This window comes from Bufo gargarizans, chromosome 1 (assembly GCF_014858855.1).
Source record: "Bufo gargarizans isolate SCDJY-AF-19 chromosome 1, ASM1485885v1, whole genome shotgun sequence".
NCBI classification, from domain to species: domain Eukaryota; kingdom Metazoa; phylum Chordata; class Amphibia; order Anura; family Bufonidae; genus Bufo; species Bufo gargarizans.
This window is the reverse complement of record NC_058080.1, coordinates 749,451,051-749,595,229: the sequence shown is the minus strand read 5'-3', so window position 1 is coordinate 749,595,229 and position 144,179 is coordinate 749,451,051. Positions and strand designations below refer to the sequence as shown.

Below are 144,179 nucleotides of genomic sequence, written 5' to 3'. Positions count from 1 at the left end.
CCATTCAGGAGCCCTTCTTGAGAGTTTTTGATAAAAAAAAATATTTTCAAACTAGACCCGGGGTAGTTACCTCCTTTCATAGATCTCAAGACATCATAATACCTTCTTTTTGTGCCAATCCTAGTAGTGAACAAGAACTCTGATTCCATAACCTACATGTCAGACAAACAGTCCTACAACATTCAGAGGCAACAAAAAGTTGGAGAATTGACAAAAACTTATTTATCCAGTTCTGCAGCCCAAATAAAGAAAGGCGGCAAAAAGCTCAATTTGTGCGCAAGGTTCTCTGTGCTGTAGCCTCTCCCTAATTTTTTGTTCTTTGTTAATTCTCAGGATGTGCTGTCATGGAGACGACCGGGGAATGAGTATTACACTCACCGGTAATCCGGTTCCCTGGAAGTCTCCATGACAGCACATATTTCCCGCCCCATTTATTTATGTTTCCTATGTTTCTCATTTGGTATCCCTTTATCCTTGTTTCTGTTGAAAATACACTGGTGATGGAGGGAATTTAAATCTCTCTGTGTTTTTTCATGTCCGATCAGAGGAAGTCAGTCCCAGGATGTGCTGTCATGGAGACTTCCAGGAAACCGTGTAAAACTCATGTCCCATCCTTCTCCATACCACCAATTCAGAGAAATAATGCTCTACATTGTATGCAGATTAGCCCCTGGGTGCAACAAAGGTGTCAGTGTTGCACCCGAAGCTTCGCTCACTTGCCTTGATGTCCTGACAGGACTAGGCAGTGTAGACATACTCATACCTGGCCCTGAAGTCTTGCAGTGCATTCGGCACATGCGCTGTATATGGCTGGTGCACATGGAAACATGCAGCTGGTTTTAGTTACAGGTACCTAAGGACAGATTCCCTATAACATAGGTCCCTTTTATATAAAGAAGAAGTTGTAAGAGTAATCCTAATGAGTGTTGCTAAGGAAAACCTGTCTTCGGTGTTAAGCGCACTGTAGTTTTTCATTATTTTAATTTTATATACAGTATATTTTTTTTTTCCTTTTATTTTTCTCATTTTTTTCATTCTTTCACATTTTCCACTCTTTCTGACTTTTTATTTCATCCTCTCCACCTTTGTCTAATCTCTCACACACATTTTCCTACACGTTACACTATTTATCCCTAACATCACACACTTCTTTCCTTCTTTTATGCTTTCTTCACTTTCCCCTGTCCTCTTCTCTCCTCCTCACCACTTTCTCTTCTTACACCACACAATCCCCACCTCCACATACATCATCCCCCTCTCTCTCTCTCTCTCTCTCTCTCTCCTTTTCTAGTCATATTCTTCTTCACACAAATTCTCCATCTGCCCTTGAATCCTCTATTGCTCATTCTCTCTCTGGCACATACATCCTATTCTTCCTCTACTAATATTTCCATTCTTCATTTGCTTATTCACCTCTCTCCTGCGCCTTCTACCATTTGTATTCTGTGCTCTCCCCTCCACATGGCGTTTCTTCTACACACGGGCGAAACGCCACCCATTCCCGCATCACCACAGTTTGCCTGCCTCTATCAGCATAGTCCTGCGGGATCTCGCCACCGTCACAACCGCACTGCGCCTAGAAAGACCCCACACCTGGCATCCGTACACATAGCGTGCATGACACACAGTCTCCCCTGCAGCACGGGGGATCCTCCATGACTTCTGCCTCCTCTCTTTGGTAAGTTCTTATGCCGTCTCTGGGGTTGCTCCCCTCCCTAGACCACTATGTTACCACCACTATCCCTCCAGACACCATGCTCTCCTTCTTCACCATCACCATGTCTATGTTTAGATCATTTCCCCAGATGGACAATGCCTATATCTACTCTGATGCTATATCCAGCTCCTCTGCTGTTTTCAGCTACTGTTGTACTACTTAGCTTCGTAAGTGCATGTTCTAGCATTGTGTCACCCACCTTGGCCTCATTTATGTCGCATATATGCCGTCCTGACATTGATTATGTATCTACCTACATTGCCCCCTTTCCCTATTACCCATTGTCTTTATTTACTTATCAACTTGCATATCATATTGTGTATTTTGTTGACAGAAATGTCAGAAAAAATAGTCACTTATGCTAAAAAGGTATTACACTGCCCCTATATAATGTAAAGCTCCTGTCATCTACCTCCCTGGTGCGCTCACTAACCAACCAGCCAGCGGGCACACCGAGGAGAGAAGTGCTGTCAGCGCTCACTGCCGTCAGTGTAAATATAGTCAGGGAGGTGCAGTTCTCCAGCACACAGGGTCAGCTAGTATATAACAGTCCATATGTCGCTGACCACCTTGCCCTGAAGAAGCCAATATCATTTGCTGAATAGGATGGAACAGTTTTTTCAACCGCTGCACCAACCTAGCAGACATCAGCAAACTGACTGGCACAACCTAAACAACCAGGGTCCATTGTTCCTGGGCTGGGCTCTTTTTTTCAGCACCTACCCTGGCCCCATGGACTTCTGGGTGGCAGGAAAGGACCCAGTTTGTTATTGGTGCACTGTCTTGTCCAATGTGCTGTCATAGAGGGTATTCAGCTCCCCAGATGGCAGTATCACACCAAAGCTGACAAATTATCCCCCATAAGTGTCGAAAACATTACATTTGTGAAAATCCGTGAGGATTATCATACACCTTTGGCTGATGCTACTGCCTACATCTGCCATTGCTGTTAGTGGCTATTTATCACTGGCACCACTGCCACTGTCTGCCTGTCCATTTTCCATACAGTGCTGCTGCCACAGCTAGTACTGCCCCTGCCACTACTACTACCCTTACACAGGTGCATATTTCCTGCGTTGTTTGTCATGTTTCATACTGTGTAGCTGCCGCTACTACTGCCTCTGCTGGCTTTATGTCTACCTTTATATAACCACACATCTCCTGCCTTGTACCTCAGGTTTTATGCTGTACTGCTGTGGCTACTACTACCCTTACACAGCCTCAGATCTCCTGCCCTGTTTATCAGATTTCATACTGTACTGCTGCCCCTGCAGCCTTTATTAATACCCCTATATATCCACACATCTCCTGCCTTGTTCATCCATACTGTACTGCTGCCTTTAGTACTACCCCTACACGCACCTCTCCTACCTTGTCTATCAGGGTCAATACTATACTGCTTTTGCTCCCCAAAACTTTTTGGAATGTTTGTTCAAAACAAGCCATTTCTTCTTCTGACACCACCATGCATGTATGTATAAACACCGCCAAACACTTTCCCCCAAAAGGGATTATTTTTGGACCATTTTTATTTTAAAAATAACAGGGTGAGACAAATGTCTGAACACAATTTATAGAAAATTGACTTCCAATCTATGAAAGTATTAATTGGAAGAGGGTGCGTTTATTTGGTCTTTGACCACCATTTTTTTTATTTATCATATTGAATTCAGCTCAGGCTTTTCCAGTAGATTTACTAAAAACACACTGGAATTTTTAGTTTGTTATCTAGTTTGTGATATATATCTATATATAAGTGAGTTCAAGGTTTCCTAAAAAGTCTTTACATGACGAGTGCGATGTGTCCACCATTCTGGCGGATGAGCACGGTCAAACGTTTAACCATGTCTATGTGAACACGCAATCTTAGCACTTTCCATTTCAAGTAATTTGCTCTTCTCTACTTCTTTCGTCTGTGACTTCTCTGATGTGCAAGAAGACTTGGCTTTTGTGTAAAACATTTCCCACATTCTGAACAAAAAAATGGCTTCTCTCCTGTGTGAATTCTCTCATGTCTAACAAGGTGCGTTTTATGTGTAAAACATTTCCCACATTCTGGACATGAATATGGCTTCACTCCTGTGTGACTTCTCTCATGTAAAACAAGATGTGATTTATCTGTAAAACATTTCCCACATTCTAAACATGAATACGGCTTCTCTCCTGTGTGAATTCTCATATGTCTGACAAGACTTTGTTTTTCTGTAAAACATTTCCCACATTCTGAACATGTGTTTTCTCCTTTGTGATGTTTCTCATGTTTAACTAGACTTGATTTTTTTAAAAAACATTTCCCACATTCGGAACATGGATATGGATTCTTTCCTGTGTGACTTGTCTCATGTCTAACAAGGTGTGATTTCTGTGCAAAACATTTTCCACATTCTGAACATGAATACGGCTTCTCTCCTGTGTGAACTCTCTCATGTAAAACAAGGTGTGATTTCCGTGTAAAACATTTACCACATTCTGAACATGTAGGAGGTTTCTCTCCTGTGTGAAGTTTCTTATGTTTAACAAAGTATTGTTCATTTGTGGACGCTTTATCACAATGAAACCTTTTACCCCCTTTTTTTCCTGTACTTGTAACAGTCCATGATTGGTCAGTAGAAGGTCCTTTATGATTAGGGAGATTACTTGATAGATCTGTACTGTGAAGTCCTGGATGTACATTTTCTCCTGTAGAGTGCTGCATGATATCTTGTGATAACATGAGGTTTCCCTCAGAATTCTTACTGGGATTTTCTGTTAAAATAGAAATAAAAATTTGTAATTTTTTAATCTACAGAGTAGACAAACTTCCAACATTCCTTTTAGGCCTCATGCACACAACAATGGTTTGGGTCCGCATCTGAGCAGCATTTTTTGCGGGTCGGATGCGGACCCATTCACTTCAATGGGCCACAAAAGATGCAGTCAGTACTCAGTCAGTAACATCAGCATCCACATCTGTTTCAGGCCGAAACGTACAGTACTCATGCAATATGACTGAGATATATGGGCATCCACTGGATCATGTATGCAAGATGAAATAATTGTGAATAATAAATTTCACTAATCAATGGCAAATTGAACTAGCTGTGTGCAGCAACTTTTTCTACTTAAGCCTAGTAATAGGCGCCTCTTTTTTCTCTGTACAGATCACTTTACTGCAGTTATCTACTTACGTTTACAGTCAGGATTAGAATGACATTTATCACTAGAGATGAGCGACTTTCATATTTTGACATTCGTTCACGCGCCGTTTACTGGTAAAAGGTGAATTGCATTATGGATTCCGTTACGACAAACCATAATGCATTTCTATGACAGAATGCATAACCAAATGCCATTAGAGGCATTCCGTCATAATATAAGTCTATGGACTGCAAAACTGATCCGTTCTGTTTCAGTTATGTAGGGCATTCCATCATAGAATTGCGTTATGGTCCGTGGTAACAGAATCCATAACGCAATTCCCTTTTACCAGTAAACGAAGTGTGAATGAATTTTATAACCTGAAATTCCCTCTATCTCTATTTATCACCTATAGACATTCCCTCAAGATAGAACTGCAGTACCCCAAAATAGCGTACTTGCTAAATTGTTTCTTGATATCTTCTACTGTTCCTCCATAGTTTTATATGGATAATTCAGGGTTAACAATCCTGACTCTGCGCTTGTAGGAAGCTGGGAGATGGACTTAGGCCCGCATCTAGTTTATGCTAGTATTGGCTGAGGAAGAGAGGGGAGCTACCTGTGCTCACTGCTTGCAGAAATTAGGCCTGAGTCCCAGAGAATCACCATCTCTGAGATATTTGCATCAAGAAAGCCAACTCTACTTTACAGTGCACCAGAGAGAGAAAAGGCTGAATTAAAGGCTCCGAAATCTGGATGGTCAAGCATTGGAATCAGTTTTTAAAGTTTTCATTGTTTATAGAATTATAAAAATGTTAAGATTTTTTTTTAACTGTTGACCCGATGACCTAGGGTTAGCTCATTAGTATCTAATTGGTAGGGGCCCAACACCCAGAACCCCCGTTGATCAGCTGTTTGAGAAGGCAGCGGAACTCCTGTGAGGATAGGTAAGGTCACCGTTTTAAAAATCTTAGAAAGCCCTTTTAAGGCTCATAAAGACTTTACTGCAGTGTGAGGGACATTGTTAATACACCCTTCCACACTTTGACATGAATCATTGCCTTGCAATCCATTTGTCTAACCCCTGGGTGAACCTGCAACACACAGAGTATCATGGTGCCTGAACGTCCCTCACAAAACTTCAAAGACTACATTACCCACAATCCCTAGCTTTCCTGCTGTGAGTGTTGATGTTTATTGATTGGCTGCCTGATATTACAGTCCAGTCACGCCCCCTCTACTCAGTAATCAACAGCACACTAACACTCCCTTTGTTTCCCAAGACATTTAGCTAGAGAATCGATAGCAACACACTGAGCATGCTCGACCTAACAAAGGCTCAGAGCTACAGGTCGATGCCATGAGGAAACATAGTGGGTAGCAGAGGAAGGAAACTACTTTTATAACTACTGAATGGTAAATATGCAAAATATACATGAAATTATGTAATTATTGATGATGAATTAGACTAAAACATAAGTTATATTTATGTTAACTGGAATACCCCTTTAAATAAAAAGTAAAAAATAAATTAAAAAAACACCATTTATTAAGTTTAAATCACCCTCTTTGCCAATTTACATATAAAATATAATAATAAAAAAATAAACATATTACATATCACCACGCCTGAAAAAGTCCAAACTATTTAAATAATTAAAAATATCTTGTATGCTGTGATTTTGAGAACAGGGTGCTTTCCCCAGGTCTCCGCTGAGGGAAAGTGCGCCTAAAGAGGAAGCCCGCACTTCCGGTCTTTAACACTCTCAGATGCGGTGAGTGAGGGGAGCTAATTGCTGCGAGGGGAAGCAGCATGTAGCGTATTCTGGGGCCATGAGGGTGCAAATCTGTGTGAGGAGCTTTATGGGGTGTAAATCTGTGAGGGAGGGCCGGAATCGACAGAATGTAACTGTGTTGTTGGTACATTATTACAAGATTTGGGCCACATTTTGTCTAAAACCAGCCCTGAGTGTATATGTAGTCCATCACAATCGCACAAAGATGTGCCCGCATAATCCCCAGTGGGTGTGTGGATGTGACTGACCGCCATGTCCTGCAGGAACAGCCGGGATCAGAGAAGAATCTGATCAGAGATCGCCATCACCTGGCTAAGGGGAACACTTCATGAGCAGCGCAGCAGCCGGTGATCAGATTCTCTTCCTGCCCTGAAGACTCCAGGGACAGAATCTGAAGTCACATTCTTCATTCATGATTCCATACCTGTGGTGACATCCCCTGAAATGTCCTATAGATCAGATACTTCTCTCAGCTCCTTCACTTCAGTGACCAGTAACCTCTGGTCTATGAGAGCTAATGGTAGGCAGTGGGCTGATGGCTACTTCTCTATCATAGTATATTGTGAGGATGAGGATACAATTATATATGGCAGGGAAGTGGGGGGGGGGGTCATTTTAAGAGCACCCTACAGAAGTTATGAAGTAACTCACAGTGAAGACCTTCATCAGTCAAGGTACATGGAAGAAGTAAAACAACTACTCCCAGTCTCCTATTCCCCAGGCACTGGGATAAGGTCTACATCTATATCCTCCTACAAGCCTCTTTTCCCTGGGAAGACTATTCCTTTCTCCTAAGGAGCTGTTATGGGGAATAAAGAAAAATATCAGATGATATTTACAGGATATTTTCTGTGAGCCCATGATGGCACCATGAGAGAGAGAGACTGTCGCCCTGCTGGACAGGAACAGGAACCTGTGAGATCACTGAAACCTCCATCGTCCTCTGTAGGAAGATTAATTCCAAGGACAGTCACTCCCTTCTCATTATATGGGTGTCCATCAGCCACAACATTGATACCACTAATTATCTGGAGATGGTAAGAGTAAGTATCTGAGCGAGTTTAGGGCTGAAGTGTGATGTGCAGGTGACTGGGTCAGATCATCTCCAGAGCGGCCCGTCTTTGGAGTGTTCTAGATATGGGCTGTCTACCAAAAGTGTCCCAAGGCAGGACAACCAGTGACAGGTCTATGTGCAAAAGGCTCATTGATGTGAACCCTGTCCACTACTAAATGTGCCTAAAATGTGACCTGAGCATCAGAAAAGAAGCAACTGAAGAATACAGCCGGTGTCTACCAGCAAGTAGGGCGTCTACTTGTTGGTAGCCGCTGCAAAAAAACGCCCCCTCGTCGTGTTGATTGACAGGGCCAGCCGCGATCTCCTCCTCCGGCCCTGTCAGCATTTAAAAAATCGCGCGCCTGTGTTCATTCGGCGCAGGCACTCTGAGATGAGGAGGCTCGCCTCCTCAGCACTCCCTCAGTGCGCCTGCGCCGATGACATCACCGAAAGAGAAGACGTCATCGGCGCAGGCGCACTGAGGGAGTGCTGAGGAGGCGAGCCTCCTCATCTCAGAGCGCCTGCGCCGAATGAACACAGGCGCGCGATTTTTGAAATGCTGACAGGGCCGGCCGGAGGAGGAGATCGCGGCTGGCCCTGTCAATCAACAGGACGAGGGGGCATTTTTTTGCGGCGGCTACCAGCAAGTAGACGCCCTACTTGCTGGTAGAGACCTCATTTACATATTATAAAAGTTTGTTTTTAGAAGAAACTGCTGAAGGAAAGTAAGTAAGAGCATTATATATTCATATATCGCAGTATAAGGAATTTAACTAGCCCCCCCAAAAAAATGACTTTAGTGGGGTGACAGAAGCCCTTTAAGTACGGAGCCACTTTTCACCTTAAATCCCGGTGACAGGTTCCCTTTAAATCCCAGGCCGATTTTTTTTCGCAAATCTGACATGTGTCACTTTATGTGGTAATAACTTTGGAACGCTTTTACTTATCCGAGCCACTCAGACGGTTTTCTCTTGACACATTGTACTTCATGACAGTGGTAAATTTGAGTCAATATATTTAACCTATCTTTATAAAATAGTCCCAAATGTACAAAAATTTTTTTAAAAAAATCACAATTTTCATTCCTCTACTTTTAAGGCAGATAATTGTTATACCTCATAAAATAGTCATCAATCAACATTCCCCAAATGTCTGCTTTATGTTGGCATCATTTTGTAAAAAAATTTAAAAAAATTTAGGATGTTAGAAGACTTCGAATTTCAGAAGACATTTTTCAAATTTTCAACAAAATTTCCCAAACCATTTTTTTAAAGCACCAATTCAGTTATAAATTGATTGAGGGGATTACGTAACAGAAACCACCCATAAATGACCCCATTTTACAAATTTCACCCCTCAAATTATTCAAAACAAAAAAAGGTGAAATTTAAAAATTTTTTTTTTTCGGTATATTTTATGTTAATCAATTTTTCTTGCATCACAGCAAGGGTTAACAGCATAATAAACCTCAATATATATATTACTCCGATTCTGGTAGTAAACTGGTCAGAAGGAAAGGAGCGCCATATGGTTTTTGGAGGTAGATTTGGGGCACCATTTTGTATTTGAAGAGACATTGTCGTACTCCTATAGTGGAACCCCTCAAAAAATTACCCCATTTTGGAAACTACACATCTCAAAGAATATATTAAAAAGGTGTGTACTGAGCACTTTGGCCCCCTAAGTGTTTGATGGAATTTGGAAACACTTGGCTGTGACCTTTTCATTGGTACCATTTTGGGGTATATATATGATTTTTTGGTCACTCAATAGTATGCATTTTGTAATACGAGGTGACAAAAAAAATGCCTGTTTTGACATCTTTTTATAGCATTCACCTGAGGGGACATATAATGTTGTTATGGATGTGGCGAAACCTAATATGTCTATCATTTTTATTTTTCTTAAGTTTTGCACAGTAAAAGCATTTTTGAATAGCATAAAATCTTGTTTTTGTGTTGCCATGTTCCGAGAGCCATACTTTTTTTTATTTTTCGGACAATTGTCTGCCCAGTAGTCCAGGGGATCTTCAATGTGGGGTGGAAGGGTGCAGTCCAAGTATGCCACCACCTGCTGGTTCAGGTTCTGCTCCATGTCTAGCTGCTGCTGCTAGTGAGTAGTTTCTTCACTAGGCGGGTGAAGAAAACTGTTCATCAGAGACTCTAGACTTAAGTTGCTGCTGATGGAGCTGGTACTGATTCTGCCCCCACCCCCCGCCAGCAGCCATGGCAGTGGAAAGTGAGCGCAGAGGGCCCCCTGATCAGACCTTCTTGAGGATGGGCGATGGCACAGATAGGCAGCGGCCAACTTACTGCATAGGATATCTCGATAGTAGTTCAGTTTATCCTCCCTCTCAGCGGATGAAACAAAAGGTCCCCGTTTTGGACCAGTAGCGAGGGTCTAACATGGTGGAGAGCGAGTAGTCATCCCTCTGCCGAATAGTGACAATTCGTCTATCACTGTTGGTAAATTTAAAATTTCCACTTGTGTTTTCTAGAACAGGCATGCTCAACCTGCGGCCCTCCAGCTGTTGGAAAACGACAACTCCCACAATGCCGTGCTGTAGGTTGATAGCTGAAGGCTGTCCAAGAATGCTGGGAGTTGTAGTTTTGCAACAGCTGGAGGGCCGCAGATTGAGCATGCCTGGTCTAGAATATACTTTATTGTAATTACTTGATGCGCAGGGGCCTGGTCTATGCAAAAAAGTGGTCAGAGGCCCTGGAGACATAGATCATTATCACCTTGAAACTTGAGATAAGAATAACAGTGGACAGTTGAAACAGGTCTTGTCCTCAGGCACTTTTTCATAAATTATCCTCAATGTCTGTGACTTTTTCCCTATGTCTTTCTAATCTATTTTCTGTGATTATGTTGGTAAAACTAGTTGAAACCAGTTTTAATATGCCTCAAGATTGCCTATATAAACTCAACTTCAACAATATACCGCAGACATTCAGCTGCACCTCCATACAGTGTGTTTGTCTCATTCATATATAGGAACAAGAAGAATTGCCTCCTATTAACCTTAAATTCAGATGACATCGGGATCCTTCCTTGGTAAAGAAAATTCTAATGACAGTCACTACACAAACAACTCAGCATTCACCTGGTCATTTGCCCAAGTTTTTCAGAGGGACCCCCTGCCTCCATCTCCACTGCATACTGCTACAGTGTGTCTGGGTCATCTGCCTGGTCTTCCTCATCGCCCTTTAGCTCTTCCACTCCTGTCACCTTGCAGAAAAACCACACATTTCTCTACACATTGCTTGTGCGGGAATGTCCTCCTCCTCATCCAGTTCAGCCCTCACAGGACTCATGTGGCCATGAGATGTAGGTGCCACACCTCCTGTCCCCTAGCCATCCAGATTTAGCAGCATCTGTTCCAGGACATGAAGCAGTGGAATGACGTTGTTCATCTCGTAGTCTTAGTGACTGACAAATAAAGTGTCTTCCTCAAAGGGCCTGAGCAAACAACAGGTGTCCCGCATGAGCTGCCACTGGCTAATGTCAAAGTTACACAGGGGAGTACTCCTATCCACCTGTATCATCAAGAAATCGTTTATGGCCTTTCTCTGTTTATATAGTCAGTCCAACATATGAAGAGTGGAGTACCCACAGGTGGAAACGTTGCATATCAGCCCATTTTGGGGAATGCCATTCTGCCTTTGCGGCTCAAGAAGTTCTCCTAGGCAAACCAGGTGCAGAAAAGAGTTACACCGCTGTGCCCTGTATATGTAGTATGCTGGAAGAGCACTCCAAATTGTCCCTGCGGTGTAGGCTGAGGAGCCAGAGGCGGACATTGGCGCAGGACCGACAGCTTGAGAACATGTAGGTGGCAGTCGCATCTCCTGGCCAAGTTGCTGGTGTGGCTGGGCAGGAACCACTCTCAGTGGGCCGTAGAGGCAGTGGTGTAGCGTTGGTTGTCAGCACCCAGGGAAAGCCAAAAATTGCACCTCCCCCAGCCTATGGGCACGCCCCTTTTAACAGATAATGTAGTAGATCATTTGCAGTCCCAGAATTCCGAACACACACAGTGTGACCTGAAGTCTGGGGCCGGTCTGCGGCAGTGTGGGCCAAATTCGCAATCTCCTCCCCCCAACCCTACCATAAAACAGATATTTGGATTGACATTACATCACTATTAAATATACAATAGAATACAGCACCATACCTGTTACATCTCCTGGGATGTAGACTCTTTCCTCAATGTCTTCATTTGGAGATAAGACCGCCATGATACCTTCTTTAAGCCGCTTCTCATCTCTGCAGAGAGTTTCACAGATTTTTTTTTAGATTCCTCACTTTACTATCATCCTCTCCTTCCTGGTGTCTCAACACTGTCATCCTGCTGCCCCCCAATACTGTGCTAGAGCCATACAGATAGTCCCCCATTCCCCATAATATTATTCCCACTGTATATTATAATGACACCTTCTGTATTATTAATATTAATGGCCCCCTCTGTATTATTAGTATAATAGGGCCCTCTTTACTATCACTATAATAGCCCCCTCTTTATTATTAGTATATTGGCCCCCTCTTTGTTATTCATTATTATTATTAGTGGCCACTCTTATGAGCAAAATGTCCTCGGTCCTCCTCTCTCTCCTCCTCTCCCACCCCCCAGTTCCTCCGCAATTAAGGTACATAAAAAAAAAAAATACTTACCTCTCTTCATCACAGCTTGTGGCATCCCAGCGCAGGCGGTCACAAACGCCTCACTTTGCCGCATAATCACGTTATCTCGCAAGACCCGAAGCAGGAGGTCACAGTGAGGTAATCGTGACCTCCTACTTCGCTCTACTGCCTAGGCCTAGTGGCCTGAAGCCTATGAGGAATAACAGAGGGGACGGGAGCCTATGGATCCCATGGCCCTCCTTGAAATTCCTGGAGCCCCCTGCAATTTGGCACCTGGGGCAACCGCTTCCCACCCACGCTACGCCACTGCATAAAGGACATACATTGTTCTTGACTGTAGTTACAGCTCCACACGTCGGTGCTGCCATGAACTTTCGGAAACACTAAATGGCATAAGGTATGGCCCACCTTCTGTTCAACATATGTGTGCAGTGCAGGTACTGCTTTTTTTGCAAAGTAATGATGGCTCGGGACTTTCCACCTTGGCTTGGCATAAGGCATCAGTTCTCTGAAAGGAGTAGGGTCCACCATTTGGAAAGAGAGGGACTAAAGTACTAGCAACTTGGCCAGGAGCACGTTCAGCTTCTGCGCCGTTGGATGAGTGCACACGTACTGTTGTCTTTTTGCAATCGCTTCTGTGAACTATTGCTGACGAAATGTGTAACTAGGAGGAGCAGGAGCATCAGGACGATGGGAAGGAAACAGTCCCCTTCTGCTAAGGTGGTGGAGCCTTGACTGCAGGAAAAGGGGTGCTGGCCACTGGGTGATGCAGCAGTTGCTGTCAGGCTGTACCACTACATTGGAGCAACGGTTTTCCCAGGCCACTTTATGGTGAAGCTGCTTATGTTGACACAGGCCTGTTGTGCCAACATTGGCACCCTGGCCACGCTGCACCTTCTGCCCACCGATTCTACAAATGGCCGCGCTGACTTGACGTCCTCGGCAGCTTGATGAAAAATTTACACACCGACGAATATGCAATTTTCCCAAACACAACTCTAAGCTGACTGCCTGATACCGCTGCCTCCACCGCTACTTCTTTCCGGACCACCTCCTGAACTACCGATTGATGCACAGAATGTAGTGTAAAAGAATTTGAACTGCATCACACTGCGCATTGCCACCACCTCTTGAACTGCAGATTGACGCACAGAACTCCACGCCAAGGGCGAATGGATGTACTTATATTTCCTATTAATACACCCCAAAACTGGTTGTATCACACAGCACTTTCACCCCAATAACAAGCAAGGATTGCTGGAATTACTGATGTATCGTATACAGGTCCTTCTAAAAAATTAGCATATTGTGATAAAGTTGATTATTTTCTGTAATGTACTGATAAACATTAGACTTTCATATATTTTAGATTCATTACACACCAACTGAAGTAGTTCAAGCCTTTTATTGTTTTAATATTGATGATTTTGGCATACAGCTCATGAAAACCCCAAATTCCTATCTCAAAAAATTAGCATATTTCATCCGACCAATAAAAGAAAAGTGTTTTTAATACAAAAAAAGTCAACCTTCAAATAATTATGTTCAGTTATGCCCTCAATACTTAGTGGGGAATCCTTTTGCAGAAATTACTGCTTCACTGCGGCGTGGCATGGAGGCAATCAGCCTGTGGCACTGCTGAGGTGTTATGGAGGCCCAGGAGGCTTCAATGCGGCGTGGCATGGAGGCAATCAGCCTGTGGCACTGCTGAGGTGTTATGGAGGCCCAGGATGCTTCGATAGCAGCCTTAAGCTCATCCAGAGTGTTGGGTCTAGCGTCTCTCAACTTTCTCTTCCCAATATCCCACAGATTCTCTATGGGGTTCAGGTCAGGAGAGTTGGCAGGCCAATTGAGCCCAGTAATACCATGGTCAGTAAACCATTTACCAGTGGTTTTGGCACTGTGAGCAGGTGCCAGGTCGTGCTGAAAAATGAAATCTTCATCTCCATAAAGCTTTTCAGCAGATGGAAGCATGAAGTGCTCCAAAATCTCCTGATAGCGGCTGCATTGACCCTGCCCTTGATAAAACACAGTGGACCAACACCAGCAGCTGACATGGCACCCCAGACCATCACTGACTGTGGGGACTTGACACTGGACTTCAGGCATTTTGGCATTTCCCTCTCCCCAGTCTTCCTCCAGACTCTGGCACCTTGATTTCCGAATGACATGCAACAGTCCAGTGCTGCTTCTCTGTAGCCCAGGTCAGGCGCTTCTGCCGCTGTTCTGGTTCAAAAGTGGCTTGACCTGGGAATGCGGCACCTGTAGCCCATTTCCTGCACACGCCTGTACACGGGGGCTCTGGATGTTTCTACTCCAGACTCAGTCCACTGCTTCCGCAGGTCCCCCAAGGTCTGGAATCGGTCCTTCTCCACAATCTTCCTCAGGGTCCGGTCACCTCTTCTCGCTGTGCAGCGTTTTCTGCCACACTTTTTCCTTCCCACAGACTTCCCACTGAGGTGCCTTGATACAGCACTCTGGGAACAGCCTATTCGCTCAGACATGTCTCTCTGTGTCTTACCCTCTTGCTTGAGGGTGTCAATGATGGCCTTCTGGACAGCAGTCAGGTCGGCAGTCTTACCCATGATTGCGGTTTTGAGTAATGAACCAGGCTGGGAGTTTTTAAAAGCCTCAGGAATCTTTTGCAGGTGTTTAGAGTTAATTAGTTGATTCAGATGATTAGGTTAATAGCTCGTTTAGAGAACCTTTTCATGATATGCTAATTTTTTTAGATAGGCATTTGGGTTTTCATGAGCTGTATGCCAAAATCATCAATATTAAAACAATAAAAGGCTTGAACTACTTCAGTTGTGTGTAATGAATCTAAAATATATGAAAGTCTAATGTTTATCAGCACATTACAGAAAATAATGAACTTTATCACAATATGCTAATTTTTTTAGAAGGACCTGTAGTGCAAACAGCCTAAAAGCAGTAGTATTAGAGCAATGTGGATCCCCAATTAGTGCAGCAAGGTGTAATAGTACTCGCTCCTATTACCCAGGCTTTACACTCCCCTATTGGCCCCTGCTCTCTCCCTATAGTACGGATAATGCCTCCCTATCCCTTCCCTGCACTATGAATGATCTTTCCATGAACTGCTCAATCGTTTTTCTTTTCCAGAATAAAGTCTTTCCTAAACCCTGTCCCAGCGCCCGTCACATCTCTCCCTGCACGAAGTACACTGGAAGATGGCGGAAACCAAGATGGCTGAGGCTATTTATAGGGCTGTGACATCACAGAGGCTGGCTGCATGCATGGCATTGTGGGCGATCCCTCCTTCCCAGAGTTCTCAGTTCCCTGTTCTAACATGTGCAGCAGCCATTTTAGGAAAAACTATGAATCATTACCACGAAGCGCGAGGAAATTCAACTTCGGTACAAATTGAATTTTTCCTGAAATTTTCCACATCATCAACTTCGATTCGCTCTTCTCTACTTGTGATATAAGAGGCTGGTGCTCCTCCATTACATGTCACTGCACACACGTGTATACACTGCACATGACGGCTCTTACCTTGTGATATAAGAGGCTGGTGCTCCTCCATCACATGTCACTGCACACACGTGTATACACTGCACATGACGGCTCTTACCTTGTGATATAAGAGGCTGGTGCTCGTCCATTACATGTCACTGCACACACGTGTATACACTGCACATGACGGGTCTTACCCTGTGATATAAGAGGCTGGTGCTCCTCCATTACATGTCACTGCACACACGTGTATACACTGCACATGACGGCTCTTACCTTGTGATATAAGAGGCTGGTGCTCCTCCATTACATGTCACTGCACACACGTGTATACACTGCACATGACGGCTCTTACCCTGTGATATAAGAGGCTGGTGCTCCTCCATTACATGTCACTGCACACACGTGTATACACTGCACATGACGGCTGTTACCTTGTGATATAAGAGGCTGGTGCTCCTCCATCACATGTCACTGCACACACGTGTATACACTGCACATGACGGCTCTTACCTTGTGATATAAGAGGCTGGTGCTCCTCCATCACATGTCACTGCACACACGTGTATACACTGCACATGACGGCTCTTACCTTGTGATATAAGAGGCTGGTGCTCGTCCATTACATGTCACTGCACACACGTGTATACACTGCACATGACGGGTCTTACCCTAATATATAAGAGGCTGGTGCTCCTCCATTACATGTCACTGTACACACGTGTATACACTGCACATGACGGCTCTTACCTTGTGATATAAGAGGCTGGTGCTCCTCCATAACATGTCACTGCACACACGTGTATACACTGCACATGACGGGTCTTACCTTGTGATATAAGAGGCTGGTGCTCCTCCATTACATGTCACTGCACACACGTGTATACACTGCACATGACGGCTCTTACCTTGTGATATAAGAGGCTGGTGCTCCTCCATCACATGTCACTGCCACACACGTGTATACACTGCACATGACGGGTCTTACCCTGTGATATAAGAGGCTGGTGCTCCTCCATTACATGTCACTGCACACACGTGTATACACTGCACATGACGGCTCTTACCTTGTGATATAAGAGGCTGGTGCTCCTCCATCACATGTCACTGCACACACGTGTATACACTGCACATGACGGCTCTTACCTTGTGATATAAGAGGCTGGTGCTCCTCCATCACATGTCACTGCACACACGTGTATACACTGCACATGACGACTCTTACCTTGTGATATAAGAGGCTGGTGCTCCTCCATTACATGTCACTGCACACACGTGTACACACTGCACATGACGGCTCTTACCTTGTGATATAAGAGGCTGGTGCTCCTCCATTACATGTCACTGCACACACGTGTATACACTGCACATGACGGCTCTTACCTTGTGATATAAGAGGCTGGTGCTCCTCCATTACATGTCACTGCACACACGTGTATACACTGCACATGACGGCTCTTACCTTGTGATATAAGAGGCTGGTGCTCCTCCATCATGGCCTCCTTGTACAGATCCTTGTGTCCTTCTATATACTCCCACTCCTCCATGGAGAAATAGACAGTGACATCCTGACACCTTATAGGAACCTGACAACACAATGACACCGTCATCACCCAGACCCCTCCAGTGCTGTTACTGGAGAATTTCCCAGCATTCCCAGCAGTGTCACCTCTCCAGTCAGCAGCTCCATCATCTTGTGGGTGAGTTCTAGGATCTTCTTCTCATGTATCAGGGAGGGACGGGGAGGCTCTGTGATGGGGGGAGGGGTCCTGCTCCGCCCTCCTGACTCCGGGAGATGGACGATGGGAGTCACACAGTCCCCCGATGTCTTCTTCACTATTGTGTACTCCTGTGGATGGAGAGAAACACTTAGGAAATAAACCCTTCAGGGGCCATGTGCTCTCCTCCGGCCCTTTCCTCCTGGGTACAACGTGCCTACTTACCTTCTCATGGCATCTACAACACTATGGTCACTGGTCACATGACACATCACTCACCATACTGGGGGCTGATCTTCAGGTTCTCCGTCACTTGGAAGGTCTGGAGGCCGTTCTCCAGGACCCTGGACTCTTCCTATCACTTCCAATGATGGATTCTTCTTCCCAATGTCTGACTTGTTACAGAATACAATAAAGAGGAGAGAAATCTAGAAAAGTTTACCTCTCCGCTCAGCAGGGAGATGATCTCCAAGGTGAGGTCTAATATTCTTCTGCTGATATCCTTCCTGTCCATCCTTGGTGGCTCATTCAGGAGAAGGCTCGTATTGCTGGTTTTCTTCATCCCCCCTCCAAAAAAAAGGAATAAAGGTTAATCACTGAGTCCCATGTCTCTTAGGGCTCATGCAAACGACTGTATGCCCTCTGAGACATATGGTCCACTGAGCAGGCCATATGTCCCGTAGAGGTATACATCGTGCTCACGGGAGTACACAGCAACATAGATTACAATGATGCTGTGCACGTTGGGCCGTCCGCGGGGCTATTGTTCCGCACTCATGATCATATTGAATGTGGGACAATAGCCCCGCCAGTGGCCCAACGTGCACAGCATCATTGTAATCTATGTTGCTGTGTACTCCCGTGAGCACGATGTATACGGACCGTATGTCTCAGAGGGCTGTAAGAAGGAACAAGAAGATTTAATAGTGAAAAGAAATGGGCACAAGAGGTGGAACCCTCAACTCTGGACTGGAGAAGTATTTATAAAAATGTAAAAAGGAGTACCATCTCCAGTAGTTTCCGACTGACGCAGTTTTTTATCCTCCATCGGACCTATATTACCCCTAGGGTACTGAGTAAGATGTACAAAACAGGGGAGGCAAAATGTTGGAAGTGTGGAGAGGAGAGGGCCGATTTTGTGCATTTGATTTGGTTCTGTTCGATTGTACAGGGGTACTGGACTCAAGTTTTCCAGGACCTCGGGAGAGAGATTGGGAAATCTGCACCTCTGGAGATCAATATAGCAGTGCTGGGAGATACTGGAAGAATCGGGGCGGATAAAGTAAGCGAAAGGAAATGGAAAAAGGGGTTGATGTTGGCACGTGTTGTATTGGCTAGAGGATGGGGAGCGGACAGTCCGCCAAGTGTTGTAGAGTGGAAAAATCTATGTGAAAGAGTGTATAGATATGAAAAAGTTAGCCAGGTGAAACTGATGGGTAATAAGGAGTAAGAAGGGGAGAACATAAGTGCCTGAAAAGAGGTCATGGAAAGGAAATGCCTTGAAGATACTCCCAAGACAACCAAGAGGGTGGAGGGGAGGGTGGGGAAAAAGGTCTTTCTTTTTCTGGGTCTTTGTATTTATTATGAAGCAAAAGTAAATTGGATGGGGGACAAAAAATTGTCCTGGCACACCTTTGTAATCTACGACGGTGTATATTTGTAATGTCTACCCCCTACCTCTGTCTTTTGTCTTGTTTTATTGTGAAGAAGAAAATGATAAATAAATATAATTTAAAAAAAGAAGGAACAAGGAGCCGTCATTGACGGAAGATACGTGTCACTGAGGTTCCTGGCCTCGGTGAGGTAAGAACCAGATTTTTTTCCTGAAGTGTCAGTTCTGTAGTGCAGTCTGACACTTCAGCTGTCAGAATGGCTGTAAAGCCAATCCGGGCCGGTTCTTATTGGGAGCAGCCAAAGAGCAGGGTGGGTGGCTGTTCCCCACGGTTCCAGGCCGGGTTTTGGCTGGAATATAAAAACCCAGCCAGCATGTTCAGGTGGTGTGGATTATCCTCCATCTGCTAGTGGAGTGCTGGCAGTCTGGGTGTTGGAGCTTGAGCCTTGACTAAGCCTGCTACATTGTTTGTGGACAAAAGCACTTGGACTACTGCTTCCTTCAAGGACTTATGTGCTGCAGCCTGGTGTGAACTAACACCAGACTCAAGGTGACTGTTTTTTCTTGAAATTGTTATTTTGCCACTTTACGTCTGTGTGAATAAAACACTGCACTATTTAAGTTAAAGACGTTGTCATTGCCTCTGTACTGCGTCCGCAAGCCTGTCTACCAGAGCAAATCCCCACATTTGGTGTTGGATGCGGCCAAACGCAGTGAGGCTGGCCTGAAGGCTGAAAAGTTTTTGTTTTATCCGGGCACAAGTGCATGTCCTACATTAGGCCGGCAAGGTTACGACCCGTATCCCCTGACAAAATGGAGGCGGTCGTGAAGGCCCTCGTGGAGGCTAACTTGCAGCAGCGGGAGGCTAACAAGAAACAAACCAGCTGCTATTGCAACATGTGATGGCGCTGCTGGCGTCCGGAGCGTCCCAGAATGTCCACGATGCCCGGAAAGCTGTCCGTGCGGCGATTCCGAAGAGGACCCCCTCGGATGACGTCGAGACCTATCTGGCGGTCTTCTAAAAAGTGGCCGTGAGGGAAAAGTTACCCCGAGACCAGTGGGCTGAGGTCATTGCTCCGTTCCTGGCATCCGGTCCCCAGCAAGTATTGTTTGATCTCCCCGATGATCAGGCGGCCGACTACCCGACAGTAAAAGGTGAGATCCTGGCGAGACTCGGGGTGAATGTGTTGGTCCGGGCCCAGAGGGTGCATCAGTGGGAATTTAACCCGGCTGAACCCACCAGACCACAATATTATGATCTGCTGCACCATTTGCAAAAATGGCTGCAGCCTGACATGTTGACTCCCACTGCTATGTTGGATCGGCTGTTGGCGGATGTGTTTTGGAGGGCTTTGCCGTACCCTCTCCAGCACTGGATCGGCCAGGTGTCTCCGAATAATGCCCTGGAGATGGTCGACCTGGTGGAGTGCTATGAGGCCACCAGAAATCTACAGGGGGGTTATTTTGGGAGGGGGCCGGTTAAACCCCGGAAAACTCCACCCCAGACCCGGCGGCCGGTGCCAGCTAGACCCGCCCGGGATGTACCCCCTGCCGACCCAAACCCGGTGGTCTGCTGGCGTTGTCAGGAGCCTGGACACATAAGGGCCGACTGTCCCCATCGGGGGGAACCCATGGACACCAACTATGGCTTCAGCCACTCATTATATGCCAGAATGTTGTGTGCCACAGGAACTTCAGAGACTATGGACAATAGCCACCTGTGCCAGGTGGAAGTGGGGGGCACTTTGGCGGTGGCTCTGCTGGATTCAGGGAGCCTGGTGTCCCTGGTAAGAGCTGCCCTGGTGCGGCCGGCTGAGTATACTGGCTGAAGAGTCGGCGTTGTCTGCATACATGGGGACTTAAAGGAGTATCCCACCGCCCTGGTCTCTCTGTCAATAGTGGCCGGCAGGTGGATGCATGAGGTGGCCGTCACCACAAAGCTACCATATGAATTGATAATTGGGAGAGACTTCCCCGGGTTCCCGGCACTCTGGCCGGATACGAAAGTTACCCGGGAGATAGATGTACCCCTAGCAGAGTGGCCTGACTCAGGGGGGAGGCCAGAACCTTGGGAACCTGAGTCAGAAGGACCAGCAGTAGGGGTGACCGCCACTTCGGTGGAAGAGGGGGAGACAACCCCGTTAAGTGTGATGGTGGGAGACGTAGAGGAGTTGCCAGCGGGTCCTGAGCTGGCAGACCTCAATGTCTCTGGGGATAATTTCGGTACAGCACAACACCAGGATCCAACTCTATCTCGAGCCTGGGAAAATGTGTTAGTAGTTGAGGGTGAGCCGCAACAACCGGGGGCCGAATCTATATTCCCCCGTTTTGTGGTTCAACAGGAGATGCTGTACCGGGTAAATAAACTACGGGGTGAACATATTGAACAGCTGGTGGTGCCCCAGGCATATCGCAAGCTCGTGTTGGAATTAGCCCACCAACATGTTCTTGGGGGACACCTGGGCCAGCAGAAAACGCAGGACCGGATTTTACAGCGGTTTTACTGGCCCAGTGTGTTCAGAGAGGTAGAAGAGTTTTGCAAGTCTTGCCCAACCTGCCAGATAACCAGCCCCCAGCCACATTTCCGTAGTCCTCTGGTCCCTCTCCCGATTATTGAGGTTCCCTTCGAGCGGATCGCTATGGATCTCATAGGCCCAGTACCGAAGTCAGCTAGAGGGCACCAGCACATCCTGGTCATCCTCGACTACGCCACGCGGTACCCGGAGGCGGTGCCACTGCGTCATACGTCAGCCAAACTCATAGCTAAGGAGTTAATGGAAATGTTTTCTAGAGTGGGTCTGCCTAAGGAGGTTCTAACTGACCAAGGGACCCCATTTATGTCCAAGGTCATGAGGGAACTCTGTAAGTTGCTCCAAATAAAACAGTTACGGACATCCATGTATCATCTGCAAACGGATGGCCTGGTAGAGAGGTTTAACCAGACGCTAAAAAATATGTTGAAAAGAGCGGTGTCTAAGGATGGGAAGGACTGGGACCTTCTTCTGCCCTATCTCATGTTCGCAGTGCGAGAAGTGCCCCAGGCCTCTACCGGGTTCTCGCCCTTCGAACTGCTATACGGCAGACACCCTCGTGGTTTATTGGACGTCGCCAAAGAGGCTTGGGAACACCAACCCACACCGCACAAAAGTGTAGTTGAGTACGTCACCCAGAAGCAGGGACCGATGGAAACAGTGTTACCTCTGGTTAGGGAGCATATGGAGGCAGCGCAGCGAGCCCAGAGTAGGGTCTATAATCGGCAGGCTCGGGTCCGAAACTTTAACCCAGGTGATCGGTGTTGGTTCTGGTACCGACTGTAGATAGTAAGTTCCTAGCTAGGTGGCAGGAGCCCTACGAGGTAGTAGAAAAAATTGGACCGGTAGATTACAAAGTACACCAGCCAGGGAGGCGAAAGCCGCAGCAGGTGTACCATGTGAATCTGCTCAAGCCGTGGAAGGAAAGGGAAACCTGTACGGAAGGCAGCCCACGACCAGGGTTCCTAGGGGAAGCGGTTTCGCCCCCTCAGTCTGAAGCAGGGGAAGCGGCTGTCACAGTGAAAATTGCTTATAGCCTCTCCTCTAAACAGGCTCAGGAAGCCAGGGAGTTCATTAGTAATACGGCATGACATTATTACTGAGCCTAAGGCGAAAGTCCGGTTAAAACCATACCGGGTACCCGAGGCTCGGCAACAAGCCATCACGGAGGAAGTGCAGCTAATGCTCCAGCTGGGTGTCATCGAGGAGTCAAAAAGTGAGTGGGCCAGTCCGATAGTATTAATACCCAAGCCAGACGGGACATTGCGGTTCTGTAATGACTTCCGCAAACTTAATGAGGTATCCAAGTTTGACGCGTATCCCATGCCCCGAGTGGATGAGCTTATTGAAAAGTTGGGCCAAGCCCGACCTGTCACTACTCAGCAAGTAAAGTCATTCCTGGGTATGGTGGGGTACTATATGAGGTTTGTCCCCAATTTTGCTACAGTCGCTGCACCATTGACAGGCTCTATGAAGGGACGCAAGTCAGTGACGGTCCACTGGAATGAGCAGGCGGAAAAGGCTTTCTCTGCTTTGAAGTCGGCCCTGTGTGGGTCCCCGGTTTTGGTGACACCCGACTTCAAAAGGGAGTTTATAGTGCAGACCGATGCCTCCGAGGTAGGTCTCGGTGCTGTACTATCTCAAGATATTGACAGGGAGGAGCATCCCGTTGTCTTCCTCAGCCGGAAGCTCACCCCAGCCGAGACTAGGTACAGTATAGTGGAGAGAGAGTGCCTGGCCATCAAGTGGGCACTCGAGTCTCTCCGCTACTACCTTTTGGGGAGAAGGTTCCGTCTGGTGACCGACCATTCCCCCCTGAAATGGATGAGCGAGGCCAAAGAGAGGAATGTTCGGGTCACCAGGTGGTTCTTATCTTTGCAAAATTTTTTGTTTTCTGTGGAACACAGGGCAGGTAGGTTACAGGGAAACGCGGATGCCCTGTCCCGCGTACACTGTCTGGCAAGTGTTCACCCCCTCAGGGTTGAACAAAGGGGGGAGGTATGTAAGAAGGAACAAGGAGCCGTCATTGACGGAAGATGCATGTCACTGAGGTTCCTGGCCTCGGTGAGGTAAGAACCATTTTTTTTTTCCTGAAGTGTCAGTTCTGTAGTGCAGTCTGACACTTCAGCTGTCAGAATGGCTGTAAAGCCAATCCGGGCCGGTTCTTATTGGGAGCAGCCAAAGAGCAGGGTGGGTGGCTGTTCCCCACGGTTCCAGGCCGGGTTTTGGCTGGGATATAAAAACCTAGCCAGCATGTTCAGCTGTGTGGATTATCCTCCATCTGCTAGTGGAGTGCTGGCAGTCTGGGTGTTGGAGCGTGAGCATTTGGGCCTGGACTAGGCCTGCTATATTGTTTGTGGACAAAAGCACTTGGACTACTGCTTCCTTCAAGGACTTATGTGCTGCAGCCTGGTGTGAACTAACACCAGACTCAAGGTGACTGTTTTTCTTAAAATTGTTATTTTGCCACTTTACGTCTGTGTGAATAAAACACTGCACTATTTAAGTTAAAGACGTTGTCATTGCCTCTGTATTGTGTCCGCAAGCCTGTCTACCAGAGCAAATCCCCACAGGGCATACGGGTGTGTGCAATAGGCCTTATAATGAGGCCGAGAAAAAGTACAACTCATCCCACAAAACTCAGACCCTCATAAAGCTGCACTGACGGGAAACCCCTGAGCTCCGGGTGTATCTAAGCTTCTGGCAGCGCGGTGTGTATCTAAGCTCCTGGTGGTAAAAAAAAAAACTTATTCACACAGAGCAGATTCTCTCATCCAGCACTGAATGATGACAACCCCCACTATCCCTACTACTCCCCCACCATACTAATCTGAGGAGCGGAGAAGGATTCCTTGTGTGCAGTGATAAGCGAACTTCTGTTTTAAGTTCGGCGTCTAAAGTTCGGCTTCCGGTTAGCGGAGAATCCCGATATGGTTCCCGATATGGATTCCGACTTCCGTTGTGGTCCGTGGTAGCGGAATCAATAATCGGCCATTATTGATTCCGCTACCACGGACCACAACGGAAGTCGGAATCCATATCGGGATTCTCCGCTAACCGGAAGCCGAACTTTAGACGCCGAACTTAAAACAGAAGTTCGCTCATCACTACTTGTGTGTAATGTAGGAGAATCTCCAGAGGTGACATGTCTGAGCTCTCCACCACACTGTCTCCTCACAGCTCATCTTACCTGCAGGCTGGAGGAATGGCTGATACCAGAGAGAACAAGAGCCCTGACTACCGACCAGGACCTGCCCAGTATCTGCTGCACTGCCAGAGCTGAAGGACCTGGGGTGACGTCACCGTCATGTGATCAGTGCAGGGGGCGGAGTCAGCAGTGGGGTGGAGAAGGATTCCTTGTGTGTAATGGAGGAGACTCTCCAGAGGTGACATGTCTGAGCTCTCCACCACACTGTCTCCTCACAACTCATCTTACCTGCAGGCTGGAGGAATGGCTGATACCAGAGAGAACAAGAGCCCTGACTACCGACCAGGACCTGCCCAGTATCTGCTGCACTGCCAGAGCTGAAGGACCTGCGGTGACGTCACTGTCATGTGATCAGTGCAGGGGGCGGAGCTCAGTACTGGATTGGATAAGATGTGGCATAGGGCCTGGGATAATGATCATGTGACATGAGGGGCGGAGCGCCTGTGCTCTGTGTGGAGCAGTGAAGGACGGATCTCTATTCTCTAGTGACTATTTCCATAAGGGCTCTTTCACACTTGCGTTGTTCTGTTCCGGCATAGAGTTCCGTCGTCGGGGCTCTATGCCGGAAGAATCCTGATCAGTTTTATCCTAATGCATTCTGAATGGAGAGAAATCCGTTCAGGATGCATCAGGATGTCTTCAGTTCCGGAACGGAACGTTTTTTGGCCGGAGAAAATACCGCAGCATGCTGCGCTTTTTGCTCCGGCCAAAAATCCTGAAGACTTGCCGCAAGGCATTGAAAGGCATTGATCCGGATCCGGCCTTAAGCTAAACGTCGTTTCGGCGCATTACCGGATCCGACGTTTAGCTTTTTCTGAATGGTTACCATGGCTGCCGGGACGCTAAAGTCCTGGCAGCCATGGTAAAGTGTAGCGGGGAGCGGTAACCAGGACTTTATTAGCGTCCTGGCTGCCATAGTAACACTGAACGCATTTTGAAGACGGATCCGGACAACGCAAGTGTGATAGAGGCCTTACTGCAGGAGGATCTTCTCGGCGTCTCCTGTAGGGGGCAGACCTCGTAGTGTGAGCTCCTCAGTGATGGGATGGATGGGCCTCTCATGGACATGTCTCCCATTTGCAGCGCTCCTCCAGTCACTGGTCGCAGTCAGAGATCAGGAGTCGCTCTCTGACTACATTGTCCTTTCTTTTCAGGTTCCGCCCCCGGAAAGTCCTGTATTTAGTACAATGTGTGTCTGTTGTGTCAGATCCGGAGGAGAAGGATCGGATTGTTGCTCCTTCTGGAGACGAGACGTCCTGTGCACAGCGGTGACTTGTGCTCCACACATCGGCCTTTGTAGTGAAATGTGCCGCAGTGATGCCGCGTCCGGTCACGGGCAGTTTTACAGAAATCCCCTGCGCCTGCTCGCAGCACGAGAAGCCGACCAGGAGTTGGCGTAAGTCTGAGAAACGTGTGTCCCCCGCACCAGAGCTCCCAGTACGAGCCACTGGGGTAAGTCTGGGGCGAGGTTACCAGTTCTATGTTTTAGAAAAGATCAGGAAATCTGCTGCTATGTGGCCTCCGAAACACTGCATATTAGAGGAGAATGCCGGTCACTGTAAGGGCTCTTTCACATGAGTGGATGCTGTGCGGGTAATCCGCTACGTGAAAGAGTTTGCATGACGTCCCGGAGCTCTGCCTTAGGCCTCTGGCATGTGACACTGTCGAAGCATCTTTACATGAAATGTGCCGTAAAGTGGAGGCCATGATTTCGGAAGATCGTCGGGTCAGTCGGTGTTATAGCTCATAAATTAGGCATTTCAGTTGGCACAGTTTCCAGTATCATTCATGATGTTTTGATCATGTCAATGTCATACTTAGAGAAAATCCAGGAGACTTCTATTCACAAATTATTACGGGTGATGAAACATGGGTCCACCACCATGATCCTGAGCCCAAACAAGAGTCCATGCAATTGAAGCACAAGGGTCACCAATTCCAAAGAAAGTTTGTGTGCAGCAGTGAGCTGGAAAGATCATTTCTTTGGGATACAGAAGACGTTTTATTACTAGAATTCTGGCCACACAAGACAACAATTTCTGGAGACACCGATGCTTCAACAATGAAGGCCTTACACAGTGGGAAGTTGTCAGGTGTGTTACTGCTTCATGGAAACGTGCCAGCTCACAAGTTTCTATCAGGGAATGCGACTTTCTGGAGTGTAAGGGATTGTGTACTTGTGGTGGGGTTGACTATGAAAGACTCTGAGACTCCGGGGTCAAGTAAATATCGCTTTATTTGCTACTCAGCGCAGCACAATTCATGGCCTCCAAGTTAACAGTCACTTGGATGAATCCACGGCACATAAAGCATAACAACAAACAGTAAAATAAACACCTGCCCTCCTGGGCTCCAAGGCTAGATGCACACAACCGTATGTGTTTTGCGGTCCGCAAAAAAACGGATGGCATTTGTTTTATTTGAGGATCCATTGTAACAATGCCTATCCTTGTCTGCAAAACGGACAAGAATAGGACATGTTCAATTTTTTTTGCGGGGCTACAGAACGAAGCAACGGATGTGGACAGCACACGGAGTGCTGTCCGAATCTTTTTCAGCCCCATTGAAGTGAATGGGTCCGTACCGGCTCGGATGCGGAACCAAACCACGTTCGTGTGCATCTAGCCTAATACAGAGAAAACATCTCTCTCACCTAAGCATTCAGCCTGTCAGGAGGATTCGGTTTGGCACAGCCTTCCAGTCAGATAGCAAGCAGACTCTAACTGAGGCCTATATTTATTACCCAGGAAAGATCACAGTAGTTACACCTGGGATCTCCTCAGGCTAGTGGAAATAGCCATACTGGAGCAAGGGTGTTGACTGGTAGTTCCCACTACCAACCTACAGCGCTGCCCATAATTATTTATACCCCTGGCAAATTTTTACTTAAAGTTACTTTTATTCAACGAGCAAGTAATTTTTTGACGGGAAATGACATAGGTGGAGAAGTGGCGTCCTCCTTGGTCTGCATTGTGCAGTGTCCGTTGGATTGTCTGCCTTGAGACATTGCCACCAGCAGAGCCCAGATTCACCAGGATAGCTTTGGTGGTGATCCTTGGATTCTTTTTCACCTCTCTAACTATCTTCCTGGCCAGCACAGGTGTCACTTTTAGCTTCCGACCACGTCCTCTGAGATTTTCCACAGTGCAGAACATCTTGTACTTTTTGCTCAAATGTAAATAAAAGCTGAGAAATGTTTTTTTCCACAATAATGCCTCTTGTACATCGTCTTATTATCTTTTGGGAGACACCGATGTCATTTCCCGTCCAAAAATTACTTGCTGGTTGAATAAAAGTAACTTTTTAAATCAAAATTTGCCAGGGGTATGAATAATTATGGGCAGCACTGTACATACCAGTCCAAAAAGATAAAGCCAAAGGCTTAAATAATCTGTTTTAGCAAATTATTATTTGCTGAGACAATGTAGCTTTCTGGATTTTTTTTATTTCACCCAGCTGAGGACTCTGGGTGAAACATACGCCCCATCCAGCACTTTATCATACACTTTATAACAGGAGCTTAACCATCACTCCACCCTGCACTCCAGACCTGGGTCCCAGTGATTACGTTCTCTTTCAGAACCTGAAGATATTTCTGTGTAGGCAACAATTCCCTGATAATAATGCAGTCAAAAAGGTGGTAACTGGGTTCCTGCAGCAGCAAGAAGTCTTCTTCTGTGGGCATCCGATCACTGGAGACGAAGCAATATTAGCTCCTTTTGTTAATTTTTTATGAATTTTTGCATTTTCTCTCCCCCCTCCCTAAGCTCTTGTACGTAATAACAGATTACATCTGACATACATACAGATGTGAAAGAGAGTTAGACCAGTGCCTACAGACTGTGTATAAGGGGGGTTCAGGTGCAAGCTACCATGGCTACAATGCAAAAGCAAACAAGGACTACATGTAGTAGAACACTGCTTTTGAAGTGTCCTGAAACACACTTCTTAATATTGTTATTGTGTTTCATGAAAATGTTCTTGTGCTTGAGTTCCCATAAAGGTGCATAGAGAGGGGGGGGGGGGGGAGGTTCTAACAAACCTACCAGGGCTGACTCCGTCCTGCTCTCTCAGAGAAGAAGCAGGAGAATGTGATGTCTGAGGAAAAAGCTGCACCTCAGAAGCCATTGTGGAGAGTTATCTAAACTCCAGAGTTAGTTCCATGTACCAGCCCATGGAATGGAAAGATTACAGAAGAAGCCTCATTTTGCATTTGGTATAGAGATTTCAAGCTACCAGCTGCCCACCATAACAATAGACAGAAAGGCCACCTGTCAGGAGATAGCATTCCTAGAGAGGATACAGAAGTAAATGACTATACAGTACAGCAGAGATAGTACATCCCTCCAGTCTGGAGAAACAAGGGATTGATTGTTATAGAGCAGCGGTGGCGAACCTATGGCACCGGTGCCAGAGGCGGCACTCAGAACCCTCTCTGTAGGCACCCGCTTCTTGGAAAAAGTCTATGGTGTATCAATATGCCTTAGACTTTTCCTGCTATTTATTAGCGCAGGGCGCACTATGAACATAGAAGGAAGCACATTGATTGCAGGCAGGCTATTTTAGCTAAATGATAAAGTACATGGAACCTATACTATATTGCGCTGCAGTATTAAGGTTAAATTGCCGTGTTGGCACTTTGCGATACATATGTGGGCTTTAGGTTGCAGTTTGGGCACTCGGTCTCTAAAAGGTTCACCATCACTGTTATAGAGGAAAACAACCCTTTATGCAACTTTTGGGAACTAACCTGAGCCATTGTAGAAGCTGCCTTGGTGTAAATGACTTTTGCGTACATTGATGACCTGGATTGGCTTCAGTAAAGTACTGCGAATTTGTTAAGAGAACTGGTCTCCTTATTGTGTGAACTTATCACCTATTTGCACCTACAGTAACTGTGCTGGCGTTATGAACACTAGGAACCCTGCCTCCCCTGCACCTAAAAACCCTACCACCAAGGGCACCTCAGCCACCATCTGGTCTGGGCAGTCTGGGTATAATGGGGCAAAGCTAAACAGCGGTATAAGAGGAAGTTCATACGTTGACGTAAATGATGGAAGACTGAACGTATAGCGTGCGACTCTCCTGACGCTACATTTCAGTTTTATACTGGGCAGAGAATGGTGTGTCCGACAAATACCCAGTAACGTCTTCTACTTCTCTTACGTAGATCTGTTATACATCTGCGGTGATATCTGAGTGGCTGTCTGTGCTCACGTTTATGCTGCACTATTTCACGTACTATACGGATTTCCAGGTTAGTATATTTGACATTACCTTTTATTTTACGTAATTTTCTTTATTCGCGCTAAAATTATGGGTTCTCCAGTAATAATGACATTTTACTAAGCTAAGGATTCATACTTACCTGCTTCCCGCCGCTCCAGTCACATTTTTCCTGCTCCCACTGTGCGTAACTGGGCCACTACATTTTATTATTCAATAAAAAATAAAATACTTTACTTTTAGATGGCATCCTTATTATTATGCACTTATTGGATTAAAATGTATTTTCTCTATGAGATTTTAGTTTTTAGGGGGCCCAAACTGAACTCTTGCACCAGGGCCCATGAGCCTATAGCTACTGCCCCTGCTCAGGACAGTCCGAACGGTGACTGCTCACCCACAAGTCATCAACAGGGGGACTGACTATCTGCTGTACGGCATAGTGGGATGTTGTTGCCTCTTCTTAAAAAAAAAAAAAAGCAGATGCCCCACTAGGAAGGGGCAGTGAAGACAGAGGACAACAGTACCAAAAATACCCCCTTACAATGTGTGCCAGTACAAAAATACCCCCTAGTACAACAAAATGCCCCTTATAATGTGTGGTAGTACAAAAAATGCCCTCTTTCAACAGGTGCCAGTACGAAAAAGTTTCTTACAAAGTGTGCCAGTACAAAGAATAACCCCTTATGTGCACCAGTACCAAAAAATGCCCCCTTTTAGTGTTCCCGTAGTATTTCCCCTTATAATGTGTACCGGTACAACAAAAATGCCCCCTTATGTGTTCCCTATTAAAAACAATGTCCCCATAGTGCCCCCCTCAAGTCTAATAATGACCTCCACCCGCATAAAGGTCCAACAGCATACTGCCAAAGAAAAGCATCAAACTCAAAAACTTACCTCCATACCACTGTCATGATACAGTGCAAGACACCGGCCTCTTCTGGTCTGTGACCTGAGCTGTATGCTTCTTGGCTCAGGCAATGTGACAATAATGACAACATTTCAATTCCTACTCCAGTCCCTGACCTAGGCCTCGCGGCTATAAGAGGGAATGGTGGAGCAGGGAGACATCGCTTCCATGTCCTGCCACGACATTTAAATGATACAGTTGAATATGCAAAGATGAGCACTTACACAAAAGGAGGACTCATTACCCACGGCCCTGCTGCTCCCCTCACTGTTCATTAGGTGGTCCTGCCTGAGACAATTGCGTCACCTCACCTCATTGCCTGTGCGCCCCTGTTGCTAGCCATTGGCAAGTAGACAGCTGACAGCGTGGGAAGACAATGCTACCCTGACGTGGGTTAAATAATGTGAAACTTTAATAGTTGGGGTCATTATGGACGCGACAGTACTAGCTATGCATACCTTTATTCATTTTTACCTTTTGATATAAGGAAGCACTTTCATTGGGGAAAATACTTTGTAAACATTTTATTTTTTACATTCCCACTAGGAAACTTGAATGTACAAATTTTTTATAACAGCAGCATTTAATGGGGTTACCTAACCAGAGAAATTGGTGGCATAGCACTAGAATATGTCACCCTTGACAGATGGGTGTGGGTTGCACCTCTGGGGCCTGCAACTATCTCTAGAACACAGCGTCCAAAGTGAACGAAGAGCACACCACGCATGTGTGGCCGTCCTCCGTTAATTTCTATAAAGTTCTGAAAATACTGTTTTTAGCAGTCTGTAGAAATTCACTCTGGTAGTTAGGATAAACGGGTGCAGTACAGAGGCAAAGTACAAGTTCGTAATTCAAATGTCCGTGTTTATTCACACATAAGGTCAAACAAAAAACACTCTTTGCCGGGTTGGTGCTTGTTCACACTGAGTAGAAAAGTTTGTGCATAACAAAAAACATCACCTTGTCGGCGGTTCTGCCTCCAGCAGACCAAATACAGGCTTTAGGTGACCTGCTCTCCCAACACACAGGTCTCAGCTTTTCAGGCCAGCACAGGGCTTAGTTCCCACACCAGCGATTGCCAGAGCTCCTCTGTCGGAGAGAGGTAATCACTCCCAGCTGACACTGCCGGCTGTTTTTTTTATAGGCCAGTCAAGACCCGGCCTGGAACGTGGGGAGTTGTCACCCACCCAGCACTTTGACTACTCCCAGTAAGAGCCATCCCGGATTAGCTATACAGCCATAATAAAATAGCAAAGTGTCAATCAGCATTAGCTGCCGCTGACACCTGAAAATACCGGCTCTTACTTCACCAAGGCCAGGAACCTCGATGACGCATAGCTTCCGTCAACGACGGATCCTTGCTGTCACACCTGTGACAGATGTTAGAAAGTCTGAAAGACTGGCTGCACATGAGTAATCTGACAGTCTCTTTTGGTTTCACTTTGCCTGTGTGTTGCTGGTATGTTTACACCTCCTGTTCAGGTGTGGATCATGTGACCTTTATTTCCCCCTATTTAATCTGACTTTACCCATCACTCCTTGCTCTGGATAGCTTCATTGGGTTTTGGAAGAGCTGGAGTGTGGTTCTTGTTGAAGTCCTGTTCATCCATCATCCGAAGAAGTTAAGTGTTCTACATACCCCCCCCTTTGTTCAACCCTGAGGGGGTGAACACTTGCCAGACAGTGTACCCGGTACTGGGCATCCGCGTTTCCCTGCAAGCGGCCTGCCCTGTGTTCGACTGAGAACTTGAAGTTCTGTAATGACAAGAACCATCTGGTGATCCGAGCATTCCTCTCTTTGGCCTGGCTCATCCACTTGAGAGGGAAGTGGTCGGTCACCAGACGGAACTTTTTTCCCAACAGATAATAGCGGAGAGACTTGAGTGCCCATTTGATGGCCAGGCACTCTCTCTCCACTATACTGTACCTAGTCTCGGCTGGGGTGAGTTTGCGGCTCAGGAATACAATGGGATGTTCCTCCCCATTGATTTCCTGTGAGAGTACAGCTCTGAGGCCTACTTCAGAGGCATTGGTCTGTACCACAAACTCCCTCTTGAAGTTGGGCGTCACCAAAACCGGTGACCTGCACAGGACCGACTTCAAAGCGGTAAAAGCCTCTTCTGCCTGGTTATTCCAGCGGACCATCATGGACTTCCATCCCTTCGAGAGACCTGTCAACAGAGCCGCTAAAGTGGCAAAATGGGGAACAAACCTCATATAATATCCCACCATTCCCAGGAACGACTTTACTTGTCTCGTGGTGACAGGTCGTTGCCAAAATACTGAATCGCCTCTATTTTATTCACTTGGGGTTTGATAACGCCACGTCCAATGACGTACCCCAGGTACTTAGTCTCCTCTAACCCTATCACACATTTTTTTGGGTTAGTGGCCAGGCCAGCCTTCCTAAGGGAGTCCACTACAGCCTGAACTTTGGGTAGATGACTTTCCCAGTCGGTACTATGGATGACGATATCGTCCAGGTAAGCCGACGCATACCAACGATGTGGACGAAGTACAATGTCCATTAATCATTGGAATGTGGCGGAGACACCATGCAGATCAAAGGGTAACCCTTTATACTGATACAGCCCCTCAGGGGTGACAAAGGCAGTTTTCTCTTTGGCAGCCTTCATTAAGGGCACCTGCCAGTAGCCCTTCATGAGGTCCAAAACAGAAAAATATCGGGTTTGTCCTAACTTCTCAATAAGCTCATCTACCAGGAGCATGGGATACGCATTGAACTTGGAGATTTTGTTTAGTTCGCGAAAATTGTTACAGAACCGTAACGTCCCGTCCCGCTTGGGTATTAAGACTATCAGACTGGCCCATTCACTTTTGGACTCCTCAATGACGTCTAGTTGCAGCATTAGCTGCACTTCCTCTGCGATTGCTTGTCGCCGAGCATCGGGTACCTGGTATGGTTTTAACTGGACTTTTGCCTGAGGCTCAGTGACAAAGTCATGCTGGATTATAAAAGTGCGACCAGGGAGGTCCGAGAACACATCCGTGTTCCGATGAATGAACTCCCTGGCTTCCTGAGCCTGTTTAGAGAAAAAGGCTGTCAGCAATTTTTACTGTGGCAACTGCTTCTCTTGCATCAGACCGAGGGGCCTGAACCTCTTCTCCTAGAAAACCTGGCCATTGGCTGTCTTCAGTAGAGGACTCCCTATTTTTCCATGGTTTTAGTAAATTCACATGGTACACCTGCTCTGGTTTTCGATGCCCTGGCTGGTGTACCTTGTAATTTACCTCTCCAACTTTCTTGAGTACCTCGTAGGACCCCTGCCACCTAGCTAGGAACTTACTGTCTACGGTTGGTACCAGAACCAAAACCCGATCACCAGGGTTAAAATTCCGGACCCAAGTATGCCGATTATAGACCCTACTCTGGGCTCACTGCGATGCCTCTATATGCTCCCTGACCAGACGCAACACTGTCGCCATCAATCCTTGCATCTGGGTAAAGTACACAATAACACTTTTGTGTGGTGTGGGTTGTTGTTCCCATGCTTCTTTGCTATGTCCAACAGACCGCAAGGGTGTCTGCCATATAGCAGTTCGAATGGCAAGAACCCAGTAGAGGCCTGGGGCACCTCTCACACTGCAAACATGAGATAGGGCAGAAGAAGGTCCCAGTCCCTCCTATCCTTAGACACCACTCTTTTTAACATGTTTTTTAATGTTTGATTAAATCTCTCTACCAGGCAATCCCATTGTGGATGATACAAGGACGTCTGTAGCTGTTTTATGTGGAGCAACTTACAGAGTTCCCTCATGACCTTAGACATAAAAGTGGTCCCTTGGTCAGTCAGAACCTCTTTAGGTAGTCCCACTTGGGAGAACATCTCCATTAACTCCTTAGCTATGAGTTTGGCTGTCGTATGTCGAAGTGGCACCACCTCCGGGTACCAAGTGGCGTAGTCAAGGACGACCAAGATTGGTGCCCTCTAGCAGACTTTGTTACTGGGCCTATGAGATCCATGGCGATTCGCTCGAACAGGACCTCGATAATTGGGAGAGGCACCAGAGGACTCTGGAAATGTGGCTGGGGGCAATTCATCTGGCGGGTTGGGCAAGACTTACAAAACTCTTCTACCTCTCTGAACACACTTGGCCAGTAGAACCGCTGTAGTATCCGGTCCTGCATTTTTTGCCACCCCAAGTGACCCCCAAGAACATGTTGGTGAGCAAGCTCCAATACAAGCTTGCGATACGCCTTGGGCACCACCAGCTGTTCAATATGCTCACCCCGTAGTTGGTTTACCCAATACAACATTTCCTGGTGAACGACAAAACGGGAAAACATTGAATCTGCCCCAGGTTTTCGTGGTTCACCATCACTTATTACAACATTCTCCCAGGCCTGGGATAAGGTTGGGTTCCGGTGTTGAGCGGTTCTGAAATTTTCACCAGGGACATTGAGGTCTGCCAATTCAGGACCTGGCGGCAAATCCTCAACGTCTCCTACCAACACACTCAGCGAAGTTGGCTCCCCCTCTTCCACCGAAGGGACTGTCACCCCTACCACTGGCGCTTCGGCCTCGGGTTCCCAGGGTTCTGGCCTACCGTCCAAGCCAGGCCACTCTGCTGAAGTTACCCCTGACTCAGGGGCATCAACAACTCTCACAGCCGGCCACAGGGCCGGAAGCCCGGAAAGTCTCTCCCTATTATTAGTTCATAAGGTAAAGTGGTGGCAACAGCCACCTCGTGGGTCCACTTGCCGCCTTCCGTTGATAGAGACACCAGGGTCGTGGGATAGTCCTTTAAATCTCCATGTATGCACATCACCCCAATTTTTCGGCCAGTATACTCGGGCCGCACCAGGGTAGCTCTTACCAAGGACACCAGACTCCTCGAGTCCAACAAAGCCACTGCCAGAGTGTCTCCCACTTCTACCTGGCACAGGTGGTTATTGTCTATTGTCTCCGGGATTGTAATATGTCTCCAAATATAAAATATTTATGTATGAAAAATGTATCAACCTGATTTGGTAATCCTCTCCAAATCTAGTGTATGCGTATTTGGAGTAAAGTACACCTGGAGGACTCATCACCAGGATTCAACAAGAGTTATATAAAAAATGAATAATGCAATTTATTTTCAGTCTTTATAAGAGTTGATTACTTACAGAAATAGTTTAGGAAAAGTCTTAATCTATTGTCCATGAGTGAATGTTGGTAGTTCTTGAAGTATCATTGTTGAAGGTCAGGAATCATCTTCTCAAGGTTCCATGTGTCTTCCCTTCATCTTCTCCAGCAACCAACAACCCCCAACAGAGTGTGAGAGTGAGTGTAAGAAGACCACCCCTTGTCTGTCCCCGTCAGTCATTAATACCATAGATACAGGCGTGTCTTTACTAATGTATGGGGTTATACATTGTCATATATGGTAGACTTCAAATATAGTTCTTGACGTCCTCATTCAGACCTCCCATTGCCAAGTGTATTACTATAAATGGTGTGTAATGTAATACATACTTTATATTAAATATCAATTAATATTATATCACATATTATTAAACAGGGATACCTGATGCACACAGCTTCCTGGCATACGAGTTGCAGTATCCATATTTAGTCTCCATGGGTTCACCCTGATGGGGACAGTTAGCCCTTACATGGCCAGGCTCCTAACACTGCTAGAATACTATCGGAGCCAGGTCTACGGGGGGTACACCAAGGGCGGGCTTGGTTGGCACAAGTCTCTGGGTCTGGGATGGAGATTGCTGGGGTTTGGCTGCCCCTCTCCCAAACGACCCCCCCTTTCAGTTCCGGGTAGCCTGATAGCGTTCCACCAGGTCCATCATCTCAAGAGCATTACCAGGAGACACCTAGCCGATCCAGTGCTGGAGTGGGTATGGTAAATCCCTCCAGAACACATCAGCCAACAGACGGTCCAACATAGCAGTGGGACTCAGCACGTCAGGTTGTAGCCATTTTTGCAACAGGTGTAATAGAGTATAAAATACTGGGGCGTCGCGGGCTCAGCCGGGTTAAACCCGCACTGATGCACCTGCTGGGCGCAGACTAATACATTCACCCCAGTCTCAACAGGATCTCACCCTTTACTGTTGGGTAATCAGTCGCTTGATCATCTGGTAAGTCAAAATACTCCTGCTGGGGTCCAGACGTCAGGAACAGAGCGGTGACCTCAGCCCATTACTCCCGGAGTAGCTTCTCTCTCATGCCTACCTTCTCGAAGATCGCCAAATAGTTCTCAATGTCGTCTGCGGGGGTCATCTTGGGGATTGCCGCACTGACCGCTTTCCGGGCATTGTGGTTGCTCTGGGATGCTCCTGCTGCTTGTAAAGCCATCACATGTTGTAACAGCAGCTAGTTTGTTTCCTGCTGTTGCTTATTGGCCTCCCGCTGTTGCAGGTTAGCCTCCACAAGGGCCTTCACGTCAGCTTTCATTTTGTTGAGGGACACAGGTTATCTCGGGTAATCTCGCTGGTTTGATGTAAGACATACAACCATGCCCAGAAAAACAAAGATATTTCGGCCTTCACGCCAGCCTCACTGCAATGCCCGCTAGCTCTCGCAATTGTGGGGATTCGCTCTGGTAGTTGGGATAAGCGGGTGCAGTACAGAGGCAAAGTACAAGTTTGTAATTCAAATGTCCGTGTTTATTCACACATAAGGTCAAACAAAAAAACACTCTTTCCCAGGTTGCTGTTTGTTCACACCAAGTAGAAAGTTTGTGCATAACAAAAAACGTTACCTTGACGGCGGTTCTGCCTCCAGCAGACCAAATACAGGCTTTAGGTGGCCTGCTCTCCCAACACACAGGTCTCAGCTTTTCAGGCCAGCACAGGGCTCAGTTCCCACACCAGTGATTGCCAGAGCTCCTCTGTCAGAGAGAGGTAATCACTCCCAGCTGACACTGCCGGCAGTTTTTTTTTTATAGGCCAGTCAAGACCCGGCCTGGAACGTGGGGAGTAGTCACCCATCCAGTACTTTGACTACTCCCAGTAAGAGCCATCCCGGATCAGCTATACAGCAATACTAAAATAGCAAAGTTCCAATCAGCATTAGCTGCCGCTGACACCGGAAAATACCAGCTCTTACTTTACCAAGGCCAGGAACCTCGGTGACACAAACCTTCTTGCGCCTTCCTACAACTCTCACAGAAGTGAATGCAGTGGTGGTCGCACTTGCGTGGAGAATTAATTTCTGTGGGACTTCAGAGAATAGTTGAGAGCGCAGTTTTTTCCATGTGTAAGTTAGTACTTGGAAAAACACCAGAATAAGGGTCCATTCACACGTCCGTTGTTTCTTTCCTGATCTGTTTCGTTTCTTTCCTGATCTGGGTCCTGAAAAAAATCGGACAGCACAATGTCAGATTTTTTTTCAGGACCCATTGAAAATAAATGGGTACAGATCTGGTCTAGATTTGTTCCGCAAAAAACTGAACAGATCAGGAAAGAAACAACGGACGTGTGAATGGACCCTAAAACAGATGTTACAAGGACAATAATGACACTTAAAAACTCTGGGGGAAAAAAGGCACAAAAAATTTCCTGCAGCCACCACTAGGGTTCTGTGCAGGGAGCTTGTTACCATTTCAGTTGAGTACTTTTCAGTGATACCATTTGGGGTTGTGAATGACTTTATTTACTTAAATTTAGCCTTAGCACTCTGTTGCCTAATGGCTTCTTGTCGGCGAGTGAATAAGCCATGTTAACCAGTCTTCTTGGGGCTGGAGCCAGCGTGGGACGAGAACTTATGATGGACTCCTGTATGTCAGAGTGAATGTCATATGGTCTGGCGTCCCCTTTATTATAAAGGTGACCCTTGTCCGGCCTACACGGGATACCAAGAGGAGGTATCCAGCTTCTGACCTTTATGATTATCAAGTAGGGGGAAATAGGATAATAAACTAAACAAGTAAAACAATGACCTTTTTTTAGCACTTTTTATAAAAAAATTTGGGGAGGCAAAGTTACAAAAAATGGTCTTTGTGTTCCCCCATTTGTCGTATGGGATACATAGTTTTAATTTTAATAGCATGGGTTTGTTTTTGGATGAGGCAACACCTATGATTTTTTTATTTTTGGGAAATTTGAACTTTTATTTTTACTTTTTTTTTTTTTTTTAACTTTCTTTAAGTTATCTTAGGTGTCACGATCTGTGTAGGGGAAAAACTCCACACTAAACACAGGAGGGAAGGGGAACAGTAACTGGGCCTGGAAACTAGGGAAGAAGCAGTTCACCTCCTAAACAACCCTAATCCGGGCCCTAATTACCTATCAATATGAATAGACCTTGAAGGTAGGAATGCCTATAAGACCCTGGAATGAGGTTAGGACCAGAGACAACCCATTCCTAGCCAGATGGACAAATGGAAGTCTCTGTCTCAGGCTCAGATACAAACAACAGGGAATATAACAACACAAAACAATAAAAAAAGACAAGACTTATGTGAAAGTAGAAAATTGGCATCTCCAGAAGCACCAGAGTACAACCGACCAGCTAGTTAGAAGGCAGGAAGAAAATCTATAAACCGCACCTCCAAGAGTGAGAAGCTACTTAAGGGAAAGGTAATTTACCAACAAGCAACACCTTAGGCAAGGGGTGTGGCATTCACCAAAACACAGACACAATAAGATCCACAGTGAACTTGTCAATTTAACCCAGGAGTTGCCAGTCTCTCCGATCTCCTGGTACCTGCCACAGGAACATCCGTGACATTAGGTGACTACAACAAGCATTCATTAGATTGCCTCGTGTATATTGTAATAGATATTTATGCATTACAGTGTACAATATTCAGTATATTTCACCTGCCACCTGCAGGCTGGTATTGGACTATGACTAGTGACAGGCATCGGAGCCTCAAGCAACAGGAAAACTGATAGGGGGAAGACTGTTACCGACACAGGAGCACAAATCTTCCTCAAATGCTGTGGTGACTTTTCACCATGGCATCTGAGGGGTTCATTTTCTGTGATTGGCATTATCAACGATCACAGACATTACCCCAAGCCTCTGCGCTCGCGAGCAGGTCTCTTCTTTAAAGACTGGACATTTGTCATACATGTACAGTGGATATCTTGAAGGGGTTACATTTAGCTTTAGGGCCACTGTGATGGTGCAATATGCTCAGTTCATTTGAGCTATGGCTTAGTTTTGCCATGATTTCACATTGCATCTGGTTCTATGCGAGTGACGTCTTATGCGTTGTCATGTTTATTGCCTGATTAGTCTTCCACAGCCTGGAGAATAACCCAGTAGGGGCAGATAATTGAATCTGGTTAGCTTCCTTGTCTACACCCTAGCTGAGTGAGGTCATGGGCCCTCCTGATGACTTCCCATGGAGACTGGACAATGGAGACATTTTACACAGCCTTCTCTACTGAGAGGCAACTATAAACTGCCCAAGATGTCCCTCACTCAGGTATTTAAGGATCTTCTGAGAGACATAGAGGAAGACCTTAGTGGAGATGATGCTGCAGCCAGCACGCTAGGAGATACAGAAAGATGAGACATTGCTCAGAGCGACCTAGAGGTAGACCTTAGTGGAGTTGATGATGCTTAGCACCCTAAGAGATACTGAAAGATAGGCCATTACTCAGAGAGACCTTAGTGGAGCTGATGATGCTATTAGCACTCTAGGAGATACTGAAAGATGAGCCATTGCTCAGAGAGATCTGGAGGTAGACCTTAGTGGTGGTTATGCTGTGGCCAGCATCCTAAAAGATACTGAAAGACAAGACCTTAGTGGAGCCAATGATGAGATACTTAAATAGCAGCCTTGGAGATACAGAAAGATGAGACATTGCACAGAAAGATCTGGAGGTAGACCTTAGTGAAGCTGATGCTGCAGCTAGCATCATAGGAGATACTGAAAGATGAGACCTTACTTAGAGAGACCTGGAAGTAGACCTTAGTGGAGCTGTTAATGTGTCTGGCACCCTAAGTGATACTAAAAAAAGATACATCACTTTGAAAGAACTGGAGAACCCCTTGAAATAAACTGGTTGTCTCAAGAGACTTGTATGTAGATCCCATTGGAGAAGGGTTTTGACACTGAGACCAACACCCCTGAGGGACTCATCAGGTGGAAAATCTGGAGCTTTACTGCCCCTGTGACCAGTAAGCAGATTTGTGTGGACTATATCCCCTTTCCTTTATATCTACTGCATTATACCCTGCTCAGTGGACTGTTTTATTTCCTATGGGGCAAAGTTTTGCTTGGACATACTGTTGTAAGAAGAATAACTGTTGTTGGGGCTGTTCTCTCATCATTTACTCTGTAATTGTGCAATCATCAAATTGACCCGTTGTGACAGATGCTTTGAATTTGGTCGTGGTGTGTCATCCTGGACTGTAATGTTTTCTATAGGTGAATAATTTGGTATGGAATTTTATTGTGAAAGGTTTTAATAGAACACCATTTATTTTTCCAGTACAGTCCACTAATCGCAATCAAGAGAAGGGTCCCCACTTTTCCAAGATGGGAAACCCTACTCTGTATGTGACCCCGATGCTGCAAGCACGCTAGTGTCCATCAGCACCGCGGGTTACGTTCTTACTGCGGCTCGTGACCTAGAGGGTTCTCCTCAATTACATATGCCAGAACAATAATTTACAAGTGGTCAGCAATTTATATTGCTGACCGCTTGTAAATTATTGTTCTGGCATATGTAATTGAGGAGAACCCTCTAGGTCACGAGCCGCAGTAAGAACGTAACCCGCGGTGCTGATGGCGGTACTGTTTTTTTTATTAAGTATCAATCATGTTGATGTATCAAATGATTTAATTGGTTCACCTATATATGCTTGCTTTGCACTTTAATCAATGCTTGAGAAAGGCTCATGTTGAGCCGAAACGTCGCTTTTTTGCTGCCACCACATGGGTGAATAAACACTACCTGTTGTTTTACTGAAGAAACCGTTTGGAGTGCAGTCTGATTTTTTCTGTTATATATATTATATATACACTCACCTAAAGAATTATTAGGAACACCTGTTCTATTTCTCATTAATGCGATTATCTAGTCAACCAATCACATGGCAGTTGCTTCAATGCATGTAGGGTTGTGGTCCTGGTCAAGACAATCTCCTGAACTCCAAACTGAATGTCAGAATGGGAAAGAAAGGTGATTTATGCACAACCATTTCTAGGGTTTACAAAGAATGGTGTGAAAAGGGAAAAATATCCAGTATGCGGCAGTCCTGTGGGCGGAAATGCCTTGTTGATGCTAGAGGTCAGAGGAGAATGGGCCGACTGATTCAAGCTGATAGAGGAGCAACGTTGACTGAAATAACCACTCGTTACAACCGAGGTATGCAGCAAAGCATTTGTGAAGCCACAACACGCACAACCTTGACGGGTACCACTCATCTCCACTACAAATAGGAAAAAGAGGCTACAGTTTGCACGAGCTCACCAAAATTCAACTGTTGAAGACTGGAAAAATGTTGCCTGGTCTGATGAGTCTTACTTTCTGTTGAGACATTCAAATGGTAGAGTCCGAATTTGGCGTAAACAGAATGAGAACATGTATCCATCATGCCTTGTTACCACTGTGCAGGCTGGTGGTGGTGGTGTAATGGTGTGGGGGCTGTTTTCTGGGCACACTTTAGGCCCCTTAGTGCCAATTGGCCATCGTTTAAATGCCACGGGCTACCTGAGCATTGTTTCTGACCATGTCCAACCCTTCATGACCACCATGTACCCATCATTTGATGGCTACTTCCAGCAGGATAATGCACCATGTCACAAAGCTCAAATCATTTCAAATTGGTTTCTTGAACATGACAATGAGTTCACTCTACTAAAATGGCCCCCACAGTCACCAGATCTCAACCCAATAGAGCATCTTTGGGATGTGGTGGAACGGGAGCTTTGTGCCCTGGATGTGCATCCCTCAAATCTCCATCAACTGCAAGATGCTATCCTATCAATATGGGCCAACATTTCTAAAGAATGCTATCAGCACCTTGTGGAATCAATGCCACGTAGAATTAAGGCAGTTCTGAAGGCAAAAGGGGGTCCAACACCGTATTAGTATGGTGTTCCTAATAATTCTTTATGTGAGTGTGTATGTATATATAGTATATACACACTACAGTCGTGGCCAAAAGTTTTGAGAATGACACAAATATTAGTTTTCTGCTTCAAAGGCTTTTATCGACAATTACATCACATTTATGCAAAGAGTCAGTATTTGCAGTGTTGGCCCTTCTTTTTCAGGACCTCTGCAATCCGACTGGGCATGCTCTCAATCAACTTCTGGGCCAATTCCTGACTGATAGCAACCCATTCTTTCATAATCACTTCTTAAAGTTTGTCAGAATTTGTGAGTTTTTGTTTGTCCACCCGCCTCTTGAGGATTGACCGCAAGTTCTCAATGGGATTAAGATCTGGGGAGTTTCCAGGCCATGGACCCAAAATGTCAATGTTTTGGTCCCGATCCACTTAGTTATCACTTTTGCCTTATGGCACGGTGCTCCATCGTGCTGGAAAATGCATTGTTCTTCACCAAACTGTTGTTGGATTGTTGGAAGAAGTTGCTGTTGGAGAGTGTTTTGGTGCCATTCCTTATTCATGGCTGTGTTTTTGGGCAAAATTGTGAGTGAGCCCACTCCCTTGGATGAGAAGCAACCCCACACATGAATGGTCTCAGGATGCTTTACTGTTGGCATGACACAGGACCGATGGTAGCGCTCACCTTTTCTTCTCCGGACAAGCCTTTTTCCTGATGCCCCAAGAATCGGAAAGAGGCTTCATCAGAGAATATGACTTTGCCCCAGTCCTCAGCAGTCCATATTGACCATATTTTCTGCAGAAGATCAATCTGTCCCTGATGTTTTTTTTGGAGAGAAGTGGCTTCTTTGCTGCCCTTCTTGACACCAGGCCATCTTCCAAAAGTCTTCGCCTCACTGTGTGTGCAGATGCGCTCACACCTGCCTGCTGCCATTCCTGAGCAAGCTCTGCACTGGTGGCACTCCGATCCCGCAGCTGAATCCTCTTTAGGAGACGATCCTGGCACTTGCTGGACTTTCTTGGATGCCCTGAAGCCTTCTTAACCGCCTCCAGACCGCCTAACGCAGGATTGCGGCCCGGAGGCGGTCGATTCATTCCTCCTTGACGCGCCGGCGTGTCATCTTGCGAGACGTGAGATTTCCTGTGAACGCGCGCACACAGGCACGCGCGTTCACAGAAAACAGCAGGTAAACAAGTGCATCTACAGCCTGCCAGCGGCGATCGTTCGCTGGCAGGCCTGTAGATGCGATTTTTTTACCCTCGAAAGGTATATCAGACGCTGTTTTGTTAACAGCGTCTGATATACCTGCTACCTGGTCCTCTGGTGGTCCCTTTTGCTTGGATCGACCACCAGAGGACACAGCACCAAACACCACTACACTACACCCCCACCCCCTGCCACTTATTAACCCCTTATTAACCCCTGATCACCCCATATAGACTCCCTGATCACCCCCCTGTAAGGCTCCATTCAGACGCCCGTATGTGTTTTGCGGATCCACAAAACACATACGGATGTCTGAATGGAGCCTTACAGGGGGTGATCAATGACAGGAGGGTGATCACCCCATATAGACTCCCTTATCACCCCCCTGTCATTGATCACCCCCCTGTAAGGCTCCATTCAGACGTCCGTATGCGTTTTGCGGATCCACAGATCCGCGAAACCATGGATCCGCAAAACACATACGGACATCTGAATGGAGCCTTACAGGGGGGTGATCACCCCATATAGACTCCCTGATCACCCCCCTGTAAGGCTCAATTCAGACTGTCCGTATGTGTTTTGCGGATCCACAAAACACATATAGATGTCTGAATGGAGCCTTACGAGGGGGGTGGGTGATCAATGACAGGGGGGTGATCACCCCATATAGACTCCCTGATCACCCCCCTGTCATTGATCACCCCCCTGTAAGGCTCCATTCAGACAATCCGTTTGTGTTTTGCGGATCCACGGATCCGCAAAACACTGACACCGCGGATCTGCAAAACACGGACACCGGCAATGTGCTTTCCGCATTTTGCGGATCCGCACATTGCCAGAACTATATAGAAAATGCCTTTTCTTGTCCGCAATTGCGGACAAGAATAGGACATGTTCTAAAGGCTCTACAAAAAACGCAGTGTTCGCCCCCGATCAGGCCTGAACTTGTGCGCACACTTGCGTTCAGTTCGCCCCACCACAGTGACAGAATTTATTTTTTTCTGATCACTGCAAAAACACAGTAAAATCGCTGCGGCGCTATAAAAAGATCACTTTTGAGGGGCATGGCGAGTTCATAGAAGAATTTTTTTTTGGGGCACAAGTTAGCGGAAATATTTTAATTAATTTTTTTGTTTTTTCTTACAAAGTCTCATATTCCACTAACTTGTGACAAAAAATAAAATGAAACTCACCATACCCCTCACGGAATCCAAATGCGTAAACATTTTTAGACATTTATATTCCAGGCTTTTTCTCACGCTTTAGGGCCCCTAAAATGCCAGGGCAGTATAAATACCCCACAAGTGACCCCATTTTGGAAAGAAGACACCCCAAGTTATTCCGTGAGGGGCATGGCGAGTTCCTAGAATATATTTTTTGGGGCACAAGTTAGGGGAAAATGATTATTTTATTTATTTTTTTCTCTTACAAAATCATTTTCCGCTAACTTGGCGAGTTCCTAGAATATTTTTTTTTTTTTGGCACAAGTTAGCGGAAAATGATTTTGTAAGAGAAAAAAAATAAATAAAATAATCATTTTCCCCTAACTTGTGCAAAAAAAAATATATATTCTAGGAACTCGCCATGCCCCTCACGGAATACCTTGGGGTGTCTTCTTTCCAAAATGGGGTCACTTGTGGGGTATTTATACTGCCCTGGCATTTTAGGGGCCCTAAAGCGTGAGAAGAAGTCTGGAATCCAAATGCCTAAAAATGCCCTCCTAAAAGGTACTGGGCCCCTTTGCGCATCTTGGCTGCAAAAAAGTATCGCACATGTGGTATCGCCGTACTCAGGAGAAGTAGGGCAATGTGTTTTGGGGTGTATTTTTACATAGGCCAGTAAGCCTGACATCAATAGGGGGGAAATTAATGGAAACCATACTTAAGGAGAGGATTGTGGAACATCTAAAATCCCATGGATTGAAAGATGAAAAACAGCATGGGTTTACTTCAGGGAGATCATGTCAAACTAATCTTATTGATTTTTTTTGATTGGGTGACTAAAACAATACATGGCGGAGGTGCAGTAGACATCGCTTATCTAGACTTCAGTAAGGCTTTCGATACTGTCCCACACAGAAGGCTTATCAAAAAAATTGCAGTCTTTGGGCGTGGACTCCCATATTGTTGAATGGATTAGGCAGTGGCTGAGGGACAGGCAACAGAAGGCTGTGGTCAATGGAGTATATTCCGACCATGGTCTTGTTACCAGTGGGGTACCTCACGGATCTGTTCTGGGACCCATATTGTTTAATATCTTTATCAGCGTAATTGCAGAAGGCCTCAATGGTAAGGTGTGTCTTTTTGCTGATGACACAAAGATTTGTAACCGGGTTGATGTTCCTGGAGGGATACACCAAATGGAAAAGGATTTAGGAAAACTAGAGGAATGGTCAAAAATCTGGCAACTAAAATTTTATGTGGATAAGTGCAAGATAATGCACCTGGGACATAAAACCCCAAGAGCAGAATATAAAATCAGTGATACAGTCCTAACCTCAGTATCTGAGGAAATGGATTTAGGGGTCATTATTTCAGAAGACTTAAAGGTAGGCAGACAATGTCATAGAGCAGCAGGAAATGCTAGCAGAATGCTTGGGTGTATAGGGAGAGGCATTACTAGTAGAAAGAGGGAGGTGCTCATGCCGCTCTACAGAGCACTAGTGGGACCTTATTTGGAGTATTGTGCTCAGTACTGGAGACCATATCTCCAGAAGGATATTGATACTTTGGAGAGAGTTCAGAGAAGAGCTACTAAACTGGTACATGGATTGCAGGATAAAACTTACCAGGAAAGATTAAAGGACCTTAACCTGTATAGCTTGGAAGAAAGACGAGACAGAGGGGATATGATAGAAACTTTTAAATACATAAAGGGAATCAACAAGGTAAAAGAGGAGAGAATATTTAAAAGAAGAAAAACTGCTACAAGAGGACATAGTTTTAAATTAGCGGGGCAAAGGTTTAATAGTAATATCAGGAAGTATTACTTTACTGAGAGAGTAGTGGATGCATGGAATAGCCTTCCTGCAGAAGTGGTAGCTGCAAATACAGTGGAGGAGTTTAAGGCATGCATGGGATAGGCATAAGGCCTTCCTTCATATAAGATAGGGCCAGGGGCTATCCATAGTACTTAGTATATTGGGCAGACTAGATGGGCCAAATGGTTCTTATCTGCCGACACATTCTATATACCCAAACTTTGTGTGAGAAATATCTCTTTCAAATGACAATTTTGTATCAAAAAAAAAAGGGAAAAGTTGTCTTTTAGAGAGATATTTCTCTCACCAAGCATGGGTATATGTAAAAATACACCCCAAAACACATTGCCCTACTTCTTTGGCGATACTACATGTGTGACACTTTTTTGCAGCAAGGATGCGCAAAGGGGCCCAATTTCAGGATTTCACAGGGCATTTTTACGAATTTGGATTCTATACTACTTCTCACGCATTAGGGCCCCTAAAATGCAAGGGACAGTATAAATACCCCACATGTGACCCCATTTTGGAAAGAAGACACCCCAAGGTATTCCGTGAGGGGTATGGTTAGTTCATGTAAAATCATTTTCTGCTAACTTGTGACAAAAAATAAAAACTTTCATGAACTCACTGTGCCCATCAGTGAATACCTTAGGGTGTCTACTTTCCGAAATGGGGTCATTTGTGGGGTATTTCTACTGTCTGGGCATTGTAGAACCTCAGGAAACATGACAGGTGCTCAGAAAGTCAGAGCTGCTTAAAAATGCGGAAATTCACATTTTTGCACCATAGTTTGTAAACGCTATAACTTTTACCCAAACCAATAAATATACACTTATTGCATTTTTTTTTATCAAAGACATGTAGAACAATAAATTTAGAGAAAAATTTATATAGAAATGTAGTTTTAATTGAAAACTGTTACAACCGAAAGTGAAAAATTAAGTTTTTTAAAAAATATTAAATATTGATTAATATCAAAAAAAGTAAAAATGTCAGCAGCAATGAAATACCACCAAATGAAAGCTCTATTAGTAAGAGGAAAAGGAGGTAAAATTCATTTGGGTGGTAAGTTGTATGACCGAGCAATATACCGTGAAAGTAGTGTAGTGCAGAAGTGTAAAAAGTTGTCTGGTCATTAAGGGTGTTTAAGCTAGGGCGGCTGAGGTGGTTAACAAGAATTGAACCTCTTTCCTTGAAGTTCTTGATGATCCTAGAAATTGTTGATTGAGGTGCAATCTTAGTAGCCACAATATCCTTGCCTGTGAAGCCATTTTTATGCAACACAATGATGGCTGCACTCGTTTCTTTGCAGGTCACCATGGTTAACAATGATTTCAAGCATCACCCTCCTTTTAACAGGTTAAGTCTGCCATTTTAACCCAATCAGCCTGACATAATGATCTTCAGCCTTGTGCTCGTCAACATTCTCACCTGAGTTAACAAGACGATTACTGAAATGATCTCAGCAGGTCCTTTAATGACAGCAATGAAATGCAGTGGAAAAGTTTTTTGGGGATTAAGTTAATTTTCATGGCAAAGAAGGACTATGCAATTGATCTAATCACTCTTAATAACATTCTGGAGAATATTCAAATTGCTATTATAAAAACTTAAGCAGCAACTTTTCTAATTTCCAATATTCATGTAATTCTCAACACTTTTGTCCAGGACTGTACATAATAAAACCCCTGTGTCAGTGTGTGTGCCGTTTGTTATACTGGACATGCTCGGCGTGGGGACCTATCAGCACACAGCGCTTCACGCACCGCCCACACCAGCGCGCCGACCAATGAGCAAACAACGCTACACCCCCCCACACACCACACCAGCGCGCCGGCAAGTCAGAGCACCACCATTTCAGTAATTCACTACAGTATCAGCCATATAGAGAGGAGCCCCTGTCAGCAGTCTGACCTACCAGTCGCTACCAGCAGTCTCAGCACCAGCAGTCAGTGCCACTAGCCACAGCCAGCAGTCTCAGCCACCAGCCACATACACCAGTCAGAGCCACAGCCATCAGTCAGTGCAAGCAGTCTCAGCCACAGCCAGCAGTCACTGCCAACAGTCTGAGCCACAGCCAACAGTCTCAACCACAGCCAGCAGTTTCAGCCACAGGTAAGTGCCAGCAGTCTGAGCCACAGCCACCAGTCTCGACCACTAGCCACAGCCACCAGTCAGTGCCAGCATTCTTAGCTACAGCCAGCACTGAGTGCCAGCAGTCTCAGCCCTAAGCCACAGCCAGCAGTCTCACCCACCAGTTAGTGCCAGAAGTCTCAGCCACAGACACCAGTCTTGGCCGCGAGCCATGCACAGCAGTCAGAGCCACAGCCATCAGTCAGTGCCAGCAGTCTCATCCACAGCCACCAGTCAGTGCCAGCAGTCTCAGTCACCAGCTGCAGTCAGCAGTCTCAGCCACATCCAGCACTCACTGCCAGCAGTCTCAGCCACAGCCAACAGTCAGTGCAAGCAGTCTCAGCCAACAGTATCGGCCACCAGCCACAGCCAGTCAGTGCCAGCAGTTTCAGCCACAGCCACAGGTCAGTGCCAGCAGTCTGAGCCACAGCCACCAGTCTCTTCCACTAGCCACAGCCACCAGTTAGTGCCAGCATTCTCAGCTACAGCCAGCACTGAGCGTCAACAGTCTCAGCCACAAGCCACAGCCAGCAGTCTCGTCTCACCTACCAGTCAGTGCCAGAAGTCTCAGCCACAGACACCAGTCTTGGCCACCAGCCATGCGCAGCAGTCAGAGCCACAGTCATCAGTCAGTGCCAGCAGTCTCAGCCACAGCCATCAGTCAGTGCCAAAAGTCTCAGCCACAGCCAGAAGTCTCAGCCACCAGTCAGTGCTAGCAGTTTCAGCCAGCAATCTCAGCCAGTGCCACCAGTCTTAACAACCAGTCAGTGCCACCAGTCTCAGCCACAGCCACCAGTCTCAGCCGTTAGTCAGTGCCAGCAGTTTTAGCCACAGCCTCCAGTAAGTTCAAGCAGTCTCAGCCACAGCCACAAGTCAGTGCCAGCATTCTCAGCCACCAGCTGCAGTCAGCAGTCTCAGCCGCATCCAGCACTGAGTGCCAGCAGTCTCAGCCACAGCCAACAGTCAGTGCAAGCAGTCTCAACCATCAGCCGCAGCTAGCACTCTCAGCCACAGCCAGCAGTCAGTGCCAACAGTCTGAGCCACAGCCAACAGTATCGGCCACCAGTCAGTGCCAGCAGTTTCAACCACAGCCACCGGCCAATGCCAGCAGTCTGAGCAACATCCACCAGTCTCTGCCACAGCCACCAGTCAGTGCCAGCATTGTCAGCTACAGCCAGCACTGAGTGTCAGCAGTCTCAGCCACAAGCCACAGCCAGCAGTCTCCAGTCTCACCCACCAGCTGCAGCCAGCAGTCTCAGCCACATCCAGCACTCAGTACCAGCAGTCTCAGCCACAAGCCACAGCCAGCAGTCTCAGCCATAGCCACCAGTCAGTACCAGCAGTCTCAGCCACCAGTCAGTGCCAGCAGTCTCAGCCACAGCCAGCAGTCTCAGCCACAGCCACTAGTCAGTGCCAGCAGTTTCAGCCAAAGGCAGCAGTCTCAGCCACAGCCAGCACTCAGTGCCAGCAGTCTCAGTCACAAGCCATAGCCAGCAGTCTCAGCCACAGCCACCAGTCTCAGCAATTAGTCAGTGCCAGTAGTTTTAGCCACAGCCTCCAGTCAATTCAAGCAGTCTCAGCCACAGCCAGCACTCAGTGCCAGCAGTCGTAGCCACCAGTCAGTGCCAGCAATCTCAGACACAGCAAGCAGTCAGTGGCAGTAATGCATATTACAGCCACATATAAGCCAGTATTATGGTAAAAGAAAATATTAGAACATTAGAAGGTCCTGAACAAGGCAAACTGTTGCCAGATTCAGACAGAATATTTACAAGAAATGTTGTCTACAAACAAATTTTATAGAAAAATTTCAAGAGGTAAAAAAAATTATTTTTTCTGAATGTTACAAAGTTTTACATTAAGGCTATAATAATTATACTTACTATATTGTTATATATAAGTCTCCATTTTATTTTTATTATTTTACTTTTGACTTCTTTCCAAAATATTTTAGACAAAAAAATAAAATAAAACAAGAAATACAATGTGGTAAAATTACCTTGCTATTTATGGGGGATCTGTGGGTGACACTGTTATGGGGGATCTGTGGGTGACACCGTTATGGGGATCTGTGGATGACACTATTATGGGGGATCTGTTGAGGACACTGTTATGGGGGATCTGTGGGTGACACTGTTATGGGGGATCTGTGGGTGACACTGTTATGGGGGATCTGTGGGTGACACTGTTATGGGGGATCTGTGGGTGACACTGTTATGGGGGATCTGTGGGTGACACTGTTATGGGGGATCTGTGGGTGACACTGTTATGGGGGATCTGTGGGTGACACTGTTATGGGGGATCTGTGGGTGACACTGTTATGGGGATCTCTGGATGGCTCTTATTGGGGTCTCTGGATGACACTGTTATGGGGATCTGTGGATGACACTGTTATGGGGGCGGATCTGTGGATGACACATATACAGACGTGGACAAAATTGTTGGTACCCTTTGGTCAATGAAAGAAAAAGTCACAATGGTCACAGAAATAACTTTAATCTGACAAAAGTAATAATAAATTAAAATTCTATAAATGTTAACCAATGAAAGTCAGACATTGTTTTTCAACCATGCTTCAACAGAATTATGTAAAAAAATAAACTCATGAAACAGGCATGGACAAAAATGATGGTACCCCTAGAAAACACAGAACATAATGTGACCAAAGGGACATGTTAATTCAAGGTGTGTCCACTAATTAGCATCACAGGTGTCTACAACCTTGTAATCAGCCATTGGGCCTATATATATGGCTCCAGGTAATCACTGTGTTGTTTGGTGATATGGTGTGTACCACACTCGACATGGACCAGAGGAAGCAAAGGAAAGAGCTGTCTCAAGAGATCAGAAAGAAAATTATAGACAAGCATGTTAAAGGTAAAGGCTATAAGACCATCTCCAAGCAACTAGATGTTCCTGTGAGTACAGTTGCACATATTATTCATAAGTTTAAGATCCATGGGACTGTAGCCAACCTCCCTGGACGTGGCCGCAGGAGGAAAATTGATGACAAATCTAAGAGACGGATAATCCGAATGGTAACAAAAGAGCCTAGAAAGACTTCTAAAGAGATTCAAGGTGAACTTCATGCTCAAGGAACATCAGTGTCAGATCGCACCATCCGTCGTTGTTTGAGCCAAAGTGGACTACATGGGAGACGACCAAGGAGGACACCATTGTTGAAAACGAATCATAAAAAAGCAAGACTGGAATATGCCAAACTACATGTTGACAAGCCACAAAGCTTCTGGGAGAATGTCCTGTGGACAGATGAGACAAAAATCGAAGTTTTTGCCAAGGCACATCAGCTGTATGTTCACAGACGAAAAAATGAAGCATATCAAGAAAAGAACACTGTCCCTACTGTGAAACATGGAGGAGGCTCTGTTATGTTCTGGGGCTGCTTTGCTGCGTCTGGCACAGGGTGTCTTGAATCTGTGCAGGGTACAATGAAATCTCAAGACTATCAAGGAATTCTAGAGAGAAATGTACTAGCCAGTGTCAGAAAGCTTGGTCTCAGTCGCAGGTCATGGGTCTTGCAACAGGACAATGACCCAAAACACACCGCTAAAAACACCCAAGAATGGCTAAGAGGAAAAAATTGGACTATTCTAAAGTGGCCTTCTATGAGCCCTGACCTCAATCCTATTGAGCATCTTTGGAAGGAGCTGAAACATGCAGTCTGGAAAAGGCACCCTTCAAACCGGACACAACTGGAGCAGTTTGCTCATGAGGAGTGGGCCAAAATACCTGCTGAGAGGTGCAGATGTCTCATTGACAGTTACAGGAAGCGTTTGATTGCAGTGATTGCCTCAAAAGGTTGCGCAACAAAATATTAAGTTAGGGGTACCATCATTTTTGTCCATGCCTGTTTCATGAGTTTATTTTTTTACATAATTCTGTTGAAGCATGGTTGAAAAACAATGTCTGACTTTCATTGGTTAACATTTATAGAATTTTAATTTATTATTACTTTTGTCAGATTAAAGTTATTTCTGTGACCATTGTGACTTTTTCTTTCATTGACCAAAGGGTACCAACAATTTTGTCCACGTCTGTATGTGTCATCCACAGATCCCCTCCATAACAGTGTCCCTGTAGTGTGAATTACCCCCAATACAGGGGGTTGCATCTGGTTTTATAATGACATCATGGCCCGTGCAGTGACTGTATTCTACTACACGGGCCCCGCTTACTGTATATACCGTAATCTTATCTATAATTGTGGCATTGTTAATAGTAATCAGCACTGTCATGGCACCCCAGACCATCACTGACTGTGGGTACTTGACACTGGACTTCAGGCATTTTGGCATTTCCCTCCCCCAAGTCTTCCTCCAGACTCTGGCACCTTGATTTCCAAATGACATGCAAAATTTGCTTTCAGCCGAAAAAAGTACTTTGGACCACTGAGCAACAGTCCAGTGCTGCTTCTCTGTAGCCCAGGTCAGGCGCTTCTGCCGCTGTTTCTGGTTCAAAAGTGGCTTGACCTGGGGAATGCGGCACCTGTAGCCCATTTCCTGCACACGCCTGTACACGGTGGCTCTGGATGTTTCTACTCCAGACTCAGTCCACTGCTTCCGCAGGTCGCCCAAGGTCTGGAATCGGTCCTTCTCCACAATCTTCCTCAGGGTCCGGTCACCTCTTCTCGTTGTGCAGCGTTTTCTGCCACACTTTTTCCTTCCCACAGACTTCTCACTGAGGGGCCTTGATACAGCACTCTGGGAACAGCCTATTCGTTCAGAAATTTCTTTCTGTGTCTTACCCTCTTGCTTGAGGGTGTCAATGATGGCAGTCAGGTCGGCAGTCTTACCCATGATTGCGGTTTTGAGTAATGAACCAGGCTGGGAGTTTTTTAAAGCCTCAGGAATCTTTTGCAGGTGTTTAGAGTTAATTAGTTGATTCAGATGATTAGGTTAATAGCTCGTTTAGAGAACCTTTTCATGATATGCTATTTTTTTTAGATAGGAATTTGGGGTTTTCATGAGCTGTATGCCAAAATCATCAATATTAAAACAATAAAAGGCTTGAACTACTTCAGTTGTGTGTAATGAATCTAAAATATATGAAAGTCTAATGTTTATCAGTACATTACAGAAAATAATGAACTTTATCACAATATGCAATTTTTTTTAGAAGGACCTGTATGTCCTCTTGTAGCAGTTTTTCTTCTTTTAAATATTCTCTCCTCTTTTACCTTGTTGATTCCCTTTATGTATTTAAACGTTTCTATCATATCCCCTCTGTCTCGTCTTTCTTCCAAGCTATACATGTTAAGGTCCTTTAATCTTTCCTGGTAAGTTTTATCCTGCAATCCATGTACTAGTTTAGTAGCTCTTCTCTGAACTCTCTCCAAAGTATCAATATCCTTCTGGAGATATGGTCTCCAGTACTGAGCACAATACTCCAGATGAGGTCTCACTAGTGCTCTGTAGAGCGGCATGAGCGCCTCCCTCTGTCTACTGGTAATGCCTCTCCCTATACACCCAAGCATTCTGCTAGCATTTCCTGCTGCTCTATGACATTGTCTGCCTACCTTTAAGTCTTCTGAAATAATGACCCCTAAATCCCTTTCCTCAGATACTGAGGTTAGGACTGTATCACTGATTTTATATTCTGCTCTTGGGTTTTTACGCCCCAGGTGAATTATCTTGCACTTATCAACATTAAATTTTAGTTGCCAGATTTTTGACCATTCCTCTAGTTTTCCTAAATCCTTTTCAATTTGGTGTATCCCTCCAGGAACATCTACCCTGTTAGAAATCTTTGTGTCATCAGCAAAAAAGACACACCTTACCATCGAGGCCTTCTGCAATTTCGCTGATAAAGATATTAAACAATAGGGTCCCAGAACAGATCCCTGAGGTACCCCACTGGTAACAAGACTCTGGTCTGAATATACCCCATTGACTACAACCCTCTGTTGTCTGTCCCTCAGCCACTGCCTAATTCAGTGAGAGTGTTTGCTGCAAATAATCTGAGTTTATGGCTGAGGATCCACAATCTGTTTCTACTCTTGAAGCGTTCCACAACCGATGTCTACATGAAGAACATGTTAAATGGGTCAATGAGTTCATCTGAATGCAGATCTTTCGAAGTTCAGTGCAGTCAAGATTATTTCAGATAAAAGAGAGACAGGAAAAGGATCTCAGAAAGTCCAACCACTGCTGAAACTGAAGTATTGCAGAGCCCAGCACTCAGATGGCTCTACTACTAGATTGTTTGACGGGGCTCAAATTTAACGGGCGCAAATAATATCATGCACTGGTGAGGCAGGTGAAGGATCCCTTAATGGGCCTGACTGTTCAGTTACTGTTCTGCACCATCTCATGCAGATGGATCGGTTGTTCCTCAACTACAGTTTCAAGAAAAAGTATGTGAACCCTTTGGAATGATATGGATTTCTGCACAAATTGGTCATAAAATGTGATCTGATCTTCATCCTAATCACAACAATAGACAATCACAGTCTGCTTAAACTAATAACACACAAAGAATTAAATGTTACCATGTTTTTTTATTGAACACACCATGTAAACATTCACAGTGCAAGTGGAAAAAATATGTGAACCCCTAAACTAATGACATCTCCAAGAGCTAATTGGAGTGAGGTGTCAGCCAAATGAGATGAGATTGGAGGTGTTGGTTACAGCTGCTCTGCCCTATTAAAAAAAAAAAAACACACACACCAGTTCTGGGTTTGCTTTTCACAAGAAGCATTGCCTGATGTGAAATGATGCCTCGCACAAAAGAGCTCTCAGAAGACCTACGATTGAGAATTGTTGACTTGCATAAAGCTGGAAAGGGTTATAAAAGTATCTCCAAAAGCCTTGCTGTTCATCAGTCCACAGTAAGACAAATTGTCTATAAATGGAGAAAGTTCAGAACTGCTGCTACTCTCCCTAGAAGTGGCCGTCCTGTAAAGATGACTGCAAGAGCACAGCGGAGACTGCTCAATGAAGTGTAGAAGAATCCTAGAGTGTCAGCTAAAGACTTACAGAAGTCTCTGGCATATGCTAACATCCCTGTTAGCGAATCTACGATATGTAAAACACTAAACAAGAATAGATTTCATGGGAGGATACCACAGAGGAAGCCACTGCTGTCCCAAAAAAAAAAAACATTGCTGCACGTTTACAGTTTGCACAAGAGCACCTGGATGTTCCACAGCAGTAATGGCAAAATATTCTGTGGACAGATGAAACCAAAATTGAGTTGTTTGGAAGAAACACACAACACTATGTGTGGAGAAAAAGAGGCACCGCACACCAACATCAAAACCTCATCCCAACTGTGAAGTATGGTGGTGGAGGCATTATAGTTTGGGGCTGCTTTGCTGGATCAGGGCCTGGACGGATTGCTATCATCGAAGGAAAAATTAATTATCAAGTTTATAAATACATTTTGCAGGAGAACTTAAGGCCATCTGTCCACCAGCTGAAGCTCAACAGAAGATGGGTGTTGCAACAGGACAACAACCCAAAGCATACAGGGAGTGCAGAATTATTAGGCAAATGAGTATTTTGACCACATCATCCTCTTTATGCATGTTGTCTTACTCCAAGCTGTATAGGCTCGAAAGCCTACTACCAATTAAGCATATTAGGTGATGTGCATCTCTGTAATGAGAAGGGGTGTGGTCTAATGACATCCACACCCTATATCAGGTGTGCATAATTATTAGGCAACTTCCTTTCCTTTGGCAAAATGGGTCAAAAGAAGGACTTGACAGGCTCAGAAAAGTCAAAAATAGTGAGATATCTTGCAGAGGGATGCAGCACTCTTAAAATTGCAAAGCTTCTGAAGCATGATCATCGAACAATCAAGCGTTTCATTCAAAATAGTCAACAGGGTCGCAAGAAGCGTGTGGAAAAACCAAGGCGCAAAATAACTGCCCATGAACTGAGAAAAGTCAAGCGTGCAGCTGCCAAGATGCCACTTGCCACCAGTTTGGCCATATTTCAGAGCTGCAACATCACTGGAGTGCCCAAAAGCACAAGGTGTGCAATACTCAGAGACATGGCCAAGGTAAGAAAGGCTGAAAGACGACCACCACTGAACAAGACACACAAGCTGAAACGTCAAGACTGGGCCAAGAAATATCTCAAGACTGATTTTTCTAAGGTTTTATGGACTGATGAAATGAGAGTGAGTCTTGATGGGCCCGTGGCTGGATTGGTAAAGGGCAGAGAGCTCCAGTCCGACTCAGACGCCAGCAAGGTGGAGGTGGAGTACTGGTTTGGGCTGGTATCATCAAAGATGAGCTTGTGGGGCCTTTTCGGGTTGAGGATGGAGTCAAGCTCAACTCCCAGTCCTACTGCCAGTTTCTGGAAGACACCTTCTTCAAGCAGTGGTACAGCAAGAAGTCTACATCCTTCAAGAAAAACATGATTTTCATGCAGGACAATGCTCCATCACACGCGTCCAAATACGCCACAGCGTGGCTGGCAAGAAAGGGTATAAAAGAAGAAAAACTAATGACATGGCCTCCTTGTTCACCTGATCTGAACCCCATTGAGAACCTGTGGTCCATCATCAAATGTGAGATTTAGAAGGAGGGAAAACAGTACACCTCTCTGAACAGTGTCTGGGAGGCTGTGGTTGCTGCTGCACGCAATGTTGATGGTGAACAGATCAAAACACTGACAGAATCCATGGATGGCAGGCTTTTGAGTGTCCTTGCAAAGAAAGGTGGCTATATTGGTCACTGATTTGTTTTTGTTTTGTTTTTGAATGTCAGAAATGTATATTTGTGAATGTTGAGATGTTATATTGGTTTCACTGGTAAAAATAAATAATTGAAATGGGTATATATTTGTTTTTTGTTAAGTTGCCTAATAAGTATGCACAGTAATAGTCACCTGCACACACAGATATCCCCCTAAAATAGCTAAAACTAAAAGCAAACTAAAAACTACTTCCAAAAATATTCAGCTTTGATATTAATGAGTTTTTTGGGTTCATTGAGAACATGGTTGTTGTTCAATAATAAAATTAATCCTCAAAAATACAACTTGCCTAATAATTCTGCACTCCCTGTAGAAGTAAATCAACAACAGAATGGCTTAAACAGAAGAAAATACGCCTTCTGGAGTGGCCCAGTCAGAGTCCTGACCTCAACCCGATTAAGATGGTGTGGCATGACCTCAAGAAAGCGATTCACACCAGACATCCCAAGAATATTGGTGAACTGAAACAGTTCTGTAAAGAGGAATGGTCAAGAATTACTCCTGACCGTTGTGCACGTCTGATCTGCAACTACAGGAAACGTTTGGTTGAAGTTATTGCTGCCAAAGGAGGTTCAACCAGTTAATAAATCCAAGGGTTCACATACTTTTTCCACCTACACTGTGAATGTTTACATGGTGTGTTCAATAAAAACATGGTAACATTTAATTATTTGTGTTTCATTAGTTAAGCAGACTGTGATTGTCTATTGCTGGGACTTAGATGAAGATCAGATCACATTTTATGACCAATTTGTGCAGAAATCCATATCATTCCAAAGGGTTCACATACTTTTTCTTGCCACTGTATGTGCTGTACATATAAGCCTGTGAAGCTTCGGGTACCTTGCCATGCATGTAGCCTCCTGTGTCTTTGATACCAGTCGTCATAATGCAGCTGAAGGAAATCAAAATCATTATTAATGCCTTCCGGAGCTACAATTTGAAGAACAAATTTACCTGCTGTCCTTGAGGAAGATATGTGGTAGAATGAGATCTAAGAGGTGAGGCTGAAATGCATCACATTGAGCAGAGCATGGAAAGGAGAAGGGAGGAACTAGGCCAGTGGTGACGTCAGCTTGTAGTCCACAGGAAGTAGGAAGTGCTGTGAAGGAGCGACCGTGCGTCAGCACATAACACAAAGCAATGTACTGGTGGTTGGTACAGGTGTCACATATTGAGGCACAGTGGCAAAATAGAGAAAAGAATACAGCAGGCATATTGGAGATGATAGACACAAACACCAGAAGCACTTCTTTAATATAATCAGTATATCTCAGGTAGGATTTGTTGGGGGATGAGCGGCTGTTATGAATATCTGCAAGGTCCTGACAGCTCTACACATGGTCCAGAACCATCCATCCCGAGTGTACCACATTGCTAGCATTACATGTAAAGAAATCTTTTAGTAACATTAGGTGGAGCTGGCTGGGAAGGTTCAAGACAACCTGAATTTCAGAGTTCATTTCGGACCAATATATAAATCCTCCAACTTGAATCCATACTCAATACTTTCTTTTAGAATCATTTAAATTGACCAAGGGAATGACTCAGGATTTCAACACTGCCTGCTAGATTCAAGCATGTCTCAACCAGAATCTATTCCCAGGTCTCTTCTACACGTTCCCAATGTTGGTGCATACTGGTCGACTCACTTGGGTACGAAAACAGCTTTTTCTTTAACTCTACCCACAAGTGTTCGATTGGGTTGAAGTCTGGGGACTGTGGGGGCCAATCCAGCACCTCTACTTCATTGAACCATTTCTTCACCAATCTCAATGTATGCTTCAGGTCATTGTCCTGCTGGAACACTATGCCATCCTTTTCATACTCATTGTACTCAAATGTGCATAAAGTAACTAGCAAAAAGCCCTTGAGAAATTCGCTACTAGCGAAACAAGTCGGGCAGAGGGATCTATGTTTTTATCATGACAAATGGATCTCAAATTCAAAGCTGTAGTGGATGGTGAGATATGGAGCCTGAAATTCAAAAGTTCCAAACATTTTTACCCTTTTGCTCGTCAGTGTAGTCACACAGGATTTCACTGAAGATGCATAACGTTATTTTCAATATAATTAAAACAGAAAAGTTGATTTATTCTCATTTAGACACATCAATGGACTGAAAGAACCAGGATGGTCATTTTGACAAATTGCCCATCATCTAGGCTGTTCTGACCTAGCTGTTAGGAGGTGTTGGGAGCAGTGGTTATGTGAGGACACAAACACTTGGAAAACAGCCTCCAGACAGCCCAAATAGACCACCAGTAGAGAGAATCATTTTATCCACTGACATACATGAGCAGTTCCCAGTTTTGTTATCCACCATCCAGACATAGGTGGCCCCTTCATTACACCCCGGACAAAGGACAATTTCTAGGCACTTAGCAGAAGGAAACATTCACTGTGCCCATTACGTGTCCTGCCAATAACAGCCACCCACCTTTGCCTTCTTTTGCAAAGAGAAACCTGGATTGCTGCAGACTGCAATCGTATTGTCTTTAGGTTCTGTTTGGGATCTGATGACAGTCTGGTTTGAGTATGGAGACCTCATGGTGAGCACTTCATTCCTGTCTTTGCTGTGGAGCGACAAATTGTCTTCCCTAACAGCTGGTGTGATGATCCGGGGAGCCATCTCATATGACCCCAGTAGTGATATAAGGGAAATTACCTGCTTAGAGATATGTACAGGACATCCTGCTGCCACATGTGCTCCTCTCATGGCAGGGCTTCCACATGGCATTTTTCAGCAGGATACTGCTCGCAAGGGTTTCCTAGGAAAGTCTCCACATAGATTACAACACTTCATTGGCTGGCCGGTCACCAGATTTATCACCAATCCAGCATTTATGGGACCAGAAGGGATGTCAGCTTCACCAACCTACAAGTGTGCTGGATCTACAGGTCCAGCTGTAACATTAGAGGGTAAATGTGCCACAAGATACCATACAGAATCTGTATGCCTCCATGCCCAACTGTATCTCATCTTCTATCTAGGCTAAAGAGGGCCAGACAGTGTGCTAGAGCCTCTTTTTAATTGTACAGCCTTCCCCAAAAAATGTATCAATTATAAAACGGTGATAACTCATATATATTATCATTCCATTCCACAACAATTTCTTGGTGAATAATTTTTTTGGTCAATGAGTTGTGGGGTTTTTCTCTGGTAGACAGGACTAGCGGACGCAGTATAGAGGCAACAACAAGTTCTTTGGATGAAACAGTTCAGTGTTCATTATTCACACTTAAGGCAAGTCACAAAACAAGCAGTCATATTCAAACAAAAAGTCTCTTTGCGGTGTTGGTGGTAATTCACACCATGCGGCAATTCTGCCTCAAAGAGTCCTTGAGCATAGCAGCACCAACCTGTTTTTACAAAGTAGCAAGCCTTCATCCAGACACAAGGCTCCCAGATCCCAACACAGACATGGCTTCTGAGCCCAGCTGCCTATTTAAGGACAGCCAGGTGCTGCCAAAACCCGGATCGGCACTTAAAATCTGGTCCGGTATTTGACCTCATCTGGCTATAAATCAGCCCATCAGCACATGCTGGGAGGAAAATACCTGTTTTCCCAGACCAAACCTCTCACTGTGGTTGATAAAAAAAAATGGCTGCACAACATTTCACATACAAACAATAGAGCTGAGAATTGGGGATCATTCTAAATTAAAGTGGTATTATATCTACTATAAATGGAAAAATAAAAGCTCCTTGTGCACATTTTTGATCAAACGTATTGTTTATATATAAATATTGTGCAGCCATTTTTTTTTTTATTAACCATGTCTGCTTGATGGATATGCACCTGTGATTATGTATATGAATGTGCTAGTCTAAATTTTCTTGTAGTATATATTGAGGGTAGCGCCTCTTTTAGAATTAGCAACGCCCATCTGCCTGGGGCTTCTGAGCAGAGTATAAATGTAGCTGGTTCCTACACTGCCCTGAAAATTGTAGACTTAGGGCAAGTCCAAGAGAGGGGCGGTATATTAGTGTTAGGTACCCATCTGCGGAAGCCACCTTGACGCCTGGTAGATGGGCCCGACACACGTTTGATCAAAAATGTGCGCAAAGAGCTTCTATTTTTCCATTTACAGTAGGTATAATACCACTTTAATTTAGAATGATCCCCATTTCTCAGCTCTATTGTTTGTATGTGAAATGTTGTGCAGCAATTTTTTTTATCAACCATGTTTGCTTGATGGATATGCACCTGTGACTATGAATATAAATGTGCTAATCTAAATTTTCTTGTAGCAAACCTCTTACTGTGTCACAGAGTGTACAAAATACTAATAATTCACCAGTATGTCTCCATTTATGATCTGCGGGTAATAAAGCAGGATGCTTTTATTTATTTGTGCTCTTGATAAAGGGGACTTAGTTGTAATCCCCGAAACGCGTCGAGCTTTCTTGAAATAAAATAAGCATCCTTGGTTGAAGCCCTCGAATTTTCTTCCATCACGAGGACGGGGTGTATATCCATCTTACAGGCGACCTCGGCGAGGGAGGTAAGGAGGACAGGTGTCTTGAGTTTATCCTGTCCATCCCCCTCCCTGGTGAAGTAAGTCCCTTGACTTAATTTATATATTTGAATTTTTATTACTATACCACCATTATTGTAGCAAAACCTTTCTATACCACCTTGAATTAATATCAATTGAGCGGTTGCAGATAACCCGTATATTATACTATACATATATATCTCTCTACTGCCATTCTTGTAATATCTGTCACATGTAACTGGCGCCCCACTATACTGTTATATGTTCTTCTGCATACGGTACACTATCAGTGTTCCTGTGCTGTGTTTCTTTTTAAGTGGGCAGCTGCCTCATACTGTGGCCAATCTATTACAAGTTGATAATCTGACACCAATTCCGAGTTCTCCTCTGGCGCTTTATCCCTCCTATTTTCCTTTCCCTGTCCCATTTCCCTCTTCCATACATCCACTCCAAAACTTTTCTCTTTTATCTTCTAATAAAGCAGGAGGCAGGATCCATATGAAACACATATATGAGCATCACTTGGTCACTGAAGTCATGTTCCCATTTTTTAGGGGTTAATTAACAGATGTGACATTACAAGTGATTCCCACCACCGATATATCACTCAGCTCAAGTATCTAGATAGGTTTACCATTAAACCGCAGGAATGTACATATGGGGTAATTATCACAGATCACCCGGTCAGATAAATCAGTGATATAGTCATCATGCCACCAATATCACTGTCTCCGCAAAGGAGGGTTAGTCTGTAGGAGCAATGAAGGTCACAGCAATAGGAGAAAGTATATGAGCCAAAAAGACAATCTATCAGCGACAATGGCGACGATGTCGTGGAGCAAATAGAAGATTTTATCTCTAAATACTGTTTGAATGAAGATGAAATATTAATATCTTCACATACGTTATGTGGTATCAAAATCACAATGTTGCATCTATTGATTGTCAAATGCATCTATTGGATATGTGGTTGCAGGTAATATGCGACTTTGCCATTATAGTACACAATACAAGTTAGGTGCCAGTGCAACTTGACTGTGACATTTTTGCAATTTGGCCGATTTTTGAAGTTGCAGACACATTGTGAAACTTTTTTTGCTGTTAGGGAATACATTTTACCATGTAGCCCCAGTTACTTACCTGTCTGTGAACAACTGGGGATAACATTTCTTTTTGCTCTTACAGTATTTCCTATATTCCAAAAAAAATAAGGTTTCTTCTAAGCTGATGAGTTTTAGAATTTGTTTTTCTTACAAAACATTTTCAATATATAAAACATCAAAACAGCTTTTCTCCTGTGTGACATTTCTGATGATCCTTAAGTTTGATATTAGTAGTAAAACATTCCTCACATTCTGGACATGAATATGGCTTCTCTCCTGTGTGAGTTCTCCAATGTGTAACAAAATTTGATTTATTTGTAAAACATTTTCCACATTCCGGACATGAATATGGTTTCTCTCCTGTGTGAATTCTCCGATGTGCAACAAGAGTCGATTTATCTGTAAAACATTTCCCACAATCTGAACATAAAAACGGTTTTTCTCCTGTGTGACGTCTCTCATGTCTAGCAAGATCTGATTTCCATGTAAAACATTTTCCACATTCTGAACATGAATTTAGTTTTTCTCCTATAGTGACTTCTCTCATGTGTAGCAAGAATTGATTTATCTGTAAAACATTTCCCACCTTCTGAACATGAATATGGCTTCTCTCCTGTGTGATATTTCTCATGTCTCACAAGTTTTGATTTCTCTCTAAAACATTTACCACATTCTGAGCAGGAGTATGGCTTCTCTGCTTTGTGAATTCTCTCATGTCTAACAAGAGTTGATTTTATTGAGAAGCACTTAAAACAATCTGAACAGGTATATGGCTTCTCCCCTGTGTGACTTTTCTGATGCATAACAAGATGTGATTTCGTAATAAAGGATTTCTCACATTCTGAGCATGAATACGGTTTCTCTCCTGTGTGAATTTTCTTATGTTTAACAAGACTTGATTTTTCTGTAAAGCACTTCCCACATTCTGAACAGGAGTACGGCTTCTCCTCTGTATGACTTCTTTCATGTCTAACAAGATCTGATTTCTTTGTGAAGCACTTCCCACATTCTGCACAGCAGTATTGTTTTTTCTCTGGGAGAATTCTTCTTTGTGTAGAAAGTCTTGATTTTTGACTGAACTCTTTATCACACTGAAATCTTTTACCCCCTGGAGGTTCCTCATGATTAGGGAGATTATAAGATACATCTGTTCTATGAAGTTCTGGATGTACATTAAGGGTAATGAGAGTTTCTCCCGAAGAATGCTGCATGGTATCTTCATCTTCTGCTTTAGAATTTAGAGATAATATAACATTTCCATTACAATTTTTACTGGGATTTTCTGTGAAGACAAAAATTGGAATTGAAAAAACTACAGAGTAGACAAACCTATAACGTTCCTATTAGGCTGGAAATTGATCCCGAAGGAACTACAGGTACAAGACATCCATTTTTAATCCACTCTTGATTTTGGTTACAAAAAATTTATTCAAGTCTACTTCCGGTAACCACAAACATAACTCAAATTTGAATAACCTGACCATGTCTTACAATCTAGGCTACCTTCTCACAACACCTTTGGCCCTTCTGTGCTGAGTGGGCATCACGTTAATGCAACAAATTCACTTAAAAAGGATCCTTCTCCACATTCCTCAACACACAATAGATCTCTTAGACCCGATGAAGCTGGTGGATTCGGTATAAAAATCCATGCCATAAAACTCAGTTATAGCTTAAAGCATAAGGATCATTTTATTTTCTTAAATGCATAGGGCAAGTGATTCAGTTTATTTTTGCAATATGCTTTATTTGTTGATTTTGTACTTTTTTAATAAAAAAACTGCCAATGAGTTTCTCTGGAAAGCGCTGTACTGAACAGTGAAGACACTCTTCAATCACTGCTGATGTACCTTACTGACCCCCTTATATGTAGCTTAAACTGTCCATATACTGTATCTATATTATAAAAATCTGTGTTTGTCTCTGTGCTTTATAGGCATCCAAACGCCTGAATCATTGGCAATGAATTTGGCACATACAGTAGGTACTCTGGCTGTCTGGAAGGCTTTCCTAAAGTTCTCAGCAGTCATAGGGTACTTGAGATATTCCTAAGAAATGCAAATATGGCACCATCACATGACCCGTATGAGCCAATATCCTGTCATATCCTGACATACACACGGTCACATTATCCTTATTAGCAAAAAGAAACTTCTAGGTCCTTTACTCTTCACCTCATTTACATACCCACAGTTTTACACCAGGTTTCCACAACAACTCAGCCCCTTTTCATCACTGTTATAGGTCACTATTAAGGGGGTGGGGCTCTGTGATGGTCCCAGTTAAGGAGGCAGCGCTCTGGAGGTCACAGTTAAAAGGGTGGAGTGCTGTGGAGGTCACTATTAAGGGGGTATGGCACTGTGGAGGTTACTGTTATGGGAGACAGTTAAAAATAAAATGTGCTGAATAACTTACAAGCCGCCAGGAGATGTGAGATCATTGTCCGCTCTTCTGTATCTCCCACTGGCTCATTAGTTGTTCAGTGCAGTGGGCATACAGATTACAGTTGCACCCATGACAGAGTACTGAACTAGCGATATAACAAGATAATGCGCCATGAGGTAAAGCGCACGTCTCATGCTGAATTTACAGACATCACAATGTGGTCTGTATAGTCTAGTAGCTGCACAGTCACCAGATCTCAGGTTTATAGACATCTTTAGGATGTAGTAGACTAGACAGAGTGAGGTCATCAATCAGGATCTGGAATAAAAGTTTCCAGCACCTTGTTGGGTCCATTACACTGAGAATTCAGGATGTTCTAAAGGGAACGAGGGTCCTATTAAGAATTAAGAAGGTGGAGCTAATGAAGTGTCCTGTGAGTGCAGGTGACCATCACCGGGACGTCTGTGTCTGTTCAATAATCACATGTGACACAGGAGCTTCCTGATAATCATGGAGCTGAAGACATCAGTACACCGGAAAAACAAAAAACAAAAACATTTTTAACCCCTTAGCGATCAAGCTGACTAAGCCTGGTTGTCATTTATTGACCAATCTTTTTTTTTTTTTTCATTATCACATCACAACTTATTTTTTCTGTCGATGTAGCTGTATGAGGGCATTTTTTGTGATGAGTTATATTATTTGACCCCTTCCTGCACCATGCCGTAAACGTATTGCACAGCATATTAACGCAAGAAGCGGATTATGGGGCTCAGTTCCTGAGCTGATGCCATAAATGTTGCAAGGTGTGTTGTCTTCCTGGCGCTCGACTTCGAAATATCGCGGATCGGGTTGACAAATTACTAGGAGGGGCTGCCGAAGATCCAGCAGTCATGGTACACATTGGAACCAATGACAAAGGTAGCTGGAGCGTCCTTAAAAATTATTTTAGGGATTTCGGTCACAAGCTTAGGGCAACGACCTCAAAAGGAAGTGTTTTCCGAAATACTACCTGAACCATGAGCCACACTAGAAAGGCAGTGAAAGATTAGGGAGGTTAACAAGTGGCTCAAGAACTGGTGTAGGAAGGAGGGGTTTGGGTTTCTGGAGAACTGGGACGACTTCTGTGTCGGCTACAGGCTCTATCGTAAGGATGGGCTGCACCTCAGTGGGGAAGGGGCAGCTGTCTTGGGGGAGAAGATGGCTAGAAGGATGGAGGAGTGTTTAAACTAGAGACTGGGGGGGAGGGAAATTACATTATAGGAAAGGAAGATAGGGACCTGGGGCAAGGTGATGGAACTGGGGGAGGAATGGAATGAGGGACTAGAATAGTTCAGAAGGAAAGGTGTAGGGTAAAGAATATACATAAACCTCTCAAATGTATGTATACTAATGCCAGAAGCCTAACTAATAAAACTGGTGAACTGGAATTAGTGATGTGTGAGGAGGACTATGACAGTGGGAATAACTAAGACATGGCTGGATGATAGCTATGACTGGGCAGTTAACATACAGGGTTACAGTCTGTTTAGAAAGGATTGTTAAAACCGGAGAGGAGGAGGGGTCTGCCTTTATGTAAAGTCCTGTCTAAAGCCCACACTACAGGAAGATATAAGTGAGGGACATTAACATGTGGAGTCACTGTGGGTAGAAATACATGGAGCCAAAAAAATAATAATAATAGTAATAGGAGTTTATTATAAACCACCGAATATACCAGAGTCCACAGAAAATCTACTACTAAACAAAATAGATAAGGCGGCAAATCATGAGGTCGTTATTATGGGGGACTTCAACTACCCAGATATAGACTGGGAAACTCAAACCTGTACATCTCATAAAGGAAACAGGTTCTTGGCTATAACCAAAGACAATTACCTCTCCCAACTGGTTCAGGACGCGACTAGAGGGACGGCCATACTGGAATTAGTATTAAACAATAGACCTGACAGAACAACAGACGTGCAGGTTAGTGGACACCTGGGAAATAGTGACCATAAAGTAATAATCTTCCAATTGTCATTCAAAAGAGCGTTTCTTCAGGGAGGAACAAAAATAGCAAACTTCAAAAAAGAAAAATTTAGCCAACTAAGAAAGGCCCATAGGCCTAACTAACTGTCACCGCCAGATCTCTGAGAAGTTCTGACAGACGTTCTTCAGTAACTCCTGCATGATATTCTTTTGTTTTGGTTTCGCTTTGACATCTCTTCTCCCTCTCCCAGCTGTCATCTTTTAGCAGTGATTGCCTCCCTTTATATCCCCTCCCATACTGCCTCACTTTGCGGTTTATACTACTTCCTGGATTGTGTTCACTGCTTGAAGTTGCTACTGCTGGTTCCTCAGATAAGTCTATCTTTGTATTTGTGTTTTCCTGTTGGCTTGATTCTAGGTGACCCTGACTCCCTCCATATTTAGTGCAGGGAGCCGGTGGTCGTGTCCCCTCACTATTATAGGGTTTGCAGGTGTCACTCAGTCTAGGTACGTGGACATGCAACTTTCTATCATTGAGATCTTTGCATGGGCTGAGCAGTCAGGGAGAGCTCTATGGTTTTAATAGGGCTGACCCTTTTGTTCCTTAGTTTGGGATCAAGTCAGTCGGATCTTTATTTGTTACTTTTTGTTTTCTGCAATACCATCTGTGACACTAACTGGGACAAAGTCCTCAAAAATAAAAATACAGCCACAAAATAGTAATTTTTTTTAAAAGCATCCTAAAATCTAATTATGAGAGGTTCATACCTTAAAGGGAATAAAAGGTTAAGGAACAAAAAAAAAAAAACACAAAAAAACAAACAATGTGGATAAATAGAATTATAAAGAAAGCAATAAATGACATAAAAGAAAACATTTAAATCTAAAACAGGAGGGGAGCAGGGAAGCATGAGAAAAATATAAAGACAAAAATAAAACATGTAATAGACAAATAAAAGCAGCCAAATTAGAAACCGAGAGATTAATTGCCAAAGAGAGTAAAACTAAACTATCAATCTGAAGGTATCGGCCTTTTACAGAGTAATGAGGGGGGAGTTGCAGACAGCAATGAGGAGAAAGCAAAGCTTTTAAATATTTTTTTCTACACTGTATCCACTGAGGAAAATAAACTGTCAGATGAAATGCAGAATGTAAAAGTAAATTCCCCATTAAAAGGGCCATGTCTGACCCAGGAAGAAGTACAATAAATCCGAGAGAAGATGCGAGCGGCACTTCTGCTTGCAGCGGTGCGGTGCGCGCGTCCAGGGAAGAAGATCCACAGATAATGATATAGTAAGGACCGGCACTCGCTATTGGTAGTGATATCAAATAAATTTAATGGTCACATACAAATGGTAAATGTGACGCGTTTCGGCTATTAGAAGCCTTTGTCAAACAAAGGCTTCTAATAGCCGAAACGCGTCACATTTACCATTTGTATGTGACCATTAAATTTATTTGATATCACTACCAATAGCGAGTGCCGGTCCTTACTATATCATCACCAGGAAGAAGTACAGTGACGTCTTGAAAAGATTAAAAAAAACTAGGACAAAATCGCCAGGACCAGATGGCATATACCCTCGTATCCTAAGAGAATTAAGTAATGTCATAGCCAGACCCTTATTTCTGATATATATACTGACAGGGAGTGTTTCACAGAATTAGTACTTAGCGAATTTGATGGCAATATTCAAAAAGGGTCCAAAAACAGAGCCCAGAAACTATGGGCCGGTAAGTTTAACATCTGTCGTGGGTAAATGTTTGAAGGTTTTCTACGAGATGCTATCTTGGGGAACCTCAATGAAAATAAGCAAATAACGCCATATCAGCATGGCTTGATGAGGGATCGATCATGTCAAACTTTGGCAACAAAATGTCTGTATGTGGGTAAGTAGTGTGGTACATTGAAGAGGGAGAAAAAATAATTAAGGGCAGCAAAAAATGATGGAGTAATGGATTAAGTAGCGCCTGTCACGGCAGACAGCTGGGGATAAGGTCACCTCCTAACAAATCCCTAACAGCTCTCCCTATACTGCTAAGCCCACATTCAGACCCTAAAAGTGGGAATAATGTGTCCTCGTGCCTGGGCTGAAAATACCCTAGAATCCCTGAGATGGTGAAAGGGGAATAGGGGCAGCCTGCTTCCCTCAGAACCTGGAGGGGACAGACGTCACACAAACAGCCTAAACAGCAAACCACAAAAAACTGAAACCAAACTTATCTTATCTGAGCCGGAACAGACAATCCTTGCTTCCTTGCTTCCAAGGCCAGACTGATTTCTTTAACCCGCACGGAACACTGGGAGTGAGTCTAATTTAAACCAATGACCCCACCCAGTGCACCTGAAGGGAGGCGGATCTAGCACGACTCCAAAACAAAACAAAAAACTAAACACGTGCTGCTAATCTGGCCGACCTCCGCACATAGTCAAAGCAGGGCATGACAGCGCCAGGATAACTGTTGGTATATGCCGGGGTGTTGGGGTGGGGTGGGTGGTGGTGGTGATGGATTGTTACCGAGGCTGCACCCTAAAGCAGTGTACGTGGGTACACTGCAAGTTAAATACAGGAATTGAAACAAGAAAAAATTGTGCTAGAAACTTGCCCTGAGTGGCCCAGGTGGTGTGTGGGGCGGGCGGGCAATAGAACAGGTGCGCCAAGGTAAAGATGAGATGGATGGGATAGGTGCAGTGCAGTGAGTCAATTGAAAGCTGTGCCTATACTATTTTAGTTATTGAGTCTGTTTCACAGTGTTGATATATGTCGTATCGTGTATCACTGTGGGGGTACTTTAAAATGTTAAACAGTGTTAAAAATTGTTAAAACAAAGGGGGACTAACTTCACCAGGAAGGGAGGTATAGGATATACATAATACACCTATACCCGCTCCTCCCCCACCGAGATCGCTCGTCAGATGTTGTGAACTTTCCTCCACGTCCCAAAGAATAGTAGTCAAGGTTCCAAATGGAGAGTTCTTTATTAAATAAATAAAAACTCAACGCGTTTCGGGGTATCTCCCCCTTTCTCAAGAGCAGTGTGGAATAAAACACATCACATGAAGTGTACTTGTGCCAAGTATATATGGGTGTCTTAATTTATCAATTAGGTATCAATTTGTCGGGAGTTCTGGCGGGGACTGGAAGTGGGCGGAGCTTCCCTTCCGACCCACCAGGCTCTTTTAGTTGCCCAGAATATATAGTATATGTAATATATATATACAGACGTGGACAAAATTGTTGGTACCCTTTGGTCAATGAAAGAAAAAGTCACAATGGTCACAGAAATAACTTTAATCTGACAAAAGTAATAATAAATTAAAATTCTATAAATGTTAACCAATGAAAGTCAGACATTGTTTTTCAACCATGCTTCAACAGAATTATGTAAAAAAATAAACTCATGAAACAGGCATGGACAAAAATGATGGTACCCCTAGAAAACACAGAACATAATGTGACCAAAGGGACATGTTAATTCAAGGTGTGTCCACTAATTAGCATCACAGGTGTCTACAACCTTGTAATCAGCCATTGGGCCTATATATATGGCTCCAGGTAATCACTGTGTTGTTTGGTGATATGGTGTGTACCACACTCGACATGGACCAGAGGAAGCAAAGGAAAGAGCTGTCTCAAGAGATCAGAAAGAAAATTATAGACAAGCATGTTAAAGGTAAAGGCTATAAGACCATCTCCAAGCAACTAGATGTTCCTGTGAGTACAGTTGCACATATTATTCATAAGTTTAAGATCCATGGGACTGTAGCCAACCTCCCTGGACGTGGCCGCAGGAGGAAAATTGATGACAAATCTAAGAGACGGATAATCCGAATGGTAACAAAAGAGCCTAGAAAGACTTCTAAAGAGATTCAAGGTGAACTTCATGCTCAAGGAACATCAGTGTCAGATCGCACCATCCGTCGTTGTTTGAGCCAAAGTGGACTACATGGGAGACGACCAAGGAGGACACCATTGTTGAAAACGAATCATAAAAAAGCAAGACTGGAATATGCCAAACTACATGTTGACAAGCCACAAAGCTTCTGGGAGAATGTCCTGTGGACAGATGAGACAAAAATCGAAGTTTTTGCCAAGGCACATCAGCTGTATGTTCACAGACGAAAAAATGAAGCATATCAAGAAAAGAACACTGTCCCTACTGTGAAACATGGAGGAGGCTCTGTTATGTTCTGGGGCTGCTTTGCTGCGTCTGGCACAGGGTGTCTTGAATCTGTGCAGGGTACAATGAAATCTCAAGACTATCAAGGAATTCTAGAGAGAAATGTACTAGCCAGTGTCAGAAAGCTTGGTCTCAGTCGCAGGTCATGGGTCTTGCAACAGGACAATGACCCAAAACACACCGCTAAAAACACCCAAGAATGGCTAAGAGGAAAAAATTGGACTATTCTAAAGTGGCCTTCTATGAGCCCTGACCTCAATCCTATTGAGCATCTTTGGAAGGAGCTGAAACATGCAGTCTGGAAAAGGCACCCTTCAAACCGGACACAACTGGAGCAGTTTGCGCATGAGGAGTGGGCCAAAATACCTGCTGAGAGGTGCAGATGTCTCATTGACAGTTACAGGAAGCGTTTGATTGCAGTGATTGCCTCAAAAGGTTGCGCAACAAAATATTAAGTTAGGGGTACCATCATTTTTGTCCATGCCTGTTTCATGAGTTTATTTTTTTACATAATTCTGTTGAAGCATGGTTGAAAAACAATGTCTGACTTTCATTGGTTAACATTTATAGAATTTTAATTTATTATTACTTTTGTCAGATTAAAGTTATTTCTGTGACCATTGTGACTTTTTCTTTCATTGACCAAAGGGTACCAACAATTTTGTCCACGTCTGTATATAGTGTGCTTTTGCACATGTATAGGAGTATATGGGTATGCCGAGGTAAAGTGGTGTGGGGCGCCAGTCAAAGTGGCTCCGTTTGGCTCAGATGGCTCCTGTTGTGTTCCACAGTGGAACGCATGCATTTGGCTCCGGGTACGCGGTCTGGAGCGGAAGTGCGCGGTGCGTTCCAACAGTGGAACGCATGTGCGGGAGGAGCCGAAGACAGCCGGAGGCAGGGCCGCATTGTAATTCACTATGGGACACATCATGGGGCAGGACACATCGCTGGGCAGAGTCCAGTGCGTTCCGGGCTAGAACGCAGGGACACCGGGTGGAGCCAAAATTTAGGGAGAAAGAAGGAAAGTCAATGTACACTGTGGGCATAATAGGTAAGTGTACATGGGATCATTTGATCATTGGCATATATAGTAAATAAAAGGTAAAAATGTACAGTTGCAAGAAAAAGTATGTGAACCTTTTGGAATGATATGGATTTCTGCACAAATCGGTCATAAAATGTGATCTGATCTTCATTTAAGTCACAACAATAGACAATCACAGTCTGCTTAACTAATAAACACACAAAGAATTAAATGCAAAAACACAAATGCAATCGCACTCTGCAACCAGCACTCTGCCCTGCTTTTATGCTGGATGTTGAATAAGGCATTGGTGTACATTTTGGCCAAAGCGTAATAAGCCACTCACCATGTCAAGGTCGCCTTCATGAGTGGTCCCTAACACTAGTTCCTACCTGTTATGGGCCACGACAGCCACACAAAGTCCAGGGAGTGTAGGTACAGCATGCACGCCAAGCACACTCTGCTTTTAACCCCGTCCGGTGCCATTACAGCTTTCATCGGATCCAGGGATGCAAGTACCAACATGCATGCTGAGCCCACTATATACTTCTCCTGGAGCCAAATGGCTACTGGTAGGTGCTATATAAGCAGACTCAGTTTTATACTGACTTTAAAACCAGCCTCCAGGGCAGACTAACTGGTCAGGTGTGCATGACTGCATGGAGATCGCCACGCCTCCAATATATACTACAAAGAAAAAATATGGGAGATTCAGCCCGCACAACCCCTAGCAGGTGCAGATTGCTATGGCAAAATACAGATACAAACGCAAAAACACAAATGCAATCGCACTCTGCAACCAGCACTCTGCCCTGCCTTTATGCTGGATGTTGAATAAGGCATTGGTGTACATTTTGGCCAAAGCGTAATAAGCCACTCACCACGTCAAGGTCGCCTTCATGAGTGGTCCCTAACACTAGTGCGATTGCAATTGTTGTTTTTGCTTTTGTATCTGTATTTCGCCATAGCAATCTGCACCTGCATAGGGTTGTGCGGGCTGAATCCCCCATATTTTTTTTTTGTAGTATATATTGGAGGCATGGCGATCTCCAAGCAGTCATGCACACCTGACCAGTTAGTCTGCCCTGGAGGCTGGTTTTAAAGTCAGTATAAAACTGAGTCTGCTTATATAGCACCTACCAGTAGCCATTTGGCTCCAGGAGAAGTATATAGTGGGCTCAGCATGCATGTTGGTACTTGCATCCCTGGATCCGATGAAAGCTGTAATGGCACCGGACGGGGTTAAAAGCAGAGTGTGCTTGGCGTGCATGCTGTACCTACACTTCCTGGACTTTGTGTGGCTGTCATGGCCCATAACAGGTAGGAACTAGTGTTAGGGACCACTCATGAAGGCGACCTTGACGTGGTGAGTGGCTTATTACGCTTTGGCCAAAATGTACATCAATGCCTCATTCAACATCCAGCATAAAGGCAGGGCAGAGTGCTGGTTGCAGAGTGCGATTGCATTTGTGTTTTTGCGTTTGTATCTGTATTTCGCCATAGCAATCTGCACCTGCATAGGGTTGTGCGGACTGAACCCCCCACAAAGAATTAAATGTTACCATGTTTTTATTGAACACACCATGTAAACATTCACAGTGCAGGTGTAAAAAGTATGTGAACCCTTGGATTTAATAACTGGTTGAACCTCCTTTGGCAGCAATAACTTCACCCAAACGTTTCCTGTAGTTGCAGATCAGACGGGCACAACGGTCAGGAGTAATTCTTGACCATTCCTCTTTACAGAACTGTTTCAGTTCACCAATATTCTTGGGATGTCTGGTGTGAATCGCTTTCTTGAGGTCATGCCACAGCATCTAATTCGGGTTGAGGTCAGGACTCTGACTGGGTCACTCCAGAAGGCGTATTTTCTTCTGTTTAAGCCATTCTGTTGTTGATTTACTTCTATGCTTCAGCTGGTGGACAGATGGCCTTAAAGGGAACCTGTCATGTGGATATTTGATTATAATCTAACTAATTATATACAATCATTAACTACTAAAAAGTATCTTAGATGTATTCACTTACTGGTGTGACAGATGGTTACCTCATAATATACACACAAAGATGCCGCATGCTAATGAGCTGATTTGAGTCCGGCGTGATGTCATTGAGTCCAGCGTATATTTAATTCAGAGCTATAGCCACTCCCCTGCCCACCTGCTGCTGATTCACATGGAAACAAACTGTCACTCAGCAGCAGGTGGGCGGGGAGAGTCAGGAGCTCATGAATATTCATGAATCATCATTATCAGCTGGAGCTTTTCAATACAAGATGTTGGCAGATTGACTGGGTCAATTAAAGAAAGTGACCCAGCATTTTGCTAAGCGAATCAGTCACTTATTTATGTTGCCCTTAGTTAGGACACCATAAAACTGGTGACGGGTTCCCTTTAAGTTCTCCTGCAAAATGTCTTGATAAACTTGGGAATTCATTTTTCCTTCGATGATAGCAATCCGTCCAGGCCCTGACGCAGCAAAGCAGCCCCAAACCATGAGGCCCCCACCACCATACTTCACAGTGCTGTGCCTCTTTTTCTCTACACATAGTGTTGTGCGTTTCTTCCAAACAACTCAACTTTGGTTTCACCTGTCCACAGAATATTTTGCCAGTACTGCTGTGGAACATCCAGGTGCTCTTGTGTAAACTTTAAACGTGCAGCAATGTTTTTTTTGGCCAGCAGTGGCTTCCTCTGTGGTATCCTCCCATGAAATCCATTCTTGTTTAGTGTTTTACGTATCGTAGATTCTCTAACAGGGATGTTAGCATATGCCAGAGACTTTTGTAAGTCTTTAGCTGACACTCTAGGATTCTTCTTCACCTCATTGAGCAGTCTGCGCTGTGCTCTTGCAGTCATCTTTACAGGACGGCCGCTCCTAGGGAGAGTAGCAGCAGTGCTGAACTTTCTCTATTTATAGACAATTTGTCTTACCGTGGACTGATGAACAGCAAGGCTTTTGGAGATACTTTCATAACCCTTTCCAGCTTTATGCAAGTCAACAATTCTTAATCTTAGGTCTTCTGAGAGCTCTTTTGTGCAAGGCATCATTCACATCAGGCAATGCTTCTTGTGAAAAGCAAACCCAGAACTGGTGTGTGTTTTTTATAGGGCAGAGCAGCTGTTACCAACACCTCCAATCTCATCTCATTGATTGGACTCCAATTGGCTGACACCTCACTCCAATTAGCTCTTGGAGAGGTCATTAGTCTAGGGGTTCACATACTTTTTCCACCTGCACTGTGAATGTTTACATGGTGTGTTCAATAAAAACATGGTAACATGTAATTCTTTGTGTGTTATTAGTTTAAGCAGACTGTGACTGTCTATTGTTGTGACTCAGATGAAGATCAGATCACATTTTATGACCAATTTCTGCAGAAATCCATATAATTCCAAAGGGTTCACATACTTTTTCTTGCAACTGTATATAGGGGCAAGTATAGCGAGCACCATATAAAATATTACTGGTTGATAGGAGAATTAAATCACGAGCGGCAATTATATAAATACAATGGGCACAGTATCACTGGTTGAAAAATAAATAAACAAATATGACGATTATATAAATACAATACGCACAGTATCATAGGTTAAAATATAAAAATAATAAATAAATAGATACATAGATCGTATACAGTTAAAAGAACAAGTGGATCAGATATGGTTGGGTGCAATATCACTGGTTGATGAATAAATAAAAACAAACAGCCTGTTTGTGCTGTTGTAGGCGGGTCTTTACTTTTAGATCGTTTTTCCGTTGTTTTCAGACAGTTGGCTTGTCTGCCCACATAGACCCCAATCAGGCCACGTTTTTAGATCTGGAACTAACAATACAGGACAACCGAATCAAAACAAGCACACATTTTAAAACGGTCGATGCAAATAGCTACCTTGACTAAAAAAGTGGTCATTACCACAAATGGAAACTGAACATTCCGTATGGTCAGATGCGAAGGATAAGAAGGAATTGTTCGAACAACCAGGTGATGAGGAAACAACTAGAAGCCCTAGAAACTAGATTTCTAGGGAAAGGCTATCCGAAAGGCTTAATTGAGGATTCACTTAGAAAAATAGAAGAAGAAAACCAAGCCGACTGTCTGAAAACCAAGCCGACTATCTAAAAGTAAAGACCCGCCTACAACATCTCAAACAGGTGACGAGAATAAATACAAATACAATTTCATAACCCGTTACAACTCAGCACACCACAAAATTAGGGAAATACTAAACCGCCACTGGTTTATCCTACAGAGGGACCCCATTTTAGGTGGAACGGTGGCCTGCCAACCACACCTAACCTTTCGTAGAGCAAGGTCACTAAAAGAGATGGTGGCTCCATCATGTCCCAAACTTAGCTTATCCACCAATACCACTGCCACCACCACCACCACCACTAAAAGTAGGGGCTCCTTCAAATGCGGGCACAAACGCTGCAAATGTTGCTCAATAATCAGTGACGGGCTGCAGGAAGTTGAGATTACCACCACGGGGGGGGACACTTCGGAGCCACATGGACTGCGGCACATCCAATGTAGTGTATATGCTCTAGTGCCCCTACGGACTTCAATACGTGGGCCGGACCACCCAGAATTTGAGGGATCAGATAAATTCCTACCGTTCCAAAAATTACAAAGAAATATAGAAAACATAGTGTATCCAGACACTTCGCAGAAATCCACTCCGGCGATGCATCCCTTCTGAGGTTGACTCCTGTAGAATGGGTCCCCAACTCTTTCCCACAACTATGCTGAAAAGAAATGTACTGGATCTTCCGTTTCCATTCCCTTACTCCCCTTGGTCTAAATGAATGTCTAGAACACAACTATTAATGAACCTTCGATCCCAGTCCCAGCACCGTTCATCATGAGTTCCCTCTTTTTATTCCTTACCACACACATATTACATAATCACGCCATCAGATTGGTATGACCACCCAGGTGACCGATCACTCCAATGAATTAGTGATAACTTACACTCGGTCGAGTATATACACACATTAGCCAAAAGGGATTGGTCTATTTGATTTTATAAAAAATAAAAATAAAATTATATATAATTTATATATATTTTTTATTTTATTTATTCATCAACCAGTGATATTGCACCCAACCATATCTGATCCACTTGTTCTTTTAACTTTAACTCTCCTATCAACCAGTAATATTTTATTATATTTTATATGGTGCTCGCTATACTTGCCCCTATATACATTTTTACCTTTATTTACTATATATGCCAATGATCAAACAATCCCATGTACACTTACCCATTATGCCCACAGTGTACATTAACTTTCCTTCTTTCTCCCTAAATTTCGGCTCCCCCCATCGGACTCCACGCGGTGTCCCTGCGTTCTAGCCCGGAACGCACTGGACTCCGCCCCTCTCTGCCCCGTCCCATGGTGCGTCCCATACTCTCATTACAATGCGGCCCTGCCTCCGGCTGTCTTTGGCTCCTCCCGCACATGAGCTCCACTGTTGGAACGCACCGTGTATTTCCGCTCCAGACCGCGCCCCCGGAGCCGAATGCATGCATTCCACTGTGGAACGCATCAGGAGCCATCTGAGCAACTTTGACTGGCGCCCCACACCAAACCCATATACTTCTATACATGTGCAAAAGCACATTATAGATATTACATATACTATATATTCTGGGCAACTTAAAGAGCCTGGTGGGCCGGAAGTGACGCTCTGCCCACTTCCAGTCCCCGCCAGAACTCCCGGCAAATTGATACCTAATTGATAAATTAAAGGGGTTGTCCCATTTCATTAATTGCTGTTAATCAGTTTCCCCAAGTGTCCTTGAATAATCTTCTAAATAACTTCCATTTCCTAACTTGCACGGTTCTCCTGAAAAATGCCTTCATCTGCGCCTCTGTTGTCTACCTGTATCCCATGGATACGGCCAGATACTTGCGGGGCTTGTATGTGCCGCGCCTGCGCACAATGTCCTACCTTCTCCCCAGCCGGCCGCTCGAGAACGCGCGCGCATGGCTGTTTTACAAGCTGGGGAGGCGTGTCCTGCATGCTGGAGATAGTGCCGGGGAGAGAGACTGTCTGCCTGCTACGCTGCTGTCCTGCAGATTCTAGAGGAGGGAGGAGGGCCCTGGAAGATCACGGTGGCAGAGGTTAGTGATTGATATGCTCCCCTGGGCCCTATTAGTCACGGGCCGACTCCTTCTGGGCGCCGCAGCACACGGCGTCCTCGGTTGCTATGACGCCGTGCGCTCCCTCTTGCCACCGGAATACAGTGATACATCTTACAGATCATAGCAGTGTATTACTGTTTTCCGGCAGCATGAGGGAGCGCACGGCGTCATAGCAACCGAGGACGCCGTGTGCTCCGGCGCCCAGAAGGAGTCCAGGCAGCAATCCACAGATGCCCCCCCCCCACCCCATAAGTGCCCTCCACAGATGCCCCCCCACCCCATAAGTGCCCTCCACAGATGCCCCCACCCCATAAATGCACTCCACAGATGCCCCCACCCCATAAGTGCACTCCACAGATGCCCCCACCCCATAAGTGCCCTCCACAGATGCCCCCCCACCCCATAAGTGCCCTTCACAGATGCCCCCCCACCCCATAAGTGCCCTCCACAGATGCCCCCCCACCCCATAAGTGCCCTCCACAGATGCCCCCCCACCCCATAAGTGCACTCCACAGATGCCCCCACCCCATAAGTGCCCTCCACAGATGCCCCCACCCTATAAGTGCCCTCCACAGATGCCCCCCCACCCCATAAGTGCACTCCACAGATGCCCCCACCCCATAAGTGCCCTCCACAGATGCCCCCCCCACCCCATAAGTGCCCTCCACAGATGCCCCCCCACCCCATAAGTGTCCTCCACAGATGCCCCCACCCCATAAGTGCCCTCCACAGATGCCCCCCCCCCCATATAAGCTGGGTAATAGGTCAGTGATAATATCAGACACCGGGAAAGCTGGGTAATAAGTCTATAAGACTTATTACCCAGCTTTCCCGGTATCAGATATTATCACTGACTTATTACCCAGCTTTCCCGGTGTACAATATTATCACTGACTTATTACCCAGCTTTCCCGGTATCAGATATTATCACTGACTTATTACCCAGCTTTCCCGGTGTACAATATTATCACTGACTTATTACCCAGCTTTCCCGGTATCAGATATTATCACTGAATTATTACCCAGCTTTCCCGGTGTACAATATTATCACTGACTTATTACCCAGCTTTCCCGGTGTACAATATTATCACTGACTTATTACCCAGCTTTCCCGATGTCTGATATTATCACTGACTTATTACCCAGCTTTCCCCTTATCAGATATTATCACTGACTTATTACCCAGCTTTCCCGGTGTACAATATTATCACTGACTTATTACCCAGCTTTCCCGGTATCAGATATTATCACTGACTTATTACCCAGCTTTCCCGGTGTACAATATTATCACTGACTTATTACCCAGCTTTCCCGATGTCTGATATTATCACTGACTTATTACCCAGCTTTCCCCTTATCAGATATTATCACTGACTTATTACCCAGCTTTCCCGGTGTACAATATTATCACTGACTTATTACCCAGCTTTCCCGGTATCAGATATTATCACTGACTTATTACCCAGCTTTCCCGGTGTACAATATTATCACTGACTTATTACCCAGCTTTCCCGGTATCAGATATTATCACTGACTTATTACCCAGCTTTCCCGGTGTACAATATTATCACTGACTTATTACCCAGCTTTCCCGGTATCAGATATTATCACTGACTTATTACCCAGCTTTACCGGGAAAGCTGGGTAATAAGTCAGTGATAATATTGTTCACCGGGAAAGCTGGGTAATAAGTCAGTGATAATATCTGATACCGGGAAAGCTGGGTAATAAGTCAGTGATAATATCTGATACCGGGAAAGCTGGGTAATAAGTCAGTGATAATATCTGATACCGGGAAAGCTGGGTAATAAGTCAGTGATAATATTGTACACCGGGAAAGCTGGGTAATAAGTCAGTGATAATATCTGATACCGGGAAAGCTGGGTAATAAGTCAGTGATAATATCTGATACCGGGAAAGCTGGGTAATAAGTCAGTGATAATATCTGATACCGGGAAAGCTGGGTAATAAGTCAGTGATAATATCTGATACGGGAAAGCTGGGTAATAAGTCAGTTATAATATCAGACATCGGGAAAGCTGGGTAATAAGTCAGTGAATATATCTATCTATATCTAGCACAGATCATATGGCTACTAGCTAACATGCATTTGGGCTGTAGTGATTTATTGTTTTTGCTGCACAGAATGGGTTTGTAACACAGGTTTTATGTGTAAGTGTATTAGAATGCAGGACAGCCACAAGTTACTCCATTAGTTCACTAGCATTGGTCAGTGGTCACTGAGTGATTCCTCAGCAGGGGGATGGGCTTTACATACTCTGCAGGCTCCATGCGGATGACTAGGACTGAGCTCTGAGGGTGAGTCATGAGGGGGCGTGGCCTTCACTCAACTGCCTGAGAACCAGGAAGTTATCAGGACATTTACTGCTGGTAAGATTGAAACAGCAAAGTGGGACAACCCCTTTAACCACCTCCGGACCGCCTAACGCAGATGTGCGGTCCGGAGGTGGCAGCCCTGCGCAGAGTCACGCATATACGCGTCATCTCGCGAGGGCCGGGATTTCCTGTGAACGCGCGCACACAGGCGCGCGCGCTCACAGGAACGGAAGGTAAGCGAGTGGATCTCCAGCCTGCCAGCGGCGATCGCTCGCTGGCAGGCTGGAGATCCGAATTTTTTAACCCCTAACAGGTATATTAGACGCTGTTTTCATAACAGCGTCTAATATACCTCCTACCTGGTCCTCTGGTGGTCCCTTTTGTTAGGATCGACCACCAGAGGACTCAGGTAGGTCAGTACAGTCGCACCAAACACCACACTACACTACACTACACCCCCCCCCCCCGTCACTTATTAACCCCTTATAAACCCATGATCACCCCATATAAACTCCCTGATCACCCCCGTGTCATTGATCACCGCCCTGTCATTGATCACCCCCCCTGTCAGGCTCCGTTCAGACGTCCGTATGATTTTTACGGATCCACGGATACATGGATCGGATCCGCAAAACACATGCGGACGTCTGAATGGAGCCTTACAGGGGGTGATCAATGACAGGCGGGTGATCACCCATATACACTCCCTGATCACCCCCCTGTCATTGATAACCCCCCTGTAAGGCTCCATTCAGACATTCGCATGCGTTTTGTGGATCCGATCCATGTATCCATGGATCCGTAAAAAATCATGCGGATGTCTGAATGGAGCCTTACAGGGGGGGTGATCAGTGACAGGGGGGTGATCACCCTGATTACCCTGATCACCCCCTGTCATTGATAACCCCCCTGTAAGGCTCCATTCAGACGTCCGCATGCGTTTTGTGGATCCGATCCATGTATCCATGGATCCGTAAAAAATCATGCGGATGTCTGAATGGAGCCTTACAGGGGGGGTGATCAGTGACAGGGGGGTGATCACCCTGATTACCCTGATCACCCCCTGTCATTGATAACCCCCCTGTAAGGCTCCATTCAGACGTCCACATGCGTTTTGTGGATCCGATCCATGTATCCATGGATCCGTAAAAAATCATGCGGATGTCTGAATGGAGCCTTACAGGGGGGGTGATCAGTGACAGGGGGGTGATCACCCTGATTACCCTGATCACCCCCTGTCATTGATAACCCCCCTGTAAGGCTCCATTCAGACGTCCGCATGCGTTTTGTGGATCCGATCCATGTATCCATGGATCCGTAAAAAATCATGCGGATGTCTGAATGGAGCCTTACAGGGGGGGTGATCAGTGACAGGGGGGTGATCACCCTGATTACCCTGATCACCCCCTGTCATTGATAACCCCCCTGTAAGGCTCCATTCAGACGTCCACATGCGTTTTGTGGATCCGATCCATGTATCCATGGATCCGTAAAAAATCATGCGGATGTCTGAATGGAGCCTTACAGGGGGGGTGATCAGTGACAGGGGGGTGATCACCCTGATTACCCTGATCACCCCCTGTCATTGATAACCCCCCTGTAAGGCTCCATTCAGACGTCCGCATGCGTTCTGTGGATCCGATCCATGTATCCATGGATCCGTAAAAAATCATGCGGATGTCTGAATAGAGCCTTACAGGGGGGGTGATCAGTGACAGGGGGGTGATCACCCTGATTACCCTGATCACCCCCTGTCATTGATAACCCCCCTGTAAGGCTCCATTCAGACGTCCGCATGCGTTCTGTGGATCCGATCCATGTATCCATGGATCCGTAAAAAATCATGCGGATGTCTGAATGGAGCTTTACAGGGGGGGTGATCAGTGACAGGGGGGTGATTACCCTGATCACCCCTGTCATTGATAACCCCCCTGTAAGGCTCCATTCAGATGTCCGCATGCGTTTTGTGGATCCGATCCATGTATCCATGGATTCGTAAAAAATCATGCGGATGTCTGAATAGAGCCTTACAGGGGGGGTGATCAGTGACAGGGGGGTGATCACCCTGATCACCCCCTGTCATTGATAACCCCCCTGTAAGGCTCCATTCAGACGTCCGCATGCGTTCTGTGGATCCGATCCATGTATCCATGGATCCGTAAAAAATCATGCGGATGTCTGAATGGAGCCTTACAGGGGGGGTGATCAGTGACAGGGGGGTGATCACCCTGATTACCCTGATCACCCCCTGTCATTGATAACCCCCCTGTAAGGCTCCATTCAGACGTCCGCATGCGTTTTGTGGATCCGATCCATGTATCCATGGATCCGTAAAAAATCATGCGGATGTCTGAATGGAGCCTTACAGGGGGGGTGATCAATGACAGGGGGGTGATCAGGGAGTCTATATGGGTGATCACCCCCCTGTCATTGATCACCCCCCTGTCATTGATCACCCCCCTGTAAGGCTCCATTCAGACATTTTTTTTGGCACAAGTTAGCGGAAATTTTTTGTTTGTTTTTGTTTTTGTTTTTTCTTACAAAGTCTCATATTCCACTAACTTGTGTCAAAAAATAAAATCTCACATGGACGCACCATACCCATCACGGAATCCAAATGCGTAAACATTTTTAGACATTTATATTCCAGACTTCTTCTCACGCTTTAGGGCCCCTAAAAAGCCAGGGCAGTATAAATACCCCACATGTGACCCCATTTCGGAAAGAAGACACCCCAAGGTATTCCGTGAGGGGCATATTGAGTCCATGAAAGATTGAAATTTTTGTCCTAAGTTAGCGGAAAGTGAGACTTTGTGAGAAAAAAACAAAAAAAATCAATATCCGCTAACTTATGCAAAAAAAAAATAATTTCTATGAACTCGCCAGGCCCCTCATTGAATACCTTGGGGTGTCTTCTTTCCAAAGTGGGGTCACATGTGGGGTATTTATACTGCACTGGCTTTTTAGGGGCCCGAAAGTGTGAGAAGAAGTCTGGGATCCAAATGTCTAAAAATGCCCTCCTAGAAGGAATTTGGGCCCCTTTGCGCATCTAGGCTGCAAAAAAGTGTCACACATGTGGTATCGCTGTACTCAGGAGAAGTTGGGGAATGTGTTTTGGGGTGTCATTTTACATATACCCATGCTGGGTGAGAGAAATATCTTGGTCAAATGCCAACTTTGTATAAAAAAATGGGAAAAGTTGTCTTTTGCCAAGATATTTCTCTCACCCAGCATGGGTATATGTAAAATGACCCCCCAAAACACATTGCCCAACTTCTCCTGAGTACGGCGATACCACATGTGTGACACTTTTTTGCAGCCAAGGTGGGCAAAGGGGCACATATTCCAAAGTGCACCTTTCGGATTTCGCAGGCCATTTTTTACACATTTTGATTGCAAGGTACTTCTTACACATTTGGGCCCCTAAATTGCCAGGGCAGTATAACTACGCCACAAGTGACCCCATTTTGGAAAGAAGACACCCCAAGGTATTCCGTGAGGGGCATGGCGAGTTCCTAGAATTTTTTATTTTTTGTCACAAGTTAGCGGAAAATGATGATTTTTCTTTTTTTTTCTTTTTTCCTTACAAAGTCTCATATTCCACTAACTTGCGACAAAAAATAAAAAACTCTAGGAACTCGCCATGCCCCTCACGGAATACCTTAGGGTGTCTTCTTTCCAAAATGGGGTCACTTGTGGGGTAGTTATACTGCCCTGGCAATTTAGGGGCCCAAATGTGTGAGAAGAACTTTGCAATCAAAATGTGTAAAAAATGACCGGTGAAATCCGAAAGGTGCAGTTTGGAATATGTGCCCCTTTGCCCACCTTGGCAGCAAAAAAGTGTGACACATCTGGTATCGCCGTACTCAGGAGAAGTTGGGGAATGTGTTTTGGGGTGTCATTTTACATATACCCATGCTGGGTGAAAAAAATATCTTGGCAAAAGACAACTTTTCCCATTTTTTTATACAAAGTTGGCATTTGACCAAGATATTTTTCTCACCCAGCATGGGTATATGTAAAATGACACCCCAAAACACATTCCCCAACTTCTCCTGAGTACGGCGATACCAGATGTGTGACACTTTTTTGCTGCCAAGGTGGGCAAAGGGGCACATATTCCAAAGTGCACCTTTCGGATTTCACCGGTCATTTTTTACAGATTTTGATTGCAAGGTACTTCTCACACATATGGGCCCCTAAATTGCCAGGGCAGTATAACTACGCCACAAGTGACCCCATTTTGGAAAGAAGACACCCCAAGGTATTCTGTGAGGGGCATGGTGAGTTCCTAGAATTTTTTATTTTTTGTCGCAAGTTAGTGGAATATGAGACTTTGTAAGAAAAAATAAAAAAAATAAAATCATCATCATTTTCCGCTAACTTGTGACAAAAAATAAAAAGTTCTATGAACTCACTATGCCCATCAGCGAATACCTTAGGGTGTCTACTTTCCGAAATGGGGTCATTTGTGGGGGTTTTCTACTGTTTGGGCATTGTAGAACCTCAGGAATCATGACAGGTGCTCAGAAAATCAGAGCTGTTTCAAAAAGCGGAAATTCACATTTTTGTACCATAGTTTGTAAACGCTATAACTTTTACCCAAACCATTTTTTTTTTTGCCCAAACATTTTTTTTTTATCAAAGACATGTAGAACAATAAATTTGGCGAAAAATTTATATATGGATGTCGTTTTTTTTGCAAAATTTTACAGCTGAAAGTGAAAAATGTCATTTTTTTGCAAAAAAATCGTTACATTTTGATTAATAACAAAAAAAGTAAAAATGTCAGCAGCAATAAAATACCACCAAATGAAAGCTCCATTAGTGAGAAGAAAAGGAGGTAAAATTCATTTCGGTGGTAAGTTGCATGACCGAGCGATAAACGGTGAAAGGAGTGTAGTGCAGAAGTGTAAAAAGTGCTCTGGTCATGAAGGGGGTTTCACCTAGCGGGGCTGAAGTGGTTAAGACCCCCATATATACTTGGCACAAGTACACTTCATGTGATGTGTTTTATTCCACACTGCTCTTGAGAAACGCGTTGAGCTATTATGTATTTAATAAAGAACTCTCCATTTGGAACCTTGACTTCTATTCTTTGGGACGTGGAGGAAAGTTCACAACATCCGACGAGCGATCTCGGTGGGGGAGGAGCGGGTATAGGTGTATTATGCTTATCCTATACCTCCCTCCCTGGTGAAGTAAGTCCCCCTTCGTTTTAACAATTTCTAACACTGTTTAACATTTTAAAGTACCCCCACAGTGATACACGCTCCGCCATATATCAACACTGTGAAACAGAATCAATAACTAAACTACTATAGGCACAGCTTTCAGTTGACTCACTGCACTGCACCTATCCCATCCATCTCATCTTTACCTTGGCGCACCTGTGCTATTGCCCGCCCGCCCCACACACCACCTGGGCCACTCAGGGCAAGTTTCTAGCACAATTTTTTCTTGTTTCAATTCCTGTATTTACCTTGCAGTGTACCCACGTACACTGCTTTAGGGTGCAGCCTCGGTAACAATCCACCACCACCACCAAACACCCCACCCCGGCATATACCAATAGTCCTCCTGGTGCTCCTTAATCCATTCCTCCATCATTTGTTACTGCCCTTAATTCTTTTTTCTCCCTCTTCAACGTACCCCACTAGTGACAGTGACCCCTCCAGTTTTGCATATGGAGGGGCCCCATTACCACTATTGAGGAGTTTGTTCAGGATCTTAACGCTGTCTACCCAGAATTATGTTTTACCATGCAGACGAGCCAGGAAGAAATAAGCTTCCTAGACACAATAGTTAAACTCGACCCAGCGGGTCATATAACATTAGATCTCTACAACAAACCAACTGACCGTAACAGTCTTCTTCACTATAACAGTTGTCATCCCAGGGCCACTAAACTCTCTCCCCAAATCTCAGTTTATACAAGTCAACCGCATCGTCACTGGACACTAATGTGAAAAAAATCAGACTCAAAGAAATGACGGAAAAATTTCAGACGAGAGCTTATCCACAGACTCTCCTTGATTCCACATTGAACAACATCACCGAGGTAGTCCAACCACGCAAAAAAGAACATAAAAGATTAGCCTGTGTAACAACATACCACCCCCTGGCCCCCAAAATCCATCAGGCATTGAGGAAACACTGGTCGGTACTTACAAAAGCATATCCCAACATCTCGGAATTTAGTGAACCCCCACTCACTTGCTATAAGAGACCCCACAACGTCAGAGACAAATTGGTCAAGGCCGATATAGGGAGCCTTACCAAGGTACCTAAACAAACTTTCCTGAAGAGCCAACGACTAGGAACATTCCCTTGTCTACATTGTGCACAATGCTCGAGTGTTATCAGAGGTGAACATGTTACTCACCCAAGAACTGGACGACTATACCAGATTAAGGGATTCTTTACGTGTGAATCCAGTTTTGTAATTTATGTATTGAAGTGCCCATGCGGATTGGCGTATGTGGGAGAGACAACACAACATGTTCGCGATCGAGTGAGTAGGCATAAATCCACCATTAGACTTGGACACACGTTGCTACCTGTCCCATACAATTTTAGCGAAAAAACCCATCAGGTTTCCCAATTGCGCGTCCATGTATTGGAGCAAATCGATCCTCCTAGACGCGGCGGCAACCGGATCTCGCGTCTAAAACAAAGAGAGGCATACTGGATCCACACACTCGGAACTCTTTCACCACACGGCCTCAACCGGGAATGCGATTTTTCTATCAATGTCTAATGTAACTGTAAAGATTATTGTCTCTATGTGTAATTAACAATTTTTTCATTTTTCCTTTGCAGACCCGTTGAAATGACGAGATAATTTAACCCCCCCTCCCTTTTTTTCCCTTGGTTTTTCCTTTGTCCTTTTCCCATTATCCACCCTACCCACCATTCACTACGATAGGGATATTATAGATTATCCTTATATCAACAGGTCTCTATCATTGATTATTGTACAAAAGTATGTTATGGAATGCTATGTTGTGTACTGCTGTTTGTTCTAGTGTGCCAATTCATCCCAACCATCGGATTCGCCACAGATTTATTCACATCAATAATATATACCATTGATATTCATTATTAATTACACATGCATCTGGCCCCTACAACTGATATGTCCGCATACGGACGGGCATTCATTCAAGCCCTCCTTCTGAACACTTGACAGTGGCACGTGACCTGATACTCCCGCCCCCAGACAACACAACAGACGCATGGCTTGAGCAGGTGACACGCAGGTGGAACGCACGCCTGTTCCGCCTGTGTCACGTGACTCACGCATGCGCAGCAGAACATAGTGGAGGGCCGGCCTGCGCACCTGACACGCAGGTGGAATGCATGTGCGTTCCATAGGCGTCACGTGACCCAGACGCACCATGTGACCGATAGAGCAGTGGCGCCCCTCGCCACTTTAAAAGGCGCACAGCCAGCAACCGTCCGGTGCATCCAGCGCAACACACCTGAAACACAGCATCTAAAGGTAACTACAGGACTTTAACCCCATGCCTATTTCTTATACAACTATGCTTAATATGATGCTCCTCTATGTTTGATTAGGTCACTACGGTTATGCCCGGCACTGGACTTATCCCTTTGTAATGGTTAAACTCTTTGCACTCAGGGGAGCTTCCCAATCGATCACACAATGCATTGACCACATATATGTATAGCAGGCTGGATTCCCAGCCTGCATTTGTGGGAGGGGCGTAGGGTATTTAGCCGGCTCACGCCCTCCCTCTGGTGTCGGCATCGTGCAGTGCTTCTCGGATTACGGCGACGTCATCCGAGTGCGACTTCCGGTTCCGGCTTGGGCGACGAGGCAGAGGCTACGCGTCTCCTGTGCGGCGGTCTCGCCTGTGGTAAGTGCCTTCAGCTGCTTCCCCGCCACGCCACATCTCCCGGCGCCTCCTCCGGCCCCGGCTCCACCATCAGCGCGTCTCCCTGCGGCAACGCTCGCCCGCGCACCATGCCCCGCACCATCCACCACTTCCCCGATGCGTTCCACGGTGGAACGCATTGCCAGCCCCAGTCCCGGAAGCTCCACTGCCTTCCCGATGCGTTCCACGCTGGAACGCATCGGCAGCCAGACGGGCACTAATCATGAGAGGTGCCTCCCCCACCAGCGTTCCCTGGGCTCCATCAGGGGGGCACCCCCGGCTCCGCTTCCTCCATCAGCGCCTCCTCACTGCAGCGCTCGCCCACGCACCTGCCCCGCATCATCCATCACCTCCCCGATGCGTTCCACGGTGGAACGCATCGGCAGGCGCAGTCCCGGAAGCTCCACTGCCTTCCCGGTGCGTTCCACGCTGGAACGCATCGGCAGCAACCTCGCACCACCACAAGCAGTGCCTTCCCTAACCAGCGTTCCCTGGGCCCCTCCATGGGGGCACACGGGGGGCACCCCATTCCACCACACCGTGCTCCAATACGGGGGGCACACCATCGCTCACTCCCGGTTCCTCCGCCACGGCGTCTCCCACAGGTGTCTCTCCACGCAGGGTCACATGTCGAGGTCAGTACAAACTGGGCGGGCACCTCGCGGGGATGCCGTGGCCGGTCGGCACGGGCACCGGGCACGGGCAAGGGAAATGTCCGCTCCTGTTCCAGTCCACCCTGCCGCCATCTTTATCCTTCCAGGCACATCCATGTGGTTTTGCTCTTCCTGTCTTGCACCAACACGTTTCTCTTCATGTCCTATCGCTTGTCACGTCCAGGCTCATTGCCTGTCCAAATCTCCTGATACGTCCAGTTCCGTCATAGGTCCGGTGGCCTGGTTTGTCCGGGGTCTGTTTTTCTTCATAGGTCAAGGTCTCCGAGTGTCCAGGATGGCCTCCACACCCTCCTGACCGATACGTTCGGGTCAGTCGGTGGGCCTTCAGCCTGACACGCTCAGGTTCCGTTTCGTGCCTGTTTGCCTGACACATCCAGGTTCCCGTCTGCATGTCCGTCCACCTGATACGTTCAGGATTCCGTCTTCGTGTCCGTCTGCCTGATACATTCAGGTTTCCGTTTTCATGTCCGTCTGCCTGATACGTTCAGGTTTCCGTCTTCGTGTCCGTCTGCCTGATACGTTCAGGTTTCCGTCTTCGTGTCTGTCTGCCTGATACGTTCAGGATTCCGTCTTCGTGTCTGTCTGCCTGATACGTTCAGGATTCCGTTTTTTCATGTCCGTCCGCCTGATACGTTCGGGTTCTCTGTTCCGGGTTTTTCTGCCTGACACGTTCAGGTCCTCGTCATGGCCTTTTTCTGGTCAATCCTTCGTCATGTCCTCCCTCCTGTTACGTGTGGTTCATGTCCCGTCTTGGTCAGTCAGGTTGGTGACCTGGTCATCTTTTCAGTTCTATTCTTGGGCTCGGCACCTCACTGCTAGTCACTTTCCTTTCTTACTGTCCTGTTCTATCTTTCTCTCTCCCCACAGGGGCGCCTATCACGGTCAGCTCAGGCGCCTTCGTCTGTCTCGTTGTGGGGCCTGTCGCTCGCCATTGCCATCACGCACGGGTCATGTCTCCTCACTGCCTGCTACTTTGGTCAATTCCACTCTGGCAGCCAGTTCATCTCCAGACGCGTCTCGGCTCTCGGTCGCGTTCAGGGCCCGGCGATCTTCGGTCGCTCGATCACGCCAGGTCATGTTCACCATCACCTGACACGCTCAGGCCGCTCGGTTTTTTCGTATTTTTCTTTCAGGTTGTCCTTCCATCGCCTGGTATCGTTCCAGCGTTTTTTCTTACGTTCTGGCCTGCCACCTTCAAGGTTCTTTTTTTCCGTTTCATCACCACGTAAGTTTCGTCTTACCAGCACATGTTGGGGTACCTCTCCCCGCAGGTACCAGATAAAAATTGTTTTTCCCCACTTACCAATCTCAGATTCGCAGGGTGTGAAGTTCACCCTCCTCACGGACTTGCCCAAGTTTGGTGCAATTGCTCCCAGGTTCCCAAACAATTTTCCACCCCAAACCTCCGGAGGCTTCAGGTAAGTTTTAAAAAAAAAAAAAAAAAAACAGAAGGGTTGCACGAGGAGTTGTCAATTCACGTCAGGTCCGTCCACAGGGTCCGGTTTTTCGTCACGCAACATGTCCCACGTTTCGGACATTGAGGACTCGATATCCATCCCTGAGTCGGTGGTCTCCGAGGCAGGCAGCCGAGCATCTTATAGGCATTGGACCATCCCCAAGATGATCGCCGAGCTGAGGAAGAAGGGGATCCGCCACTCGGCATCTGCACGGAAGGCAGAACTATATCGGCTGCTCTTTCCCGAATCTCCCGGCACTCCCGAACCTCCCGGAGCCTCCGAAGAACTGGTCTCCATGTCGACCATCCAGCTCTCCCTGACCCAACTCCACGCGACCATCAATAATTTAGCGTCGTCAATGTCGCACATTGATTCCAGGCTCCAGGCCGTCGAGAGCAAGATCGCTACGCCTCCTCCTCCGCCAGAGCCCGAAGCCGTTCCTTCCACTTCTCAAGCCAACGTCCCAGGTACAAGTCTGGTCTCTCCGGACATCGCCCCCGCGTTCTTTGTGCCAGAAAACATCAGGCGGGATATTCTGGCTGGAAAGGACATAAATTTGGCCGCCATTCTAATCTCCACCCATGACACGGTCGAGAACCGGACAATCGCCTGTGGTGATGTGTCTGTGGTGCTGAGGTCCAAGGATGTCCGCCTCAACAAGAAGCTGTCCATCCCCGAATTCTTGCTGACCTTCAGCCTGTACCGGGACATAGTCTGCTCCATTCATCCCCAACGCAGGGCTGAGTTAGACACCTACATGTACAAGGTCACCGAGCTGGGTTACAGATACGGCGGCACCGCCTTCTACGAGTATCACCGGTCCTTCTCTGCCAAAGCTGCAGCGGCTTTCCTCCAGCACCAGCATATCACCAACTGGGCGGTGTTGGATATGGAGATCTTTTGCAGGCACTTCGCCGGGCAGAAATCCCCTGCCTGTGCCAGCTGCCAATCGGTCCTCCATTCGTCTGATTGGTGCCCCCATGTTTCCAACCCATCCTCGGCCAGGCCCACATTCAGCTCAGGGGCGCAGAGACCCAACCCCACCATGGACAAACTCGGTCGTCCCATCTCTTTCCTGGGAAAAAATCAGATCTGCAACAACTTCAACCTGGGTTTTTGCAGCTATGACAAATGCAAGGCTTTGCACGTCTGCACCATCTGTTTCAGGGCCCATCCCCAGTCCTCCTGTTCTCAACGCACGTCAAAGCGCTCCTGACTAGGCGGGGTCAACGTTGACCTATTACTTTCCCTCCTCCAACAACATCACGATCCCAGTTTTGTCCAATTCCTCACACATGGTTTCTCGGAGGGTTTTCATACCGGGCTAGTCACCCTTCCGCAGATCAGTCATGAGTGCCCCAACCTCCTCTCCTCGATGGCGGATCCCGGGGCGGTGGACGCTCTGTTGGAGGCAGAGTTGCGGAAAGGGTTCATGATAGGTCCCTTTGCGGAATCCCCGTTCCCCCTGTACCGGGTCAGCCCCATAGGTCTGGTGACAAAAAAATCATCCAATAAAAAAAGGTTAATCTATGACCTGTCTGCTCCTCATGCATCCAGCATCCCCAGCCTAAATTCCCTGGTTCCGTCGGACGAGTTCTCCATGCAGTACTCGTCCCTGGACGAGGCCGTGGAACTCATTCTACAGGTCGGGGCAGGAGCATGGCTGTCAAAAGCAGACATCGCGGATGCTTTCAAGTTACTGCCTATCCTGCCTCACCTGTGGAAGTTCTACGGCATCAAATGGAGGGCAAAATATTATTTTGCCACCCGCTTGACGTTCGGGTCAAAGAGCAGTCCCTGGCTCTTTGACCAGTTCGCCCAAGCGCTCCATTGGCTCTTGGTCAATCATGCCCACTGCCCAAGGGTCATCCATTATCTAGATGACTTCCTGCTCATCGAGCAGGCCGCACACGCCCCGGACAGGTTGGACAGCCTCCTCAGCCTGTTCAGCCGTCTGAACGTTCCAGTGGCTCCAGCTAAGGTCGAGGGCCCCGCCAGGGTGATCACCTTCCTGGGCATCACCCTGGACACCATCAAGATGGAGGCCAGCCTCCCCCTGGACAAACTCAATAAGTTAAAGGACTCTGTGGCCAGGCTCGTGGGCACCCGCACGGTGTCAAAATTGGAACTCCAGTCTCTTCTGGGGTCCTTCAATTTTGCCGCCAGGATCATGCCCCAAGGCAGGTCTTTCACCGCCGGCTTGCTCAGACTCCTCCCAGCAGCCTCAGATCAACATTCCCTCATCCACCTCGGGCGTGATGCGCTGGCGGATCTGGCCATGTGGTCTCTGTTTTTGTCCAGCTGGAATGGCATCTCTCTCTTCGTTCCTCAGTGGGACGAGGCCTCCCCCCTGGTGTTCTCCGATGCTGCGGCTTCCCTCGGTTTCGGGGCCATCTGCGGGGATCAATGGTTCGCGGGTCCCTGGCCCACGCAGGTCTCCTCAGACCAAGAGGCTGCCAGGTCCTCCCCCCTGCTCGAGGTTTATCCCATCGTCGCAGCCGCTCTGGTCTGGGGTCAGTCATGGAGCAACAGGCCAGTGTGCTTCATGACTGACAACCAGGCGGTGGTCGACATCCTCGCCAGGGGCAGGTCCAGCTCCCCCAAGGTCATGCGCCTGGTCCGCAGGCTCACCTGGCTGTCTCTTGCACATAACTTTCGTGTCATCTGCAGGCACATAGAGGGCAAGAAGAATACCGCGGCCGATGCTCTGTCCCGGTTAAACTTTAATTTGTTTTTTCAGGTTATGCCGGGAGCACGGAGAGTCGGGATCAACCCTCCGGGGTTCGAAGCCCTGGTCATGGACTAGAAGAATACATTTCCGCAGCCCACGGCCTCATACGCAAGTCTCTCTCGGCCAACTCCGCCCGGAACTATTTAACAGGGTGGAACACCTTCAGGCGTTTTGCCCGCCTTCACCCCAGGGGGGGCAGGGACAGAGTCTCCTTCGTCCTGGCCTTCCTGGCTTACTGCCACAGGGACCTCCATCTGTCCCACAATACCATCAGACTTTATTTAGCAGGCATCCAGCACCACCATATGATCAGTCACCCCAATCATGCCTCCTTCTTTTCTTCACAGGCGGTCAAGGCAGTTCTGAGAGGCATCCAGAAGCTCTCTTCCCCTTCCATACCCACCCGACAACCAGTCACAGGGGAACTATTCCAAAAAATTTCTGCCGCCCTAGATGGTAATCCCTTTGGCCCTTTCAGAAGCTTGATCCTCAAAGCCGCTCTCTACCTCAGCTTCTATGGGTTTCTCAGGCCGGGGGAATTCTGCTGCACCTCAGCCCGGAACTCAGGACCAGTCATCAGCCAGCTCCACCATAGTTCAGACCACTTCACTTTCTCCCTACCTTCCTCCAAAACCTCCCAGGTCGGTCCACCGGTACAGATCGAATACTTCAATTCGTGCAATCTTTGGTGCCCAGTGTCCGTGTTCAGTCAGCTGCTCTCCTCTCTCCATGACAGAACTCCCGATAGCCCCCTACTGCCATTTCCCGTGCTGTCGCTGACATCCGCGCAGTTCATCAGGCATATGCGTTCCATAGCTTCGGGTCTGGGGTTCCACGCGGCTTCCATTTCCGGACACTCCTTCCGAATCGGGGCCGCATCGGCAGCCTCCAAACACGGTGTCCCCGCTCACGTCATACGGAAGATGGGACGATGGCAATCTTCCTGCTTTTCCCGCTACATCCCTCATCCACGGGTCGAAATTGCCAAAGCCTTTTCCAGTCTGGTTCTGTAAAACTCCCAACAGTAAACCACCTAAAAATCCTTGTTTTGCCCCCTTTTTTGGCAACCCGCGTCACGTGGCTAAAGGCACACCACTAGCCAAGTCCACACCACCAGCCTAGTCAGGTCCCACCGTGTTCGTCCACACCTTCTTCCCACACTCCCCCGGAGCCTTGACCACAAGTATAGCAGGCTGGATTCCCAGCCTGCATTTGTGGGAGGGGCGTAGGGTATTTAGCCGGCTCACGCCCTCCCTCTGGTGTCGGCATCGTGCAGTGCCCCACCCGACCCTCCCTCTCTTTCAGCTTCATTCAGCTCAGACTCCCTGGGTTAGCCCCCTTTTTGGCTACCCGCGTCACGTGGCTAAAGGCACACCACTAGCCAAGTCCACACCACCAGCCTAGTCAGGTCCCACCGTGTTCGTCCACACCTTCTTCCCACACTCCCCCGGAGCCTTGACCACAAATATATATTACTCAATATGATCCCATGACCCACTAGGTGGATCACTTATCCCACATGTCTAGTCACATTTGCAAGTGTGTTTTATGTTGGGTAACATCCCGTACGTGCAACTATGGCACTGGAATATATAGTGTGCACAACCCTATTTGCTTACAGCACCATCTCAGACTATACTTGCTCAAACCGTATTCGCTGGCATCAACGTGTTCACTCTTAGAATGCAACAAACTGTCAATTGTTTTTACAATATGTTCTCTGTATATATTCTTTCCCCTATGTTCAATGTATATATATATATATACTAAATTTTCCTTCTATAATTCCTCTCATCTAACCAAGATCTTGATGCATATATCCTGTGACTTATACCAATATGCATTATTTTCCAGATTTAAGACCGCTGAAGAAGGCCTTGACAGGCCGAAACGTCTGGTCATTTTTCTTCTATAGATTAAGCTGTAAAACATGCACTGGAACTTGATCATATGATGACAAAAAATTAAAATTTAATAAGCAATACGAAAAACTGTGTGCTGCAATCCTTCTATTATTACTCCTCCAATACTGACCCCTGAGGTACCCGACTAGTGACAGTGACCCAATCTGAGAGTGTATCATTAATAACCACCCTCTGTTTTCTATCACTGAGCCGGTTACTTACCCACATACAGACGTTTTGTTGACATAGTTTGACATGACCGATCCCTCATGAAGCCATGCTGATATGACGTTATTTGCTTATTTTCATTGAGGTGCCCCAAGATAGTATCCCTTAGAAAACCTTCAAACAAAAAAAGGATGCCGCCCGTGTGCCTTCTGCAATTTGCGGAACGGAACAGGAGGCCCATTATAGAAATGCCTATTGTTGTCTGCATAACTGTTTTTTTACGATACTGATTATATACGGGTCTGCGATGACCTGCTCCCAGGAATTTATGAAGGAGCTGAGTCTTCCCCCAACACAAGAACATAGTCCTACCACTTTACAAATCGCTAGTCAGACCACACATGGAGTGCTGTGTACAGTTCTGGGCTCCTGTGAACAAGGCAGACATAGCAGAGCTGGAGAGGGTCCAGAGGAGGGCAACTAAAGTAATAACTGGAATGGGGCAACTACAGTACCCTGAAAGATTATCAACATTAGGGTTATTCACTTTAGAAAAAGACGATTGAGGGGAGATCTATAAAGGATCACGTTACTTAACCTGTGAGGTGAACTTTGTAAAAAAAAGAAAAAAAAAAGAAAAAAAAGAAAATGGATTTGCAGTTTCTGTCACCTCCCCTTCGAAAATGGCATAAAAAGTACATATCACTGCACATGACGGCTCTTACCTTGTGATATAAGAGGCTGGTGCTCCTCCATTACATGTCACTGCACACACGTGTATACACTGCACATGACGGCTCTCACCTTGTGATATAAGAGGCTGGTGCTCCTCCATTACATGTCACTGCACACACGTGTATACACTGCACATGACGGCTCTTACCTTGTGATATAAGAGGCTGGTGCTCCTCCATTACATGTCACTGCACACACGTGTATACACTGCACATGACGGGTCTTACCTTGTGATATAAGAGGCTGGTGCTCCTCCATTACATGTCACTGCACACACGTGTATACACTGCACATGACGGCTCTTACCTTGTGATATAAGAGGCTGGAGCTCCTCCATTACATGTCACTGCACACACGTGTACACACTGCACATGACTGCTCTTACCTTGTGATATAAGAGGCTGGTGCTCCTCCATTACATGTCACTGCACACACGTGTATACACTGCACATGACGGCTCTTACCTTGTGATATAAGAGGCTGGTGCTCCTCCATTACATGTCACTGCACACACGTGTATACACTGCACATGACGGCTCTTACCTTGTGATATAAGAGGCTGGAGCTCCTCCATTACATGTCACTGCACACACGTGTATACACTGCACATGACGGCTCTTACCTTGTGATATAAGAGGCTGGTGCTCCTCCATTACATGTCACTGCACACACGTGTACACACTGCACATGACGGCTCTTACCCTGTGATATAAGAGGCTGGTGCTCCTCCATTACATGTCACTGCACACACGTGTATACACTGCACATGACGGCTCTTACCCTGTGATATAAGAGGCTGGTGCTCCTCCATTACATGTCACTGCACACACGTGTATACACTGCACATGACGGGTCTTACCTTGTGATATAAGAGGCTGTTGCTCCTCCATCATGGCCTCCTTGTACAGATCCTTGTGACCTTCTATATACTCCCACTCCTCCATGGAGAAATAGACAGTGACGTCCTGACACCTTATAGGAACCTGACAACACAATGACACCGTCATCACCCAGACCCCTCCAGTCCTGTTACTGGAGAATTTCCCAGCATTCCCAGCAGTGTCACCTCTCCAGTCAGCAGCTCCATCATCTTGTGGGTGAGTTCTAGGATCTTCTGCTCATGTATCAGGGGGTGAGGGGGAGGCTCTGTGATGGGGTGAGGGGTCCTGCTCCGCCCTCCTGACTCCTGGAGATGGATGATGGGAGTCACACAGTCCCCCGATGTCTTCTTCACTATTGTGTACTCCTGTGGATGGAGAGAGACACTTAGGAAATAAACCCTTCAGGGGCCATGTGCTCTCCTCCGGCCCTTTCCTCCTGGTACAACGTGCCTACTTACCTTCTCATGGCTCCTACAACATGACTATTGGTCACTGGTCACATGATACATCACTCACCATACTGGGGGCTGATCTTCAGGTTCTCCATCACTTGGAAGGTCTGGAGGCCGTTCTCCAGGACCCTGGACTCTTCCTATCACTTCCTATGATGGATTCTCCTTCCCGATGTCTGACTTGTTACAGAATACAATAAAGAGGAGAGAAATCTAGAAAAGTTTACCTCTCCGCTCAGCAGGGAGATGATCTCCAAGGTGAGGTCTAATATTCTTCTGCTGATCTCCTTCCTGTCCATCCTTGGTGGCTCATTCAGGAGAAGGCTCGTATTGCTGGTTTTCTTCATGACATCTCCAAAAAGAAAGGAATAAAGGTTAATCAGTGAGTCCCATGTCCCCGATAATGAGGGCGAAAAAATGTACAACTCATCCGGCAAAACTCAGACCCTCATAAAGCTGCACTGACGGGAAAACCCTGAGCTCCGGGTGTATCTAAGCTCCTGGCAGTGCAGAGTGTATCTAAGCTCCTGGCAGTGCAGTGTGTATCTAAGCTCCTGGCAGTGAAAACCTCATTCACACAGAGCAGATTCTCTGATCCAGCTCCAAATGGTGACAACCCCCACTATCCGCACTACTACTCCCCCCATCATACTAAGCTGAGGAGCGGAGGATTCCTTGTGTGTAATGGAGGAGAATCTCCAGAGGTGACATGTCTGAGCTCTCCACCACACTGTCTCCTCACAGCTCATCTTACCTGCAGGCTGGAGGAATGGCTGATACCAGAGAGAACAAGAGCCCTGACTACCGACCAGGACCTGCCCAGTATCTGCTGCTGGGTAATGCCTACAATGTATGGGCTCTGGAGAGGTCTAGGACACTTTATGAGGTGATGTTCTGATTTGGAGGCTGAAGGACTTTTCCTACAAGTTCTGTGAGGGATCAGATTAGACATTAGTTCTCAGAAGGAATTGGGGGCGGGGCTAGATTCTGTCAGAAGCCCCTTCAGTTTAGAATGTACTGTGAGAGCTAAAGGACCTGTGATGATGTCACCGTCATGTGATCAGTGCAAGGGGCGGAGCTATCCAGGAGAGTCACTGATCACATGACGGCGACGTCACCCCAGGTCCTTCACCACCTCTTCTCCTCTCCACTGCTGAGACCCACCCCCTGCACTGATCACATGATGGTGACGTCACCCCAGGTCCTTCAGCTCTGGCAGTGCAGCAGATACTGGGCAGGTCCTGGTCGGTAGTCAGGGCTCTTGTTCTCTCTGGTATCAGCCATTCCTCCAGCCTGCAGGTAAGATGAGCTGTGAGGAGACAGTGTGGTGGAGAGCTCAGACATGTCACCTCTGGAGATTCTCCTCCATTACACACAAGGAATCCTTCTCCTCAGCTTAGTATGATGGGGGGAGTAGTAGTGGGGATGGTGGGGGTTGTCATCAATCTGTGCTGGATGAGAGAATCTGCTCTGTGTGAATGAGGTTTTCAGCCAATTCTCATCCGTCATTTTATACAGAATTGTCCAGTGTCCTCCTGGCTCCTCCTCCCCTCAAAGGCCCTATAGTTACCATGGAGACCGGGCCTGCTTATCGCTTATGGGTCTGTGGATTGTTACTGAGGAAGGACCCAGGAGCATGCTTTAAGGCCCCATTCACACGTCCGCAATGTCGTTCCGAATTTTGCGGAACGGAATTCCGGACCCATTCATTTCTATGAGGCCGCACGATGTGCGGCCTGGCTCCGGAACTGCGGACCCGCACTTCCTGGTTCGCATTTCCGTTCCTAAAAATTGCAATTGGGGACAAGAATAGGCATATTCTATTAGTGCCGGCGATGTGCGGTCCGCAAAATGCAGAACGCACATTGCCGGTGTCCGTGTTTTTTCAGATTCGTGGATCCGCAAAACACAGTACGGACGTGTGAATGGAGCCTTAGGGGATAACTCCCATCATCCATTCTCACCTCCTCATCGTGCCTATTATATGGCGGATATGAAATGTGATGTAAGAGGTGATGCAGGAATTGATAATGATGACTTATCCTCAGGTCGTTATCACATCGGTGGGGGTCCGAGTCCCAAGGCTGTTTCAGGGGCTGCTGTGAGCGCCCGGTATCTCTCCCAAGCACAGCGCCACACATCGTATAGTGGCCGTGCTTGGTATCGGTATTGGGGCTGAACTGCAAGTAGGCGATATGACCGATGTACGGACAGTGAAACAGCTGATCGCCAATCTGATATTGATTAGCAGATAATCCACAGGAAATAAGGTTGCCACCCGGCCAGTAACTCACCCGCCAAGCTGGTGATTTTATTTCTACTGCCAATAATAATTAGCGGTATTTTTCTACAAGGACTGTTACTAATGAGGCTTCCATTGTGAGGCGCTCATCAGTACAGCCTTCCCCCCCACTTATGTTAAGAAAAAAAAAAACTTCACCTCCTCCATTTGGTGAACACTCACTGCTGACCAGAAGATCAGGACAGGACCTGTGAAGCCGTGATAATGAGGACCGGCACTCACCTGTAGTTTTCTTGCATAAATCGTTTATTGCCACATATTATGGGGGACTTCAACTACCCAGATATAGACTGAACAATTACCTTTCCCAACTGGTTCAGGACCCGACTAGACGGACGGCCATACTGGACTTAGTATTAACCAATAGACCTGACAGAACAACAGATGTGCAGGTTGGGGGATACCTGGGAAATAGTGACCATAAATGTCACAGGGCGCCAAAGGCGCACTCGGTCTCCCATCAGCCGCTGACCTGGTGCTTAGCTTCAGGAGCGAGGATCTGTGTTTGGCCTCGTTCCCAGGGCGGCTTTGCTAGCTGGGAGGCTCCCTGCTCCTAGGTCTGCCTTGAGCGCCGAGCTGATCACTCGGTGCTCGACTTGTCTGTCTGACCCCGGCTTCCACCTGACGTTTCTTTGCGGACTCCTGTTGTACTTAGTTTCTCTCCTGGTATTTGACCTCGGCTTTTCCTGACTATTCTCTGCTCATTCCTTAGTACTGCGTAGCTCTCTAGGTATTGACCCGGTCCGTTCACGTTCCGTTATTTGTCTTGTCTGTCTTCCCAGCACGTATCCTAAGTTAGGGACTGCCATCTAGTTGTCCCCTGTCATTAGGACTTGCGAGGCAAGTAGGCAGGACCAGGGGTGAGGGTGGAGCGCAGTGGTCACTATCCTCCCCCCTGTGTGTAGTGTACGTGACCGTCACAATAAAGAGAGAACCTTCCAATTATCATTCAAAAGAGCGTTTCTACAGGGAGGAACACAAATACAAATCTTCAAAAAAGCTAAATTTAGCCAACTAAGAGAGGCCACAGGCGTAACTGGGACAAAGTCCTAAAAAATAAAAATACAGCCACAAAATGGGATATTTTTAAAAGCATCCTAAAATCTAATTGTGAGAGGTACATACCGTATGGGAATAAAAAGTTAAGGAGCAAAAAAGAAAATGTGGATAAATAGAACTGTAAAGAAAGCAATAAATGTCAAAAAAGAAAGCATATAAATCACTAAAACAGGAGGGTGGCACGGAAGCATGAGAAAAATATAAAGAAAAAAATAGAATATGTAAAAAAAAAAAAAAAAAGCGGCCAAACTAGAGACCGAGAGATTAATTGCCAAGAGAGTAAAACTAACCCTAAAATGTTCTTTAATTATATAAATGTTAAAAAGTATAAATCTGAAGGTGTCGGCCCGTTAAAGAGTAATGAGAGGGGAAGTCGCAGAGAGCGATGAGGAGAAAGCAAAGCTGTTAAATATTTTTTTCTCCACTGTATTCAGTGAGGAAAATAAACTGTCAGATGACATGCAGAATGTAAAAATAAATTCCCCATTAAAAGTGTCCTGTCTGACCCAGGAAGAAGTACAACAGCGACTTAAAAAGATAAAAATAGACAAATCGCCAGGACCAGATGGCATACACCCCCGTATCCTAATAGAATTAAGTAATGTCATAGTCAGACCCTTATTTCTGATATTTGCAGACGCTATACTGACAGGGAATGTCCCACAGGATTGGCGCATGGCAAATGTGGTGCCAATATTCAAAAAGGGTCCAAAAACAGAGCCTGGAAACTATAGGCCGGTAAGTTTAACATCTGTCGTGGGTAAACTGTTTGAAGGTTTTCTAAGAGATGCTATCTTGGGGTACCTCAATGAAAATAAGCCGACTGTCTGAAAACAACGGAAAAACGAATAAATGCAAATACAATTTCATAACACGTTACAACTCAGCACACCACAAAATTAGGGAAATCCTAAACAGCCACTGGTTTATCCTACAGAGGGACCCCATTTTAGGTGGAACGGTGGCCAGCCAACGACCCCTAACCTTCCGTAGAGCAAGGTCACTAAAAGAGATGGTGGCTCCATCATGTCCCATGAGAGATGCTATCTAGAGCATCTCAACGGAAATAAGCAAATAACATCATACCAGCATGGCTTCATGATGGATCGGTCATGCCAAACTAATTTAATCAGTTTCTATAAGGGGGTAAGTTCTAGACTTGACAGCGGCGAATCAATGGATGTCGTGTATCTGGACTTCTCCAAAGCATTTGACACTGTACCACATAAAAGGATAGAATATAAAATGAGAATGCTCGGACTGGGAGAAAACGTCTGTATGTGGGTAAGTAACTGGCTGAGGGATAGAAAACAGAGGGTGGTTATTAACGGTACACACTCAGATTGGGTCACTGTCACTAGTGGGGTACCTCAGGGGTCAGTATTAAGCCCTATTCTCTTCAATATATAAATGATCTTGTAGAAGGCTTGCATAGTAAAATATCAATTTTCGCAGATGACACTTAACTGTGAAAAGTAATTAACACTGAAGAGGACAGTATACTACTACAGAGGGATCTGCATAGATTGGAGGCTTGGGCAGATAAGTGGCAGATGAGGTTTAACACTGACAAACTAAGCTGCAAAAACCAGTGTCAGGCAGCTGCTGTCAAGGCCAATAAGATAATGGGTTGCATCAGAAGGGGCATAGATGCCCGTGATGAGAACATAGTCCTACCACTTTACACATCACTAGTCAGACCACACATGGAGGACTGTGTACAGTTCTGGGCTCCTGTGAACAAGGCAGACATAGAGCTGGAGAGGTTCCAGAGGAGGGCAACTAAAGTAATAACTGGAATGGGGCAACTACAGTGCCCTGAAAGATTATCAAAATTAGGGTTATTCACTTTAGAAAAAAGACAACCGAGGGGAGATCTAATTACTATGTATAAGTATATCAGGGGTCAGTACAGAGATCACTCCCATCATCTATTTATCCCCAGGACGGTGACTGTGACGAGGGGACATCCTCTGCGTCTGGAGGAAAGAAGGTTTGTACACAAACATAGAAGAGGGTTCTTTACGGTAAGAGCAGTGAGACTATGGAGCTCTCTGCCTGAGGAGGTGGTGATGGTGAGTACAATAAAGGAATTCAAGAGGGGCCTGGATGTATTTCTGGAGCGTAATAATGTTACAGGCTATAACTACTAGAGAGGGGTCGTTGATCCTGGGAGTTATTCTGATGCCTGATTGGAGTCGTGAAGGAATTTTTTATTCCCCTAAAGTGAGGAAAATTGGCTTCTACCTCCCGTTTTTTTTTTGCCTTCTATTGGATCAACTTGCAGGATGACAGGCCAAATTGGATGGACAAATGTCTTTTTTTGGCCTTATGTACTATGTTACTATATTGGTAAAACGTGACGCGTTTCAGCACAAACCTGTGCCTTCCTGTTTGAGTATATTTGTCCCCTCCTACTTGTTTTACCCCGCCTTTTGTCAATTTGGACTCGCTTTCAACCTGGGGTCATTTTATTTTATTTTTTGCCAAGGCCATTTTAAGTTCTTTGTACACCCCTGGTCGCACTATGTTTTTTTCCAGAAGAGTAAAAATACTCCTCTGACCATTTTTGAGGAGTATTTTTACCCGAGGAGAACTACGAAAGTTACGGTAATTAAAATACATAATACATAGGCCTGCACTCACTCACATCTGCGTTTGGTGCCTCTGTTGTAGATTCTGTTGAAAGACCAGACAAAAAAGCCTCATATGCAGCACTTTTTTGTCTGGTAAAAAGGCAGGATCGTGAACGGAAACTGAACGGATCCCACCATAGTCGGCAGACTCTGTTCAGCTTCTTCTCTGTGGGGTGACAGGAGGAGGGGGGGAGCAGGGTCACCAGTGGGGTGACAGGAGGAAGGGGGAGCAGGGTTACTAATGGGGTGATGCACCTGGACACACCCTCCTCCCTGAAGTTGGGGGATGGGTGCCCTAGACGAGAGTATTTATAGCCGCTCTCACATAGGCAAGACATGCCAGTCATGAATAAGAACTTACCTGTTCGAAACGCGTAGATTGAACCAGGACCTGTGAAGTTTTATTGCCGTCTTTTTGTCACTGAAAATAAAGAAAATATCACTCAAGAAAGAAGTGGTGCTGGAAAATCCTTCTTTATCGCTACTATCCAGGTCTTACCTTCATTTCCGTGCACCCGGGGAGGAACATTTGCATCATTACCAAATAAGGGTGAGCTGGATACCTATATTAATTACTAATAGGGTGACAGGAGGAGGGGGGGATGAGGGTCACTAGCGGGGTGACAGGAGGAGGGGGGAGCAGGGTCACTAGTGGGGTGACAGAAGGAGGGGAGAGCAGGGTTACTAGTGGGGTGACAGGAGGAGGGGGGAGCAGGGTCACTAGTGGCGGGGAGCAGGGTCACTAGTGGGGTGACAGGAGGAGATGGGAGCAAGGTAACTAGTGGGGTGACAGGAGGAGGGGGGAGCAGAGAACTGGGAGACTGGACGAAACCATGATTAGGGGAGGGGGGAATCACTTACTTGAAGACTGACAAGCTGGGCTTTTCACTGCCACAACATGGCCAGGGGGGTCACATGCCCGGGGGCAGCTCTTCTCTCAGATCAGTCACACAAGTTCACGGGTCCTTAGCTCTCCAGCGGCCCTGTCATGTTTCCTGGGGTCCTTGGGCAGCGCACCCTACTCTCCTTACTACAGTCACCCCCGGGAGCTGGCCCCTTCTTCCAGCTCCTGACAGCTTTACCTGCCTGACCAAACCTGTATCGCTCTGGCGCGCCAATACCCAACCAATAACAAAGCTCCTTGCTGTAAGGAGCTTTGTTATTGGTTATTTCAGGCACAGGCAGGATGGCTGCGCTGCCCACGCCGTTCACAGCACTCACTGCCAGGGGGTAAAACCGCCTGAACAAGCGCCATAGACGCTTGTACAGGCGTTAATGCGACCTCTGCCCCTGGTAATATGTATGAATATACTATTATAGTTGTAAGTATTATACTGTTGGAGAAACCCCTCTGTTTGGACAGAATTCATTGGGAGAGACTCATGGGGTCTCCACATCTGCCAGGGGGTTTCTTATTGAAGGCAGGTTTTCGACGCACCAGAGAGAAAGAAAAACATAGATCCAGTGTTTCCAGGTATTTTTCTCTTGGGGGTCAATGCCCTGCAGAGTATTTTATTTTTAGCAAACATAGTTAGGTGGGAATATATTCATCAAATCGGTGTAAAATAAAACCACACATTTACCTATTATTATGAAGACTAGACATGACGCAAATTACATAGGGTACAGGAAACATTATACATTTGTCAGATTCAGTGTATTCCAATGCAGTGCTGCCACCTACAGGCCAACATTGGAATATACTAGTAATTTGCCTGGAAGCCTTGTACAGGCTCAGGCCTATTACTGGCACGGATCGCCTTCCCTGATCTCAGCCAGGGTAAGGCGACTCAGGGCGGGAAGCATGTGGCTTGGCTTGTGGTTTTACCGCTGTCAGACGCAGTGGTCACATTTGACCGTGGCATCTGAGAGGTTAAATGTCTGTGATCAGTATTATCGACGATCGTCGACATTACCATGGGCCTCTACTGTTTAAGACGGTGAAATACAGCTATGGCGCCTGCTGTGCTCACGAGCAAGCGCCATCTTTAAAGACCAGAAAGTGTTAAGTGAGTATACGATCAAATATGAATTAATTTGTACATAATACTCCTTAAAGGTAAATACTTGTTGTTGTCATTGGTGTTATGTCGGTAGCTCATTTGTGTCATCCATTGCAGGCAGTGAGCTAGAGATTAATCCTGATAGTAGCCCCTGCAGTGCACCAGGGGGTACAGAAGTACAGGGACAGTTGAGATTTTGTTTTCTGGCCTGTGCATGATTGCTCTTTGGGATCCTTTCATTTCATCTTGTTGGAAGGCTTCACACCAGTCTAATTCTTCTCATTCATTACATTACAGGTCTCTCTTCCTCCTTTGATGGAGGAGCAGAGGGACATGTTGACTTGTGACATCACTAAGGAAATTAAGTCAACTATTAAAGGCCTTCATAAGTGCAAATCTCCTGGCCCCGATGGCTACACAGTGGGAAATTATAACGTTCTGGTAGAAGAAATTACTTGTTCTTTGCTGAGCTACTACAACAATGTTCTGCACACAGGCTCAATGCTGGATTCCTATTAAGAAGACTTACAGCAAACTGCTCCCCAAAGATGGAAAAAAAATCCTAATAATCAAGTTCATATCAACTGGTTTTCTTGATGGACCTTGCCTTGAAATTATTGTCAAAATTGCTAAATTATCTTTCCTGCTTCTTAAAGAGTCTCTGGCAGCATGATCAACCCTATTTAACCATACCATGTGGCATACTGTCCTGAAGAAGGATAGTTCCGGACCATGTCTATTGCTGCCAGTACTTTCCTTTAGAACCATTTAAATTGACCAAAGTAATATCTCCCTGCTTCCTGTCACCCTTAGGCTGGGGCTACACGACGACACATGTCACCTGACACATAGGGTACAACATTCATGTTGCGTAACATATTTTATAATGCTAGTCTATAGTGTCGCACTGCAACATGCTGCAAAAATCTTGGATGTTTTTTTTTTGCGACAGTAGCAGCATGTCACAGTACGACACCATAGACTAGCATCATAAAGTATGTCGCGCGACATGACTGTCGTCATGTGGCCTTAGCCTTGAGGTCCTCTTACGGGGACCGATAATACAGTCGATTTTCGAGGATGAGCGTTTGTACCAGTGTAAAATGTGCTAGTGATCACCTGATGAACAAGCGAATATGATTGTGTTGTTCTGCTAGCTCCAAAATTCATCATTCCTATGCAGCAGATCGTACTGTATAAACAGCAATCTTGTGCGCAGCAAGAATGAATTTCTATGGGGAAAAGCAATTGCCATATCGGTCACTTGTCCCCATACACATGAGCCTACCGATGTGTTCGGCCAGAGCACACAAGCACTTTGGTGCTCGCTCAACACTATCCTTCGTCTGAATTCTTCCTTGAACAAAGCTTCAGGTGGGAGAACGAGGAGCAAGTCAGAGCAGTAGATGTTCACCAGGATTTCACTTTACAACATTGGGGCACATTTTGTAAGACCAGCGTTTTAGATGCCGGTATTAATCAGCTCCTGCGCTGGTGGTGGATCTGCCGCAGTTATGTAGAGATGCTGGCCTCTATATAACTTCAGCACATCCAGCACCTATTCTAAATGTAAGACCGCTTCCTTGCTGTTTTACATTTAGACCATTTTCTACGCCTAAACCAGGCATAGAAAATGATGAATGAATTCTCTGCCCATGCCCACCTTTTATACCTGGCGTGAGTGGGGAAGAAGCAACATGGCATGCAACAGAATCTCCACCAGATATGTACGCCTTATACCAGGTCATAAATGATCCCCATTATCTTCATTATAATTAAAAATACAAAGTTGATGTATTCTCATTTCAGACATTTGCAGCATATCTGACGTGGATCTGTATATATCTCTAGACCGGGGGTTTCCTGAGCTTGTCCCGCTAGCCACCGTATCCAAGCTGCAAGATCTGGTTGGGTTTACAAAGAAAGATATTTAATTGAACAAAAAAAAATCTATGAAAGGTCCTCTTTAAACAGTCCTCCTCATCATGCTGCACATTTTGATATCATGAGATTAAGATGACACCAAACTATTGATCAGCACTACCTCGCAATTGCGAGGCTTCAAGCAGGATGTTCTGAGACAGAAGGGGCCACTGAGTTTAGAGTGTCACAGAGTGTCATCAGCAGGTTGTATCAGAGATTTAGGGAGAATAGAATTGTCACAAAAAGTGGACGTCCTTTGGCCACATCCCACACTGATGCCGCTTCATTGTGATAAATGCCCTGTGGAACCAGATGATGAATGCCACACAACTCCAGCCACATATAAGGCAGGTGAGAGGCACCCAAGTGTCACCTCAGATGCTTACATCAGCGTGGTCTGCATACTAGACAACCTGCATGGGTACCTGACTACACCACCAGGCACAGGCATCATCGTCTTGCATTGGCCAGGGAGCATTTACACTGGACGAGGGACCAGTGGGCCTCAGTTCTGTTCACTGATGAAAGTTGATTCGCGCTGAAATGATAGCCACCAACAATATTGGAGACATCAAGGAGAGCGCCAAATGTTGTCACCAGATGAGCCTTTGGTGGTGGTGGTGTTACAGTTAGGGCAGTTGTGTCTAGTTAATACAGAACTGTCCTACACTTTGTGAATGGTACAGTGATAATCCCTTACTACTTGAATAATATCATTAATCCAGTCACTGTGCCTCTGCATGAACAACACAGGCCTAATTTCATCTTCATGGACGACTATGCACCATTTCATCAAGGTCGCATCATTAGGGAACAGCTGCTGGAGACTGGGGTACCTAAAATGGAGTGGTCTGCACTTTCTCCAAACCTGAATCCCATTGAAAACCTATGGGATCAGCTGAGGCGCCGTGTAGAGACTCATAACTCTGTACCCCAGAATATCAATGAATTGAGGACCGCCCTTCAAGAAGAGTGGGATGCCATGCCTCAGCAGACAATAAGTCGTCTTGTGAACAGCAGAAGATGTCGTTGTCAAGTTACAATTGATGCTTATTGCCACATGACAAGTTATTGAGACACTGACATTTTCCATAAATTTCACCCTAAAGACAAAAATCCCTAACTTTTAGTGAGTAGTGTATATATGCATCACTTTGGTCATTGAATTCATGTTGGCATTATTCAGGCGTTAACAGATGTGAACATCACAAGATTTACACCATTGATATATCACTCAGCTCCAGTATCTAGATAGATTTACCATTAAACCGCAGGAATATACATATGGGGGTTCACTCACTTTATGTGTAGGGGAGGTGCTTAGGACTATTTTTATAGTATACATTATTAATGGGAATCTGTTACCAGGTACCTGTAACTACGACCAACTACATGTTCAGACATGCGCATGTCAGCATAGTGTAATGCTTTTCCCCAGTCGTCTCCATAACAGCACATCCCGAGACTGACTTCCTGTGATAGGACAGTAAAAACCACAAAGCGGTTTAAATTCCCTCCATCAACAGTGTTTTTCCTGTCCTGCCAGGCAAGGAAGGACCAGAGAGGTGCTGGGAGCCTCTTTTGGGGTTCCCGGCAGTATTTACTAGAGATGGGGCGAATCTAATTTTTTTCAAATCCGAAAAGGTTCTCGAATCTCTCGAATCTTTTGAATCTTGAATCCTACAAATCCTGTACATAAGAATTGTGTGAACGGTGTAAGAAACAAAGTGATCCAAACTCAATATTCTTTTAATATGAAAAAATAAAGAGTTCTTACTTTTTTAACAAAGTATTCCGATTTGGATTTGAAAAAAATTGTAAATACAGGGTAATACAGCGCACATACCTCTTACATCCAGTGATGTCTCTTTAATGTAGATGTTCTCTTTCCTCATCTTCTCCTTTCAGACCTTCAGATCAGACCACCAGTTTTCAGCCATTTTTCGTCTCTGCAGTTTGACAAAATAAAATAAAATCTTAGTTTACTACTTTTCCATCATCCTCCCATCTTCTGGACAAATCATCCTACCACAATACTGTGCCGCTGTGCTCCCCAATACAATACTGCAGAAACAGATAAACTCCCTGATAATACTAGTACCACACAGAGCCCCCCCATATAAAATACCCCTTCTTTGTGGCCTCAGTAGATGCCCCATAGTGCCCCCCAATAATGTGCTAGTAAAAAAGGACCCCCATAATGTGCCGGTAAGTGTCCCCATAGATGCCCCCCCCCATCATGTGCCAGTATCAAGTGCCTCTCTCTCCCCCCCCCCATGTCCCTGTATCATAGTGCCATCTTGGCCCCCCCCCCCCCAAAGTGCTAGTATCAAGTGCCTCTCTCCTCCCTCATTTGCCAGTATCATAGTGCCATCTCCACCCCAATGTGCCAGTATCATAGTGCCATTTCCCCCAATGTGCCAGTATTGAGTGCCTCTCTCCTTCCCATCCCCATGTGCCAGTATCATAGTGCCATCTTGCCCCCCCCCCCCAAAGTGCTAGTATCAAGTGCCTCTCTCCTTCCCCCCATGTGCCAGTATCAAAGTGCCATCTGCCCCCCAATGTGCCAGTATCAATTGCCTCTCTTCTTCCCACCCCCATGTGCCAGTATCATAGTGCCAAACCCCCCATGTGCCAGTATCAAGTGCCAAACCCCCCCTCCATGTGCCAGTATCAAGTGCTTCCCACTCACCCCATGTGGCAGTAACAGTCCGGTATAAAAAACAAACAAAACACTTATACTTACCTCCATGTCAGCGATGCATTGCAGGCCTCTTCCAGCCTGTGTCCCGTGCTGTATGTCCATATATGGAGTCAGTGCTTGTGTATTCTAATTTAGCCTGTATATGGGATTCGAACTCACGACCTTCTGCATTAGAGGCAAGGCACTTAACCACACAGCTATAAGAGCTGCATAGCCACTGACTGAAAAAATATGAGACTTCTACTGTAGACTCGTTTATAGCTTTGATAGCTATTGTACATCTATACACATGACAGCTGCCCCAGCACACTCAGCTCTGCTATATCTCTATACATGATAGCTGCCCCAGCACACCCAGCTGTGCTACATCTATACACATAACCGCTGCCCCAGCACACCCAGCTCTGCTACATCTATACACATGACAGCTGCTCCAGCACACTCAGCTCTGCTATATCGCTATATATGATAGCTGCCCCAGCACACCCAGCTCTGCCACATCTATACACATAACAGCTGCCCCAGCACACCCAGCTCTGCTACATCTATACACATGACAGCTGCTCCAGCACACTCAGCTCTGCTATATCTCTATATATGATAGCTGCCCCAGCACACCCAGCTCTGCTACATCTCTATATATGATGGCTTCCCCAGCACACCCAGCTCTGCTACATCTATACACCTGACAGCTGCTCCAGCACACTCAGCTCTGCTATATCTTTATATATGACAGCTGCCCCAGCACACTCAGCTCTGCTATATCTCTATATATCTATCTACTGTATAGTAATACTTATAGATATATAGCATAGCTGAGTGTGCAGGGGCAGCTGTCATATGTATATATGTAGCAGACCTGAGTGTGCTGGGGCAGCTGTCATATATATAGATATATATATATATAGAGAGAGAGATAGCAGGGCTGAGTGTGCTGGGGCAGCTGTCACATAGAGATATAGTAGAGCTGAGTGTGCTGGGGAAGCTGTCATATATAGAGATATAGTAGAGCTGAGTGTACTGGGGCAGCTGTCATGTGTATAGATGTATCAGAGCTGCTGGGTGTGCTGGGGCAGCTATCATATATAGAGATATAGCAGAGCTGAGTGTGCTGGGGCAGCTGTCATATAGAGATATAGCAGAGCTGGGTGTGCTGGGACAGCTGTCATATAGAGATATAGCAGAGCTGGGTGTGTTGTGGCAGCTGTCATGTGTATAGATGTACACTGGCTATAACAGCTAACAGAGTATACAGTAGAAGTCTCATATTTTTTCAGTCAGTAGCTATGCAGCTCTTATTCGTTGTCCCACCTTGTTGACAGACCAGAGATCGGATCCGGTGTGTGGCTCTCTCTCCTCCATTGCGGTCTGTGCCTGGGGCCTGGCTCTTGTGGTGTCCCCGGCAAAAATCCCTGCTCGGTGGCCCAGTGAGGCTATAAGCGCAGAGGAAGGTGGCGGCCGGAGTGACGCTATGACGTGATTCCCTCCGGCTGCCAGGTGGTGATGTTGGACAACTTCATTCTTCTTCTTTGAGGACATGGGAGGAAAAGGACCTTTGGTGACGTCACTGTGCTCATCACGTGGTCCATCACAGGTCCTCAAAGAAGATAAAAGAAGACAAGTCGGGCTTCGCAAACAAGTGGATGAGGCGAGTTAAATTTTTTGTAACATTTTTTTTTAACCCCTCCATCCCTAATTTACTTAGCATTCTGTATTAAGAATGCTATTATTTCCCCTCATAACCATGTTATAAGGGAAAATAATAATGATCGGGTCCCCATCCCGATTGTCACCTAGCAACCATTCGTGAAAATCGCACTGCAGCCCCATTCACTTCTATGGGGCCTGTGTTGCGTGAAAACACACACACAATATAGAGCATGCTGCGGTTTTCACGCAACGCACAAGTAATGCGTGAAAATCACCGCTCATGTGCACAGCCCCATTGGAGTGAACGGGTCCGGATTCAGTGCGGGTGCAATGCATTCACCTCACTCATTGCACCTGCAAAGAATTCTCGCCCTTGTGAAAGGGGCCTAAAGGAGTAGTTCTGCAGGTGGTGACCACAGACCATTTCTGTGTTTAATCCTTTTTGGCTGTTGTTTTGGTCACCTTTGCATTTTGTCATTGCTCTCATCCCTAGTGGTAGCATGCGGCGGTGTCTACAACCCACAGAAGTTGCTCAGGTAGTGTAGCTCATCCAGGATGGCACATCAATGTGAGCTGTGGCAAGAAGGTTAGCTGTGTCTGTCAGCACAGTGTCCAGAGCATAGAGCAGATACCAGGAGACCGGCCAGTACACCAGGAGATGTGGAGGGGCCGTAGGAGGGAATAAACCCAGCAGCAGGACCGCTAGCTCCTCCTTTGTGCAAGGAGGAGCAGTGCCAGAGGCCTGCAAAATGACCTCCAGCAGGCCTCTAATATCCATGTGTCTGCTCAAACTGTCCACAAGTCGGTGTTGTGCTTACAGTCCAACACAGTGCAGGGGGATTAGCATTTGCCAGAGAACACCAAAATTGGCAGATTTGACAATGCCCCCTGTGCACTTCACGGATGAGAGCAGGTTTTCACTGAGCACATGTGACAGAGTCTGGAGATGCTGTGGAGAATGTTCTGTTGCCTGGGGAGGCATTTCTTTGGAGGGCTGCACAGCCCTCTATGTGCTAGCCAGAGGTACCCTGACTGCCATTAGGTGCTGGGATGAGATCCTCAGACCCATTGTGAGACCATATACAGGTGCAGTGGGCCTTGGGTTCCTTCTGATGCATGACAATGCTAGGCCTCATGTGGCTGTAGTGTGTTAGCAGTTCCTGCATGATGAAGGCATTGATGCTGTGGACTGGCCTGCCCGTTCTCCAGACCTGAATCCAATCGAGCACACCTGGGACGTCATGTCTCGTTTCATCCACCAATGCCATGTTGCACCACAGACTGTCCAGGAGTTGACTAATGCTTTAATCCAGGTCTGGGAGGAGATCCCTCCAGAGAACTTCTCCCGCTTGATCAGGAGCATGCCCAGGCGTTGTAAGAAGGTCATAAAAGCACGTGGAGGCCACACACACTACTAATTCTCATTTCCTTGTCTTGAGGCATTTCCACTGAAGTTGGATCAGCCTGAAATTTGACTTTCCACTTTGATTTTGAGTGTCATTCCAAATCCAGACCCCCATGTGATATTAATTTTGATTTACATTGATAATTTTTCAGTTTTATTGTTCTCAACGCATTCCACTGTGTAATGAATTAAGATTTGTAACTGGAATATTTCAATTGAGATCTATGATGTGGTATTTTAGTGTTCCCTTTATTTTTTTGAGCAGTGTGTATGCAACGGGTGGCCTCCCCCTAGGGCCCTCTATATAATGCGAGTCCCAGGTGTAGGAAATGCTGAGTGGTATATTGCGGCCTAAAATGTCTCTTTGTGTGTGTCACAGTGCTCCTACCTGGATACCGCTGGACCCCAGGCTTTACCTCCGAAGCAATAAATAGGGGAAATATTTGAGGAATAAAAGAATAAGTTGAGTCCAGACCATGAGATAAAGTTTAATGGCAGCTTTACTTGAATAAACATTACTCCAAAATGGTTTACAGGCTTTGTCTTGGTTCCAGCAGGCTTTAGCATTGAAACTGGCAGGCAAACTCCACTCTGCTTTATCAGTTTCTCTCTGACTCTGCTGTACTGACAGTCTGGCTGTATGACTCAGCTTCTTCTGTATGCTGCACTTCACTTTGTCTGACTCTAGGTTATGCCACAAAACTTTCCTCCCGGCTCCTGAGGCTTCAAGCTTTGGCCTCCATGGCCAGCAGAGCTTAAGGTGCTCTGGCTGGCGTGGGCATGTCCAGCAGAGTCATGCCCCTGCACACCCTTCTCTTATCTTAAAGTTATATGTACCCCAAAATAGAACCAATGATGATGGCAAATAAGATGTAGGTTAAATAGTGTGAAACTTTATATATTTTAAAATAGAATATATAAATATTTCAGGTCATTATGGACACAACAGTACTAGTTACCGTATTTTTCGTCCCATAAGACGCAGGGAAATGCCCCTGCGTCTTATGTGACGAATGCTGCCATTTTACATCGCAGACTGCGATGTATCAGCTAGAGGGAGGAGGGGCCGGTGTCATGCAAATGCGGCGGGGCCGATGCGGTCACTGTACTCCGGCCCCGCCACTCACTCACTTCCTTATTGCCTAAACCTTTTATAATAATAACTTTAATTGAAGTTCCAGCCCCATCTGTACTACTTACTAAATGTCCTGTAGCAGGCAGAGCAGGGCGGGCAGCCGGCCGTAACTCACTGATGTCACGTGCATGCACCCCCTACTTCATTCATAAAGTAGGCGGCGCAGGCATGTGACATCAGTGAGTTACGGCCGCCCGCCCTGCTCTGCCTGCTACAGGACATTTAGTAAGTAGTAGAGATGGGTCTGGAGATCGGAATTTCAATTAAAGTTATTATTATAAAAGGTTTAGGCAATAAAGCAGTGAGTGAGCGGCGGGGGCCGGAGTACAGTGACCGCATCGGCCCCGCCGCATTTGCATGCCACCGGCCCCTCCCACATGTTTAGCGCTGGTATATTAGGGCTTCTGTGGATGCCACTATTATGGGGTGGGGGATATGTGGATGGCACTGTTATGGGGTGGGGGATCTGTGGGTGACACATATATAGCAGTGCCATCCACAGATCACCCCCCCATAACAGTGCCATCAACAGATCACCCCCCCATAACAGTGCCATCCACAGATCACCCCCCCATAACAGTGCCATCCACAGATCACCCCTACATAACAGTGCCATCCACAGATCCCCTCATAACAGTGCCATCCACAGATCCCCCCATAACAGTGCCATCCACAGATCCCCTCCATAACAGTGCCATCCACAGATCCCCCATAACAGTGCCATCCACAGATCCCCCATAGTAGTGTCATGCACAGACCACCATTAGTTCAAAACACACCAAAAGCACACTTTTTGGTTAAATATATTTTTTTTCTTATTTTCCTCCTCAAAAACCTAGGTGCGTCTTATGGGACGGTGCGTCTTATAGGGCGAAAAATACGGGTATGCACACTTTTATTCACTTTTACCTTTTGGCATAAGGAAGCATTTTCATTTGGTAAATAGTATCTTTTTAACTGTACAAAAAATCACTTGTAAAAAAAGTTTTATTTTTATTCCCACTAGGAGACCTGAATGCACAAATTTCTGATAACAGCCACATTTAAAAGGGTTGTCTAACTTCAGAAATTGGTGGCACAGCACCAGGATATGTCACCCATGTCAGGTGGGTGTGGGTCACACCTCTGGGGCCCGCACCTATCTCTAGAACGGAGCGTCCAAATTGAACGAGAGCACACCGAAAAAAAACAGATGAAGGAAAATAAAAACAATTATACATAGTGTTCTGTGCAGGGAGGTTGTTACAATTTCAGTTGAGTACTTTTCAGTGATACCATTTAGGGGTGTGAATGACTTTTTGATGACTTTTTATAAAAAAATTTGGGGAGGCGAAGTTACAAAAAAATGGCAAATTGGCCTTTTTTATTGTCTTTTCCGTTACCCCCAGTCGAGAACAGAACGCTTTCCAGAATCTGGAAACAAACTGAGTCCCCCGATCAGACACCACATCAGAGGGAATGCCAGGTAGTTGGAGCTCAATTTCAGAGGATTAAGCGTATCCAGAGACACAGGAGCAGAGACTAGATGAGATGACCGATAGAGAAAGGAGGATATCCTAGGCCCATACTTGATAGGACGAGATTAGACCTTTCTTCCCAAAACCCTCCTAGGATTAAACAACAGAGTGGCGATCATACATAAATTCCATCCGTACAAGTCAGGAAGTACTGGCATATTCTAACCAAAGCCTATCCGAATGTTGATGAATTTAAATGTCCACCTCTGATTTGTAATAAGAAAAATCCAAATTTGAGGGACAAACTGGTGCATGCGGATCTAGGCAGTAGGTGGGAGACCCCTAGACAAAATGTATTGAGAACCGTGAAAAACTGAACGTTCCAGTGCCTTCACTGCCTGCAGTGTTCCCATATCATCAAAGGCCCTGAATTTCACCACCCACGCACAGGTCAAGCGTTTAAAGTGAAAGGGTTTTTTACCTGTGAATCGAAAAACGTGATCTACTTGATTAAGTGTCTGTGCGGCCTGGGGTATGTGGGAGAAACAATGCAGACAGTGAGAGACAGGATTTGTAAACACAAGTCCACTATTAGGACTACAAATCTCCTATTACCACTACCCTATCATCTTGACAAGTGCAGACATGGCATTAGGTAGAGCAGGCAATGCTATAAAATGCACCATTTTGCTAATCCAATCAACTACCACCAGAATCACGTTTTTCCCCAATTAATTCAGTAAATCGATTATAAAGTCCATGGACAAATGTGTACAAGGTCTGGATGGGATAGATAATAGAAGAAGAGATCCAGAAGGCCGAGTATGCGTCACCTTAACATGAGTACAGGTACAACAGACTGACACATTATCCCCAACACACGCAGCCCCGGCAACCAAAATCTGCGCGAGATGAGATCGACAGTGGATCTACTCCCAGGGTGTCCAACCAAGACAGTACAGTGATGTTCCTCAAATACCTTGTGACGTAAGTCTGAAGGAACAAACAATTTCCCTGGAGGACAAGAGTCCGGTGCATCCTCTTGGGCCTCCAACACCTTAGCGTCAAGATCAGGATATAGGGCAGATATGACTACCCCTTCAGACAAAATAGGGCAAGGATCTTTAGAATCAACCCCCCCAGGAAAGCTGTGCGACAAAGCATCCGCCTTGACGTTCTTAATCCTTGGGCGGTAGGTAACAATGAAGTTAAATCTGGTGAAAAACAGCGACCATCTGGCCTGCCTTGGATTCAGTCGTTTAGCCGACTCAAGGTAAGCCAGATTTTTGTGATCAGTAATTACCGTAATAGGATCAATTGCTCCTTCCAAGCAATGGCGCCATTCTTCAATAGCCAACTTAATGGCCAGCAATTCCCTATTAACCACTTCATAATTTCTTTCAGCAGTCAAGAGTTTTTTAAAGAAAAAAGCACATGGGCGCCATTTACTAGGTGAAGGACCTTGTGACAAAACTGCTCCCACCCGTAAACCTCTACAATGAATGGCTGAGACACGTCCAGTTGCACAAGAATAGGGGCTGAAGCAAAAAATTCCTTCATGCCAGAAAAGGCTTGCAATGCCGCCTCAGACCAAACAGAGAAATCGACCCCCTTCCTAGTCATGTCTGTTAAAGGTTTAACCACAGTAGAATAGTTCAAGATGAATTTACGGTAGTAGTTGGTGAATCGCAAAAACCGCATAAGCTCTTTCAGATTTTCGGGTCGATCCCAGTCCAACACCGCACGGAATTTCTCTGGATCCATACGAAAACCTGAGGATGAGAGCAGGTATCCCAGGAATTGCACTTCCTGAACAGCAAAAACAAATTTTTCCATCTTGGCATACAATTTACTCTCTCTTAGGATCTGTAACACCTGTCTCACATGATCCTGATGAGTCTCCATGTCTGGAGAATAAATTAGTATGTCATCCAGATATACAACAACAAATCTCACCACCAGATGATGAAAGATGTCATTGAAAAAGTGCTGAAAAAGTGCTGGAGCATTGGTAAACTCAAAAGGCATGACCAGATTCTCAAAATGACCCTCAGGGGTATTAAAGGCCTTCTTCCATTCATCTCCGTCTTTGAACTTTACCAAATTATATGCCCCCCTCAGATCCAATTCAGATAACATCTTGGCACCGACAATTTGATTAAACAAATCCGTAATCAAAGGAAGGAGGTAAGGATCACGGACGGTAATACAGTTGAGCTCACGGAAGTCCAGACATGGTCTATGGGTACCATCTTTTTTTTTTTTTTTTACAAAGAAAAACTCAGCAGCCACTGGGGATTTGGATGGTCTGATATGACCCTTCGCCAAGCTCTCGGTGATATACTCTCTCATAGCCTTTCTTTCGGGCTATGAAAGATTATACAACCGAGATTTGGGCCTTTTAGCGCCAGGAATAAGATTGATAAGACAATCATACTCCCGATGTGGGGGTAACTCCTGGTTACCACTTTCAGAAAACACATCTGAAAATTCGGAAATGAACGAGGGTACAGCTTTAGTGGTGACCACAAAGAAAGACGCATTAAGACAGTTGTCCATGCAAAAATCACTCTAATCGAGAATCTGTCTCGCTTGCCAGTCAATGGTAGGGTTAGGTTTGCTTAACCATGGTAAGTCCAAAACCAATGGAGCAGGCACACTCTCCAACACATAACATGAGAGAGATTCCTGATGGAAATCACCCACTCTTAAATGGATGTCATTTACAACCTGCGACAGGCATTTTTGGGTAAGAGCTGCAGAATCAATTGCAAAGACAGAAATGCTTTTCTCTAGTGCACTAGTAGTCAACCCATGAACACAAACAAACTGTCCATCAATCAGGTTAACCCCAGCCCCACTGTCGATAAATACCTCAATTTCCACAGTTTTGGACTTTAGCGCCATCTTGGCTGACAGTAGAAATCGGGTACTACCAGTAAATGACAAAAGTAAGTTTTCTTACTTCCCACACACACCACCAATAGTAATTTGGGGATTAAGTGTTTTGTTTTTGTTTATACCTTGACGCTGAATGTAAGAACAAATATTCGCGAAATGTCCCTTTTTTCCCACAACAAAAACAGACTCACTTCATATTACCAGAGCTCTTACCAGCAGTCCTAGGAGTAGCTCCCCCCACCTGCATAGGCTCCTCACAAGGCGTAACCACAGGTGTCTCTTTACCATAAGTGTCAAAGGAAGCTTCCGCCTTATTTGATAGTACGTCCTGAGGGTGAGGACCCTTAGATCTCCCCCTCAAGCATCTATCCGGGCGTACAGCTAGGGACATAGCTGCTTTCAATGACTCAGGTTTTTCATGAAAGGCAAACGCGTCCTGCAGCCTCTCATATAGACCCTAAAAGAAATGGCTATGGAGAGCAGGATCATTCCACTCCATATCCGTAGCCCATCATCTAAATTCAGAGCAATAGATTTCTGCAGAGAGCTCTCCCTAAAGTTAAAGTTAAAAGTAAAAGACGTAACTTGGTCTCAGTCTGAGAGATCCGATCCAGGTCATCATAAATAAGACCCAAGGCTCTAAAAAATTTATCTACCGACTGGAGGAACGGTGATCTGGTCGGCAGAGAAAAAGCATCCTTAAGCAAAAAAATGATCATACCTACATGTTGACACTCATCCCCAGAAAAGTAAGGACGCAGCTTAAAGTACAACTTACACGATTCCCTGAACTGAATGAAATTGTCACTACCCCCAGAAAATCTGTCCGGGAGGGCAATCTTAGGTTCAGGGTAGGCCTGGTACCCACCATCGGAACCAGCCGTCTGTGGTCTCTGAATCCATAAGACTGTCACGCAGAGGTCAGCTACCTCCAATGACAGTCCCTGCAGCTGTGCGACCAGTGCAGACATAGGATCCATAGCTGCACTGACCTGAACGAAATGGCGGTAGATAATGTCACGATCAGAGAGGGGGGGGGGGGACTTCACACTGAACACAGGGGGGAAAGGAAAACAGTAACTGGGCCTGGAAACTAGGGAAGAAACAGGTCACCTCCTAAACAACCCTAATCAGGGCCCTAACTACTATGAATAGACCTTGAAGGTAGGAATATTTATATGCAGGATACCTAGGCCCTGAATTCCCTATAAGGCCCTGGAATAAGGTTAGGACCAGAGACAACCCATTCCTCCCCAGATGGTCGAATGGAAGTCTCTGTCTCAGGCCCAGATACAAACAACAGAGAATATAACAAACGCAACACTTAGCTTCTGTAGAGGACGAGCAGGAACACCAGAGACGACCTCACACCAGCTCAGCCAAACCCAAATGAAGCTATCTACCGCATAGTCATAAGGGTGGGGTCAGACTATAAAGGGTGGAAGTGATGACCACTGAGCAACAGCTGAGAAAAGGGAAGTGGTCATAAACCATCTCAACACTGAATCAAGAGAAATCAAGGAGACTGTTAGATTCCTCCATGCTCAGCCAGTGTCCTTGATCTCCTAACATCAGTTACCTGAGGGACCGTGACACCCACAAGTGGAAAAGAGATATTTCATCATGTATTTCTGCAGGGTGATAGAAAGTAAAAATCTCTACTGAAATACTTTTAATTTTTGGAACAAATGTAGAGGAATTTCTGGAAGAGTTACAAACTGGTAGCACACATAATCATGAAACAACCTTGAAAATTATTTGTCGGAGAAGACAGATTATTATATTTTCGATTCTGCAAACATACGTGTTGGAAATACTGAGTGGTGTAGCTGTGGTAATTGTGTGGTAATGCACATTGAGCTTTAGAGTGTTTGCTGCAAAGAATTTGGCTGAGGATCCACAAAATGTTTCCTCTCTTGAAGCATTCCACAGCCGATTTCTACATGAAGAACATGTAGACATGCGTCATTGAAGTTCATTTGAATGCAGATTTTTCGAAGTTCCGTGCTGTCATGATTATTTTAGATAAAAGAGAGACAGGAAAAGGATCTCAGATAGTCCTACCACTGCTTAAAAAATTGAAGTATTGCAGAGCTCAGCACTCAGATGGCTCTACTACTAGATTGTTTGACGGGGCTCAAATTTATCGGGCACAGATAATATAATTCACTGCTGAGGCAGGTGAAGGATCCCTTAATCGACCTGACTGTTCAGTTCCTGTTCTGCCCCATCTCATACTTATTAAAAACACCCCCTGAGGGGGGCGTGGCCTGATGCTGTGCTTAGAGGACGTGCGCTGCTCTGAGCTCTGGCAGCCTCACCCAACTACCACTCTGCAAAGCCACTCTCCGCTTCCAAAATTCACCCAGACCTCCTCAACAGCACGCTTATCAGCCCAGGAGAACGAGAGATGAAGAGTACAAAGAAGACGCCAGGTCCTCCAACTAAACTCACCTCCTTCATGACAGCGCCAATCCAAGATGGCGCCCGCTCTCTCCACAAGGCAACACAGGATGCTCTGTGCTCCTACCCTAAGCGCACCATGAGACAGCAGAACCTCACAGGAACAGCAGAACAGACATCTCCGGCAAGTAAATCAAGTATCAAGAGGGAGGGGTCAGCCCAAAGCTCTCCTCTGGGAGGAAACTCTGGCAATATTATACAATCTGAGCTGGAGAATATAATTACTCTGTCCGCTATGCAGGACTTAATGGCAGATCTAAAAAGTTCCATACAACTAGATATACAGTCATCCCTGAATACCATAAGAGCTGATTAGATATGGCCTTGCGGTTCGCCTGGCGGTCGTTTCGCAGCTAACTTTGCTTGTTCACGATTTGCTGAACATGCGAACATATGGCAATATTCGCACACGCCATATATTTTTGCAAAGTGCCGAACTTTGACCCATGACACATCCATCAGGTGGTACAGGACAGCCAATTGAGATGTTTCAGCACATGGACACACCCCCTACCCTATAAATAAACCCAATCTGGCCGCCATTTTACATTCAGTCTTTTGCCAGTGTAGGGAGAGGTTGCCGTGTGGAGCATGGACAGACTGTTAGGGACACCAAACACTAGCTAATAGGGCCACAAAAGTCATTTTAAGGACTGGTAGAGGTGTGACATACTGAGGAGTGTAATATACTTATAATATACTTTCTAACATAGAAAGTATATTATAGTGCATTTGTATTGTGCAGCAGTTGTGTGCAGTTATGCTGCGACACTGCAGCTATACAGAGGGACAAACGCTATTGGAATAACTAATTGCAACTAGTGTGATATACCAGTTGCCCCCCCAAAAAACTGATTGAGGCAGGGGTGTGATATACCTATTATATACTTTCCATATAGTGCATTTGTATTGTGCAGCAGTTGTGTGCGGTTCTGCTGAGATACCGCAGCTATATAGAGGGACAAACGCTATTGGAACAAATAATTTCAACTGGTATGATATACCATTTGTCCCCAAAAAAAACTGATTGAGGCAGGGGTGTGATATACCTAGAATATACAGGGTGGGCCATTTATATGGATACACCTTAATAAAATGGGAATGGTTGGTGATATTAACTTCCTGTTTGTGGCACATTAGTATATGTGAGGGGGGAAACTTTTCAAGATGGGTGGTGACCATGGCTGCCATTTTGAAGTTGGCCATTTTGAATCCAACTTTTGTTTTTTCAATAGGAAGAGGGTCATGTGACACATCAAACTTATTGGTATTGGGAATTTCACAAGAAAAAAAAAAAGGTGTGTTTGGTTTTAACGTAACTTTATTCTTTCATGAGTTATTTACAAGTTTCTGACCACTTATAAAATGTGTTCAATGTGCTGCCCATTGTGTTGGATTGTCAATGCAACCCTCTTCTACCACTCTTCACACACTGATAGCAACACCGCAGGAGAAATGCTAGCACAGGCTTACAGTATCCGTAGTTTCAGGTGCTGCACATCTCGTATCTTCACAGCAAAATGGCCGCCATGGTCACCACCCATCTTGAAAAGTTTCCCCCCTCACATATACTAATGTGCCACAAACAGGAAGTTAATATCATCAACCATTCCCATTTTTTTAAGGTGTATCCATATAAATGGTCCACCCTGTACTTTCCGTTTAGTGCATTTGTAATTTGCAGGAGTTGTGTGCGGTTCTGCTGAGATACCCCAGCTATACAGAGGGACAAACGCTATTGGAACAAATAATTTCAACTGGTGTGATATACCAGTTGCCCCCCCAAAAAACGGATTAAGGGGTTTAATATGCCTGCTTCCAGCAAATAATCGTTAAGCGGTTCTATATACCTGCTTCCACAAATACTGCTCTTCTATAGGGACTTTGTCACAGGGTAATTTTGAAAATGACAGGCAGAGGAAGAGGCCAGCCATTCCGCAGTGGAGGTAGTGGTCGGGCAGGTGCACCAGGTCGGAGCCTAAGTGGGAAGTTGGAAAAGGTGCGTGCGATTACGTCAAAGGACACCCCAGAGTTAGTTGAGTGGCTCACTCAGCCTTCCGCTTCTGCATCCTCTTCACTCTCTGCTGTGTGCACCCCTAAAGACACTACCACCACCATAGCCCCTCCACTCGAGTCAGAGGAATTATTTTCCCATCAATTCCCGGACCTTACCAATGCGCAGCCATTCTTGGCATCGGATATAAGGAAGAGGAGATAGCGATGGCCGCCACCCAGTGGTCTGACGACAGTACCCAGATCAGCCCAAGGAGGGTGGTCCGCGCTGTTGCTGCCTACTCTGAGATCCCTAATGTCAGTGGTGGTGAAGGTGACGATCATGACGTGTCGATGGATGTCAAATGGGTGCCCACAAGAGAGGAAGAGGAGGGGAGTTCAGAGGGAGAGACGGAGCAGCAATAGGTAGGCGAAGTAGGCAGAACTCGCAGTGCACAGAAGGCAAAAAGCAGACTGCAAATGTATCCCAAGATGCTGGCACATGGCTCCGCAGTGTGGGCTTTTTTTTTACTTGTCAACTGCTGATAATAGTGTTGCCATCTGCAGCCTGTGCTGTCAACGCATAAGTCGTGGTAAGCCCAACACTCACCTATGGACGACCAGCGATGTTTGGTCGCTGCTTTGCCAGGATCAGGGAGCAGGTCACCTCCTAACGCGTCCCTAATACTGACCCTGACTCCTAGTCGTATGAGCCAACCCTGATGGTGGGAGGGCTCATACACCGGAAACCTTGGGGTCCCTACTAGCCCTCAGGGTGGCCCTGAACTAGGAGCAGGGTAAGACGACCTGTTCCTCCTAGGTGCGGACGAACAGGAGTCTCACAGGCCAAGCTGCAATGAAAGGGGAACTAAAGCAGTTCCACACCTACCTGCCACAGCCACGCTGACTGGAACCCATGCATGAACTGATGACCACAAAACACTAAGGGACACAGCACACATATCACACAGGTTACCAGGACATCCATAGTTGCAATAAACAGATAGACCATAAAGAAATCATCTAACACCAGACATAAAGTTTATGACCACAAGGGTGGCCCTCACTGGCAGATGGTAGAAGACCAGGAGGATGACTCCAGCAACATGCCTGGAGTACCCCTCAGACATCAGGTCTAAATAGCCCATGTAGACACACCCACGCAGACACATCCAGTGCTCCCCTTCTTACACCAGGGAAGGGAAGACAGCCACTTAAAGGGGACGTGCACCCATAAACAATTACACTGCAGCTGTTACCGCTGGCAATTACATGCGTGGCAACCATGTCCTGGGAGTCAGCCAGAAGGCCGAGACACTGCCACCACATGTACACAAAACAACATGTTGCCACGGGCAGCCACAAGTGAAGGGAAGTGTCACAGTGCACACCTACATAAACCTCGTGCACACCAGACATACAAAGTGCATACATACAAGGATAGGTTGCCAGGAGTAACCACATGCACTTGACAGCAAGCTGCGCAGCAACAGCTCAGGCTGCTATACTGCCTAGTACAAACATGTTGCCAGCGGCAACCACATGTGAGGCAACATACCAGCCGCCCTCACCATGTGGTTGACAATAAACCAAACCGCAGGCAACTGCATGCGGATCCAGGAGTCATGACAGCACCTGGCCTCCAATCACCGAGCCCAGTGGGAAAAATGCCGTCAGAACCCACAAAGCCACACTACCGGCGCTCCACGTCCTGCTTCTTCTCCTTCTCATCTCTCCTCCCATTTGTTCTCCACTCCACCTTCCACTGTGCTGTCGTCGCGTTAATCTGGCACAAGGTAGGCTTCCGTGGCCCAAATGTTCGAGCGTAAAGAAAGGATGACGCCGGATAATCCTCTTGCCCAACGGCTGACCACTGTCTTGTTGGAACTGCTAGGCCGCCAACTACTGCCATATAAATTGGTGGACTCAGAGGCCTTTAGAAAATTTGTTGCCATTGGCACACCGCAATGGAAGGTCTCCGGAAGGAAATATTTATCCCAGAAGGGCATCCCAGAGCTATATGGCCACGTTCAGCGGCAAGTGTCAGTGCCAAGATACATCTGACCACAGACACGTGGTCTAGCAAACACGGGCAGAGAAGGTACATAACTTTTACTGCCCACTGGGTGAACCTTCTGACGGCCGTCAAGCATGTAACCCGTGGCACCCGTGTGGATTTGTTGTTACCCCCACGGATTGCATGCAGGCCTGCCTCTTCTCCCCCTCCTACTCCATCCTTCGTCTCCTCCTCAGCTGGCCCCTCCTTTTTCTACTGCTACCGCCTCTTCCGATGCACCCCCCAGCTCCCCAGAACCTATTTGACGTGCCAGGTTAGACGTTGTCATGCTGTGCTGCGGCTGTTGTGGCTGGAAGCCAAGAGCCACACGGGTCCTGCACTCCTTTCAGCTCTGTGGTCACAGGCCGATCAGTGGCTAATCCCGCTCAATTTGATAGTTGGTAAAGTGGTGTGCGACAACAGTGCCAATCTGCTGAGCGCACTGAAACAGGGCAAAATGACACACATGCCGTGCATGGCACACGTCCTGAACTTAGTCGTGCAGCGATTCGTTGCCAAATTCCCGGGAGTCCAGGACGTCTTGCAGCAGGCCAGGAAAATCTCTGCCCATTTCAGAAGATCTTACACTGCCATGGCTCGCCTTGCTGATGTTCAGCGGCAACACCACTTGCCCGTCAGATGTTTTATTTGTGACAGTCCGACGCGCTGGAACTCCACCTTGTATATGCTTGAAATGCTTTTTTTCACCGCGCCTGTGGCTGCTCATGCGCGATACATGCAGACTTCTGCAGCCATTTGATGAGATCACCAAACTGGTCAGTCGCAGCCAGGGCGCCATTAGTGACATCGTACCTTACGTCTTCTTTCTGGAGCGTGCATTGCGTTGTGTCATTGATCAAGCTGTCGGGGAGCAGGAAAAAGCGGAAGTCGCAATGCTGAATGAATTCTGGCACAAGTTATTAGGAATCTTAAGAGGAGTCAGAGGAGGATGGTTCCTGTGGGGAGGAGAAGGAGTAAGAAGAGCAGGCTTTAAACTTTTCTGGGATCCCTGTTGTTTTGTATTTGGATGGGGGGAGGAGACCGAGGACGACATTCTCCTGGGCGATAAGCAGGAGCCAGGCCGCTCCACCACTTCCAATTTAGTGCAAATGGGGGCCTTCATGCTCCAGTGTTTGAAAAGGGACCCCCGTATAAAAAGCATAAAGGGAAAGAACCAGTACTGGGTGGCAACGTACTTAGACCCCCAGTACAAACACAGTATGGCGGACATGTTACCAGCATCACAGAGGGCTGTCAGAGTGCAGCATTTCAAGGCCTTGCTGCAAGAGATGCTGCATTCTGCTGTTGCAGGCGCTGACAGAGGAATTTCCACCCACAGAGAAATAGTTGCGAGTACCAATCCTACAGCACATGCAAGAAGAGGGCGGTTTGAAGATGTGTTGGTCACTTCAGATATGAGATCATTCTTGCAGTCAACCCATCGACAGCCACCCTCCAGATCCAGCCTCAGGGAATGCCTAGACCGACAGGTGTCTGACTACATCGGCCCTATGTGGACGCTCTGAGAAGCGAGGAACCCCTGGACTACTGGGTGTGCAGGCTTGACCTGTGGCCAGAGCTGGCACAATTTACCATGAAACTCTTGGCTTGCCCCTCGCCTAGCTCAAGACAGTGTGGACTACCTCACATTTCTAAAAATGAATGAGGCATGGATCTTGGAGGAATTGAACACCTGTGATGACCATATTTAATTGAATTTCCTCATGACAGCCCACAAATATCCGCCACCACCCAGAACAAATAATGGTCCTTGTCTTAGGTAAATTTTTTCAAGAGGGGGATTTTGTTAGCCATGTTTTTAATCCAATTTTATCTTTTGTGTTCTTTTAAACACATGTATTTGACATCTATTTGTACTGGCCTGCAGTAAAATTGATATTTAGTGACCATCTAATATACCTCCAGCCACATAATTACTTGTTCTTTTCTGTCCGGTGAATGCCTAATGTTTGGGGCCTGTACTCCACTGGCCTGCAGTAAAATTGATATTGAATGGCCGTCTAATATACCTCCGGCCACATAATCACTTGATCATTTATGTACTCTTCAAGAGTCCCTGATAGACCTTTTTACATCAATCCTTCTGCAACCCAGTCGTGCGGTGCGTAATCCCGTTAGATCCGCGTGAGGCAGTGTGGGGGGACAAATTACTTAATGGGGTAGTGTAGGGGGACAAATTACTTAATAGGGGCAGTGTGGAGGAACAAATTACTTAATGGGGGCAGTGTGCGGGAACAAATTACTTAATGGGGTCAGTGTGCGGGAACAAATTACTTAATGGGGTCAGTGTGGGGGGCAAATTACTTAATGGGGTCAGTGTGGGGGGCAAATTACTTAATGGGGGCAGTGTGGGGGGCAAATTACTTAATGGGGGCAGTGTGGGGGGGGACAAATTACTTAATGGGGGCAGTGTGGGGCGCAAATTACTTAATGGGGGCAGTGTGGGGGGGACAAATTACTTAATGGGAGCAGTGTGGGGCGCAAATTACTTAATGGGGTAGTGTGGCGGACAAATTACTTAATGGGGGCAGAATGGGGGGAAAATTACTTAATAGGGGCAGTGTGGTGGACAAATTACTTAATGGGGGCAGTGTGGTGGACAAATTGCTTAATGGGGCAGTGTGGCGGACAAATTACTTAATGGGGGCAGTGTGGTGGACAAATTACATAATGGGGCAGTGTGGCGGCCAAATTACTTAATGGGGCTGTGTGGGCGGGCAAATTACTTAATGGGGCAGTGTAGGGGGCAAATTACTTAATGGGGGCAGTGTTCAGGGACAAATTACTTAATGTGGTCAGTGTGGGGGGGCAAATTACTTAATGGGGGCAGTGTGGGGCGCAAATTACTTAATGGGGGCAGTGTGGGGGGACAAATTACTTAATTGGGTCAGTGTGGGGGGGGCAAATTACTTAATGGGGGCAGTGTGGGGGGCAAATTACTTAATGGGGCAGTGTGGGGGGGGGACAAATTACTTAATGGGGCAGTGTGGGGCGCAAATTACTTAATGGGGGCAGCGTAGGGGGACAAATTACTTAATGGGGCAGTGTGGGGGGCAAATTACTTAATAAGGGCAGTGTGGTGGACAAATTACTTAATGGGGTCAGTGTGGTGGACAAATTATATAGATACATGGAGGGGGAGTTTTGACCACACCACCGCTCCATGCGGTGGTTGACACAGCTTATTTCTTGAGGACTGAGCCGGGGCGCCGTATGGGAGATCACGAGCAGCCCAACAATCTTCGTGGGAGGCCTCATGTTCGAGTTACGCCTAAGGCCTCACAAAGTCTATAGCCACCTATAGCCAGATGTTAATTCAGCAACAATATGGTGTGCCCACAAGGCAGTTATAAGAGGTCTCTTCCTAAAATATTCTGCCCTTGAAAAGAAAAAACTTCATCAAAAGATTGGAATTACTCACCAACAAAATTACACAGTTGGAAAATGAAAACAGAAAGTCACCTAAAGCTATTTATGCTTCTCAACTAAAAGATCTTAGACATGAACTATATGTCCTTATGCAATCTAGGTTAGAATTTTTCCTTCACAAGTCTAAGTCAACTGTACTATTACAGTGGAAATAAAGCCAATAAATCATTAGCCAATAGAATAAAACCTAAATCAGCCAAATCCAGAATCCCTTTTCTGTACAATGACTGACAAAAAATCATGAACCCACGGGACATTACGAACGAATTTGCGTCCTATTACTCCAAATTATATAATCTTGATAAGGATGACCAAACCCCACAACCTACTCCAGAAACAAATTAATACATTCCTGAATAAAATTTCCCTTCCCAGATTATCAGACGCTCAACTAGGAATACTAAACAAAAAAATACAAACTGAAGAGATAACAAAAGTTATAACTTCTCTCAAGCTAAATAAGTCCCCAGGCCCTGATGGACTAACTAACGAATATTATAAAGTGTTTTCCTCAATTCTGTCAGAACACATGAGACAATGCTTTCAACGATATTTGGAGGGTCATCCCATTCCTAAAGAAATGTTATTCACACGATCATAGTCACACTGCCTAAGGCCTCATGCACACGTTTTTTTTAAGGTCCGCAAAAACGGGGTCCGTAGGTCCGTGATCCGTGGCTGTTTTTTCGTCCGTGGGCCTTGATTTTTGGAGGATCCACGGACATGAAAAATGAAAAAAAAAAAAAAGTTTGCCATTGAAATGATAGGAAAAAACGGACACGGATCACGGACGCGGATGACAATCTTGTGTGCATCCGTGATTTTTCACGGACCCATTGACTTGAATGGGTCCGTGAACCGCTGGCCGTGAAAAAAATAGGACAGGTCCTATTTTTTTCACGGCCAGGAAACACGGATCACGGATGCGGCTGCCAAACAGTGCATTTTCCGATTTTTCCACGGACCCATTGAAAGTCAATGGGTCCGCGAAAAAAAAACGGAAAACGGCACAACGGCCACGGATGCACACAACGGTCGTGTGCATGAGGCCTAAGGCAGCTAAATCCCCAGATGCCCCAGCTAATTTTCACCCTATATCCCTGCTCAATTTGGATTTAAAGATCTTTTCCAAACTATTGTCTAACCGACTAGTGGAAATTCTTGTCTAACCAACTAGTGGAAATTCTACCTGACTTGGTTAATAACAACCAAGTGGGATTTGTGAAAAACAGACAGACATCAGACGGGACAAGAAGACTTATAGACCTTCTGGATATAATTGATAGATGTGGAGCGCCTTCTCTGCTCCTCTCCCTGGATGCAGAGAAGGCATTTGATAGAGTTAACTGGACCACACTACTTAAATTTGGTTTCCAGGGCAGTTTTCTCACTGCTTTACTTGCATTGTACTCTCGCCCTAAAGATTTAGTTTATACCTCGGATTTTCTATCAAACATGTTTGACATCAGGAATGGTACTCATCAGGGTTGTCCCATGTCCCCACTTATTTTTGCTTTAATTATAGAACCCCTAGCCGAAAGTATTAGAACCTCTCAGGCCATTACCGGCATTAGGACCTTTGGGACAACACACAAAATTGGTATTTTTGCTGATGATACCATTTTGTTTATAACACAACCTTACGTCTCATTACCAGCGGTCGCAAAGATACTCAATCTTTTCAGTGAAGTGTCCTACTATAAGAATAATTTGAATAAGTACCAAATACTCCCTATAAACTTGGGACGAGCTGAACTTAAGACTTAGAAAGCTAAGTTTCACTGCTCTAAAACATTAGGAGCGAGGGCCTGCTGGTGAGCTAATGCTCTAAAACATTATATGTGAGTGCCTGCTGGTGAGCTGACGCTCTAAAACATTATATGCGAGGGCTTGCAGGTGAGCTGACCTTGTAAAACATTATATGTGAGTGCCTGTAGGTGAGCTGACGCTCTAAAAAATTATATGCGAGTGCCTGCAGTTGAGCTGACCCTACTATTAAAAAAATTAGAGTTGAGGGAATATATATCATCTGGATGAGGAAGAGGAGGAGAAAACAAGATTCAACCATATACTCTTTGTTTGTGGTAGAAAAGGTGCATGGGAATACACTACAGTAGATTGAGTACATTATAAATGATCGATTGAAATTGCCTTTATGTTTATCATTAGCTCAGCTCTCCTCTGGTGGAGTTGAGATGTCAGGGGCAATCCAGGCCTTGTTCATTTTTATCTGAGTCAACCTGTCAGCATTGCCAGTGGACAAGCGGATACGCTTATCTGTTATAATGCCACCAGCAGCACTAAATACACGCTCAGACAAAACGCTGGTGGCAGGGCAGGCCAGCACCTCCAAGGAGTAGAGTGCAAGTTCATGCCACGTGTCCAGCTTGGACACCCAGTAGATGTAAGGCACTGAGGGATCATTTAGGACGCTGACATGGTCTGCTATCTATTCCTTCACCATCTTCCAAAACTTTTCCCTCCTTGTACCACTAGGCCACGCTTATTACATTTTGGAGCAATCTCTCAACAAGTGCCTTCTAGTATTGCACCGTTTTACTTGTCCTCTCCACCACAGGAATGAGAGATGAGAAGTTCTCCTTGTAGCGGGAGTCGAGAAGGGTGAAAACCCAGTAATCCGTGTTATCTAAAATGCGTATAAGGCGAGGGTCGCTGGAAAGGCAGCCTAATATGAAGTCAGCCATGTGTGCCAGAGTACCAACAGGCAAGACGTCGATGTCAACATCAGGATGACTCTCCATTTTCTCATCCTCCTCCTCCTCTTCTGCCCATCCACGCTGAACAGATGGAATTAAAGTTCCATGGGTACTACCCTCTGTAGCAGAGGCAACTGTCTCCAGTGCCTTCTCCTCCTCTTCATGGTCCAGTTCAGCTGAGAAGACCAACTGAGGGTGGGCTGGCTATCACCCTGTGTAATGTCCTCCCCCATTTCCTCGTCTGCCACATTCAGAGCGTCGTCCTTAATTGTGAGCAGCGATCGTTTGAGTAGTGTGGGGAGTTAGCTCTTCTCCGGGGGTCATTCACACAAGTATCTTCGCCAGTCACCAAGTTTAAGGTCCAAACATCAACAACAACTGCCCGGCTGGGCTCTAACTAAACAAGGTATCTTCCTACCTTACTTAAAGCACTGTTCGCACACGGTAATTACAAGCAGCTTTCCCAGCCCAGTGTCCCACAGCCACCTGGCTATACAGAGCCCTGTTCACACACGGTCTAACATCCAGTACCTTTATGGGGGAGTGTGGCCCAGTAGTCCTTCCGACTCCGGCCTCGTGACCCTTGCGCCCAGGCGTCCCCAATGCTCCAGCTAGCACCTAGCCCCGTGTACCCTCAGCCAGCCCGGCTGAGACCACTAATACAGAGCCTCCAGCAGGACCCTGTTGCACAATAAATCTCCTTCCCCCAAACTGACACCCTGGGAGGTGCTTTATGCCAGCCCGAGCACCTCCAGCTGGTCTCACCTGTGATGAAATAGGGGTGTGGACCGCACTATCCACTCCTTCCTTGCCTCTCAGCTCTGTGAGATCTGTCACTATCTCACAGTAGACACAGCAGTGGGATGGTTACTCTGATAATAGCGTTATCGCCACTAACTATCTGTGTGGATTCATCAAACTTTTTAAAACTTCACAGAGGTCTGACATCAATGCCCACTCCTCGCTTGTGAATAGTGGCAGTTGACTCGAAAGGTGATGACCATGTTGCAGCTGGTATTCTACAACTGCCCTCTGCTGCTCACAAAGCCTGGCCAACATGTGGAACGTAGAGTTCCAGCGCGTGCTCACATCACACAGCAGTCGGTGAGCTGGAAGCCGCAAGCGCTCCTGCAGCATTGACAGACCGGCTGAAGCTGTGAATGACTTGCGGAAATGGGCACACACGCGGCGCGCCTTCACTAGTAGCTCTGGTAAACTGGGGTAGGTTTTGATAAACCGCTGAACCACTAAGTTTAAGACATGGGCTAGGCATTGGATGTGTGTCAGGTTGCCGAGCTCCAAAGCCGCCACCAAGTTACGGCCATTGTCAGACACAACCATGCCTGGTTGTAGGTTAAGTGGCGAGAGCCACAGCTCAGTCTGGTCCCTTATACCCTGCCACAGCTCTGCAGTGGTGTGCTGTTTGTCCCCTGAGCAGATCAGCTTCAGCATGGCCTGTTGACGCTTACCCACAGCAGTGCTACACTGCTTCCAGCTCGCGACTGATGGCTGCCTGCTGAAGGTGGAAGTGGAGGAGGAGGCGGCGGAGGAGAAGTGGGGGTTGGAGCCAGTAACATAGCTGCTGGCGGAGACCCTGATAGACGTAGGGCCTGCAATCCTGGGCGTGGGTTGCACCTGTGCCATCCCAGGGTGCGACTCACTCCCGGCCTCCACAACATTCACCCAGTGAGCGGTCAGGGAAATGTAGCGTCCCTGGCCATCAGCACTTGTCCATGTGTCCGTGGTTAAGTGGACCTTCCCAGTAACTGCGTTGGTCAGGACATGGGTGATGTTCTGGGACACATGCTGGTGTAAGGCAGGCATGGAACACCGTGAAAAAAAGTGGAGGCTGGGGACTGCGTACCGAGAGATGGCCGCCGACATCAGGCATGGTGGGAGGAAGGATGATCAGAGTCAGGATTCAGTTGACCAGACTCTTGGCTACAGAGACTGGACTTGGTGGAAGAGAGGGTGGTGCCTAACCGACTGGAAGCATTATCTTCAGCAATCCAACCGATCAACTGTTCGCACTGGTCCGACTTGGACAGTGTTGTACTGCGCCGCCCAGCTAAGTTGGACATGAAGCTGGGTACGGTGGATTTTCTTTTCTGGTGCACTAGCAGCAGGCACAGTTTCATTGCGCCCAGGGCCACGGCCTCTGCGTGCACCAACAGCATCACGCCCACTTCCCTGTCCCTTAGTGCTTGCCTTCTTCATATTAATGGCTTTGTCACCTGATGTGGCGCAGATTTTTTTACTGTATGCTAAAGACACAGTTTTCGGATGCAGGACAGTATATGTCACACAACACCACAGAATATGGACACTATTTTAGGCCCAGATTATTGGAATCTGCAGTACAGACACCGTTTTCTGATGTAGTTTATATTTATATTTTTCACTATATCTGGGCCTGACAACCACACAAGATATTAAAGCGCAGATCACACAATTCACAAATTACGTCGTTGACAGCAAAAATGTGGATAGATTATGGGAATACAAATAGTGTTTTCTGTATTATTATTTTTTCCTTATATCTGGGCCTGACAACCACACAAGGTATTGAAGCACAGATCACACAATTCACGGATTACACTGTTGACATAAAAAATGTGGACAGATTATGGGAGAGAAATAGTTTTCGGTATTTTTAATTTTTCACTATATCTGGGCCTGACAACCACACAAGATATTGAAGAGCAGATTACACAATTCACGGATTATACCATTGACAGCAAATATGTAGCTAGAGTATGGGGAAAAAATAGTGTTTTCTGTATTATTTTTTCCCCCTATATCTGGGCCTGACAACCACACAAGGTGTTGAAGCACAGATCACAGAATTCACGGATTACACCATTGACAGCAAAAATGTGGATAGATTATGGGGGAAAAAAAAATAGTGTTTTCTGTATTATAATTTTTTCCCTATATCTGGGCCTGACAACCACACAAGGTATTGAAGCACAGATCACGCAATTCACGGATTACACCGTTGACAGCAAAAATGTGAATAGATTATGGGAAAAAAACATTTTCACTTATATTCTTCCTATCTCTGCCCCTGACACACAGAAGGTATTGCTGCACAGATGTCACAAGTCACTGTAGACACTTTCTATATAGCAAAAGAATCACTATTTCGCAAAGTATAAAAATAAAAAAAAATCGAATACTACTTTTCACAATTAAATTGCTGCCACCACACACAATAGTCCTTAAAAGGACTTTTAGGTCTTTGAAACGTTATTCACTGGAATATATTGCGATCACAATCTCCCTACACTATCTGTCCTTTCCTAAGCGCAGTTCTCCCTGACTCGCAATGAGCCGAAACCGCATCATCGGATGCTATATAGCACCCGATGACGCGTTCCAGCCAGCCAATCACTGTAAGGTTACTGGAATTACAGTGATGGCAGTACTTACCTGCACGTTTATTGGCTGTGTAGCAGCCGCGAAACATGCGGGAAGGAGACTCGAGCATGGTGCTCGAGCACATGTGGTACTCGAACAGGTATTCAGCATGCTCGCTCATCACTATTTTTAAACAGTAGTTTTATTTATATATTTTTCTCATTTCCCTTCACCAACTTAGACAATTGTGTTCTGATCCATCACATAAAATTCAGATTAACAAAACATTGAACTTAAAGCTGTAATGTAACGAAATACAAAAAAAGTCAAAGGGGGTGAATACTATTGCAAGGCACTGTACTTTTAAATGTACCTCTCATCTTGAGACACATCGTAAGATCTTTTATACAGGGTGGGCCATTTATATGGATATATCTTAATAAAATGGGAATGGTTGGTGATATTAACTTCCTGTTCGTGGCACATTAGTATATGTGAGGGGGGAAACTTTTCAAGATGGGTGGTGACCATGGCGACCATTTTGAAGTTGGCCATTTTGAATCCAACTTTTGTTTTTTCAATAGGAAGAGGGTCATGTGACTTATTGGGAATTTCACAAGAAAAACAATAGTCTGCTTGGTTTTAACGTAACTTTATTCTTTCGTGAGTTATTTACAAGTTTCTGACCACTTATAAAATGTGTTCAATGTGCTGCCCATTGTGTTGGATTGTCAATGCAACCCTCTTCTCCCACTCTTCACACACTGATAGCAATACCGCAGGAGAAATGCTAGCACAGGCTTCCAGTATCCGTAGTTTCAGGTGCTGCACATCTCGTATCTTCATCCATTTTTTTCTAAACCGGGACAAAACAATGAATAAACAGGCTGTTTTTCAGCTGATCAAAAGTTAATGACCACACCACCCAAAAGAACCTAAACCCCCCCCCAAAACAGAAATCAATGAGGTAAGTGGGAACATTTCTCCAAGTGGTGAAGACGGCCGCACGAAGGCCATCTACTGTCTCGAACTGTTGTCCATTTTTGTAAACTTCCCTTGCCATCCATCCCCAAAGGTTCTCAATTGGATTTAGATCAGGGGAACACGCAGGATGGTCCAAAAGAGTGATGTTATTCTCCTGGAAGAAGTCCCTTGTCCTGCGGGCATTGTCTACTGTAGCGTTGTCCTGTTGAAAAACCCAGTCGTTACCACACAGACGAGGGCCCTCAGTCATGAGGAATGCTCTCTGCAACATCTGGACATAGCCAGCGGCCGTTTGACACCCTTGCACTTCCTGAAGCTCCATTGTTCCACTGAAGGAAAAAGCACCCCAGAGCATTATGGCGCCCCCTCCACTGTGGCGCGTAGAAAACATCTCAGGTGGGATCTGCTTGTCATGCCAGTAACGTTGGAAACCATCAGGGCCATCAAGATAAAAAAATATCATATCAGAGAATAAAACTTTCTTCCACCTTTGAAAATAAAACTTTCTTCCACCTTTGAATGTCCCATGTTTGTGCTCTCTTGCAAAGTCCAAACGAGCAGTTCTGTGGCGTTCAAGGAGACGATGTCTTTGAAGATGTTTTTTTGTTTTTGAAGCCCCTCAGTCTCAGATGCCGTCTGATGGTTATGGGGCTGCAGTCAGCACCAGTAAGGGCCTTAATTTAGGTCGAGGATCGTCCAGTGTCTTGACGGACAGCCAATTGGATCCTCCGGCTCAGTGCTGATAAATTTTTTTGGGTCTTCCACTTAACTTTTTTGTTCCATAACCCTCAGGATAATTTAAGAAATTCCAAATGACTGTCTTACTGCGTCCCACCTCAGCAGCGATGGCGCGCTGTGAGAGACCCTGCTTATCCAGTTCAACAACCCGACCACGTTCAAAAAGGGAGTTTTTTTGCCTTTGCAATCACAACGTGTGACTACCTGACAGAAAATGACAATTAATCCACATCTTTGCACAGATTTAGCCTTTTAAAGGCATGTGGTCCTAAAATTTTGATCAGCTGAAAAACAGCCTGTTTCAGTTTAATCGTTATTTTCAATTAATTGAATGCTCAAAAAATGTTTTGTCTCACTCTCATTTCTTCTTGTTGCATGTTGAAGCTCTACTTGGAACCTTGTTAAGATCCAACAATGTAAAATAGGATTTTTTTGCCATTTTTTAAGTGGTCTTAAACTTTTGATCAGGACTGTATATATATATATATATATATATATATATATATATATATATATAAAAATATATACTCACCTAAAGAATTATTAGGAACACCATACTAATACGGTGTTGGACCCCCTTTTGCCTTCAGAACTGCTCAGGTAGCCTGTGGCATTTAAACGATGGCCAATTGGCACTAAGGGGCCTAAAGTGTGCCCAGAAAACATCCCCCACACCATTACACAACCACCACCACCAGCCTGCACAGTGGTAACAAGGCATGATGGATACATGTTTTCATTCTGTTTATGCCAAATTCGGACTCTACCATTTGAATATCTCAACAGAAATCGAGACTCATCAGACCAGGCAACATTTTTCCAGTCTTCAACAGTCCAATTTTGGTGAGCTTGTGCAAACTGTAACCTCTTTTTCCTATTTGTAGTGGAGATGAGTGGTACCCGGTGGGGTCTTCTGCTGTTGTAGCCCATCCGCTTCAAGGTTGTGCATGTTGTGGCTTTGCTGCATACCTCGGTTGTAACGAGTGGTTATTTCAGTCAACGTTGCTCTTCTATCAGCTTGAATCAGTCGGCCCATTCTCCTCTGACCTCTAGCATCAACAAGGCATTTTCGCCCACAGGACTGCCGCATACTGGATGTTTTTCCCTTTTCACACCATTCTTTGTAAACCCTAGAAATGGTTGTGCGTGAAAATCCCAGTAACTGAGCAGATTGTGAAATACTCAGACCGGCCCGTCTGGCACCAACAACCATGCCACGCTCAAAATTGCTTAAATCACCTTTCTTTCCTATTCTGACATTCAGTTTGGAGTTCAGGAGATTGTCTTGACCAGGACCACAACCCTACATGCATTGAAGCAACTGCCATGTGATTGGTTGACTAGATAATCGCATTAATGAGAAATAGAACAGGTGTTCCTAATAATTCTTTAGGTGAGTGTATATATATCTCATATCTCATGTATATAAAAATTAGTTTCTGTTTGTCTTTCTGTCTGTCTGTCTAGATGTTCTTTATGCGCGACCAAACGACTGGACCGATCTGCACCAAATTTGGCACACAGGTACATCAGGTGTCCGGGAAGGTTTTTGACTGGGTCTCAGCTCTCTAGCCAATACAAGCCTGCAAGTCTTTCTCTTCAAATCCCAACTGCCATAAACACAGTTTTACTCCAGGTTTTTAAAGGGGCGGGCACAGTGGAGGTCACTGTTTTTAAAGGGGTGGGCACTGTGGAGGTCACTGTTAAAGGGGCGGTCACTGTGAAAGTCACTGTAAAAAGGGCGGCCACTGTTAATGGGGCGGCCACTGTAAAAGTCGCTGTTAAAGGGGAGGTCACTCTTAAAGGGGCGTTCACTGTGAAAGTCACTATTAAAGGGGCGGTCACTGTGAAAGTCACCGTTGAAGAGGCGGTCTCTGTGAAAGTCACTGTTTAAGGGGCGGCCACTGTTAAAAGGGCAGTCACTGTGAAAGTCACAGTTAAAGGGGCGGTCACTGTGAAATTCACTGTTAAAGGGGCGGTCACTGTTAAAGGTAGAGTCACTGTGAAAGTCACTTTTAAAGGGGCGGGTACCGTGGAGGTCTCTGTTAAAGGGGTGGGCACTGTGAAGGTCACTGTTAAAGGGGTGGTCAATGCTAAATTGGCGGTAACTGTTAAAGGGGCGGGCACTGTGGAGGTCACTGTTAAAGGGGCAGGCACTGCGAAAGGGGCAGGCACTGTGAAGGTCATTGTTAAGGGGGGGCACTGTGAAAGTCAATGTTAAAGGGGCGGTCACTGTGAAAGTCACAGTTAAAGGGGCGGTCATTGGGAAAGTCACTGTTAAAGGGGCGGTCTCTGTGAAAGTCACTGTTAAAGGGGCGGTCACTGTGAAAGTCACTGTTAAAGGGGTGGTCACTGTGAAAGAGGCGGCCACTGTAAAAGTCACTGTTAAAGGGGCGGTCACTGTGAAAGTCATTGTTAAAGGGGCGGTCACTGTGAAAGTCACTGTTAAAGGAGCGGTCACTGTGAAAGTCACTGTTAAAGGGGCAGTCACTGTAAAAGTCACTGTTAAAGGGGCGGTCACTATGAAAGTCACTGTGAAAGAGGGAGTCACTGTGAAAGTTACTTTTAAAGGGGCGGGTACTGTGGAGGTCTCTGTTAAAGGGGTGGGCACTGTGGAAGTCACTGTTAAAGGGGTGGTCAATGCTAAATTGGTGGTAACTGTTAAAGGAGAACCTAGGACCCTGGGTCGCCCTGATAATCCCTCAGATATAAAAAAAAGGGCTGAGACGACCTGTTTATCCCAGACATGGATGAACAGGAGTCTCCAGCGGTCTAGCTGCAAGGAAGGGAAAGGCAGTGAACCGCTACTGGATCAGCAGGTAAGAGCCCAGAACAACATGCACTTACCTGCCACTGCAACAACGACGACTGGACCCCATGCAACAGTACTGGAACCCGTTCACCTCACAGGACACAGCACAAAACAACAACATGGAATCCAGCAAACCAGAAACTGCCTAGCCCAAAATGCGGACAGGCCGCATGGTAGCCCCATGCAGAGCTGCTCACTGCTTTGTGGTTCCCCCTCCGGGGAAACCTGACACCCCTTCCAGAGGACACACAGATAGTCAGGGGAATGTCTAGCAAACATGCTGGACAACAAACACCAACAGACATGTAACAACAACCAGATATAACATCTACCCATACAAACAACACCACACATAAAATAGGGTAGTGAAGGGAAGGAGACACCGGGATGACATTGGAGAGACATTGATGTTCCACAAGTTGGCCCTCAAGCACTGCCACTGGGCAGCTGGAATAAGCCATTCAGGAGCACAGCTCCAGCACCAACAAAGACTGGAGGACAACTTACTCCAGCCTAAAGTCCACAGGCAATATAAACCTAGTGGCCAAACTCAGCCACGTAGTTAACCCCTCCAGCACCAGACAGGGAAGGAACTAGGATATAAGGGGCAGTGCAAACACATGCAGAATAAACGAGACATTGCCCCTGGCAACAGCATGCACGGCAAACGTGTCACGGCGCACGGCAGTAAGATCGTGACACTTCCACCCCTCAAAGCCCTCCCAATCTGAAAAGGGGAAACTAAGTGGAATACCCAAAGAAAAAGGGGGGGGGACAAAAACAGAATCAGCGCAATCAAGGCTCCCAAAACTGCCACCAGCACGCCTGAACCACCGACTAGGAAACAGGCAGCTAGCCAACAAACAGCTCGGAGAGACTGCACTGAATGCTGCGTCCACCTCAGATACAGTTCACACCAAGTCGCTGCCAGCAAGCACCCCCAACCAGCAAACACCAAAGCCAGAACAACAAGAAATGCAGCCAGCCATCACAACACAAGTGACAGAACCACTGAGACAGAGACATGGACGAGGGGAGGAACCAACACAGAAGCAGTTTGCACAACCGGCAACGTCACCGAAAACCACACCGTTAATGGTAATTCCCCTTTCAATCTCCCTCCGGAGGACAAGCATGCATGCCAGAAAACGGCAGGCAAAACATGCCGACACCCTCTACTGAAGGTCTAGACAAAGAAAGGCCTTTGTGGAACATACTGTCATGGTGGGGAACGGAGGAAACTCCCCACGGTACAATGAGGAGCAGACGGAAAAGCAACTAGGCCTGAGGCTTGGATAAGGGAGCAGGTCACCTCCTATTGCTTCCCTAACCCTCGTCCTAACTTCTACCCATTTGAGCGGACCTGGATGGTAGGGCAGCTCATACCTAGGACCCTGAGTTGCTCTGATAATCCCTCAAATAGAGAAAGGGCTGAGACGACCTGTTCATCCCAGACACGGATGAACAGGAGTCTCCATCGGCCTAGCTACAAGGAAGGGAAAGGCAGTTAAACCACTGGAACGGCAGGTAAGATCCCAGAACAACACCCACTCACCTGCCACAACGACGACTGGACCCGATGCAACAGTACTGGAACCTGTTCACCTCACAGGACACAGCACAAAACAACAACACGGAATCCAGCAAACCAGAAACTGCCTGGACCCCTACGGGGACAGGCCGCATGGCGGCCCAAGGCAGAGCTGCTCACTGCCTTGTGGTTCCCCCTCCGGGGAAACCTGACACCCCCTTCCGGAGGACACACAAATAGTCAGGGGAATGTCTAACAAACATGCTGGACAACAAACACCACCAGCCATGTAACAACAACCAGACAACACCTACCCATACAAACAACACCACATATAAAATAGGGTAATGAAGGGAAGGAGACACCAGGATGACATTGGAGAGACATTGATGTTCCACAAGGTGGCCCTTAAGCACTGGGCAGATGGAATAAGCTGTTCAAGAGCACAGCTCCAGCACCAACAAAGGTTGGAGGACAGCTAACTCCAGCCTAAAGGCCCCAGGCAATATAAACCTAGTGGCCAAACCCAGCCAGGTAGTTAACCCCTCCAACACCAGACAGGGAAGGAACTAGGATATAAGGGGCAGTGCAAACATATGCAGAGTAAACGACGCGTTGCCCCTGGCAACAGCATGCATGGCTAAAGTGTCACGGCGCACAGCAACAAGATCGTGACACAGTCATGACAACGGCTTATGTGAATAACATTTATATAGTTGCCCCTCGAGTAGGACTCTGAAAATACGGTATAACAATCGCCATGATGTAGATTGTACTTAAAGGGAACCTGTCATGTGGATATTTGATTATAATCTAACTAATTATATACAATCATTAAGTACTAAAAAGTACCTTAGATGTATTCACTTACTGGTGTGACAGGTGGTTACCTCATAATATACACACAAATATGCCACATGCCGCATGCTAATGAGCTGATTTGAGTCCAGCGTGACGTCAGTGAGTCCAGCGTTTTTTTTAATTCAGAGCTATAGCCACTCCCCTGCCCACCTGCTGCTGATTCATATGGAAAAAACTGTCAATCAGCAGCAGGTAGGCGGGTAGAGTCAGGAGCTCATGAGTATTCAGGACTCATCATTATGAGCTGGAGCTTTTCAATACAAGATGTTGGCAGATTGACTGGGTCAATTAAAGAAAGTACTATTTTCCTTGTTCTCTTTCTTTTCTCTGTCTTTATGTATAACATGTAAATTATTACCATGACAATATCATGTACCGAATTGTTTTCTGTAACAGAAAAAAAGCATTTCAATAAAAAAACTATGTTTAAAAAAAATATATATACACCCCCAGGACCAAAACTAATAGCGTAGCTACACAAATTGTTGGATCCAGAGAGCACATACATGGAGCAACACAGAAAAACATCAAAAATTATTTGACAAATGAAACTCCTTTATTGTTATTGTTGATCAAAGACAAAAATAGTCCAGTCTATGACAATTTACTAATACACTCAATGGATTGTTACAGGGAACCTTAGGGAATGCAGAGTGTCCTTAATCTGAATTCTACCTTGAACACAGCTTCAGGTGGAAACACATGGAGCAAGCCGGAGCAATGGATAATCACCAGGATTTCACTTCAAAGCAATAATACAAAAACATTATCTTCATGATAAAAACAGAAAAGTTGATTTATTCTCATTTTAGACATTTATTATATATATGAGATGTTGGTCCCACCTCTTGAGACCTACAATTGACCTCTTCCCACTGGCCACCATATCCAAGCTGCAAGACCTGATTGGGTTTACAGATACAGCTGAATTCCCTGCCCTACTGTTTGTGTAACACCTGTACAGTAGAAATAAATGGAAATAAGACGAAAAAAAACAACACAAAACTGTAGTACAGTGAGCTTGGCTGTATCTAAACCAGGTCACCTCTCTACAGTTATATCTCAGGCAGATATCTAAACAATTTCAGGTGTGGTCTGATTAGACCCATTGTCTTCCCAGAAGAATGCGTAAAGTGATCCCCCCTGCTGCTATAGAAAAGGTTCTCAGAGGCTACTTTTGGGCAGTGTACCTCTTGGTGAGAGATCGTTAACTAAGAGACATGCCTCTGTAATGCACTCAAAGACATTTTGCCCAGTTGTCAGACCTTGAGAGGGGGCACATCAATGGAGTAAAAGAAGCAGGATAGTCATTTTGACAAATTGTCCACCATCTAGGCTGTTCTGAACTAGCTGTTAGGAGGTGTTGGGAGCAGCAGTTACACGACGGCACAAACAATTGACAAACAGGCTCCGGAAAGCCCAAACTGAC

The 144,179-nt window shown here is 45.8% G+C and overlaps 1 protein-coding gene and 1 long non-coding RNA gene across 3 annotated transcripts; both read right to left on the bottom strand.

Moving 5' to 3' along the window:
* Window positions 1-62,652: 62,652 nt before the first annotated feature.
* On the bottom strand, window positions 62,653-98,195 carry LOC122938031 (gastrula zinc finger protein XlCGF7.1-like). Its single transcript, XM_044293295.1, has 2 exons — window positions 98,138-98,195; window positions 62,653-64,938 (listed from the first exon to the last, which is right to left on the bottom strand). The coding sequence occupies exons 1-2, from the start codon at window positions 98,169-98,171 to the stop codon at window positions 64,121-64,123; spliced, it is 852 nt and encodes a 283-aa protein (XP_044149230.1). The 5' UTR covers window positions 98,172-98,195; the 3' UTR covers window positions 62,653-64,120.
* A 277-nt stretch (window positions 98,196-98,472) lies between these two features.
* Window positions 98,473-99,429, bottom strand: LOC122938023. 2 transcript variants are annotated; one of them, XR_006389965.1, is made up of 3 exons: window positions 99,366-99,429; window positions 98,839-98,963; window positions 98,473-98,524 (listed from the first exon to the last, which is right to left on the bottom strand). It is a non-coding gene; the product is annotated as an uncharacterized LOC122938023 (long non-coding RNA). The 2 variants fall into 2 exon arrangements; XR_006389964.1 differs by having other exon boundaries at window positions 98,839-98,952.
* Between the last annotated feature and the right edge of the window lie 44,750 nt (window positions 99,430-144,179).

Bases quoted from the DNA above. Each gene is read 5' to 3' on its own strand.
- LOC122938031 (XM_044293295.1), bottom strand. From the start codon at position 98,171: ATGATGGAGGAGCAACAGCCTCTTATATCACAAG. The intron at 64,939-98,137 runs GTAAGACCCGTC...TTGTCTTCACAG, and splicing joins ACAGCCTCTTATATCACAAG to AAAATCCCAGTAAAAATTGT.